Source organism: Hylobates moloch, unplaced genomic scaffold, assembly GCF_009828535.3.
Source record: "Hylobates moloch isolate HMO894 unplaced genomic scaffold, HMol_V3 SCAFFOLD_5, whole genome shotgun sequence".
In the NCBI taxonomy this organism is placed as follows: Eukaryota; Metazoa; Chordata; class Mammalia; order Primates; family Hylobatidae; genus Hylobates; species Hylobates moloch.
This window is the reverse complement of record NW_026652280.1, coordinates 132,403,278-132,547,456: the sequence shown is the minus strand read 5'-3', so window position 1 is coordinate 132,547,456 and position 144,179 is coordinate 132,403,278. Positions and strand designations below refer to the sequence as shown.

At 38.3% G+C, this 144,179-nt stretch overlaps 1 protein-coding gene, 1 long non-coding RNA gene and 1 other non-coding gene across 4 annotated transcripts; 1 reads left to right on the top strand and 2 right to left on the bottom strand.

Annotated features, from left to right (window-relative positions):
* The first annotated feature begins 11,697 nt into the window (after positions 1–11,697).
* On the top strand, positions 11,698–11,801 carry LOC116470088 (small nucleolar RNA U13). Its single transcript, XR_004248517.1, has one exon. It is a non-coding gene; the product is annotated as a small nucleolar RNA U13 (small nucleolar RNA).
* Positions 11,802–29,135: 17,334 nt separating this feature from the next.
* Positions 29,136–97,327, bottom strand: ARHGAP29 (Rho GTPase activating protein 29). 2 transcript variants are annotated; one of them, XM_032155318.2, is made up of 23 exons: positions 97,140–97,327; positions 91,080–91,316; positions 80,395–80,529; positions 69,491–69,587; positions 69,069–69,141; positions 65,851–65,899; positions 65,277–65,414; positions 64,157–64,221; positions 63,334–63,444; positions 63,153–63,233; positions 62,780–62,968; positions 61,924–62,061; positions 50,173–50,330; positions 49,451–49,587; positions 49,072–49,176; positions 46,724–46,822; positions 45,571–45,710; positions 45,101–45,289; positions 44,382–44,519; positions 39,973–40,205; positions 38,099–38,426; positions 37,859–37,967; positions 29,136–34,973 (listed from the first exon to the last, which is right to left on the bottom strand). In XM_032155318.2, exons 2-23 carry the CDS (start codon positions 91,282–91,284, stop codon positions 34,093–34,095), a joined length of 3,798 nt encoding a protein of 1,265 aa, XP_032011209.1. In that variant the 5' UTR covers positions 91,285–91,316; positions 97,140–97,327; the 3' UTR covers positions 29,136–34,092. The 2 variants fall into 2 exon arrangements, with proteins under 2 accessions (XP_032011209.1, XP_032011208.1); XM_032155317.2 differs by having other exon boundaries at positions 32,502–34,973; positions 65,839–65,899; positions 97,140–97,270.
* A 37,928-nt stretch (positions 97,328–135,255) lies between these two features.
* LOC131383540 (uncharacterized) lies at positions 135,256–141,364 on the bottom strand. Its single transcript, XR_009213681.1, has 3 exons — positions 141,261–141,364; positions 140,124–140,202; positions 135,256–135,535 (listed from the first exon to the last, which is right to left on the bottom strand). It is a non-coding gene; the product is annotated as an uncharacterized LOC131383540 (long non-coding RNA).
* Positions 141,365–144,179: the final 2,815 nt, after the last annotated feature.

Here is a 144,179-nt window from a genome sequence, read left to right as displayed (position 1 = left end):
AGAAATACCATTTGACCCAGCCATCCCGTTACTGGGTATATACCCAAAGGACTATAAAACATGCTGCTTTAAAGACACATGCACACGTATGTTTATTGCGGCACTATTCACAATAGCAAAGACTTGGAACCAGCCCAAATGTCCAACAATGATAGACTAGATTAAGAAAATGTGGCACATATACAGCATGGAATACTATGCAGCCATAAAAAATGATGAGTTCACGTCCTTTGTAGGGACATGGATGAAGCTGGAAACCATCATTCTCAGCAAACCATCGCAAGGACAAAAAACCAAACACCACGTGTTCTCCCTCATAGGTGGGAACTGAACAATAAGAACACACGGACACAGGAAGGGGAACATCACACACCGGGGCCTGTTGTTGGGTTGGGGGAGCGGGGAGGGACAGCATTAGGAGATATACCTAATGTTGGATGATGAGTTAATGGGTGCAGCACAGCAACACAGCACATGTATACATATGTAACAAACCTGCAAGTTGTGCACATGTACCCTAAAAAAGTATAATTTAAAAAAAAAAAATAAATAAATAAATAAAAGATTTTGGTGGTCAATATGGTTTGGCCCTGTCTCCACCCAAATCTCATCTTGAACTGTAGTTCCCACAATCCCCATGTGTTGTGGGAGGGACCCAGTGGGAGGTAATTTAATCATAGGAGTGGTTACCCTCATGCTGTTCTCATGATAGTGAGTTTTTACGAGATCTGATTGTTTTATAAGGGGCTTTTTCTGCTTTTGCTTTGGTACTTCTCTTGCCTGCCACCATGTAAGATGTGCTTTTGCTTCTCCTGTGCCTTCCACCATGATTGTGAGGCCTCCCCAGCTATGTGGAACTGTGAGTCCATTAAAACTTTTCCTTTATAAATTACCCAGTCTCGGGTATGTCTTTATTAGCAGCGTGAGAACAGACTAATACAGTGGTTAAGAACATAAGCTTTAGAGTCAGACACACCTGGTATTTATTTATTTATTTTTGAGACAAGATCTTACTCTGTCACCCAGGCTGGAGTGCAGTGGTGCGATCATGGCTCACAGTACCCCTGACCTCCTGGGCTCACGTGATCCTCCCATCTCAGCCAAGGCTACAGGCACAGGCCACTCCACCTAAGTCTCACTATGTTGCCCAGGCTGGCCTCTGAACTTAAGCGATCCTCCTGCCTTGGCCTCCCAAAGTGCTTGGATTACAGATGTGAACCACTCCACCAGGCGTTACACCTATGTTTTGAACCCTATTCTACTGCTTATGAGGTATACAAAATGGGGAAAGCTTTTAAAAATTCCATTTTTATTTTATGTAAAGTGAGAATAATAATATCTGTTGCATAGAGTTGTTAATAGTGGTTGTTGAGAACCCCTGCATCAGAGAGCTGTGATTAAATGAGATTATATGAAAGGAAGCACTTATCACGGTGCTCAGTCTAAAGAAAGTGTTAAATGGTGGTATTATTACTTTGATAAGAAATGTTGACTGTTGATGCATTTACTACTTCATGTCTTGAAATCATTGATGACATGATTGAACTTTTAAAATGGAGGTCCATCTTCTTACATATAAAAATATATCTGTGATGCTGGGCATGGTGGCTCACGCCTGTAATCCCAGCACTTTGGGAGGCCAAGGCGGGTGGATCACGAGGTCAGGAGTTCGAGACCAGCCTGACCAATATGGTGAAACCCCGTCTCTACTAAAAAATACAAAAATTATCCAGGCGTGGTGGCAGGCACCGGTAATCCCAGCTACTTGGGAGGCTGATGCAGGAGAATCACTTGAACCCGGGAGGCGGAGGTTGCAGTGAGCCGAGATTGCACCACTGCACTCCAGCCTGGGCAACAGAGCAAGACTCTGTCTCAAAAAAAAAAACAAAAAAATCTGTGATAACCCGTATGTCCACTCAAATACTTATTATCTCCTCTATAAATGCAAGAAAAGTTTCCTCTCCTCTCACTTGCCTCATTTCTGTGATTGAGTAACTGTTGCCACCCCTCCAAATACCTTCACAGCAGCAAAGATAACTTTACATTTTTATAGACTTAAAATGTGAAGGCATTAACTCAGGTGCACGAGTTCGCTTGTCCTTTGCAACTGTCCTGTGATGCAGGTATTATTCTCATTTCACAGATTAGGAAACACCCACAAAAAGGCTGGATGACCTGCCAAAATCATGTAGCATGCCAATAGAAAAGTTGGGGCGGAAACACAGGCTTTTCCATTCTTTCCCACCATGTGAGTCTTTGACAAAGCAGGAAATACATGGTTGTATCTTCCTTTGACTTATATCTCCCCTTCCTGGTACATAATGTCATCAGCTTCTGCAAAAAGTTGCCCAGTGCATGTATGAGTAGGGAAGCATCCCGTTTTCCATGGATACCAATGCAGGAAGCAGTTGTTAGTTCTTCATTCTAGACTGCCACTGGGCAGTTGTGGTTTTATCCCTTTTATTTAAAACAGGGAAAACAGGCAGCTGTAATTCAGCATTTGTTAAAAAGGAAAACCGAGTCATTTGTTTTTCACTGATTTCCATTCTAACCTCCCTCTGTGCTGATAAAAGGCAAATAGCTCCCAGACCTTTTGGTGATTCATCCACATATTGGCAGCTAGTCTGGGATTCCAATTCGGTTCCAAGAGCACTAATTTCCTATTTTCTCCTTGTTTCAGAAATTACCACAAAAGACTTTAATTACCACTGTGAGCATCCAAAGAAAGGATAAGATCAGGTTGGTTTTGCAAACTGCTAGGCTCTTTCAACCCCGAAGATGGGCCTTTTGGACTGGAGCCTGCAGGTGAAATGCATCACCAGACATCTTTGTAAAAGGTGAAGTAGCTTCACGGGGACCTGGGGCTCAGACTTCACTCACACTTCTGAGAAGAAGTAAGGAAAAGAAAAAATGGAAAGGAAGGAGTGAAGAGGGGAAAGACTAGAAAAGTTAAAGGCAGACAGAAGGGGAAGCCACCAGCTTCGGGTCCTCCTCACTGGTTCCTTTCCTTGGAGCAGGGAAACTCACAGGTGCAGGGGCGCTGGAAGTGGCTGTCTGCCTTCCGCCTCCCTCCTCTTGTTCCACAGAGGCTCACAGCCTGGATTGCCTTTAGTTGAGCACTTTCACAACATTGCTTACCAGCTGCTCCCCACTGTAGAGGATGTTGTCAGATTACTTAATATTAATCTCTCTTGATTAGATTGCAAATTATATGTGAAGTTGTTTTAGTGAAGTCTGTATTCTATTTTCATTCAGATTAAAGGGTAAGATTTGTGAAAACATTCCCAACAGCTTTGGTAAAACAGTTTAATTAATTGGATTTGAAAACATTGGCTCCAAGACTGAATTTCAGCCAGCGATAAATGTCTCCAAGGGGCATATAAGATTCTTTAGGGTTCAAGTACATTTGTTAAAAAAACTCCTTTAAATAAAATAGTCTAAGACGTGCCTAGTGCAAGTAAACTCCTATGATGGCCTAGGTTGTTAAGCCCTTGCATCACTTTCCTTCAGCTACTGGAAGTAAGAAGAAGCAAAGTGCACCCCAGAGCAATCTTTCTGCGGGTGTCACATCTCCTGCATCAACCTGGAGTGGCCATTAAACATACAGATTCCCAGGCTCCATGGCTGAACTACTCAATGGGAACCTCTGGGAGTGAGGCCCAGGAATCTAAATGTTTAGCAAAGTTTCCAGGTGGCTCTGATGCACGCACCTAGTATTTGAGAAGCACTCCAGAGGAGATCAGAAAGACAGGGCAGTTTTCCACTGGAGTAAGTGCCAGGGTTTGCTTTCAGGCTCTCTTGTCCAAGTCCAGTTAATTCTCACAGCTTCAGGATCACTACAAACCAATCACTGCTGGAGGGAAAGTGGGATTGGTTTACACGAAGAAAATAAAACACTGGCTTCTATTACATCACCAAGCATAACACACCAAAACCAAACATGCAAATGTGGGGGAATTTTCACTTATTGAATCATGTAACAGCTCCGAAATCTTTTATGTGACGCTCTCATTTGACTGCACAGTTATTTATCCATTTTTAACTCAAGGAAAAAGACTTCATAAATATAAAGAATGTTTTATGACAACAAAGGCATATTCTTTCCGCAATCTTAGATTGTTAGTAACCAGCATCTCCTTACAAAATATATACACATATATTTTTAAATTACAAAATAGGCTGGGCCTGTCTGGGTTAAGTCAATAATTTGGTGGGCTCAAATGACACAACTCAAGCAAGTGCAGCTGTGGCTTTGCCAGCATTTACGTAGTCTCTTTGGACTTACCTGATGCAATGACTCTGTCAAGGCTGCTCCAGTGAAGGAAGACATCTCATAAAGCTTCATCTCAAACCAGTTTACCATTATGTAAACAGTTTTTGAGGGTTGTCTATGTGCCAGGCAATTATGCTGAGTACTTACGGATAGAATTAAGCATGGTATTAAAAGAGTGCCTCTCGGCCGGGCGCGGTGGCTCACGCCTGTAATCCCAGCACTTTGGGAGGCCGAGGCGGGCGGATCACGAGGTCAGGAGATCGAGGTCATCCTGGCTAACACAGTGAAACCCCGTCTCTACTAAAAAATACAAAAAATTAGCCGGGCGTGATGGCGGGCGCCTGTAGTCCCAGCTATTCAGAGAGGCTGAGGCAGGAAAATGGCGTGAACCCGGGAGGCGGAGCTTGCAGTGAGCCGAGATTGCGCCACTGCCCTCAAGCCTGGGCGACAGAGCGAGACTCCGTCTCAGAAAAAAAAGAGTGCCTCTCAACTTTTAGCTGTGTGTCAGAACTACGTGTGAAGCTTTTTGAGAATACTAAAGTATGGGCCTTACCACACACCCACTGAACTGCAACCTTCAGGAGCAGCATCCGGGCAACTGAATTTATAAAAATCCCTCCAGGTGACCTTAATGCAGAACCAAAATTAAAAACCACTGTGTTAAATCCTACAAAGCGCCTTCCCCTTCCGAGAAGTTTCAGTCTATGGGAGATATACTGATGTAAATCCATCCACAATAGGACATGTAGTAAGAACACATTTTAAAGAAAACACATTAGTGATAACATCAAATATGACATAGAAACAAATGTATAGACAGAAGAATAAATACAAACTTGACAGAGGTTAGGGAAAGCAAGGAGACATTTCTGGGCAGATTCTATTGTGTCTGGTTGGTAGGAGAAGTAACAGATTCTGCTATTCATTTTTTTGTAATACTAAATTAAAGGCCCAGCAAAAGGTTCCAGTTTAAAAAGCAATGCTTTACTTTTTCGAAATTCTGATATATTTGAAACTATATACAAATTTAAAGAAATTATCTAGAATATATATACTTTTTATTAAAAATATACAACTTTTAAAATTTAGGTTAGAGCTATAGATGACTAAGTCCTACATAAGACTGTGTATGTTGTCCAGGAAGAATAAAAGACTAAACTAATATGCTGTGAACATACATATGAACATGTATCACATCCATGTTTAAATGAATTCCAGGCAGTCATACATTAAATGAAAAGAAATCAAAGGTTTGCAGTCTGGCTAATGAGAGGTTCTCTGAAGGGCATTCTGTGGAATGCATTTCTCTTGGCAAGTTGCTGTGGTGGACTCAATTCAGTTCTAAGCAGATTTCTTTAATCCTTGTTTCTAAGTGGGTCAGCACCATCTGATTTTAAGTTTAATTGCAAGAGACACAGGCACGATGATTACTACAACCACCCTTCCCTGGAAAGTTGCTTTTCCTTTGATAATGCTTGGAAGACCAAATTCACACAAGTTGAAAAGTCTCAGGTAGGACCAGCACTGTCACAGGAGAGGGGACAAACCAAGTACAGCTGGTGGCTTTCAGATGATAAACATGTCAAAAATTCCATCGAGTTTTTTTTTTTTAATATGCTGCTTAGGAAAAATGCTTAAGTAGCTTACTATATTCTTTATATTGGTTCAGGAAGATTCTGTTGTGTAATCTGAGGACATGGTCTTGAAGAGAATATTCAGAGTTGGGAGGATAAACATATCATTTGAAAATCAGAAAATCTAAACCAGTTAATTGTGTGGTTAGTCCTCACCAGAGACAATTATCAAGAGGAGGGCCAGGGAGACTGTTTCAACATGGCTGCTGGGTGCTACTCGTCAACTTGGGACCCTATGTGTACACCAGCATTTTCCTGAGTGCTCTAATTGTTTGTAGTTTGTCAGTGATTCTCTTTGGGTTTTTATGTTTATTCCTTTCCAAGTTTTTTGCCTCTACATTCTTTCACTTGTTTAATTGTATTGGCTGATATTTCGAATACAGTGTTATATAGTAAATTGTAGGAGCGGCAGGCATTCTTGTCACGTTTCTCTCTATCAGGATGCTGCCAGTGTTGTTTGCCCATTAAGGATGCTGCAAACTTTTTAGGCTGTAATGCATTCCATCCTCAGATAAAATTACATTTATAGATTTTATGTTATGGGACCATCCCTGCATTCCTGAAAAAAATTGCAGAGTTTACAAATGTAAGTGGCATGAGGTCAGCTGGGCCTAAGAAAGCCGAAGTACCAATTTCTCAAGTAAATAAACTAAAAAACGGAGGATCTTATTTCATTTGCTTTTGGGATTTCTCGACTGAAAATTCACCACAGCAAACATACCGTATGCATCCCTGTATCCATAAATATTCATTGCCCAAATGTGCCCCGTTTGAAACATTTTCCAATGCCTTAGGTCTTTTTAATTGGGTCTTCAAGTCATAAAGCCAGATTACCTGGAAGAGATCTCCAAGCCCTCAGACACTGTCTCTCACAGACGCCCCGAGCACCCCCATCAGGAAGACTCCTGGCAGTTGGCAGGCCCCTAGAGCTCTATGCGATTGCCCTTTTCCATCAGCCCCATCTCTCTCTGCCTGTTTGCAGTAAGTCACCTTCCCGATTAGTGATTTCCACAGTAGGACAGCAGCATCTATTCTTGCTTATTGGGCTTCAGAAACTGAGAAGTGTCTGCAGGCTGAGGTTTATACAGAGGACGAGATGCCAGAGAAACCTCAAAGGCAGGATTTGTGACTCGCCTGGGTATGCAGGCTGGGGGTATTGGGGAAGAGGAAAGGGCGATTCGGCAAGAAGGAAGGAATGGCAGCAAGGAGTGAGGCTCCCACGGAGCTCTGCCAGTAAGGGGAGGCAGAGACATCAGTTTACCAGGTAATTCCATAATATTCTCTGGCTCGATGGTCTTATGTTAAAAGACATGTGAAGGTTTTTTTTTTTAAATTGTAAATCAACAATATCTATAAATTATAATGTATAATTGTATATGTTTATGAGTGCAAAGTGATGCTATAATTTATGAATACCATGTGGAATAATTAAAGAAAACTAATTAACATATCCATCACCTCATGTGAAGGTATTTTAAAGTACATAAATACTAGCACCTATTATTTAATAGTAAGATAGTGATTAAGAGCCCTGACTTTGTAATTGGACAATTCTATGTGTGAGTTCTGGCTCTGTCAATTACCAGTTGTGTGATCTTGGACAAGGGTCTTAATTAAGCTTTAGTTTTCTCTTTTGTAAAGCAGGGATAATACACCAACCTGTTTCTTAAGCTTGTTGTGCACACAAAATGAGAGAATGTAGGTAGAGTGCACAGCACCACAGAAGCTCAGTAAATGTTAGTCACCATGATTTCCTCTTTAGGGTTCTATAAGCTAATAGGATTCTTTTTATATTTCACATTGTGAGGACTAAAAACAAGATCTCAGGGCAAAGAGGGCAGCTATTCATATCCCTCTAGTTCTTAATGCCATTTAGAACTCTAATACAACTTCCCAAAACATATATTTCATCTCACAGCCAAGGGAAGTATGGCACAGAATGTTGAGAACCAAGCATATGGCTCACAGACTCGAATAAAGTCTAAAAGGCCACGATTTCTTAGGAGCCATGAGTCCCTGAAGTAGCGTTGCAAACCTTATACATATGAATAGAATAATAGCTGTGACATGGTCATACAAAGCAACATTTAGTACAAATGAATATAAAATGCATATGCATGTACTAATGTGGACAGTTAGGCTATTTTGGCCCACCTTATATTATGTTTTAGACGTATTAGTGAAAACCCAGGAGTGGGAATTCCTGTACATAAAATAGCAAGTGAAATATTTATCTCACAGTATGACTCATTCATCAAATCCAAGGATCAGCAAACTTTTTTCTTTAAAGAGACAGAGAGTAAAGATGTCCCAACTCCTCAACTCTAATGTAGCAGGAAAGCAATCAATCATAGACAATGTGTAGATGAATGAGCATGGTTGTGTTCTTAGTCAAAAATCATCCTAGGTAAAAATCATCCTATCAGTGATTCTTTTCAAGTTTTCAGTTTTATTTACAACTTTACAAAAACAGGTGGCAGGCCTGATTTGGCCCATGGGCCATAGTTTGCTGACCCCTGCTCTAAACCATATATCATACTCCAAATAACATGACTTACTGAACTATTCAGAAACAAGCTAAAGTAAATCTGGTTTCTGTACTATTTAACAATTTGTGCACTATCCACAAATGAAGATACTTAGTTATATATTTATATACTTATGTGTGTTATATGTAATTGATATGTTATAAATATTTGATAATTTTTAAATGTTTTCTGTAACTGTGAAAAAGCTCAAAACTATTGTATTTATTTTTATGTCCATATTTTCAGTTGTTGACAGTTTTATATGGTGTTCTTTTTATAAAAAAATAAATACAGTTAAGCTGGTCTTTAAATTGTGAGGTCCTAGGAAGTCATATTATTTGGAATATGGTTTAATAGTTTTAAAACAACAACAGTTCATCTCTCTTCCAATGTTTCTGTTTTGTTGAATGTACACTATACTTTTTTAATCTTCAATTCAGTTCTGAATTTCTTTCACCATTACATAAAATACTCAAGTTGTTAGCACTGAATTTGACTGGAAATTTATAATTTACATATGTCAAAGCCCAAGTCCTGAAAGACAAACTACCAACATATCCTGAGATTTTAACTAAACCACACAATTCACGAAGAGCCTTAAATACATCTTCTTTGTGCAATCCAGTTGATGATCACTAGTAAAAACTGGTAAAAATGACAATTCTAGTATAAAAATATATAAATATAGATGGTAGGTTTTGGGTACTACAGAAAATATTGGAAAATGAAGCTGTTAATTGTCATTAAAAATAAAAGCTTATGTTTAACAGAGGACAACTGTTAAAAAAAAAACACAAAACCTGTCAGCTCTTTTTACCACCTTATAATTTATATTGGAGAGATTTTTTTTTTAACCATGATAGTCAGAAACACTTTTTCTACTTAAGCACTTGGTTCCACTATGGGAAGTGAAGCTGTTTCTTGCTGATTCCATCGAGCAGCTTGACAACTGTACTTTACTGAAGATAGATTCAAATAGATCATTTTATGGGAGCAGAAAATCAATAGAACTTAAAAAATTTTTAATTAGCATTTAGTATTTATAAATTCCAAAACACAAAATGTAATGATGTGCATATGGCTCAGAGGAGCTGTCAACAAAAAGAGTCAAACTCTGCAAAATATTCAAAGAGATTTATTTTGAGCCAAATATGAGTGACCACGGCCCATGACACAGCCGTCAGGAGGTCCTTAGAACATGTGCCCAAGGTAGTTGGGGACGCAGCTTGGTTTTATACATTTTAGGGAGGTATGAGACATCAATCAAATACATTTAAGAAATACATTGGTTTGGTCTAGAAAGGTGGGACAACTCAAAGCAGGGGCTTCCAGGCTACAGGTGAATTTAAACATTTTCTGATTGACAATTGGTTGAGTTTGTCTAAAGACCTGGGATTGATAGAAGAGAAAGGTTCAGGTTAAGATAAAAGATTGTGGAGACCAAGGTTCTTTTGAAGTCTTATAGTGGCTGCCCTTAGAGATAATAGAAGAAATGTTCCCTATTCAGATCTTTAAGAAGTGCTAGACTTTTAGTTAATCTCCTTAGGTTTGGGAGGGCCTGGAAGAAAAAGTTCTAGCTATGTTAATAGAGATTCTTTACAGAGGCTAATTTTCCCCCACAAAAGACAGCTTTGCAGGGCCATTTCAAGATATGGCAAATAAACACGTTTTGGGGTAAAATATTTTGATTTTCTTCCTTGTCTCATAATGTTATGCCAGAGTCAGGTTGGCAAGTAAGTCATGATATATAGGGTTAAATAAAACCCATCTGATGAGAATTTATGGTTTGTAGGGCATGACTCCCCAGACCCCTTAGATAGGAATTTGGACAAGATTAAAAAAAAAATCAGAGCTTAGTCCTCAGAGTTCAAGGGCTTATAAAATGCCATTGCATGTTTGGGCTACAATGATCTCAGTACTCTGAAAGCAGTTCAAGAATTTGGAGCTGAGCAAGATCTAGATTTTTACTGAATTTTTTTTTGAGACATCTTGATCCAAGGCTAAAAACCTGGTGTCTTCTGAAAAAAGAATGAAATGTCAATTAATTTTTTACAAACCAAACTTGAAGGGAATTTAATTAATAGCCAGTGTGACTGAGTTCATAGATGCATAATCTTGTAAATCAATAAAGAGCTCATTAAAATTTGCTGAGTGAGAGATATAAGCAAAGTGCTTAGAACAGTACCTGACCTAATGAGTTCTCAATACAGGTAGCTGTGTTATTAAGATTAGCATTTCTTGTAGTGTACACCATGTCATGGGATAACAGAAAAATCACAGGCTTAGAAGTCAGACTGGCCTGGGTTCACATCCTGACCAGTCCAAATTACTTAACCTTCCTTGGATAGTTTCACCATGGGCAAAATGGAAATATTCTGGATTCTTTGGAATAACACTTGCAAAACTTGTCTTAATTTTCATTTCCCCTATTTCTGCCATTACTCTGATTAGGAGGTCTTGTAAGAAGTCATCTACATACAGGCAAACTTACAGGTTTAGTCTTTACATTTGCCTTTCGAGTATAGAACTCGAATTGGGCTAGTTCCCAGTTGGGTTTCGGAGAAGTAGATTAGGAATTTTTTCCCAGACATTTTTTCATTTGGGGGAGGAATGATGTTTTGAGCTCTTGGTCTTCGAATAGGAATATAATGTCATCTGAAAAAAAAACAAAACAAAAAAACAAAAGAAATAAAGAAAAGGTTGTCACTTTATGTACCAAAACCAAATTTGTGTGACACTTAAAAAGAAAGCCTGACTGATTGGACAGATGAAATCACTTTCAAATCATAGATTACATAATTTTTTTTCTTTTTTTTTTTTTGAGACGGAGTCTTGCTCTGTTGCCCAGGCTGGAGTGCAGTGCCGTGATCTTGGCTCACTGCAAGCTCCGCCTCCCAGGTTCACGCCATTCTCCTGCCTCAGCCTCCTGAGTAGTTGGGACTACAGGTGCCCACCATCAAGCCCGGCTAATTTTGTGTGTGTGTGTGTGTGTTTAGTAAAGATGCGGTTTCACTGTGTTAGCCAGGATGGTCTTGATCTCCTGACCTCGTGATCCGCCCGCCTTGGCCTCCCAAAGTGCTGGGATTACAGGTGTGAGCCACTGTGCCTGGCCAGGTTATATAATTTTTTAAACAAATTATTCTCAGTCTAAAAGATACATAGGCATTAGTGAATACTTCTTTTCTGCTTAGCAGAAAAAAAACCTGTTGACTTTTTGACAGAGGTACAGATCTCTGAAGTTACATTAAAAGTACACTTTGAGGACCTTTTGTAGTTCATAAGTGTGATGATTGGGGTTTCACACTCATGTGTAAAATGTGCCTCCCTCAAACCTTGTTACAACGTCAGCACATTGCCCATGTGACATGAGGAAAAAAGAGTACACTTTGTGTGTATATATATATATAGATAGATAGATAGATGTGTGTGTGTATATATATATATATAAAAGAGTACACTTTGCGTGTATATATATATATATATATATATATATGGTTGTGTGTATTTAAATTAGCTTAATAACTTCAAACAAATCTGTTTATGAAAACTTTAGCATTTCCATAAGATAAATTCAAAGAAGTGAAGTAGCTGAGTCAAAGGACTGTCAAGATTTCAGTAGGCAGACACTGGAAAATTAACCTGAGAAAAGTGACACTAATTTACACACCAACAAAATGTAAGTGTGCCCTGAATCCCAAGGATTTTGCCAACTCAATTTGCTTTTTAGTTACATCAACCCAGTGAGAGCATATCATATTAGATGGCTTAGATGCTCTCTGTATCTGATCAACTAATAAAGCATAACATCCATTCTGTCAAATGGAGGCTGAATGCTTTTAAGTTTTAAAATGCCATTTTTTTCCCATCTGCTCCCAGATTTTCTTTTTTTTTTGAGACAGAGTTTTACTCTTGTTGCCTAGGCTGAAGTGCAATGGCGCGATCTCAGCTCACCACAAACTCCGCCTCCCGGGTTCAAGTGATTCTCCTGCCTCAGCCTCCCGAGTAGTTGGGATTACAGGCGTGTGCCACCACGCCTGGCTAATTTTGTATTTTTAGTAGAGACAGGGTTTCTCCATGTTGGCCAGGCTGGTCTCGAACTCCCCACCTCAGATGATCCTCCCACCTCGGCCTCCAAAAGTGTTGGGATTACAGGCGTGAGCCAACCGTACCCGGCCTGCTCCCAGATTTTCTTTGTTCTCTAGTCTGAACCCATGGTCCATGTTTTCTCACTCAGAACCCTTGGTTCCTCAAACTCTATGATTTTTTGCTGTGTCTATCCTAAAAAATTCCAATCCCAGGAATGTTCCAGTCCTCCACTCTCCTGCCTTCCTGTTCATTGCTGAAAAACATCCAGCAATTCCATGCCTTGACACTGTCCTGACTTTGAGCTGCAGCCGGCCCTGAGCACCAGGGCCCACCAGGGTCACTTTTCGGTCATTGTCTCGCCTAACCTTCTTCCACACCTGGGACTGCTGGCCTCTCTTCCCTGGGTTCCAAGGTTATTTTGATTTGCTTTCACAGGTCCTCTATACATTTGTAGACCATTCTAAGTGACCCAGTTCCTTGCAGTTGGACTATAAACACCAACGTATATTCTTAAATTTCTGAGGGAAAAACTTAGAGCATAATGGAGAAGAGCACAGACTCTGAAGCACAGTTGCCTGGGTCCTGGCTCAGCCCTGCCTGCCACTTCTGCACTGGGCTAGGCAATCTCACTGCCCCATGTGTCTTCATCGGTGAAAAGAGACTCCCGTGTGTATCTGTGTGATCTAAATGACCTACTGAGAAAAATGCTTAGATAATAAACACTAGAAAATGATATTTATTATTATGATTCCTAATCAGGAGCCCTGGATCATGGGACAGCGAAATAAGTACAGATATAGAAATCAGACTGGGTTCAATCCTGATTGAACAATTGGGCATGATTAGGGCATATTATTTGGGCAACTAAGCTCAGCTTGTTGGACTATGTGTTGAATGGGGCTAATACTATTTTAGATACCAGAGTTATTATACAAAGTAAATAAGAAAAATGGAATGAAGCAGCTTGCACAATGTCCAGCATAGAGCAAGTAGGAAGTGACTGATTTTTAGTTGCCATTATTTTTAGACCTTGTGATTATTGATACTAGATTGTAGATCAAAGATAACATACAGGGCTCTGTTTTGAAATGTAAATTGGAATTTAGCTCTACTAGCATGGAGAACTGCAGTGGCAGTGGAGCCTTTTTCACCAGCACCTAAGAATTCCTACAACTAGAAAAATTACCATATAGAAAAAACCAGTGAATAAAATGGCTACAGTTAATAAATTAAAAAACACGCACACACATATGTGCACATGATGAGCTGAAGGCAGGCCACTGTCAAGTCTCCCGAATTTCAGAAGTCTAGTTCAGCCCCTTCTGAGCACTTAGACCAATATTCTTAACTGTTGAACCAGAAGTTCAAAAGAATTTTAACTTCATACAACACATCTTTTCCTTGGCTTTGCTTCATGGCAGAATTTATAGTCTGTTCTTTTAGGACTATGCCAATATACATCAGATAAATTAGTTTTGCTGGTTATTCTTTTTTTTTTTTTTTTGAGACGGAGTCTTGCTCTGTCGCCAGGCTGGAGTGCAGTGGTGTGATGTCAGCTCACTGCAAGCTCTGCCTCCCAGGTTCAAGTGATTCTCCTGCCTCAGTCTCCTGTGTCCAGCTAATTTTTTGTATTTTACTAGAAATGGGGTTTCACCATGTTGGTCGGGCTGGTCTCGAACTCCTGACCTCACGTGATCCACCCGCCTCAGCCTCCCAAAGTACTGGGATTACAGGTGTGAGCCACCGTGCCCGGCTGGTTATTCTTATACTTATATTTGTAACATTTGATTCATACGTTGTCAACCGATATTTGTACACAACTGTTGGGATATTTTTAAGTCATTATGATGCCTTTGGTATATACACAGCAAAGTGGCCATTTTCTAAATTACACTATCTTCCTAAGATATCATGAGATGCTCTGACTCAAGTGGTTCAGTGAGAAAGTCACCTTCTGGTTTAAGGACATCCCCTTCTGTTCACAAACTGCTAAGATTTTTTTTTTTAAATCACGAATGGGCATTAAACTTTATCAAATACTTTTTGTTGTTGCTCCCCAGCTATAGGACCAGCTTCTGGAGGTGATGGCCCCTCTTTCAATCAGCGCTGCCCAACAGAACTTCCTGCCATGATGGAAATGTTCTGTGGCTGCACTGTCAAATATGGAAGCCACCAGCCACATGTGGCTATGGAGTGCTTGGAATATCACTAGTGCAACTGAGGAACTAAACTTTAAATTGTATGTGACGTTAATTCATTTAACATAAATAGTCACCTGTGGCTTCTGGCAGCTGTATTGGACAGCTCAGATCTAGATCAGCAGCAGAAGACATATTGTAGACGAAGTTCACGTAGTTTTGTATTAAAGTCTCCTAAAAGAAAATCATGGATACAGCTCTTCTGATTATTCATTGTATTATTTTGGAAATGGGGATTGACAACATTTTCAGAATAATATAAGTCAGACTATTTTAGCTTTAATTTAAAATTGGCTTCTATTCTTGGACTTTTTATACAGGGAAATTCTGCTATTCATTCTTGGAAAAAAATGTTACTTAACCAAATCTGACTTTTCCAAATAAATCTGGTAATATAACTCTCTGAGAGGACTCACTCACTAACTGCCAGCTTCTGATAGTATTATGTTCTATGCTCTACAAGGACAGGGAGTGTTTTTTAATTGCTATTTTGTGTCTATTATCTGGTATAGTGATGGCACATAGTAAGTTGTCATTAAATGTTTGTTGAATTAAGTTATAAATAAATGTATACAGTGCAACCGATAACTTTATGTAAGACACAAAAATCTTTGAATATAACAACCCAATAGTAATATCATATTTATGTTTCTAGTAAGACAGGAGACTGGAAGCCAAGAACAACAGCCCAGTGATCCTGGCAGGGAGTTGAGGTCACAGGATATAAGCTATTTCAGCAAAGGACACTTGTGTGTCAAAGCATGTTTGAATGCAGCCCAGCTGGGAATGAGGTTTATTTACTTCCTTTTCCCAAAAAGATTTTTCTTCACAATATGCTTAAAGGTGGTTTCTATGGTCTGAATGTGTCTCTCCAAAATTCATATGTTGAAAGTTAATCGCCAATGTGGTAGTATTAAGAGGTGGGGCCTTTAGAAGGTGATTAGGTCATGAGGGCATCATCATCCCCATGAATGACATTAATGCCCTTATAGAAGAGGCTTCACACAGCAATCAGCCCCTTTTGTCCTTCTGCCTTTGACCATGTGAGGACATAGCATTCACCCTTCTGCCATGTGAGGACACAACAGCAAGGTGCCATCTTGGAAGCAGAGAACAAGCCCTTGCCAAACACCCAATCTGCTGGTGCCTTGATCTTGGACTTCTCAGCCTCCAGAACTGTGATACACAAATTTCTGTTGTCTGTAAGTTATCCAGGCTGAGGTATTTTGTTATAGCAGCAAGAACAGACTAAGACAGCGGTCACGTAGTTTTTGCTTTGAGTGTGTCCCTAATGACTGATAGATCACAAGGTCATGTGTTCCATTTTGAACTATTCTAATTGTAAAATTAGTTCTTTATATAAAGCAGAAATGTGCCTCTCTATTAATCTTAGCTTTTGATCGTATTTTTTCCCAAAGGAGCAAATAAATAATCTAATTTTAATCCCTATTTGCTTGCAGTATTTGAGGACAGCTGTCATGTCCCCAATTTTCCTCTTTTCAAGGAGAGGCACCTGCAGTCTTCACCTATTCATCATGTGATTTGATTTACAGATTCTGGCCCTTCCCTACCTTGTCCAACTCCAGCCTCACCTTTCCCAATTCTATATTCACAATAGTTCACTAAAATTTTGTTAATTATAGTTCCTCAACATTTCTTGAACGAGTTCTCAGTGCTCCATCATCACTGCCAACTGGTTTATGTCTACATTCTTCTTAAATTACACATTTAATTATTACACGTTATACTTCAAATGTAATCTGACCAATGACAGCTTCAATGTAATTCCAAGGGAGCCTGGTAACATTGGGGAAGCTCTGAACAGTGCTGGACACGTTATTTTATGAGGAGCCTTATCTGATAAAAGCTTAGCCCAAATGAGTTTATGAGCTTTAAAAAAAAAAAACCCTCTTCAGCATCAAACGTAACTTAAAAGAGAGGAAAGTGGTGAGGAAAGAAAAGACCTATTCAAAGGATAACCAAAAGAATGTGTAACTTACACAACCCACTCAACTCCCTCGTGCTAGAAAATTTTTGTCTTTATCACATGAAGTCTTACAGGATCCCAAAATAATGTAGAGCTTTCTCTAGATTAGGCATTAATTTCTGGAGCTAGCTAGAACCACTTTGTTGTTACAAAGCTAATTACAAATATTCAGTTAAATATTTAGTCTCACATCTCCAGGGTGTCCCTTGAATGGTGCTAGTTTTGAAGGAGGCAACAAAGTCTGACAATCACAGTGCTGGGTGGAAAATTTTTTCTAACTTTAAATTCAAGGCATTTATTTAAATGAATAAATTTCCATAATATGGAGCATGCATAGTTTTTTTTTTTTAAAGACTTGAATTTTGAGGTGAGTTAAATCTGACAGTGTATTCCCCAAAGGATCTTTGGGACCCGTTGAGGAAGGATCCTATGAGGAAGGGATGTAGCCAGGTAGAACAGGACTGGAATAGTCTGTGGTATAAAGTGAAAAAGAGGCTGGGCTCAGTGGCTCATGCCTGTAATCCCAGCACTTTGGGAGGCCAAGGTGGGTGGATCACCTGAGGTCAGGAGTTTCAGACCAGCCTGGCCAACATGGTGAAACCCTGTCTCTACTAAAAATACAAAAATTAGCCAAACATGGTGGTGCATGTCTGTAACCCTACTCGGGAGGCTGAAGCATGAGAATCGCTTGAACCCGGGAGGCGGAGGTTGCAGTGAGCTGAGATCACACCACTGCACTCCAGCCTGGGTGACAGAGTGAGGCTTTGTCTCAAAATAATAATAATAATAAAAAGAAGAAGTGAAAAAGAAAGAATGTCAAAGTAACAAGTAACTTACAACAAAGAGATATAGTTCAGGTGCTACCTCCTCCTACTAGCTATATGGCAAGTTTTCGAAGCCACTAAAAGAGAGTTCAAAACACCTACTCTGCCTTTCTGAGGATCATGAGACAGACTATATCAAAGTGCCTCAAAGCACATTTGTAAAATACTTAACAGGAATAAATAAGACTGGGTTGAATGTATATATCAACTTGGGAGAGAACTGCCATCTTTATAACACTGAACGTTTCAGTCTACACAAATGATACATTCTTCTATTTGGTTAATTTATGCCAAAAATATTTTGTGTATTTCAGATGTATATCTCTAGGTATCTCTCCTTAAATTTCCTAAGTATTTGATGTTTTGATATTATTTTAAATAATATCATTTCATAAATTCCATTTCCTGTTTGGTGTTAATATATAAGTGACTTGTGAATACTGAATTTTAAGCAGTTTTTTTTCCTAAATTCACCTCCAATTCGAATTCTAACAGGTTGTAAATGCTTTTACATTTTCCATGTAATAATTATATCATTTGCAACCAATGACTATTTTGTTTCTTCTTTTCCAATCTTTATGCCTTTCATTTCTTTTTCTTGCCTTATTTTATGGCTAGAATCTCTAGTACAATGTTGAATAGAAGTTGTAATTGTAGGTATTCTTGTGTGATTCCCAATCTCAGGGCCAAACCTTTAAATATTTTACCACTAAATAGTCTCCTGAAGAGTGTTTCTCTATCAGGTTAGGGAAGTCATATCTACAGTTTGCTAACAGTATTTTTTAAAATCATACATAGCCGTTGAATTTTATAAAATCTTTTTTAAAATTTGCATTTATTTATTGAGATAGCCATACTTTTCTCCTTTCAAGAAAATTAATGTGGTAAATTATGTTGACTGATTTTTCAAATGTTAAACCACTTTTGCACACACAAAAAAGTCACCTCACTTGGTAGTAATATACAGTTCTTTTAATATACTGACAGTTGCTTTTCTGTATATTGTGATGTCTTTGTCAGGTTTTAGCATCAAGGTGGGGATGAACTTATAGAGTTTGGAAGTATTCTCTTTTTTTATTTACTGGAAGAATTTGCATAAGATTGGGGTAATGTGTTCCTTAAATGTTTGAAAGGATTCACTGGTGAGGCTTTACATTTTCCTTGTGGAAATGTCTTAAATAACTGATTCAATTTCCACTAGTAGATGGGGACTCTCCAGATTTTTTGTCAGTTTATTTTGTCCTTAATTTTGTTCTTATTCAAATTTTCAAATTGGTGTTAAGTTGTTCACTATATCATCATATTTTTCAATGTTTGTAGAGTCTCTAGTAATATTTTTTCATTCCTGATGTTATTTTTCCTCTTCTTTGATTGATTAGTTTTACTGGGGGTTTATCAATTTTCTTAACCTTTTCAAAGAGTCAGTCCTTAGCTTTATTATTTTTCTTTAATTTTGTTTTGTTTTACTGGTTTCCAGGTTTCACCATGTTGGCCAGGCTGGTCTCGAATTCCGGACGTCAGCTGATCCATCCACCTCGGCCTCCCAAAGTGTTGGTATTACAGGCGTGAGCCACTGCGCCCAGCCTCTTCTTGCTTCTTAAGATAAAGTTTAATTGATTTTAACCTTTCAACCTTCCAAGACATGTAGTGAAGGCTAAGAATCTCTCTCCAGGCATTGCTTTAGCTGCAGCCAATTTTTGATATGGCACGTCTTCACTACTGTTCAGTTTGAAATATTTTCTAGTGTCTGTTATTTCTTCTTTGATCCACAGATCATTTAGAAGTGTGTTCTGTTTAATCTCCAGGCAGTTGAGGATTTTCTAGTTATCTTTTGTTACTGATTTCTAGCATAATTTCCCTAAGGTCAGAGAGCATATTTTGAATAATTTCAACCCTCTGAAATGTTTTGAGGCTTTCTGTATGGCCTGCTTATTGTCAATTTTGGTAAAATTTAAATATGAGCTTAAATGAGACATGAATTTTGTCATGGTTGACAGTATTCTCTGTATGTCAATTAGGTTAAGTTTGTTAACTGTGGTCTTGATTTTTATTTTTTGTTTTTTATTTTTGTCTGTTCAGAGGTGTGTTAAAGTAACCCTTATGATTGTGGATTTGTCTATTTTTCCATTTAGCCGTCTATTTTTGCCTTATATATTTTGAAATGATCTTATTTTGAATTTTGAAATCTTCTTCGTGGATTGACTTCTTTATCATTATGGAATATCTCTCTTTATCTCCAGTAATCCTCCTTGACTTAAAATCTGTGTTATCTGACATTAGTATGGCTATACCAGTTTTTTCATTGGTTGCAAGGTGTATCCTTTTCAGTCCTTGCACTTCCTGTGCACCTTTATTTAAGGCGTGTCTCTTCAGACAGGATGTAGATAGATTTTGTTTTTTTCCTAGTCCAACAACAATAGGTTAATACTCAGAATGTTTGGTCAATTTTCATTTAATGTGATTACTAATTTAAGCAGGCTTATATCTACCATCCTACTATTTACTTTCTGTTTAACTCACTGTTTCATTTACCTTTTTTTCTTCAATCTTGCCTTTCTTTGAATTACCTCAGTATTCTATTTTCCCCTCTTTTAACTTCTTTTTGATGTTACAAAACACATCTTGATAAATTTAATACAAATTATTGCTTTTACCACTTTCTTGATAGTGCTAGATCTTTATAATACTTTAACTCCAGCTTTTTGCCTTTTCCATTATGGCTGTCACGTATTTTAATTCTGCATAAATTTTACGCTTCTCAATATTAGTATTGTTTTGTAACAGTTGATGTTCATTATATTTACCTTTTCTAGAGGTCTTCATCCTTTTCTTTCTTTCTTTCTGTTTTTTTTTTTTTTTTTTTTTTTGAGTTTTGCTCTTGTTGCCCAGGCTGGAGTGCAATGGCATGATCTTGGCTCACCGCAACCTCCACCTCCTGGGTTCAAGCGATTCTCCTGCCTCAGCCTCCCAAGTAGCTGGGATTACAGGCATGCACCATCACGCCCAGCTAATTTTGCATTCATCCTTTTCTTCATTTCTGTATTTCCATCTGGGATTATTTTCCTTCTATCTAATGACCTCCCATCAGAATTTCAATTAATGTAAGGCTGCTGGTAACCAATTCTCCTTTCTGTCTGAAAACATCTGTATTTCACCTTAATTTCTGAAGGATATTTTTACTCTAAATAGAATTCTTTTCCCCCCCAGCACTCTAGAGAGGTCTCCTACGTAATGGGGTTTAAATGCTTCCTTGCTGACATTCATAACAGTGACATAAAAAATACTGCAATTGCTTAATGCAGTGATTTTGGATTTTCAGCAATTAGAAACATCTCTTTCATTTTAAATTAAAAGGCATAGACTCAGGCTCAGAACTTGAAAGATTGTACAGATCACCTATCTCAATTTCAATTACCTAATAATAATCCTGGTAGATGGTTACTTAGTTTTTGACTTAACGCTTCCCAGTTTTGAGGGAATTCAGCAAATCAGAAGATAATGTGTCTAAAAACAGTCCTAATCATAAATGGCTTCCTTCTAGAATACTAAGATGAAACCTGCCAACCTTTACCTCCTTCTGTCCAAAGGAGCAAGGAAGCCGGAAATCATTGTTTTCACTTATGCTATTTGTCCTCAGGTTTCCATGATAAGCATCCCTTTCTCTACCCTTCCCAACTCCACATTCACAGTGAGTCACTAATCCCTGTCAATTGCATTTCTAAAAATAAAATGGAATTTAGGTCATCATCCCCACAGAGGATGGCTTAATGAAGGACCTGTTTCTCACCTGGATTGCTGACCCTTTTCCTGATTATGAGTAGAAGCTAAGTGATCTCCTTCAAGCTCTATTCCATATGCTTATGTCTTCAACAGCTCTCCATCACAGCACTGTTTTCTAAACTGTTCTTCTGGGACAGAGGGTGGAGGGGTGTACTTGTTAATTCTGTCATCTGCTGTGTTGTTCTCTCATTAACAAAATTTAACCTACAAAACTCACTGCAACCCAGAACTTCAGCAATTTTAGACACAAAGGTTTTAATTAAATGAATAAACTTTTATACATACACACTGAAAATGTCATTGGAGTTGGGATGTGATAACCCTTAACTTCAATTTTCTTGCAACTAGTATGAAAAAATACAATCTGAAAGTATATGATTTATAGCAGCTCTGGCCTAAAAATGAAGATGAAGGAATTTAGAAATGATACAGAATTTATAATAAAGACACCTGAGTTGAAGTCTTATCAGCCTTTCTTATTAGGTATATGACCTATAGTAAGTTATTTAACCTCTTTGAAGTCTATTTGCTTGTCTGAAAAAGGCAGTTAAGAATACCTGCTGTATTAGTCAGGGTTCTCTAGAGGGACAGAACTAATAGGATATTAGGGGAGTTTATTAAGTATTAACTTACGCAATCACAAGGTCCCACAATAGGATGTCTGCAAGCTGAGGAGCAAGGAGAGCCAGTCCGAGTCTCAAAACTGAAGAACTTGGAGTCTGATGTTCGAGGGCAGGAAGCATCCAGCACAGGACAAAGATGTAGGCTGGGAGGCTAGGCCAATCTCTCCTTTTCACATTTTTCTGCCTGCTTTATATTCGCTGGCAGCTGATTAGATGGTGCCCACTCAGATTAAGGGTGGGTCTGCCTTTCCCCAGCCCACTGACTCAAATGTTAATCTCCTTTGGCAACACCCTCACAGACACAGCCAGGATCAATACTTTGTATCCTTCAATCCAATCAAGTTGACATTCAGTATTAACCATCACAAGTCTGCTGCTTGTCAACTTGAACCCATACACCTCTTCTGAGATCATACATAATCTTCAAATAAAGACAATAACAAGGTCATAATTATACTTCACATAATACAACTATCCTTCGTACAACCGGAAATGCACCAATCCCTAACCCAAATACTATTACATAAAGTTAACAATGCTTAAATGCTAATATGAAGTCAATAAATCTTATGTCACATGATAAAGGAAAAGGTTTTTTTTGTTTTTTTGTTTGTTTTTGAGATGGAGTCTCACTCTGTTGCCCAGGCTGGAGTGCAGTGGCGTGATCTCGGCTCACTGCAAGCTCCGCCTCCCGGGTTCATGCCATTCTCCTGCCTCAGCCTCCCGAGTAGCTGGGACTACAGGAGCCTGCCACCATGCTTGGCTAATTTTTTTGTATTTTCAGTAGAGACGGGGTTTCACCGTGTTAGCCAGGATGGTCTTGATCTCCTGACCTGGTGATCTGCCCGCCTCAGCTTCCCAAAGTGCTGGGATTATAGGTGTGAGCCACCGCGCCTGGCCAAAATAAAGATATTTTCTTAGTACAAGTGTATACATTCACAAACATGTTTTTAGCAAAAGAAGGAGGAAATACTCATGACAATTACAGCCTCCCTTCTACAGCTGGTCACATGGTCATAGCTGATGACTATCTTTTTCTACTACTCATTCTGTATTCCCTTTGCTTTCAGCAAGCACCTCAGCAGGTCGTGTTTTTTTTCCTGGTGGAATGACCCAAACCGTCATTCCTGAGGGGTCTGAGCCATTTGTAGTCCTGCCTGGATTGGGCTGCTGTAGTTTCCTATTGACCTTAATCACAGAGCATGGTAATACTAATGGACGCCCTAATGGATCTCCTGTGCTCCATGCATACTCTTCCTTACTTCTGTTGTGGAGTAGTAGACTGATTTCATCTTGATAGTCCAGGTCAATCACCCCAGCCAACACTGTAACTCCTTAGCCTGTTGACTTAAAGGTAGGAGGAACCCAAAGTGTCCAGGTGGCAATCTTAACTTCCAGTTTAATGGAATTGTTGTTGTGTCTCCTGGTGGCAGCATTCCTCCCTCTGGAACTAAGACCTCTAGGCCAGCAGAACGTAATGTCGCGGGAAGAGGAAGCAAGAATTTTGCTAGTGGGTCACTAGGGGTGATGGTGAGTGGTGCCACTTCCACTTCCACCCCTTGATTCCTGGACCCGTGAATCTTGGCTTTGGGAGAAAGAGTACCATATATTGGATGCTGATTCATGGCCTTCTGGAGAACTTTGCCCCAGCCCTGCAAAGTATTGTCACCTAGTTGGCATTTTAATTGTGACTTCAAAAGGCCATTCTGTCATTCTATCAATCCAGCTACTTCAGGATGATGGGGAACATGATAAGACCAGTGAATTCCAGGAGCATGAGCCCACTGCCACACTTCTTTAGCTGTAAAGTGAGTGCCTTGGTCAGAGGCAATGCTGTGTGGAATACCACGATAGTGAGTAAGGCATTCCATGAGTTCAGCAGATAGTTGTCTTGGCAGAGTACTGCATGCAGGATAGGCAAACCCATATCTGGAGTAGGCGTCTATTCCAGTGAGGACAAACCTCTTCCCTTTCCATGATGGAAGAGGTCCAATATAATCAACCTGCCACCAGGTAGCTTGCTGATCACCCCAAGGAATGGGGCTGATCATTGAGGGCTCAGTGTTGGTCTCTGCTGCTGGCAAACTGGGCACTCAGTAGTGGTGTAGCCAGGTCAGCCTTGGTGAGTGGAAGTCCATGTTGCTGAGCCCATGCGCAACCTCCATCCCTGCCACCATGGCCACTTTGTTCATGGGTCTGTTGGGCGATGAGAGGGGTGGCTGGGGAAAGAGACTGAGTGGTATCCACAGAACAGGTCATTCTATCCCCTTGATTATTAAAATCCGCCTTTGCTGAGGTCACCCATTGGTGAGCACTCACATGGGATACAAATATCTTCACAGTTTTTGGCCAGAGAGGTCCATCCACATACCTCTTCCTCAAATATGTCACAAATTTTCCAATCATGCTTCTTCCACTTCTTTCCAATCATGCTTCTTCCACTGACTCAAATGTTAATCTAGTAACCTGATGACCCATAGTCAAATATTCAGTTTCCACCAAAGCCCAGTAACAGGCCAAGAGTTGTCTCTCAAATGGAGAGTAGTTATCTTCAGAAGACGGCAGGGCCTTGCTCCAAAATCCTAGAGGCCTCCGCTGTGATTCACCTATGGGGGCCTGCCAAAGGCTCCTAGAAGCATCCCTATCTGCCACTGACACCTCAAGCACCACTGGATCTGCTGGGTCATATGGCCCAAGTGGGAGAGCAGCTTCCACAGCAGGCTGGACCTGTTGCAGAACCTTCTTCTGTTCTGGACCCCACTAAAAACTGGCAGCCTTTCAGGTCACTCGATAAATGGGCCAGAGTAATATACCCGAATGAGGAACGTGTTGCCTCTAAAATCCAAATCGGCCCACTAGGCATTACGCCTTTTTCTTGGTTGTGGGAGGGGCCAAATGCAGCAAGTTATCCTTCACCTTAGAAGGAATATCTCAACAGGCCCCACACCACTGGACCCCTAGAAATTTTACTGAGGTAGAAGTTCCCTGAATTTTAGTCCTCTGGCACACAAATGTCCTGCCAATAAATCCAGTGTGTTTGCTACTTCTTGCTCACTGGATCCAATCAGCATAATGTCATCAATGTAATGGGCCAGGTGATATCTTGTGGAAGTGAAAAGCAATCAAGGTCTCTGTGAATAAGATTATGACACAAAGCCGGAAAGTTGATATACCCCTGAGGTAAGACAGTAAAGGTATATTGCCAGCCTTGCCAGCTGAAGGCAAATTGCTTCTGGTGGGCCTTATGGACAGGAATGGAGAAAAAGGCATTTGCCAAGTCAATGGCTGCCTACCAGGTACCAGGAGATGTGTTAATTTCCTCAAGCAATCAAACCACATCTGGTACAGCAACTGCAATTGGAGTCACCACTTGGTTAAGCTTACAATAATCCACTGTCATTCTCCAACAGCCATCTGTCTTCTGCACAGGCCAAATGAGAAAGTTGAACGGGGATTTGGTGGGAATCACCACCCCTACATCTTTCAAGTTCTTGATGGCAGCACTAATCTCTGCAATCCCTCCAGGGATGCAATATTGTTTTTGATGTACTATTTTTCTAGGTAGAGGCAGCTGTAGTGGCTTACATTTGGCCTTTCCCGCCATAATATCCCTCATCCTACCAGTCAGGGAGCCAACGTGGGGGTTCTGCCAGCTGCTAAGAATGTCTATGCCAATTGTGCATTCTGGCACTGGGGAAATGACCACAGGATGAGTCTGGGGACCCACTGGACCCACTGTAAGTCGGACCTGAGCGAAAACTCCACCTGATCTCCATAAGCCCCTACTTTAACTGGAGGACCACATGACGTTTTGGGTCCCCTGGAATCAATGTCAGCTCAGAGCCAGTGTCCAGTAGTCCCCGAAGTGTCTGATCATTTCCTTTTCCCCAATGCACAGTTACCCTGGTAAAAGGCCAGAGATCTCTTTGGGGAAGGATGGGAGAAAGATTCACTGCATAAATTGTCAGTAATATAGTGGTGTCCTTCCTCAAGGGGATCTGGCCTCCCCTTCATTCAAGGGGTTCTGGGTCTGTAAGCTGGCTCAAGTCTGGAAATTGATTGAGGGGCCATGATTCTCTGTTTTTATAATTCAAATTAGTCTTTTGTCCATTCAACCTAGAAATTTCCTGCTTGTATAAATTAAGTAGGAATGCAGTAGGCTTCCTATCCATTTCATTTCTAGGAACACCATGATTAGCCAAGGCCAGAGCTCTAGATGCATCAGACTATTCTGATTGCCGCTTTGCCTCTGCTATCCATTATGGTAACTATGCCCATCTTGCCTTTGATGGTTGAGTGTCACCACTTGGTCCCCACCACCTCGGGATCCAATTATTCCCATTGTATTTAAATTTTGTAGTTGAGCGACTGCAGTTCCCATCATTAGATCTGACATACAGAGAAGAGCATTTACAGCAATTACAGGGCTCTTCAAAGATGCAGGTGCTGCCCTTACAAATCTATCCCACAACTCAGTGTCCCTAGTTTCATCAGGGGGATCTGGCAGTCCTACACGTCCCCATTCCAAGTTTCAGGGTCCTATTCTTTTCCAGTAAATGCCCTCACTTTAACAGTAAACACCTGGTGCATGCATCTTTTGTTACAAGTCAGCCACTCACATGATAAGAGCTTGTGTTTGTTTTTCCACAATTTCAGCTCTTTCTCTTCAGGAGATAAGATTCTCAGTCAGGGCAAACTTAGCAGATTTGAGGCTCAGTATCTATTTCTGAAGCTGGGAGACAGAATCCCTGAGTTCATAATTTTCTTTCATCACTTTGTCCACTGAACATAGGAACAACCAACCAGCTTCATTATGTTCCTTGGTTCTCCACATATGGTGAAAAGTATTATGCATAGAGTCACTAAACTCCTTGACTCTCATGAGTAATGAATCACGAGGGTCAGATGCATTTATTTTGCATAACTCTCTAAACAGTTCACACCAAGGACTATCAGTGTTCTCCATACTATTAGAAGGAGAGTCCTTAGCATTTTGGGGTCTAATCATATTAAGCAGCCAACTCCAGAAACCCCAAACCAGTGAAATAACTCCATCCTTAATATTCTGTTCCTCTAGAACCACTCCCAATACCAAAATCTGTATTAGTCAGGGTTCTCTAGAGGGACAGAATAGGACACACACACACACACACACACACACACACACACACACACGGAGAGTTTAAGTATTAACTTACACAATCACAAGGTCCCACAATAGGATGTCTGCAAGCTGAGGAGGAAGGAGAGCCAGTCCAAGTCCCAAAACTGAAGAACCCGGAGTCCAATTTTCAAGGGCAGGAAGCATCCAGCATGGGACAAAGATGTAGGCTGGGAGGCTAGGCCAGTCTCTCTTTTTCATTTTTCTGCCTGCTTTATATTCGCTGGCAGCTGATTAGATGGTGTCCATTCAGATTAAGGGTGGGTCTGCCTTTCCCCAGCCCACTGACTTAAATGCTAATCTCCTTTGGCAACACCCTCACAGACACACCCAGGATCAATACTTTGTAACCTTCAGTCTAATCAAGTTGACAGTATTAACCATCACACCTGCCTAAGTAAAGATTAAATAAGATGATCATCACAACGCATATTTGTTGTTGTTGTTTTTTAAAAAAGTGCATGGAGGGCCAGGTGCCGTGACTCACACCTGTAATCCCAGCACTTTGGGAGGCCGAGGCAGGCAGAGCACTCGAAGTGAGTAGTTCGAGACCAACCTGGCCAACATGTGAAACCTTGTCTCTACTAAAAATACAAAAATTAGTAGGTGTGGTTGCGTGCACCTGTAATCCCAGGTACTCCGGAGGCTGAGGCAAGAGAATCGCTTGAACCAGGAAGGCAGAGGTTGCAGTCAGCCGAGATCATGCTACTGCACTCCAGCCTGGGTGACACAGCAAGACTTCGTGTCAAGAACAAAAAAACAAAAAACAAAAAACAAACAAAAAAAGTGAATGAAGGGAAAAATAGTAACATTGTTCATAGTAGGAAGAAAACCTGAAAGCAACCTAAATGCACATCAACAGTGGGATTAATACATTGTAGTATAAATACCCAGTAAAATACTTTAGTTTTTTTAAAAAAAGGAAAATAAACTATAGTTACAATTGTATAGGTAGCTTTTTTTGTTTTAAAGCCAAGGAAGGATTAACATAAAATTCAAGATAGTGGTTACACCTGCTGTGAGAAGAGACAGGCATGTGATCACGAAGGGGCATCCTGGTGGTTCCTTAACATCCTGATAAGGGTGTTAGGGGCAAATGGGAATTCGTTTTATAATCATTCTTTAAGTGATACATGTATGTGTACACACTGCTGCATTTATGACCCAGTTTTAAAACAAAAAAGTCATTTAAAACTCTCATTGAATCTTAATCATGAGACTTATGTATCTATACTTGGAGATGGAGAATACGTAGACCTTGGTTCATCGTCCTAGTCTCCTGTGTTGAATCACAACACATTCTACTGATTTTTTTGGCAACTACTAGATGAACTCCTACAACTTTGATTAAAATAATTGATACAGAAAATTTTTGATTTTGCTGGCAGTAGATCTCAAAAAGCGAATTTCTGGTATAAAATGATCTACAGAGAATTTGGCAGACGGCAACTATTGTATGTCAGGTCTGTGTCTACAACTGTAAATAAGATCTTGCCATTCTTATAGTCAGGCGGTGTTATAGTCATCCTGATTTTTAATTTTTTTTTTTTTGAGACAGTGCGGTGGCGTGATCTCAGCTCACTGCAACCTCCGCCTCCCAAGTTCAAGCAATTCTCCTGCTTCAGCCTCCTGAGTAGCTGGGACTACAGGCACGCACCACTATGCCTGGCTAATTTTTGTATTTTTAGTAGAGACGGGGTTTCACCATGTTGGTCAGGCTGGTCTTGAACTCCTGACCTCGTGATCCACCCGCCTTGGCCTCCTAAAGTGCTGGGATTACAGGCATGAACCACTACGCCCAGCCTGATTTTTAAATTTCAGTGCTGTATTCACTTATCAATGAGCAATGCCTCATTGGTAAGGGTCACTATTCATCTCGTTTCCAATTCTGTCAACACTATAAAAGGAAGACTTACAATATCCTGTAACGAATGGGCATGACTGCATCCAGAAATCTGAGACAGGTTTTCGTGTCATGTACAGCTTCTTGTTAATTATTTAAAGCTGAAGATGAACTCAGATAAAACTTGTAACTCAGAAGCACAGCCAATTAGTCATTTAATATATTTTCTGAACTGCATGCTTATTTTATGTATGCAGAGTAGACTGGTTGAGTGTGAGGACACTTAAAAATAGCATGATACAGTTATTGTAGGAAGTATTAATATTTAAAAATTGTGTTACAGCCAAGACCAAAAAGTGAGAACCATAATTCAGTATTTTCTATAGATTTCATAAATGTCTATGTTTAAACATTCCTGGTAAATATGTATAATCGTACATTTTTAAACTTTCTCTGATAAATTCAGTAAGTATTCAATAATTGCTCATTATCAAAAGGTTGTAAATTTGTCTCTCTTCCAGCCAGATGACAGGAGCCTAGGATTCCAATGGTGTGCCCAGGACTAACATCACTGGGGTCAAAGATTCAGCTGCATGGTCCAGGCTCCAGGCTGGGAAGGATGTTAGGGATTGGTGTGGTCAGGACCAGTGCTGACTGGGGATTTATTTGGCATATTTGGGACTAGGTGTGATGAGACAGCAGCTGGCATTGTCAAGAGGTTGAGGGAGGGAGGAAGAATGAACAAATTATTTAGGATTATGGGAGTCAGGTTTCTATGAGAGAAGGAAGTTACAAAGATGGAAAGGGAGACTAGATTAACCCCAAAGGATTGAATTGAAGGTGTCAATGTGAACTCAAAGTTTTCAATACATATGTATATAAATACATATAGAAGTAGGTGACTATTCTTGAATGTGTGTAGACACACGTTTTTCTTTGAGCTGTTCACCAATAGGGCAGTGAGCCTTTCTCAGGTCTTCATTTCCATATACCATTCCCCATTTAAAGAAACCAGGGCTCCTTGGAAAAAATGGCTAATTCTAGACTTGGGGTAGGGAATAGGAAAAAGTGTAATATGAGCTCGTAAAAAAATAAGAGGCGAAGAAGCAATGAGGCATCTCTAAGGAACACAGAAGCCAGCTTGAAGAGACTCCCAAAAACCAAATCGGGGAAAATTTCAGCATGAAAATAAGTGACAGTAATACACTGTCACTGAATAAAGTGGGCATTCATGAGTCTATACTGATTTAAGTGAATGAAGGAATAGAGAGGAGCTCTTCCTTATAGTAGTAGGATGCCAACCAAGGCAGAAGCCACGAATTCACCATTTGACAACGAAAATAGTAATTGGTTCAGTCAAGAATTGTCAATAGACTCAAAGTAGCCCATGACAATTCAACAAGAAACAGTACATTTACAATCTTTAAGAATCTCCTCACAAAGTACTTTCTAATTCTAATTTTACAATGGAGAAACCTGGTATATACTACCTGAACCAAGTGACCAAAATTAATACCATCAGGTATAAGACAAATTGACACTGAGTGCATCCTGGCATGACACATTTCAGTATAGAGCATTATTTCTGTAGTATTGGACAAAAATGTCTATCCTAAACCTTATGGGTCTTATCTAATGATAAACCAAAACTGATGAACTTTCTACAAACTGGCCAATCCTCCTCAAGTGTCAAGGTCAAAGACAAGTCTGAAAAGCTGTTCTGGACTGAATGAAACAAGAGATAGGACAACTAAATGCACCATGTGGTCCTGGATTGGGATGCTGAAACACAGGAACATTACTGAGGCAATCAGAATCAGCAGATTGAATGTGGTCTATGGATTAGATATCATGATGTCAATGTCAATCTCCTAAGTTTGATGATTGTACTATGGTTATGTAGGAATGCCCTTGTCTTAAGGAAATACACAGTAAATAGAGGTAATAATGCAAAAAATATTTTGGCTGGGATTACATTGAATCTACAAATGTAAATGAACATTTCTATATGACTGAGTCTTCTAATTCGTGTACATTATGGAGTGCTACATTTATTTAAGATCTCCTCAAATGCTTCCTGACATGGTCTAACATTTTCTCCATGAAGATCTTGTACACCTTTTGTTAGACTTATTCTTAGGTAGAGTATTTTGTATTTTTTAATGATATTGAAGAGAACTTTCTAAAAACTTCCATTTCTGTTAGTTGCTGATATCCAGGAATACAACTGACTTACATACTGATTGTGAATGTAGCAACTTTGCTAACTCCTAGATGTTAACTGAATAGTCTATATATATAATCATATCAACACATCACCATAATTTCCTGCCTGTAGGAAAGAAAAACCCATAGAATTCCACTGACTATAAAGTTATTTAACAATATACAATGGTTATCATTTAGAGAGATGTTTCCAGTTGTATAAATACTGTAAGTAACACAATGATAGCTGGGAATAGTGTAGCCATAGTACCATCTTTAAATCACCCAAATAACTGAGGTACAATTCTATCTGCTTATGAGTTCACTAGGCAGCAAGTCTCAGGGATCATATAGTCTTTGTCTCTGTATCAAAACAAATACAGTGCCTAAGGTACACTAAAAGTAATTTAACATACTGTACTCATAAATTCTAATTAAGTTCTCTGTAGGTAAAACATGGCTAGGGAAGTTATGATCAACCCTTCAGAAACGACTTCTGAGTCGTTCGGACAACATGCATCGTCTTGGACAATACGCCTCCCACAAGGCTTCCTCGTGTTCTGGCAGCACTAACAGGGCTCCCACTGTTGCCCTTTCCTTTTGCTCACGTATCTTTCGATGTCGCAAAAAACAACTTCTGGATAAATGATTTCCACCACATTATTAGATAGCACAACACAGTGCACACTGTGGATACTCTAGAAATAGCAACCTCTTCTCAAGAGATACTTGCCTCAGGGACCCAGGAAACTAGAAAGCATCTAGAGGCTTAAGGCTCTAAGCTGGACGAAGTGCCAGGGAGCCCTAAAGGCAGAAAGGACCCAAAAGTGAAATTCTCATTTTTGAGCTGTGAGGGAAAACAGAGAAATGAGTTTATTACATGATATAACCTTTGCGTGGGCTCCATATATTAAAAGAAAACTGAAGAAGTTTAAAAGTACATTTTCTAAGTTTTAGTATAGGATGATGATAATGTTTTGGAGATGAATAGGTACTCATGGTTGCAAAACAATGTGAATATACTTAATGCCACTGAACTATATGCTTAAAAATGGTTCAAACAATATACTTAAAAATGGTAAATGTTATGTGTATTTCACCATAATAAAAAATTTTTAAAGTTGCATTTTCTATTGTTAAAAACTACCAGATATTATTTAGTAATCACCAGTCATTAACAGCACTAACCATCAAAATCTGACAGCCCTATGTTTGAGATCTGACTCCACCTGTTACACCTGTGGAACATTGAAGCAAGTCATTTAACTAAGCTTTAGTTTCCTTATCTGTAACACAGAAATAATAACATGCTTACCCACCCATTATAGGTTGCTGTGAACTTGAAATAAAATAATTTATGTAGCAACTTGGCAAAGTTCCTGGCACACAGAGAAGGCTCAATACACATGGGCTCTAATTTTCTTTTTAGGTATTCATAGCAATATGATTATTTTATATTTTGTACAATGAGGACTAAAAACAAGGCTTCAGAAAAAAAAGGGCTGGTTATTGCTCCCTAGACCTTGATGTCACATAGAACTATAAAACAAGTTTCCATAAAATTCATTCCACATTGTAGTCAAGGGATGTATGATCCCAGGTGTTGACTTCTAAGCCAATGGTTAATAACCTTAAGCTCTCGTACTGTAATAGGCAACAATTGAAAAGAAGCCACGAGAACGTGAAATAATTTAACAAGTTGATATATATATATTATCAAGTATAACACAGTCATACAAAAACATTTAGTAGAAATATAATTCACACATAAAAAGTCTACTTACTTTTTGTCCCTTTTATATCCTATTTTAGACAAAATGATAAAACCCAGAAAATAACAGGAATGTACTAGTCCTAAAAACTGGACATTTTATAAATGAAACAGATCCGATCACCTATATCTTCTCTCAAATTCCAAATAATGAGGCTTACTGACCTGTACTCTCAGAATCAACTTAAATAAATTTTAGCTTGATTTGGATGGAATATATACTTTCAGTTGTTGACAATCCAGGTAGAACAAGTACATAAAATTATTCATAAGTCAAAACATTTCATACAAAAGGAATAGTTTTAACCCAGACAAATCAAGAGGAAATGCACTGAATTTAAAAACTTCTGAAACAGGCATTTTTTGGACCATTTATAAAATACTAAAAAGTTCAGAACTGCTGAAAAACAAAAGTTTATATAAAATAAAGCCAAGGGGTGAAAAACTATCAAATGTATTAAAACCATCTAAAGCCAAATACAATAAAACTGAATATGTAATTTAGAAACAGGTTTAAGTGCATTTTCTTTGCACAATTGACTATCACATGTAAAAACTAGCAATTAATTAAAATGCAATTAAATACAGATTTGCAAGCCTTCTGGCCATTATGTAAACATTTAAAAATTAAGTGAATTGCCAATTGAAAAATAAGAGCTTACATATGTATCTTAAAAAAGCACAAATGGTAAAAGATGCACTATAAAATTGTGTGAAAAAACATATTCACACCAACAAAGATCTTTTTAGGCACTTGCATTCAGAAACATTCCTTTTATAAATAAGCACTTATAATAGTTTCACTCCAAAAAATAAACCTGATTTTCCCAAATTGCACCTATTAGTTGAGAACTAGATCATATATTAGGGATGCATTCAAATGGACCATTTGGTAGGGAAAGTCAACTGTACTTTTAAAAATATGAATCCACCTATCTTATTCACAACTTCAAAAATACAGAATTTAAAGATAATTCCAGTGAGGCACAAATGTGACCCTATCAAAACATTCTACCATTCAGTATTACCAACAGAGGATAATACAACAACAAAAGGCAAAACCCATGATTTGGCAGTCCTATACAAAGGGGCCCTGTCAAAACATTCTTTCACAAAACAAGCACAATACCACAAAATAACACAACAACAACAACAACAAAACCCTGAAATTTGACAACCCTACACAAATTGTGGAATTTCATCTTCGAGGTCTTCAAACTGTTGCATTCGTTTTAGCTTTGGTCTCTGACACGTTGGATTCCCATCAGGCAAACCAAGCTCCTCAGAGTCTTCTTTAGGTTGACCAGTTGCTTGCCCAGGACAAGCTGATGCTTTGTCTGAGTCTGGCATTGACTTCACCATAAGACCCTGGGGATCATGAGCTGTGCCAGGAGGCACTGCTGCTGAGGGTGAAACTGGCTTCTCCTCATTCCCTCTGGTACTGATGGTGGGAGCATGTGGTTTATAAAATGTTGTCCAATGTTGAGGCTGCAGTGTTCTGGGTGCTCTGACAGGGGCGAGAGGGTAGGAATCCGACGACCGTCTCTCAGATGCCTCTCTCACTGACCTGACTGGCTCTGCATATGGCTTACTGGTTTGAGTGGCATTGATAGAATGGTCCCAACTAATCTGGAGGCTTGTTGTCACTCCTTTTTCCTGGAGTGCACTGGGCATGATCATTGTAGTCTTGGCAGTTAGGCTGTTTTGTTCATACTGTTTGTCCTGAATTTTCTGTAGAGTTTGCTGGTCAAAGCCATTAAATTTGGAACAAACAGTAGTAGCAGTGTCTTTTCTATTAACTCCTTCAAAGGCAGGATTCTTGCAAAACTTTTCTAAATTTACATTTCCCATATTTCTGCCATTTCTCTCATTAGAAGGACTTGCAAGAAGTAGTCTATCTACAGGCAAACTTACAGGTCTAATCTTGGTCCTTGGAGTATGCCTCTCCACATTGTTTGTTGACCTATCAGATTTCAGAGAAAGTGGCTTAGGGGTTTTACCATCTTCTCTCTTTTGGAATGCTGATTCAATCTCTTGGTCTAGAAGCAACTGTGCTTTGTCTGAAAATGAAAGAAATCTATTTAAGTTCATGGCACATGGTTAATAAGAGAGTCTGAATGAGTTAGAGATGAACACTCTATCAAGACAATATGAGTCTTACATATTTTTTCCAAAATAATATTTTCAGTTATCTATGTGGAGGAGTTAAACATTTGCACAGTATTAAAGGCATATATTGAATTTAAAAGTTCAAATTTTTTACTCATTTAAATCAATATGAACAGCTACAAAAAACAAACAAAAAAAACACTTGCTGAGTAACTTCCTTTTAAGTGCTGTGCATGAACAAGTACTTTCTGGGTCAAAAGACTATCACAATTTCAATAGGCAGACATTGGAAAATTAACCTCAGAAAAGTGACACTGATTTACATACCAACCAGATGTAACTGTGCCCTGAATCCCGAGGATTTTGCCAACTCACTCAATCTGCTTTTCAGTTACACTCAACCCAGTGAGAGCATATCATATTAGATGCCTTAGATGTTCTCCATATCTGATCAACTAATAAAGCATAACATCCATTCTGTCAAATGAAGGCTGAATGCTTTTGAGTTAAAAAGTGCCATTTTCCCCATCTGCTCCCAGATTTTCTTTCTTCTATAGTCTGAACCCACAGTCCATGTTTCCTCACTTAGAAGCTTCAGTTCCTGCATCTATCCTAAAAAATTCCAATTCCAGGAATGTTCTAGCCCTCCACTCTTCTGCTTTGTTGTTCACTGCCGAAACACATCCATCAACTCCGTGCCTTGACACCATCCTGACTTTGAGCTACCGCCAGCCCCAAGCACGGCATGCAATCCTTTCTCTGCCACCCAGTCCTTCACCCACATCTCTTAGGCAGTGGTTTGCAGACAGGTGCCCACCAGAGTCACTTTTTGGTCGTCGTCTCATCTGACCTTCTTCCACACCTGGGACTGCTGGCCTCTCTTCCCTGGGTTCCAAGCCTCTTTTTTTGTTTTGTTTTGTTTTTGTTTTTTGAGACAGAGTCTCACTCTGTCACCCAGGCTGGAGTGCAGTGGCATTATCTTGGCTCACTGCAACCTCTGCCTCCTGGGTTCAGGTGATTCTCTTGCCTCACCCTCCTGAGTAGCTGAGATTACAGGTGCCTGCCACCATGCCCAGATAATTTTTGTATTTTTAATAGAGACAGGGTTTCACCATGTTGGCCAGGCTGGTCCTGAACTCCTGGCTTCAAGATCTGCACACCCCGGCCTCCCAAAGTGCCAGGATTACAGGTGCGAGCCACCACACCTGGCCCAAGTCTCTTTTGATTTGCTTTCCCGGGTCCTCCACACATTTATAGAGCATTCTAAGGGACCTGGTTCCTTACAATTGGACTCTAAGCACCAACATATATTCTTAAATTTCTGAGGGAAAAACTTAGAGCATAATGGAGAAGAGCACAGACTCTGAAGCACAGTTGCCTGGGTCCTGGCTCAGCCCTGCCTGCCACTTTTGCACTGGGCTAGGCAATCTCACTGTCCTATGTGTCTTCATCTGTGAAATAAGACTCCTGTGTGTATCTATGTTGCTGTGTGATCTAAATGATCTACTAGGAAAAGTGCTTAAAATTATCTTGTATGTAATAAACACTGGAAAGTGACATTTATTATTATAACTGTTCCTAAGAGCCTCATGGGATAGTGAAAAAGGTTAGGTTTAGTAATCAGAACTGGGTTCAAATGTATTAAGAGAACAACCTTTGGCATTACTTAGTCTCTTTCAGATGGTTAGTTATGGGCTGAATGAGGATAATGCTATTTACTTTATAGCACAGAACTATTATGAAGATCAAATAGAATCAAACAAATAAGCACAGTGCTTAGCACAGAACAGGCAGGTACCTGGTGAATGTTAGTTCCTTTCTTTTTTTTTTTTTTTTGAGACGCAGTTTCACTTGTCACCCCGGCTGGAGTGCAATGGCACATTCTCGGCTCACTGCAACCTCTGCCTCTCGGCTTCAAGCGATTCTCCTGCCTCAGCCTCCCGAGTAGCTGGGATTACAGGCGCCCACCACCACGCCTGGCTAATTTTTTGTACTTTTAGTAGACGGGGTTTCACCATGTTGGTTGGCCAAGCTGGTCTCAAACTCCTGACCTCAGGTGATCTGCCCGCCTCAGCCTCCCAAAGTGAGGACCTGGGATTACAGGCATGAGCCACCATGCCCGGCCCTCCTTTCCTTTTTTAGACCCTATGATCACTGATAACTTGATTACACATTAAATTAAACATATATGGCTACAATGTAAAAAACTGGAATTTAGCTATAACGACGTAGAAATGACAATACAAATGGAAGCTTTTCCACCAGCTTAAACAACTAGCAATGACAGCAACTAATATTATAAAGAGAAAGTAAGTGAATAAAATGACCGTAGTCGAGGAAATAAAAAAGACATACACATCTCTGCGTTTAATGGGTTAAATGTAGGTCACAGGTAAAAAGCATGTAAAAAAAAAAAGTAGGACTCTAAAGTTTTTGAATTTCAGGAGTCTAGTTTGACTCCGTATGAGCAGTTAGTTCAATGCACTGAACTATGGAACCGGAAGATACTAATGAATATCACGTTGCTCAACACATTTCTTCTACCTTGATTCTAGCTGATGGCAAAATGGAAAAACAAAAACAAAATTCAGAAGGAACACAAAAAACATTATAAACTCCAAGATGTCTTATTATGAGAAAGACTTTTACGAAGAATGACATTCATTTAAATGCAAGATACACTAAAAAGCAACTTTCTCAAAGGCTAGCCAAGATTTGTTAACTAATAAAGCTTCATTCTCTGGCTTCCCTCGTCGCCCCTCACCTTGGTTTTAATCATGGTTCTACTGGCAAAGTTTTAAGTCAGCAAACATATTTTTTTTACATGGCTACTCACCACTGAGACATGCATCACATTTTTCTAACACATTTTGCTTGCGTTCTGATTCCTCAAATGATGTAGCTCGTTCAAAAATTTTGCTTTCACTCTCTGAAGTATGGATATCCTGTTGATGCAAGATAATTTTTAAAATGGAAGAAGTAAAACATAACCTCAAAATAAACAGTTCAAAGATTTTTAACTTATTAACATAAATATTACAAAGTTCTAATATAATTCCATAAAGGTCAAACTCACTTCCTTTGAAGAAAAAAATAGTGACTTCATGGAACGTTCAATGTCTTTTTCTTCTGGTGATAACAGAGGCTTTGGAAAACAGCCTTGATCAACCTGAGGTGAAACAACACCTATGCCACACATAACATCTTGTGGTTGTAGGGACCCATCGAAGATCTTCTGTGAGTAAGTAATGAGGAACTCTACCAAGCGTGCTTGATTTGAATACTCTGCAAGGGAGGAGATGGTGATGGGAGCAGTTGTGGGCCTTGGCCTAATGAGACTTGGTCCAAATATCACCCCCAAGTTTTTGGAGTTCATCTTGTTTTCTTCTGCATGATCTACTACCCTGCAAAGCAGAACACACAAAGTTATATGAGATTTGCCTATTAGAGTTCCTTGACTGTAGTTTACTATGGAATAGAGAGGGTGGAGGGAAAATGAGCTGCACAAAAATACTAGGGGGAAAAAGTCTAGGAAAAGGTTATATTTATTTGATTAAAATATTGACCACATGCCAAACAGAGTTTCACAGTTTCACAGTATTGGAATAAATTTCAAGTAAGTAGAAGGAACTACTACAGTTTTACCAGCAGAAAGAAAAAATACCCCTAAAAACTGCTCCCATCTCAGTATATGGTATATCCTCCCAAGTCCTTATACTGGGAACCTAAACATCATTGTCAGTTCTCTCACTACCCATCTCCAGTCTTCAAGTCTAGATGATTCTCCCTTCTGAAGATCTCAGTCACAACACCATCCCCACGCCTCTGGCCTCACTTCAAGCTCTTACCACCTTTTATTTCTATGATTATTCAAGGAGATCTGAATTGTAATAAAGGCCTCCTCTCCAACCTAGTTTCCATATTGCTGCCAGAAATATCTAAAAGGCAAATCTGAGCCTGTCAAATTCCTAGCTCAAAATTCTTCAGCGGGTACCGAAGTAAGATGGTCAGCACACCTGCCAGGCATGCAAGACTTTATCTGGCCTCTGCCTGGCTCAGTTTCTGCTACTGCTTGCTGTATTGCAGCCTAACCAATTCACTTATATTTCTCAGATGCACAATGCGCTCGTGTCTCCATGTCTGTGACTTTGTGCCTGGAATGCTCTTCTGTGTAATTTTGCCCACCAAGATACTACTTCGTTCTGTAAGTCTGATTCAAGGGCTATCTCCTCTGATTTATGCCTCCACCACACAATCTTCCTCTGCATGCTGTACATAGCTGTTAGAACAATGATGCTGTACTCTGTTTGTCTGCACATCTGTCCCCACAGCTGATTGAGATCAACAGATGGCTGAAACCCTATGTTTTCATCCTTGTTTAGCCAGCCAGAGCCTGGCACACAGGAGACATCTGAGGGAACTATGTTGGCTGCATGTACATGTATCTTCAATGTCTCCCTTTCCCTTACACAGATTGGAAATGAAATGTTCATTTTAAAAGTAACACTGCAACAATATGAACACACTTAACACTTAAGAATGGCTAAGAAGTGCCAGGCGCGGTGGCTCATGCCTGTAATCCCAGCACTTTGGGAGCTGAGGCGGGCGGATCATGAGGTCAGGAGTTCGAGACCAGTCTGGCCAATATGTTGAAACCCCGTCTCTACTAAAAATACAAAAATTAGCTGGGCATGGTGGCATGCACCTGTACTCCCAGCTACTCAGGAGGCTGAGGCAGAAGAATCGCTTGAACCCAGGAGGCGAGGTTGCAGTGAGCCGTGATCGTGCCACTGCACTCCAGCCTGGGCGACAGAGCAAGACTCCATCTCAAAAAAAAAAAAAAAAAATGGCTAAGAAGGTAAATTTTGTTATGTGGATTTTACTACAATTAAAAGCAAAAAACAAATCAATTGCCCATTAATAAATGTTCTAGTTATATAAAATTCTTACCGTTTTAGATGTACTATAAGGAAATGAAGACTGTTAAAATTTGATGCTGGCAATTGTCTTAGAAGGTCTTTGCTTTTTAGAAGAATTCGGTTTATTTCTATACACATATTTGGCCATTTTTTGTCTTCAAGACTATCCTTTTTTGTCTCTTGTTCTTCATTTACATGTTGGATCTCTTTTGCAAGGTCTATAAATTCCTTGTACAATCGAAATAAAATAAATGGTTCTGGGAGCTAAAGAAATAAAATTACATTGGGGTGAGCATTCTATTTTTTTCTGTTAATAATCAACTATTACTAACAGTTACAGAGTGATTTGGCATGTCCCTTTACATTAAGATTTAAAGTCAATCCACATTTAGTAACGCAAATGTTTGCTACAGATGTGCTCTATAAAGTAAACCTAGAATCATCATCATAAATTGTATCTGTATTAAAAACGACTTAACTGATAATCAGTAAAACTAAACCTAAAGCTGCATGATGGAATTTTACAAGTCTGATATATATCCTATAGCAATTACATTCACGACTCCCCCAAAGTTAGTATGATCTTCAACTCTTTTATTGAAATAAAACCCAGGATAATGCATAAAATAAGTCAAATTAGTTAAAAAGGTGAATAAACTGAATTTTCTTGATATGAGAGAAACAGCAAGAAGACACTGTCAACATTTTATTTATCTAATTTTTTAATACACCTTGAATTGCCATAAATAGGTCAAAAGAAAAAGTACCTTCTCAAACTAACAAAGGGCATGCCATTTTGATCTGCCCAGTGTCATAAAGAATTTCAATGTTTCTACTTGCTCTGTGATGAAACACAGGGTACCTCTGACTACTACCTGAGGTCCTATTTTATTGAGTTAGGAGGTAGGTGCCCCTTTCTCTGGTTTCCTCTGCTGGTCCTAGAGAGGGGCAGCCTTGAGATCAATTTCTACCTACACCACTCTGGGATCTGAAGGAAGTCACTTAACCTCTTGGAGCTGCAGATTTCCTACACAATAAACGAGTAGCATGAAGGCTACTCTCTAACATTGTTTTAAGAATGGAACATGGTTTCCCACATGAAAGTCTTGGTCACATAATATTCCTGAGACAGAATGAGAGCTGATAGTATTGGACCCTATTCATTTCCTCTCCTTGCCTGGCTAGAAGAGATAAAGGATGATTCACTATGAGATTTATAGTCATTCAAAGGTATTTGGCCTCCATTTTTCAGCTGAGAGTCCTGTAAAATGTGATTAAAGATATACCAGTAGTTTCCTGGGCTAACATGGTAGATCCAACAATTATCCCCAATTTCTTTTCCTGCAATCCCACTAAAATACAGTAAGACCACAGGACTGCGAGAATAGGAGAGGAGACAAAAACATTACTTCATAAGCTGAAGAGATTAACAGCAAATGAACAAGTACTGACTTAGCAGCTCTGAGAAAGCTGAAATCTCAAACTGTGAACCAACATGACTGACAGAATCCTAAGGAGACTCAGGGACTGTCAGCATTAGGTCTTCTGATTCTGCTGGAGCGTGGGCTATCTGAGAAGGCTTAGATCTGTAGATCCCTGTTGCCACTTCATGCTTCTGAGCAGCCTCTTCCCGAGAAGTCTCAAGGTTTCTTCTCCGGGCAGTATAAAACAGAGAGTCTCTGGATGGGCAATGTCAAACACAAAGGACAGATGGGCAACTATCTGAAAACGGGGATTTAGTGACTACACATGCCATTCTAAATGTAGAGATCCTGAGGCCTTCTTAGCCTACTTGGCTCTTACAGGACTGGTACCACACTCTAGGCAAGGAAAGACCCTTCTCTGGAGTATCAGACTACCCCAAGAACAGAAACCTACAGAGATAGAGACATCAAGCATTTCCCAAACAGCCCACCTAGATCACCCTACAATAAAGCTCAAAGTCTTCGAAGACTTCATGTGTTCAAGAGCTTCGAAAGAGATTCAATTTTCAACTCTTTCATTTTAAGCAGACAATCATGGAGACAGAAATCAAAGTGAGTAGAAAAAAAAAAACATAAAGGTCTAGGACTGTGCGATTAATATGGTGGCCACAAGCCACATGTGGCTACTGAGCCCTGGAAATGTGGCTGGTCTAAACTGAGATGTACTTTAAATGAACAAAACATAGCAGATTTTAAAGACTCAGTAACAAAATAAGGTAAAATTATTTCATTAATAATTTAAAAATACTGATTAAATGTTCAAATGATATTTTCAGTTTAAGTAAAATATTAAACTAATTTCACCTGTTTATGTGGCTACTAGAAAATTTAATATTGTATATGTGGCTCACATTATATTTCTATTGGACAAGGCTAGAGAATAAGCCAAGAAAAGAATCTTAAAAAAAAAAAAAAAAACTATAAATATCCTCAGATACGGCAGTCATTAAAAAAGGAAGAAAGCTGCAAAAAGAACAAAAACTACAATTCTGGGAAATTGAAACGTGATACCAGGAATGAAACAGTTAATAGCAAGGAAGAAAGATAAAGCTGAGGAAATCTCTTAGAAAGTGTTACAAGAAAACAAACAAACAAAAGAAATGAATGATAGAGAAAAGATAAGGGAACTACAGAACCTGTCCAGGTTGTCAAGTATCCAAATAAGAGTTCCAGATGGAAAGCAAAGAGAAAATAAAGGGGAGGAAATGAGCAGCAAAATGGGAAGTTCCAAAGGACTAACCAGGATTGGCAGCGCTCATGGAGTGCCCTGAAGAGTGGATAAAATATACCCACATCAAAACACATACTTATAAAATTTTAGGATAATGGGAAAAAAAGATTCTACAAGCTTTCAGAGACAAAATCATAGGCCACATATAAGGAGTTAGAAATGAGAAGGATTTCAGGCTTCAAAGAGAACAAAAAAACACCTTTGAATTTCTGAAGAAAAATAATTTTCAGCCCAGAATATTAGAACCATCCATACTATCAACATTATGACATTTCCATTCAAGAGAGTAGAATATAAAGACATTCATGGATAAACAAGGTTTTAAATATTTACTCCTATTCTACCTTGCTCAAGTAGGGGCATGACCAAAACAGGAGAATAAAACAAAACAAAACAAAACAAAACAAAACAAAACAAAACAGGGAAGACATGACAGGCATTTCCTCATAAAAGAGGAGAAGGTGGAAAAGATATATCCCAGGATGGCAGCTAGTTACCATATTTTTAAAAATCCAGTACAAAATTACAGCTAGATAAGGAGGAGTAAGTTCTGGTGTTTTATACCACTGTAAGATGATTGTAGTTAACAATAATATATTGCATACTTTCAAAATAACTAAAAGGAGGGTGTTGAATGTTCCAACACAAAGAAATGATATTTGAGTTGATGGATGGGCTAATTACCCTGATCTGATCATTATGCATTATATATATCAAAACATCACAGTGTACTCTATAAATGTGTACAATTATCATATGTCAATTTAAAAAATATTTTTTTTAAAAAAAGGATCCAGTTGGAAGCAACAGAACTGCAGAGATTGATATGTTGAGGACTATAATCGCTATTCTCTCTGACATTATCTCTTCATTTTCACCCGAGGACAGAATAGCAGCTAAGGTTGGCTCAGGTCTTTTTTTGTACTTGTCTCATGACAATGTGCTGATTAAGTTCTTGCAGTTCCTCCATGAGCTGCTGCTTGATGCTACTAGAGCCATTTATTTCATCCCACTGAGTAGGTCTTCGGACCTACTCCTGCAAACTATAGGTTTAACAGCGAGAAAAAAAAAAGAGAGAACAGTCTACTCCCTGACCATATTCCTACTAGAATGTGCAGTACCCAGCTTATAGGACAGTCCTTCCAGATGTTCCAAATGTAGTACATTACGTGTTCCCAGGACGCATTCATCATCTTGGCCACTAACCTATCACAATGGCTATTTTAAAATATCAATGAAGGCAAAGCCAGCCTACAATCCAGACACTGTTTTATTTACTTCATATAACTGTGTGGATACTGGGATTTCTTTACACAGCTAGATTTATGCTTTCAAGTCAATTTTCCAAAGCTTAACAATACATTGTTTAGGAATAAATAGCAAGTATTAAAACTATTAAGAGAAGAGAGACAGTTATGATTATTAAAGACCTCCTTGGTGGAGTTAGGGGGATGTAACTTGGAAGAAGAACATGGGAGTTTTTTTATAAGGTAGAGTAATATTCTATTTTCTTAAGGTGGGTGATGGGAGATGAGTTTGTTTTTATTTTTCTTTAAAGTGTACATGTATTTCATATACTCTTTGACCTATGCACTAACAATTAGCAAGATATCCATACCATCTATGCCAATGAAAAAACATGTGTAGCAAATGTTATCAGCAAAATACAAATCATATTTTTGCTGTTTTTAATTTAATGGTGGGTTTCAAGGGTAAAAATTTTACCTGACGAAGGTATAATTTCAAGACGTCACAGATATCATGTGAACTAAATTCTGAAATGTCTACCAAGTGCATTCCATTTTCCAAAGCTTGACACAGTTTTTCAGTTTTTATTTTGTTTCCAGACACACGATAAATTCCCTTCAATAGAAAAGAAAAAAATTTTGCAAAATTCTTCTTTAGTACAAATGGCTAAATGCAGATATCTACATATATTTGATTTTCAATCTTTTCACTCTATTTCAAATTTTATTATTATTTTAGAAAAAAACTATTCAAGGCCAAATGAGGTAACATTTCCTATAGAAATCTGAAAAAATTTAGTTATTAAAGACTGTGCATTGGCCAGGTGCCTGGGAGGTGGAGGTGGGAAGATCACCTGAGCCTAGAGTTCAAGACCAGCCTGGGCAACCAGGAGACCACATCTCTACAGAAAAAAAAATTTTTTTTTTAATTAGCCAGGCGTGGTAGCAGGTGCCTGTGGTTCCAGCTACTTAGGAGGCTGAAGAGCGTGGGTTGCTTGAGCCTGGGAGGTCAAGGCTGCAGTGAGCAGTGATCATGCCACTGTACTCCAGCCTGGGCAACAGAGTGAGACCCTGTCTCAGAAACAAAACAAAACAAAACAAAACCCCTGAGCATTATGTTCCTTTAAAGTCTCCTTTTCATTAGAATAGGTTACACAGGCATTTATCCTTTTTAAAATTTTAAGAGTTATAATGTACCTGTAGACACAAAGCTCTATTTTCAATCTCTGAGGCACATATTTTGAGTATAAAAGGGATACCATCTGGTTCCTTTTTTGCAACTTGTGTGAATTCTGCTCCAAATAAGTGTATTTTTCCTGGAAGTTTCTGATGACCACAAATAATGACTAAATTTTCCAAACACTTTCGATGACAAACAAGGAGACACTATAAGAAAATGATAGTTTGAAACTAGTTAACTTTAAAACTATTCACAACTGGGCAAACTGCAGGTGGAAGATAACACGGCAAAAATGAGTTTAAGAGGTATTACTTGCACTATTTGAAATAGATTTAACAACAAAACAAAATATAAAATTATAGAAGGCAGACTGTAGTACAATTTATTAAACATATATCTGCAAAAGATCCTAAAAAGTAAAATTAAAAACAAAAAAGTATAAAACAAAAAGCATAAAAGGGTCAACACAATTCCACAAAGATCTTACCTCTTCACATTCAACACCTTGGAACACTACAATGCCTTCACAATCCCTACATTTCGTGGGGGATCTCAATTTGCGAAACTTGTGTGTGAGAGCTGCCTTTGACATCAATGTTTTCTTAAATGTTCCAAGGGAATTGGGTCCTTGCAAGAGAAATAGTTTATAAAAATTGTAAAATTATAGAAAAATTATACCATGTGATATCATATTTTGAATAATCTTTAAACCCTGTAGTCATTCATATAAGAAGCTCTGAATCTCTAATATCAAAATAGCTGCATAGCATCCAATTTATAGGTCCAATTTATAGATCTCTTAAAAGGCACATTTATCAAGCATTTTAGCTATGAGTAAAAATTGTCACCAAGTCACTGCTATGAATAATAACATGACATAACGTTTTCAGAATCAGCATATTTACACTGTTATTAATATGCTCTTTCATAGAGCTGGGAAGTGTGTTCATAGGTGGCATTAGAAAAAGCTCCTCTAAACAAAGAAAAATAGCTGTATGAGGTTAGAGTGTGAGCATTATCTGCATTACAGATAAAGCTATTCTTAATTCACTATGAAATTATAGTTAATGTTAGCTAGTTACATATTAATATTGTACTGGAGGTCACATATTCCATTAATTTAGGAAATGATGCCAAACCAGGTATCTGTAGGCATTAAACACAAAACGAATTTATATGAATCTAATTCAAGTTGTTAAGGTAACTGATTTAACTTTATCCTTCAACATCCACAACTTCCTTGTCCTCAAGAAGTACACTTACTTAGTTTTCTTGCATTGTTTCTTTTGAAGGAGCTTTTTAAAATTTCTTATGCACCACAACCCTTTTAACACTAAGTCACAGTATTAGGTTTATGAAAATGCACAATATCTAGCCTGTTATTTTAGCACCATGCCAATACATTTTACATCCAGTAGTTTTGCTGCCTATTCTTATATTTGTATTTGTAACATTTGATTAATACATTATCAACCCATACTTATACATAATTGTTGGGATATATTTAAGTCATGGTGAATTTTTTTTTGTTTAATACACAACAAAGTATTGATTCTTTAAAATTATACTATTTATCTAATATCATGCAGTGCTACTGATTGAGCTGGTTTAGTGGGACTTAATTCAGGTAAATACAATACCAGTTTCTGAAGGGGAAGGTGGCTCTCTTTCATCTAGATCATCTGCAGAGGACATAGTTCCACTGGATGGTGTTCGTGGAAGTTTTCGATGAAAGTCTCCTAGAAGAAAATTGTGGATACAATTACCTGGACATTCATTGTAGAATCTTTGAAACAGGAAATGACAACACTTTTGAAATAACAGATGTCATACTATTTTATTAGCTTCAATGTAAAAATTTGCTTCTATTCTCATACTCTGGGTAACAGAGAATTTTGATACTCATTCCTGGGAACAAAAAGAAATTTAACCAAGTCTGACTTTCCCAAACAAATTTAAAACTGAGGCTCACGTAGTCCAATAACACTTTACTGCCAACTTCTGATGGTAAGTATTAGAGATTGTAAACTCCACAAGTATAGCTGATATTTTCCATTCATGTATAATACCTAATATGTGACAGAGTAGCTGGCACAACAGTAAAGTTGTCATTAAATGTTTGCTGAATTAAGTTATAAATGTATACAATTAAACCAAAAGCTTTCTACAATATACAAAAATCTTTGAATATAACAACCCAACAGTAACATCACATTTATGTTACTGGCAAGACTGCCAACTGGGAACCAGGAACAACAGCCCAGTGATACTGGCAGGTAGCTGAGACCACAGGATACAAGCTATGTCAACAAAGGACACTGCCATATGTATCAAAGCATGTTTGGAAGCAGCTCAACTGGGAATGAGGTTTATTTACTCCCTCTGCACAGGCCTATATCTAAGTGGAAGAATTCACCTTAACATAAGGCCTTAAAAGTTTCAAATTCAGAGTTAGAAAAGCCTTTACAAATGATTTCAAAGAACATTCTCTTCAACAAAGGATTTTTCTTCACCATATGCTTAAAGGTAGCTATCTAGTTTTCACTTTGAATGTGCCCCCAATGACTGATAAATCACAAGGTTGTATTGCTCCATTTTATAACTATTCTAATTGTAAAATGCATTTCTTATATTACTGAACAGAAATCTGCCTCCCTATAAATCCCAGCCTTGGTCATATTTTTCCCAAATGGAGGAAACAAGCACTCTAACTTTAATCCCTTTTCACTTCCAGTATTTGAGGACAGCTGACAGGTCTCCAATTTTCCTTTTTCCCAGGCAAGGCATTCCCAGGTTTTCACCCATTTATCAGGTGATGTGGTTTCTAAAATTTTGCCTTTACCACATGAAGTCTTATGGGATCCTAAATAATTTGGGGCTTGCTCTAGATTGGGTCATAATTTCTGGAGCTACCTAGAACCAGTTTGTTGTTACAAAGCTAATTACAAATATTCAGCTCAATATTAGGCTCACACTTCCAGAATGTTCCTTGAACAGTGCTAGTTTTAAAGAAGGCAGCAAAGTGGCAGGTGATAATCAGCCTACAGACCCAGTGCTGCATGAAAATAGTTTCCTAACTTTAAATATAAGAGATTTATCTAAATGAGTAAAATTTCTGCAATATGTAAAAGAAGAAAAAGGCCTTGGAATCTGAGATGGCTTAAATCCTATAATCTATTAAGATCCTAGAAGAAAGAAACGTTGCCAGAAAGAACGGGCCTGAAGCAGTCTTTGGTAGAGGTGTAAAGAAAGAATGTTGTATGTAAGAATCTCATGGGTTCAATTGCTACCTTCTTCTCCCGCTAGCTGTATAACCTAGGCAAGTTACTCTCTTAGAAGCCACTAAGGGAGAATTCAAATCGCTTACTCTATTTCTCTCTGGGGATCATGAAATAATCTATATTAAAGTATCTTAAAGCACATTTGTAAAAAAATAACAAGAATAAATAGTTGCAGGCACAGAAATAGCAAAATGACATTGTTTACTATAGCAATTAAGTACCAAACAGTCCAAAAGATGATAGTTATATTCACAGAATATACAGCAGTGAAAATAAAGATGGCTACCTACATTCACATAGATCTTAAAGAAAAATACATGAATGAAGTCACAATAGCGTAATTCAATTTGTATAACATTCAGAAGAGAGCAAAACTTCACCAGATATAGGTACTAGAAACATTTAAAATAGCTAGGGAATGTTTTTAAAACACTTCAGGATAATGGTTTATCTTGGTGGGAGATAGGGCAATGTTACCAAGGAGGTGTACACAGGGGGCTTCTAATATACTGATAATGATCTATTTCTTAGGCTGGGTGGCGAATATATGAGGGGTTTTTAAAAACTATTTTTTAAACTGTACACTTTCCTCTCTATTATGTGTGAAAGTTCACTATAAAAACAAGGTAGTTAAAAAATACCTAAAAAAGGACTGATCTTTCAATGAGTTTTCATCGCTAGACTTCTATATTTAAATATAGATGTACCTGGACTTATAGATTCTGAATCCAGAGATCTAGATTCGCTGCTCCCTCCAGTACTCTCAGAGTCACTAAACATCCCAAATGTCCATGATCTTATAAAGGAAGGACCTTTAATAAAAAGAATAAAGTCAAAACTTGGCTACAGATGGATTTCATAAGGTAAAATACTGACATTCTATCAAGTGAGACAATTCAAATTTCTTTAACAATAACCAGTTATCAACGTTAAGACAGGCACCATGGTAACAACTGTGAATAAGATCTCATAAATTTACAGTCTAAGGCCTGATTTTTAAGTTCCAGAGCACCAATTAATTTAACAATCACATTCAAACAATCTGACCTTTTATAAATTAGCACTCTCTTTAGTGTGGAAAACTACCTGTTATATCTGCACTGTTAGAGCATCTGTCCTCTTCAATTTTATTAGAACTGTCAGGAAGGCGTACAACATCCTCTAAAGAGTTGGCAGGTCCAAATCCTGAAGTTTGGGAACTATTTAAATGTTTATTTACATTTCTGAAACAACAACAATGACAAAAAACAAAACTCAACACTCCAAAGAATAACTAATAATCAATCTATTTCATTCTATGTTTAGAAAAATCTATTAATTTAACAATCACGGAAGAATTAAACTAAATATTAAAAACAAACCATACTACATGGTTCAGCTTCTTATAGGAGATGTAAATACTTTTTAATTATTTGTGCTTATTACTCTGAAAACATGGGAAGTGAGTAGCAAAAGCATAGTTAATAATTCATGTCATGGCTAAACTTTTCTAGCATGACCTCTGTGAAAAACATAGGTTAAATTTTGTGGACCTTCAAAACATGTATGGCCATCATATGCCATTCCCAAAGGATTTTTAATTCTTAAATAAAAGAAGTCTGTGTCAAAATGGAAAGGCTTACTGTTAGTGAATTACATCTATTCTTTAAATATATCTACTTCGATACCATAAAATAATATTTAAAGAACCCAGAAATTTTTAAAGTTAATTTTGTCAGTTAGAAAAGACACCTCCTTGTACTAGACAGAAACTTAACAATTAAGTGTTTTATATTTTGAAATAATTTTGCCTGTACATTAATTCTCACCCATCAACTTTTTCTTCTTCAGTTGAATTTGTGGCCTTGACAAATTCACTGTACTCTTGGCCTGGGTCATAGAGTTTGGCACTATCACAGAGAGACTGTAAACTGTCTGCAAGGGAAGCAGCCTGAAGATGCTGCATGTGGAAGAGGTTAACTGTTACCTATGGACACAGAGACAAAAGGCAGAGTAACTCATGACATACAGAATGCTATACAAACATACATTTATTTCAATGACTGTACCAATAAAAATGCCATACAGTGAAGCATACAACACTGAATATCACTCTGAACATACTATGATGCCTGATTTTGCATAATGTCTAGATTAGGGAGAAAAGTAGTTTGAATCTAATATCTAGGAGCAATCATTTCCAGCAAAACTGGCTTTTAGCTGAAAAGTTCAAAAGTAACTTCAAAACTCCATGCCCCAACTGGATCATAATTTTAGGAGATGGATGTGTTTCTGAGGATCCTCATCTCCATATCCTGATGGTCTGATCACAACTGCCTAAACTCTTCAGAGAAAAACATGGGGAAAACACTTCCAATCAAAGAACTGTTATTTAGACTGTTTTCACTTTTTCAATCCTATAAAAATAGAAATGCTTAACTACAGTACTCAGTTCTTATAATTAGATATTACCTTGAATCTATTCAAAATACATTATTTCATCAAGTTTCACAAATGCCTAAATATATTATCACTATCATCACTTGTACTAACAACAATAGCAGCAGCTGACAAATGTGTACAATATGTCATACCCATTCTCAAGAGTCTTACATGAATACGCTAATCTGATGTTCACAAAAACCTAGGCTTTGGGTATATTACAGCAAACCGATGAGATACTGACCCCCATGGACCTTTACGTTCTCCTGAGGGTGGTATGCGAGAGAAGCAACAAATTATGTAAATAAAATACTTTCTGGTACTGAAAAATGCTATAAATACTATATAAGAATGTCAAATTATGCAGTATGACCAGGTACGTGTTTGTGAAAGGGTATTTCCAACATGGTAAATTAGGGAAGGCATACCTCTCTGAGGAGGTAACATTTGAACTGTGGGCTGACGTAAGAAAAGCTTCACGGAGATCAATCCAAACGAAAGGAGGAGGTAGTGCAAATGTGAATGGGAAAGAGCTTGTCATGCATGCTCAAGAAACAGATGAAAGGTCAATATGGTTGAAGCATATGGAAAGAGCTGGAGCTCTGGTTTAAGATAAAAGCTAAAAAAAGAAGTCGTCGTCTAAACTATGGCAAGGTGTCTGAATTTAAGTGCAACAGGAAGCTGGTGGAGCATTTTACACAAAGCTATAACACGATCTGATTTATTCTTTAAAATGACACTCTGGCTTCTTTGTGGGGAAGGTATTTAAGGGAAGCAATCTGAATAAATGCTAAATTTCGATGAACTTAACGTCATTTCAAAGACTGCCATGTTTCCTCTTCATCTCTCTTGAAATACCAGATGATAGGATAATTAGCCTCTAAGTCCTTTTCAACGTAGACAGGCATTTCCCTAAGGATACTTGACTCTGCATAAATAGTATTTGAAAAGTACAGATAACAGAATAAATAGCTTATTTGTGCCCTAACTCCTTCAAGAAACAAAGAAAATTCAAACTGCATAAGGTACAGTTTAATTCTAGCAACTGGTATATTAGAGCATTCTCCAGCTAAAGGTAAACTGCTTAATCTCTTGATCCTAAAGGTAACTTGCATGGTAGGTGACCTTCATCAAGTTATTTATAACTTATTTAAACCAGTGCATTGAAAAAGTTAATGTGCAAATGAATCACCTTGGGGATCTTGTCCAAATGCAGATTATGGTTCTAAGGATCTGTGTTGAAATCCAAGATTCTGCATTCCTCATAGGCTCTCAAAGTAATGGCAATATGACTGGTCAAAGGACCGCATCTTGAGAAGGCTTTCTAAACTTTAATTTTCTCATCAGTAAAATGGAGCTAAAAACTTGATAGGATCTTTGTGAGAATTAAATGAATTAATGTAGACCATGAGCTTAATACATTGGCAGGTACGCAGTCAATCTTAGCTATCATTAGCTATTGTTTGAGGTGAAGAGAATTTGTCAAAGGTAAATGGCCTAAATGACTTCTAAGGTAATTTCAAATCCTGGATTTTATAATTCTTTCTTTTTTTTTTTTTTCTGACGGAGTCTCGCTCTGTCGCCCAGGCTGGAGTGCAGTGGCGCGATCTCGGCTCACTGCAAGCTCCGCCTCCCGGGTTCACGCCATTCTCCTGCCTCAGCCTCCGGAGTAGCTGGGACTACAGGCGCCCGCCACCATGCCTGGCTAATTTTTTGTATTTTTAGTAGAGACGGGGTTTCACCGTGGTCTCAATCTCCTGACCTCGTGATCCACCCGCTTCGGCCTCCCAAAGTGCTGGGATTACAGGCGTGAGCCACCGCGCCCGGCCAGATTTTATAATTCTTTTAAATCCTTTCATGATTCTTTAAGTAAATAATATATTAATTAATCAAAATTTGGAAAATAAATGAGATACAATTTTAAATACTCAAAAACATTTTAAGGAAGTTTTCTGGTTCAGATGCAGTAAGCTAACTCCCCCGTCTCCCACTGAATTCACCTAAAAATCTGAACAGAATGCACAAATCAAGACTCTGAAAAGTAAATGGAAATAAACTACAATTCAAGGTATGACCAATCCAGTGATAGGTCTACTCCTGCCCTCTTTTCCAGCCCATGCTCAGCTCCTACCCAATTCTCAAAGTACAAACTGAGTGCAGACAGAAGGAGCTCCAAGAGAGGTCCTTTCTGGGCCAAGGAACAAAAGCGGGGAGGGGTGATGAGAGATGTAACTAAAACAGTAGCAGAAAACTCCCTGGTTTCTTTTGTATATTTATTTTCTCTCCTGCCCCAGACCCCAAGCAAGTCCAAATCCCTAAGACACAATCCTGTGGGAGCAGGAATGATGGTAGTAGCAGCTGCAGAGATGCCAAAACTCTGATGGAAATCCTCGTTTATGACCAGACGAACTGTAGCCTAGAGTGAGAGGGGTCTGAAAGTTCTGTTACTTTTTTCTCTTTATCCTCCCCACACTTGGCCCTGGAGAAGAGCAGAATAGGCAGACCTAAGTACCCAGCCAGAAGATTGGGAACGGAGTCATGCAGAAGCTGGAAAATGAACCTAACTGTATCAAATGGCTGCTAAAATTGAAAAAAAAAATTAATGTTCAATATAAGTTATAAACAGGACCCAGAGTCAATAAAGTAATAGTGAAAATGTCTAGGATATCATTCAAAATTACTTGTCATACAAAGAACCGGGAAAATCTCAACAACTCGCAAGACAAAAGACAATAAGAAGACACCAACCCTGATATGGCTCAGATTTGGGATGATCAGATGAAAACTCTAAAACAACTATTACAAAGGTTTCAAAAAAGTAGAGCAAACAATCTTGAAACATGGAAAAACAGAAGAAGTCTCAGCAAAGAAATGTAAGATATAAAGAAACAAAAGGAAAACTTATTGCTGAAAAATAAAATATCCAGAACAAAAAATTTACTGGACGAACTGTATGGGAGAATGGGGATACCCAAAGGAAAAGAGACTGTGAACCTGAAGACAGATCAACAGAACACTATAAACAATCAAGAGGAAAAAGCTTTGGGGAAAAAATAGAGGACCTCCAGAACTGCGGAAAATTAACAAAAGCTCTAGTGTTTGAGTCACTGTGTGTCAGAGAAAGAGGAAAAAGAATACTACCAAAAAAAAAAAAAATTGAAGAAACAATAGTTGAAAACTTCTCAAATTTTTCAAGAGTCAAACTTGTAGATTCAAGAAGTTCAACCAATCCAAAACAGGAAAAACAGCAAAAACCAGGTCTAGATACATCTTAAACAGATAAAAACCAAAGACAAAAAAAATCCCACAAAAACAGCCAAAGAAAAACACATGCCACAATTGGGGAATGATAATTCAAATGATTACTGGTATCTCATGAGAAACTATGGATGCCATAAGGCAGTGGAACAATATTTTTAAAGCAGTTAAAGAACTGATTTCTGTATTTAGAATTCTATATCCAGTGAAAGTGTCCTTCAGAAATGAAGATGAAATAAAGACATTCTCATATGAAACACAACCAAGTGAATCTATTACCAGCAGACCTGCTATAAAATAGTGGTAAAGGAAGTTCTGTAGACAAAGTGTTACCAGAGGAAAGATGGAACCACTAGAATACAAGAAGAATGAATAGAAATAGTAAATAATAGACTACTTTTTTCCTCTTAACCTCTTTATAATATGCATGACTTTTAAAAAAAAAATTATGAGAGTCTGGTGAGGTTTTCAACGTATATGGATGTAATTTACATATATCAAATACAACCCAGATTAGGTAAAGGAACTTCTACGGTGGTGATGCTTCTGTGTTCCACTTGAAGTGGTAAAAAACTAGTTCTAAGTAGACTGTAAAAAAATTAAGTGTATGTATAAATATAGATAAGTGTGCAATCATTTTTGTAAACTTGGCTATTTATAGAATAATCTATTTTAGGCTGAATTGTCCTAGTATATGTTTTAATGCATCTAGCATTTTCATATAACTCTGGAAGCCACATTAAATGCTCGGCTTCTTCAACAGTTTTTCACAGTTCATTACTACTTTTTCAGGTAACTAGTAATCTTAGAACTTCTATTTCTGTTCCATGAAAGAGATAATTTTTTTTTACCAGAATGCTTATTTTGTATCTTAATGACACAATATCCATTTTCATATATGACAGAATCCATATATGTACTACTACATCTGTATGTTCTTAGTCACATCAGGCTGCTACAACAAAAATACCATAGACAGAGTGACTTAACAAAGATTTATTTCTCACAGTTGTAGAGATTGAGAGATCAAGACCAAGGTACTATCAGATTCAGGGTCTGGTGTGGGCCTCAATTCCTGATGCGTAGATTGTTCTTTTCTCTCTGTGTCCTCACATGATAGAAGGGGAAGGGTCATGAGGGCTCCACCTAGTCACCTCCCAAAGGCCCCACCCTTCAAATATCATCACATCATCACACTGGGGATTAGGAACTCAACATGCTAATTTTGCAGGGGGTGATAAACAGTCCATAGCAACTCAGTTCAATCAAGTCTTAAACAGATAAAAACCAAAGATTCAACCAAGATTGTGAGGTTCTAATGAGAATTTACAATGTTAAATGATCTCAAAAACCATTATGTTTTGATATATGCTGCTTAACTGGTTGACTCTATATGACATAAACAACCAAACACATTTTTTCACTGGTCAAGCGATGTAGTTTTACATTTAGCTTCACTGAGAGTAAATGCAGACAAAAGTAAAAAGTAATAATAGAAGTCTACATGCAACCATTGTGGTTATCAAGGCAATGCAAGTTTCTAAATGATAATTAGAGGGAGATTTTCTCGGGTTATATAAAAAGATAAAAATTCAATTTCCTAACTGGAAGCTGGCCAGGAGTGGTTTGTAACTGCTATATTCTCTTGAAAAAGACACCAGTCATTAGAACAAGAGAAGGGAAGGGAAAGAGTTCTACCAAACAAAATCTCAGTTTTGGCTCATTTATTAAACTTTTTTCTCATTTTATAAGAACAAAGGGGAAGAAAACCATTCTGGTGATTGGACCCATGGGCCAGGCAACCCAATATTCAATTGACAGTGAATCCAAGACATTGCAAGCAATATTCAATTTATGACAGTGGTGCCAGGGGAGGTGTTATGAGTATCCACACTATTTTTTCCTTCACAATGTTTTCTTCAGAAAACATTTAGAAGTTAGGAATATAACCTGAGCTACTATAGCTTCGTAATAACACAGATGTGTGCAACCAAGTTTTTAAAAAAGGTATATGAAGATACATAATAAAAAACCCAGTAGACAAATTAAAATATATGTCTAGAAAATTATCAATTCATCCAAAAGAAGGCAGCAAAAGGGAAATAGATTAAGGAAAATATCATAAGGCATAAACAAAAAAGAAATAAAATGATAAAACTAAATCTGAACATATATTTACCTTAAATATAAATGGTCTAAACACTCCACTTATAAGATAGTGCCAAAATAGATTTAAAAAAAAAAATCAAGATAGAAGTATATGCTCTCTATAAGCTATATAAGAAACTCACTTTAAATATGATAAAATTAAAAGAATGATAAAAGACATGCTACACTCAAAATAATTGAAAGAAAACTGGAATAACATATCAATATTAAATAAAGTAGAATAAAAAGCAGGGGAATTAATCAGTATAAAAAGAGACACATTTCTAGGGATAAAAGGATCAATATACCAAGATCATATAATAATTGTTACTGTGTAAGCAATGGAGCTTCAAAATACATAAAACAAAAACTGATAGAACTAAAAACACACAATATGTTGGAGACTTCAAAACTCCTTTCTCAGTAATTGATAAGAGTAGCAAAAGGTAAATCATCAAGAATACAGAAGAAATAAATTACATCTTAAAACATCAGGAACCAATTGATATTTATAAAACACTCCAGTCAACAGAACACACATGCTTTTCAAGTGTACACATGGAAAATTAATCACTGATCTTTTCAAAGAAACAGCTTTTAGTTTTGATTTTTCCCTATTTTTCTTTTTAAATTTTATTGATTTCTTTTTATTGATTTCTGCTTGTTCATGACTCACATCCTGAGTCATAAAATAAACTACATAACAAATTTAAGAGAAATGTAATCATAACCAGTATTTCTCCCACCATAATATAATTAAACTAAAAATCAGTATCAGGAAGATATCCAGAAAATCCTCAAATACTTGGAAATTAAACAACAGACTTCTACATTATCCACAGATCAAATATGAAGTCTCAAGGGAAATTAGAAAATATTTTGAACTGAATATAAATGAAAATACAAATTTCAAAAGTTGTGGGATATACATAAGCCATGCTTAAAGAGGAAAATTTAAAGAATTAAATGTATCAGAAAAGCACAGGAAGGTCTCAATAAACAACATAGGCTTGTGCTTTAAGAAACTTTTTAAAAAAAGCAAGATAAACCCAAAGAAAGTAGAAATAAAGAATAAAATGCAGAAATCAGTAAAACGAAGAAAAAGAAAAACTGATGAAACTAAATGCTATTTCTTTTTTAAAAAGATAGTAAGACTTATAAACCTCTTGCCAGACTGACCAAAGAGAGAGAAAGAGAAAAAAGATGCAAATTACCAGTATCGGTGATGAAAGAGAGGTTATTACTACAGCCCACTGAGATATTAAAAGGTAAGAGAATACTACAAGACACACTATGCACATAAATTCAACAACCTAGATAAAAAGGACCAATTCCATGAAAGCCACAAGCTACCAAAAATCATCTAACAAGAAATAATTAACTTGAATAGGCCTATATGAAAATACACTGAATATGTAGTAAAAAAAAATCTTCCAAAAGAGAAAATCCCAAGCCTAGACACTTTCACCGGAGGAATGTCATCAAACTTTTAAAGAAGAAATAACACAAATTTGAAACAATCTTTTCCAGAAAACAAAATAGGAGGAAGCACTTCCCAATTCATTTTATGAAGCCAGAATCACCCTGACACTTTCAAAACCAAACAAAAACAGTTTTTTTAGACATATCAATCTTTCACTGAGAGAAAAAGAAAAAATACTCAACAAAGTAGCAAACTGAATCCAGCAATATATAAAAGAAAACAATTCCTCATGGCCAAGAGGGGCTTATTCCAGGGATGCAAAGCTAGGTCCACACTCATATATTAACGTAATCCACTATATTTACAGGCTAAAACAAAACTACATGTATCAAATAATGCAGAAAAACATTTGATAAAATCTAACCTTTATCCATGATAAAACTCTCAGCAAACTAGAAAAAAGAAATTTCTTAACCAGATAAAAGGCATCTTCAAAGAACCTACAGCTATCACCATATTGTATGATGAAAAACTGAGTGCTTTTCCCTTAAGATGGACAATTAGGCCAGGATGTCTTCTCTCACCACCCCTATTTAACAGTGTACTAGAAGCCTTAGTTAGGACAATAAGAAAAAGAAATAAAAGGAATACAGATTGGAAAGGAAGATATAAAACTGTCCCTATTTGCAGGTAACATAATTTTCTATGTACAGAATCCCAAAGGATCTACAAAAAGCTGAGTTTAGCAAGGCTGCAAAATATAAAACCAACATACAAAATATTGAGTATATTTCTAAATATTAACAATTAAAACAGACAGCCACGGTGGCTCACGCCTGTAATCCCAGCACTCTGGGGAGCCAAGGTGGGTGGATTCCTTGAGCCCAGGAATTCGACACCAGGCTGGGCAAACATGGCAAAACCCAGTCTCTACAAAAAATACAAAAATTAGCTGGGCATGGTGGCATGCACGTGTAGTCTTAGCTACCTGGGAGGCTGAGGATTGCCTGAGCCCAGGAGGGTGAGGCTGCAGTGAGCTATGATCACGCCACTGCACTCTAGCCTGAGTGATAGAGTAAAACCCTGTCTCAAAAAACAAAAACAAACAAAAAACCCCCCAAACCAACTAACGATGGGAATTTTAAATAAAGGAAATCTATACATATACACTTATGTGTACATACAGACCATTCACAATAGCCCCCCCAAATAAACACACACATATATAGGATTAAATCTAACACAACTTATTAAAGGTATGTTGAAAACTACAAAATGCTGATCTTTTTTTTAAATAAAAGACCTAAGTAGTTGGAGAGACATAATATGTTCATGTGTTGGCAACTTTATATTGCTAAGATGCTACATATACAGTCAATGCTCCCCAGTCTGATCTAAAATTTAATATCAATTCCAACCAAAATGTTGGCAAGAGTTTTTTGGAGATATGGACAAGCTGATTCTAACATTTTTATGGAAGGTCAAAGGACCTTAAATACTCAAACAATTCTATAAAAGAATAAAGCTGGAAGACCCACACTATGCACCTGATTTTAAGACTTGCTGTAAAGCAAAAATAACCAAGACACTGGGGCTTTATAAAAAGGACAGCGAGAATCAAACACTGCATGCTCTCAATCATAGACGGGAACTGAACAATGAGATCACTTGGACACAGGGCGGGGAACATCACACACTGGGGCCTGTCGGGGCGCTGGGCACTGGGGGAAGGATAGCGTTAGGAGAAATATCTAATGTAAATGATGAGTTGATGGGTGCAGCAAACCAACAGGGCACATGTATACCTATGTGACAAACCTGCACGTTGTGCACATGTATCCTACAACTTGAAGTATTTAAAAAAAAAAAAGACAGCAAGTACTTCAGTGCAACAAAACAGAAAATACAGAAGTAGATACCTACAAATGTGGTCAACTGATTTTTACCAAAATGCAGAGGCAATTTAATGAAAATGGCATAGTATTTTCAACAAATGGTATCAAGACAAGTGGATATCTGCATTTACCATGTTTTTTATTTTCTGTATTTTATGCAGTTTTGACATCTTAAAAAGCATGCTGGCCAGTGAGAGACTGACTCTCCCTGGGCTAGCTAATTCCTAAAGATAGCCAAGGGCACAGCTAGGATCACAGCTTTCATGTGCAAAGCAACAAGTCTCAAGTCTATAGATCCAGCCACCTCCTTCTCTAACTCTTACACACAAAGCCAATTATTTTCTCTGTCCTAAATCACCCCGGGGCCAGGTACCAAACAACTAGAGACCATCCCTATGCTCCAAAGTCCATGGAAATTCATACTAGCCAATCCTAAACAGTTTACCTTGCCTTTCCTGAGGAAACCCGAATAAAAACTCTACTCAGCTTTCTTTCATCCCTGCTTATGCTTGCCAAACCTGGTATTTCCCTTGTGGCCCTGTGTGGAATGACGTGTCCCCTTCTCTTGGGAAATTTAAATCCTAAGTTTTTCTTTCAATGGCACTGACCTCTTTGTCTCTTTGTGTCACTCTGATAAAGTAAAATCCTGTGGGTATAATTTTATTATAACATCCATAAGCTAAAAATGAACCTCAACCTGTACCTTAAACCTTACACAAAAATTAACCCCAAATGGATCATGTATCTATATGTAAAACTATTGAAATTTTAGTAGAAATCACAGGACAAATCTTTATGATCTTGGGTTAGGTGAAGCACTCTTAGATATAACCAAAAGCATGACCCATAAAAGAAAAAACTGATAAATCGGATTCCAACAAAATTAAAACCTCTTGCTCCCCAAAAGACACTGCTAAAAGAATAAAACGAGAAGCTCCAGAATGAGAGAAAATATATGCAAGCTCAACAATAAGAAAATAAACAACTCAATTTTTAAAATAGCTAAAACATAGATTGTCAATAAGCCTTTGAAAAGATGCTCAATATTGTTCATCATTTTTAGAAACACAAATTAAAGCCACAATTAGATAACACAACTATTGGAACAGCTAACATTTAAAAACAATGACTGATACATGTCAAGGACACAGAACAACTAAAACTCTCATATACTGCTGGTTAGAATGAAAAATATTATAGCCACTCTGGAAAACAGTTTGGCAGTTTCTTATAAAGGTAACTATACATTTAGCACACCAGCCAGTAATCTCACTCCTGGTATTGACTTGAGAAACAAGAAAACTTATGTTCAACAAGAATGTATAAGAAAATATTCTGTAGCTCTACTCATAATCACCCCAAACTGGTAACAACACAAATGTCCAACTAGTGAATGGATAAATACTGTAGCACAGTCATACAATGGAATTCTGCAATAAAAAGAAACAAACTATTGATACATGCATAACACTGATGAATCTCAAAGGCATTATGCTGAGTAAAATAAACCAGTCAAAAAGTTATATACTATATGATTTCATTTATATGACAATCTGGAAAAGACCAAACTAATAAGGCAGAGAACAGATCAGTACTTGCCAAGGGTTAGGAGTGGGCACAGAGTTGGACTACAAAATAAGTAGCATGAAGGAATCATTTTTAAGTGATAGTATTGTTCTGAATCCTGATTGTGGTGGTACTTAAATCTGTAACTGTTAAAACTTGTGGACTATACATGAAAAAAAGGTTTTGCATGTAATTAATTTTACGAAAAACATTTTAAAGAGTAAATAAAAATACTTCAGGGCAGAATGCTTTGTCTCCAAACAAATAATTTGGTTCAATTTTAATATTTAATTTACTCCAATTCTGAAGAATATATCTCAGAGCACTGGCAGAAGCTTCAAGGGTCAAATCAATTATGTCAGCAAAGCCAAGAAAACTGGTGGCTTAGAGGCAATTTTAAACTCAGCTTTCAATTTTAACCAAACAAATCATCAATCCAGAGAACATGGGGAAAGGCAGATCAAAAGAAATTCAACTGTATATCACTATGAAAAACTGAAAATCAATTTGCAAACTCAACACATTTCATTAATCTCAGAATCTAGATCCCATAAGAATTGTAACTTATCAGGCATACCTTCCCCTTCTGCAGATACAGAGACTTCTCTCTTTCTTTTCCATCCCTCCTTTCCTTCCTCCCTCCCTTCTTTCCTTCCTTCTCTCTTTCTTGATCACCCACTCTAGAGTGGGTAATCATAATCATAGCTCACTGTAACCTCAAACTTTTGGGCTCAAGTGATCCTCCCACCTCAGCCTCCCAAAGTGCTGGGATTACAGGTGTGAGCCACCAAGCTTTGCCTGATGGTCTTTTCTTCTTGCCTTCAAAATATTGAAGAAAAATTACTTACAGCTTTAAGGGTAAGATCACACTGGAAAACAAGTGTCCGGAGTTGTGTTAAAATTTCTCTTTTGGTATTTTCTAGATCATTTCTTCTTTCTTCAACATTTGTCACACAAACTTTGTAAAGTTCATTTGCTTCTTCTACCTTCATAAATATCACAGAAAAAAAATAACACTAGAATTTATATTTTAAACAAATATTTACTATAGTAAAGCTAAGTTGAAATAACTGAAAATTCTGAAATATTCTGTTTTCAAAATAATACTTCTAAAGTTAATCTGTTCTGGTCAGTGATTCAAAGGCACTTGATTTTAATGGACAGCCATGTACAATTTATAATTAGTACATTGCTTGTATATAAAATATTTGCTTCTATTTGAAATAGGAATTTTATATTTATATTTACTATATTCCATATAATCTTGCAGAATTTGTTCATAAAATTACATTTCATCAATAATACAAAGCTTTTGCCTATCCTTGCTATCAGGTGCCTGAATTAGTACATATATACACACACATTTGCCTAAAAGGTGAAATTTCTTGTCAAGTAAAATATATATTAAACTACTGCCTTCTCTAAGACATTCTTTCACAAACTCCAAAATTCAGGTCTCGGTATAGTGGTTCTCAAAATGTGGATCCTCACCAACAGCATCAGCACGACCTGAGAGCCTGTTAAAAAATGTAACCTGCCTGGGCCCCTCTGTTGACCTACTGAATGAGAAACTCTGGGGGATGGGCTTAGCCACGTTTTAACACGCCTTTCTAGGCAGTCTTGGCAGACGCAGAACTTTGACATCAAACTCCTGGCAGATTACTGCTAATTCAACTTGCAAATAAAAAAGAAAAAGATTGTTACTTTTTGGAGAGCCTCCTCTTCCAATCTTCGCTTTTTTTCTAGTTGCTTGTTGAGATTTTTTGCTAATCCGCCACTTGAAGACAGATGCTCCTCTTCTGCACGAAACATGGAAGACTTTGCTTTCTCATATTCATCTTGACGTTGCATGCATAATAATTTTGCCTTTTTGAGAGCATTCTCTGCTTCAAGCTACACCGAAAAGAGTATTAAACACAGAATATGAAAGAAATCCTACTGAACAAGTGTCTTTAGCATATTTAGCAAGATAGTTAAAATATATTTAAGAAAAATGAGAGCAAGGAAGGTCAGTATATACTGCAGATTATTTTAAATGTTCACAATTAGGTACATGAAACTCCATTTTAATACTAACCATTTTATTTTGCTCCTGTTTCCAAAGTTCTTTTATTTCTTTCCTTTGTTTTTCCATTTCATTTTTCCTCCCAAGTAGAGGCTGTGAAGGGTATTTAAAATGGAAAAAGAAAAAAGCAATTTTCTAATGGCATGCCATTGTTTTAAAAAAAAATGTATTATACATATAAATTAATCTTTACCTGCACAAATTTGTTAGCCTGGAGAGCTGCAATTGTTTGTTGTAAAAGGTGACTGCTCTCTATATCATTAAGAAGAGCATTAGTAAACAGAGACTGCAGTGGCATGAACTCCTAAAATTTAAAATTGAAAAGTAAATTTTACAATAGAAATGGGACTAGAATTCCAAACACATCACTACCCTTCTTCAAAAAGGGAAACTAAGTTTAGACCTTTGCCCCCAGAAAAATAACTAGTCATAAACATGACTATGAGAAAAATATAGAAGAAAATTAATTATAATTAATCATATAACTGGTTAGCAAAAGTAGTAGCTATCAAGACAATCAGTATTTGTATAAAATTGTAAATTTCTGGCTGGGAATAGTGACTCATGCCTGTAATCCCAACACTCTGGGAGGCCAAGGTGGGTGGATTACTTGAGCTCAGGAGTTTGAGACCGTCCTAGGCAACATGGTGAAACCCCATCTCTACAAAAACATGCAAAAATTAGCCAGGTGGACACCTATAGTCCCAGGTCATCAGGAGGCTGCGGTGGGAGGATCGCTTGAACCTGGGGGGACAGGTTGCAGTGAGCCGAGATCATGCCACTGCACTCCAGCCTGGGTTACAGAGTGAGACCCTGTCTTTAAGATGAAAAAAAAAGTATATTTTCTAGATTTTTTCATAATGGACATCCATCTAAACTTAAAATAATTTTGTCAATAAAAAGATCAGCATTTAAGTGCTTTCCCATATTAACTGAAATATTCTGATTTTGCAAATTATTGGGAGTTCATGAGTAGTTTCTTATTATAGAACCCCCGAAGTTCACAGAACACTTACCTGAATTCCAATGTTAGTTCTAGTTGCCTCTGCCAATTTGACCATATTTCTAGTAGACTCCAATTCTGAAAAGTTCAAAGAGGGTATCAGAAGGTAAAATCAATTTATTTTTCCCCCTGTATACTCTAAAATTACTTGTAGTAATTCCACAATTAAGAAGTGATCACAAATACTAGTGTGTATCAAGATATAATACAGCAATACCTCTTTATTCTTCTTCTTCTTTTTTTTTTTTTTTAAAAAGAGACATGGTCTCACTATGTTGCCCAGGCTGGTCTCGAACTCCCAGGCTCAAGTGATCTTTCAGCCTCAGCCGCAGGAATAGCTGGGATTACAGGCGTAAGCCACCATGTACAGCTCTTAATGCAGCATTTCTTAATCCTGAGTGCTCATCAGAATCAACTGGGAAACTCTTTCGGAATGTATTTGCCTCCATTTCACCTCTCTGAAGGATAGGACCTAGGCTTGTGTACTGACCCTCTACAAGACTATTCAGGTGATTCTGATTAGCATTCTCTATTATAAGCAAATACTATAGTAGAAAGAGCACAGGCTTTGGGTAGATTCTATATTTTTCCAGTTATGCTATATGACTTTAAGCAAATCTGCTATATGACCTTAGGAAATCTCCTGTCTTGTCTCTCTCAGCTGTAAAATAGGAAAAACAATTCTTGTCTTGCCTACTTCTCAGAGTTTTTATAAGAAGTAAATAAGATAATGACTATGAAAACATTTTGACAACTGTAAAACACTGGGGAAATATTAGCTATTAAAATGTTTCTTCTCTGCTTCCATTGCTTTCTACTCATACATCTATTGTTGCTATTATCTCCTGACCATATTATCTGACTGCATTTCTTTTTACCCACTAGAGTATGACTTCTTTGAAGGCAGAGACAGTATTCTATTTGTCTTTATGTCCCTAGGTCTAGTAGTTGGTCCACAGCAAATATTCAATAATTACATCTAGTGTAAGAAGAGTCTTTTCTGGATAATGGTTTTATTCATTATAATGAAACAGGTACTAATTTGGAATTCTATTACTCATAATCTGTAAAAAATGAGTTAGAAACAATTTAATTATTATACTCTAAATCAGATGCTTTAAAAGGCAACTCACCCAAGTTAAGCTTTTTTTCAACCCATGAAACTATGTTCTTAGTATATTTTGACCAAGTTTTAGCATATGACAAAGCCAGCTCGATAGAGTCAGTGTTCTTTAACAGCACGTTGTCTAGTTCCAAAGGGGAAAAATTTCCTGAAAACAAAAATATCAAGGCAAGTATATGTTAAATGTGATCACATCATAACTCTAAACAAAGAAGCACTCAGATCCTAAGATATTAGTCAATAAAAACTGGTTTTTAAAAAAAATACAAGTGACAAATTTACAATTAAAAGGCCAGAGTTTAAACTTAAAATGGTTTCAAACTATAATGTATTTTTATCTTAAAATATATTCCTACTATTCATCAAGTTAAAAGCTTTACACAATTCTTGATCAGTCTATATCTCATATTATCTATCTATTCTAGCAGGTTATTTCCCTTAAGCTTTATATGTAAAACTTTATATATCATTTTGCATTAAAAATGAATACACTAGGTTACTAAGCAAGAAGAGATTAATCCAGGACATTTATAGAAAGTAACTACAAGAAGTTTGTGAAAAGTTATAAATACCTTGAGCATTACCTTTTTCACTGGATGAGTCCACTGATTCCACAGAAACATTTTCAAATGACTTACAACATGGAAAAAGATAAATTTAAAATTAGAGAACAACACAAATCTTTGCTTCAGAATTTTTTTGCCCCAATTTGTTACTCTGACATAATTCCTGCTAAAGAATTTCAAGTATTTAAAACTTAAAGGGCCTTCGAAGTCTGTTTAAGTGCCAGAACACTTAATCAGAATTTCATAGCTTTTTACAACAGGAGTTCCCAAGATCCAAGAATGAACAACCTCACTATTGTTACTAACAGCATTAGTTAACATTAATGAATCCATTCAAAACTTTAAGTTCTGCAGATAACAAAAATATTAGTCAAGAAGTTAGAGAAGCAATGCAAACATATTGCTACCTAAACAGAACACATAGATCTGTCTCTTCCAGTCATCTTTCATCATTTTACTATATGATAAGCATGTCTCTGAAAGTCTATTAGATAGCTTAGCACAAAACTTTCTATGATGATGGAAGTGTTTTATATCTGTACTGTCCAATAAAGTAGCTAATAGCTCCATGTAGCTACTTGAACATTTAATAAGTGGCCAGTGCGACTAGGAAGTGAATTTTTAATTTTATTTAACTATCATAATTAAATTTAAAGAACTACATGTGGCTCGTGCTACTTTACTGCATTGTGCTGGAAAACATCATTTACCAAAATTTTGAGATCTTAAACAATTTAATTGATTTAAGTTGGGCAATACAGGGTATAAAGGGATTCAATGCAAAAATGATCGAGGAGACCTGGGTCTGAAGTCCAGCTCTATTACTACCTGTATGACACTGGGCTACATATTTTAAGTTCACTAACTTTGTAAGTCCTTCCGTAAAAGAGGGATAAGAACACTACTTTCAAAAGACCGTTTTAAGAATTAAGATGATGTAGGCCTAGCGCAGGGCATGGTACATAGTAACCACTATTAAACATATTGCAACAGGCCAGGTGTGGTGGCTCACACCTGTAATCCCAGAACTTTGGGAGGCTGAGGTGGACGGATCACCTGAGGTCAGGAGCTCGAGGCCAGCCTGGCCAACATGGAGAAACCCCATCTCTACTAAAATACAAAAATTAGCCAGGTGTGGTAGCACATGTCTGTGGTCCCAGCTACCTGGGAGGCTGCGGCACAAGAAGTGCTTGAAATCAGAAGATGGAGGTTGCAGTGAGCCGAGATCACACCGCTGCACTCCAGCCCAGGTGAAGGAGTTCTCACTCTGTCTCAAAAAATATATATGTATTTAATATTTTATATATATAATATATAGTTGCAATATATATATTCAAATGAGGCAAATATATATATACATATATATATACAGAGAGAGAGAGAGAGCAACTTTTATATATTTATTTATTTATGTATTTTTGAGACAGAGTCTCACTCTGTCACCCAGGGTGGAGTGCAGTGCCACGATCTTGGCTCACTGCAACTTCCACCTTCAGGGTTCAAGTGATTCTCGTACCTCAGCCTCCCAAGTAGCGGGGACTACAGATGCACATCACCCTTCCTGGCTAATATTTGTATTTTTAGTAGAGACTGGGTTTCGCCATGTTGGCCAGGCTGGTCTTGAACTCCTGGCCTCAGGTGATCTGCCCACTTTGCCCTCCCAAAGTACTGAGATTACAGGTATGAGCCACCGTGCCCAGGCTGCAGCTATGATTTTTAAAGGGTATTTTTCAAAACCGTTGATCAAAGTAATTTTATTATTAGGATTATATATCATCACAGCTTTTTTATTCCAATCTCTAAAACAAATTAAAACCTTCAAAAAAAAGTACAAAAGAAAAAAAAAGAAAGAAGTATTTTTTCCCATTAAGAATTAGTATAATATATATGCACAATAGAGGTACAGAAACACGAAATATGATTCATACCTAAAATTTAAATTGTTCAGTGTCTTGCCACACAGATAAAATGTGTTATCTTCTGAAGTAGTAGCAACAGTTTGAAAAGATAAAATTTAGGAATAATCATGAATAATAGCAAAATATTTAAACATCTTACAACCTTTCATCATTCTCCTTCATTTGTCAATAGATGGCTTCAGTAACAGTCATAATTTTTGGTAATATTGTAATACATATAACAAATGCCTTAAAGAGTCTTTTTTTTTTATATAATTTTAAGAAGGACCTGAAGTTTTTATAATAATGTAAGTCCCTGGCACATTTCCAAATATTTATGATTTTTTTTGTTTTTGTCTTTTTGTGTTTTTTTAGAGACAGAGTCGCACTGGCTAGAGAGGAATGACACAATAACAGCTCACTGCAGCCTTGAACTCCTGGGCTCAAGTGAACCCCCCCCTCTCAGCTTCCCTTTCAAGTAGCTGGGACTACAGACTTGTGCCACCATGTCTGGCTAATTTTTTGTAGGGACAGGGCCTCAATCATGTTAACCAGGCTGGTCCTGAACTCCTGTCCTCAAGTGATCCTCTCACCATGACCTCTTAAAGTGCTGGGACTATAGGTGTGTGCTACTACACCTGGCTAATTTTTTGTAGGAACAGGGTCTCAATCACGTTAACCAGGATGGTCTTGAACTCCTAGCTTCAAGTGATCCTCCCACCTTGGCCTCTTAATGTGCTGGGACTATAGGCATGAGTCACTATACCTGGTCCCAAATATCTGTTGAAATCCTTTTTAGATTTGATCATCCTTAACAGAAAATGATCAACATAGGTCCCTGATGCAGTTTTTTAAATGTATTTTGTTTGCATTCAGCAAAAATGTTTAGTCAATTAAAAACATTGTTACCATAAACCTTTAAAGAAATATTATCCATACATTCCTCATATTCTGTTATTTCATAGCAATTTTTCTTTTTTATTGGAGACAGAGTCTCACTCTGTCACCTAGGCTGGAGTGCAGTGGTGTGATCTCGACTCACTGCAACCTCCGCCTCCCGGGTTCAAGCAATTCTCCTGCCTCAGCCTCCTGAGTAGCTGGGATTACAGGTGCCCATCACCATGCCCAGCTAATTTTTGTATTATTAGTAGAGACGGGGTTTCACCATGTTGGCCAGGCTGGTCTCAAACTCCTGACCTCAGATAATCTACCCATCTCGGCCTCCCAAAGTGCTGGGATTACAGGTATGAGCCACCACCCCCGGCCTAAGATTAGGCAATAGTTGAAATATGAGGTTAAAAACATTAAAGACTTTGCTTTCACACAAACTTAGCTTACCTTAGTTTCTCGAGAAACAGGCAGTCGCAATAATGAATCATTGCCTACATCTCCCATAAGGAAGTTTGTAAGGCTATTCAGAGAGGTTAAAAAAAGAAAGACAAGTCATTACACTTCTTTGTGACAGGGTTTACATTCAACATGTTATCTAAAATAATTTTTTAAAAATAAGAACCTTAGAAATAAACCCCTAGGAATCTGTTCACGTAAACCACAGTCACTTGCAAATGGATGTTGCTTCTAAATAGCTATAAAAATATCTTCGAATATAGTAATAAGGCCATACAGAAGGTAGTTTTTCCAAAGTTGTGATATTTAATACCATTTAATACTTCATTTCCCATGTATCTTACTGGATAATGAAACATACTCTCACTAAGACACCTAAGACCAGTTGCTTTAAATGACAGTTATCTGCTTACATATTTCCAAAGGTAAATGCCAAAGTTTCAATAGAAGAAAACACTTCCTGGAAGAGATCGTTTTTGTTTTCTTCATTAACTTCTGTGAAGTTCACAGCTGTAAGGAAAAGTTGGTTACAATAAGGAAAAACATACTTTAAACTAGATTTATACAGAATCATTTAATCCTTTAAAACTTCATCATTAGTTCAAGAAGCATTAGAAGATTCAGAAATTGAAAAGTCTAACATACAAAATAGACATGATGTTCAAATTCTTCATTATGAAATTCATATAAAAGAATCAGTTTGCATAAAAGCAGTCAGCATTCCAAACTGACTACTCCATGGATTACATAATTTGACACATCTAAAAACTGACTCAATGTGAAATCCATCAGTGCTGGAGTCATACAGTCCATGCTACACCACACCTCTCAATTACTAACAGTGTTCTGTACTGTTTTTCTCTTCCTTACTGCTTTCTGGCATTTTAAAAAACAGCTAAACACACTGTAGCTCACTGAAGGCAATATGAGGTACATTTTTTAGTATGAATTACCAATAATTAAAGTCATATATATATACACACATATACATATATTTGACACAGCATAAAACCTGTAACAAAGCACATCACATTAAAAAAAAAAACACCCAGTGATTTGGAAAATTAAAATTCCTATTTACTTATAGCCTTATTTCTTATAACAGGCTCTTGGACTCTGAGGTCCATGTTAATTGACATACAGCTAGCTGCCTTTTGTTTACAATAGAGATATTCTAATATTTTGCATTTTGTTAAAGCAAATTATGAAACAAAACTGAAAAAGATTTATTTTAACTTCTGTATGCACTCTTGTTAAAAGTCCAAACACGGTTTACCAAGACAAAGTCTGAAAGTGGAACTGGTAATTTTTTTAAAGTAACTGGTGCTACTTGGGCCGGGTATAAAGAGTAACTGGTTCCCTATATGACCCCTCCCTAATATTCTTACCAATAAAGGGAAGGAAGAGAAACCTTTTGAAGAAGTCATCCTCTACTTTAAAACAGACTTGTCTTTAATCTTGGCTGCACATTAGAATTACCTGGGGAGTTTTATTAATAAAAACAAAGTCTGGGTCCCACTAATCAAAGATTCAGATTTCACAGGTATGTGGTGAAGAATATATTTTGTCACAAGCTCTCTCATGTGATTCTAATATACAACGAGAGTTGGAAAGCAAGAATTCCTAGGTAGGAGTGAATTAAACTTCAAGCCTATAAATCCCATGAAATTGCAACCAAAATTTTATATGCATAAGCCTCTGTAGATTGGCAGGCGGGAGGCTAAGATCCATAACCTTCATCAGATTCTTCTAAATATCACTGATACAAACAAAAAGAAAAAGTTACCATTGCGAATATGGTTCTTAAATAATGGGCATTTAAAAAATATTCTCAGACTTCTGCTCTGACCACGATGGAGAAACAGATTATACTTCTACCTGAAACAACTAAAAGATACTCAAATAAAATGTAAGAAATAGGCTGGGTGTGGTGGCTCATGCCTGTAATTCCAGGGCTTTGGGAGGCCAAGGCAGGAGGATAACTTGTGGCCAAGAGTTCAAGACTGCAGTTAGTTATAATTGCACCACTGCACTCCAGCCTGACGGAGCAAAACTCTGTTTCTTATTTAAAAGAAAAAAAAAAGATTTCTATACAAAGGACATTACCAGGGATAAAAAGAGTCATTTATACTTATGAAAGAGTCGATTCATCAAAAGGACGTAACAGCCAGGCGCGGTGGCTCATGCCTGTAATCCCAGCACTTTGGGAGGCCGAGGTGGGCAGATTGTCTGAGCTCAGAAGTTCAAGCCCAGCCTGGGCAACATGGCAAAACCCCATCTCTACTAAAAATACAAAAAATTAGCCAGGCAATGGTGATGCGTGCTTGTAATCCCAGCTACTGGGGAGGCTGAGGCATGAGAATCACTTGAACCCAGGAGGCAGAGGTTGCAGTAAGCTGAAATCATACCACTGCACTCCAGCCCTCCAGCCTGGGAGACAGAGAAAGGCTCTGTCTCCAAAAAAAAAAAAGGACACAACAATTCCATATATTTATGTACCTAATGAACAGAGCTTTAAAATACTGAAAAACTGCAACAGAAAAAAACACATAAATTCACAGTTATAACTGGTGATTTCAATAACCCTTCGCAATAACTGACAGAACGCGTAGATGGAAAATAAGTAAGCATAGGGAAGATGAGAACAACACTATCTACCACCTTGACAAGACATTTATATGACACCCTACCCGACAAAGCAAAACACATGTTCTTTTCAAATGCACACTGAATATTGTTACCAAGATAGACTACATCATGGGCCATAAAACAAGTCTTGATGAGTTTAAAAGGATTCAAATGAGGCAAAATATTTTTGTGATAACATGAAATTAAATTAGAAACAACAGAAGGATCTCTGGAAAATCTCCAAATATTTAGAAACTAAATAACACACTTTTAAATAACCCAGGTGTCAAAGAAGAAAAAAGGAAATTAAAAAGTATTCTGACCCAGCACTTTGGGAGACCAAGGCGGGAAGATCACCTGAGGTCAGGAGTTCGAGACCAGCCTGGCCAACATGGCGAAACCCCGTCTCTAGTAAAAGTACAAAAATTAGCTGGTGGTAGTGACGCACTCCTGTAATCAATCCCACCTACTCAGGAGGCTGAGGCAGGAGACTGCGGTGGGAACCCCGTCTCTAGTAAAAGTACAAAAATTAGCTGGTGGTAGTGACGCACTCCTGTAATCAATCCCACCTACTCAGGAGGCTGAGGCAGGAGACTGCAGTGGGTTGAGATCACACCACTGCACACCAGCCTGGGTGACAGAGCGAAACTCCATCTCAAAAAATTAAAAAAAGGGATTTTGCAGAATAAAAATGAAAAAACAACATATCAAGATTTGTGAAAGGGGGGACCAAGAGATACAGGTAGAATGATGACAATTTCACGGGAGTATGATGCATATGTCAGAACTTTCAAATTGCACCATTGTTTATTATACAATCATACCTCAATAAAGCTGTTTATAAAAATACATTGTAAAGTAGACTTTAAATAGTAATTTATAATACCATCAAAAATGTAAATCCTACTTGCATTTCCTAACTTTAAGCTGTTAAAAAATAGTTTATAACCCTATCCAAAATTGTATAATTATTCTTACTAATTTTTTTAAATCACACTAAACGTGACTGGGAGATTAAAAAATAATAATTGTAACAACTGTTGAGTAGTGAAAAGAATAATTATTGAATCAATTCAACATTTGAACCATCTTATCTTCATCTCTACTTGAGCGAAGTTATAGCCATCTAATGAAAATTCCTATTCCTAATGCCTTTGCCTGACTTCAAAACAGCCCTATATTTCTAATATCTAATATAATTCTCTTTTTTGCTCCTGCTCAGTGTTTCAAAGAAAAGTCTTTGGCTCCTTTCCAATAATAAATATACCTACTCTTTCCTACATTCTCCAAAACCCTATACCAACTTTACTCCTCCCTCACAGCTTCATTATCTCCTATTCAATTGACATTTTTTCTTATGTTACTAACATACTCAAATCTTTCCTATGTGAAAAAAATGTTCATTTTATCATATTTCTCCTTAAAGCTACCATTCAATCCATTTACCATTTCTTCACTACTGAACTTCTACAAATAGGTCATGCCATGGCCTATATTGCCTTCCTTCCCAAGTTAACCATAAATTCAAGATTTGGCTTTTCACCCACTTTAACGGTTATCAGAGGCTGGAAAACTTTTTCTTTTCTTTTTTTTTGAGACAGAGTCTCGCTCTGTCGCCCAGGCTGGAGTGCAGTGGCGCGATCTTGGCTCACTGCAAGCTCCGCCTCCTGGGTTCCCGCCATTCTCCTGCCTCAGCCTCCCCAGTAGCTGGGACTACAGGCGCCCGCCACCACGCCCAGCCAATTTTTTTTGTATTTTTTAGTAGAGACGGGGTTTCACTGTGTTAGCCAGGATGGTCTTGATCTCCTGACCTCGTGATCTGCCCGCCTTGGCCTGCCAAAGTGCTAGGATTACAGGCGTGAGCCACTGCGCCCGGCCTGGAAAACTTTCTATAAAGGACCAGGTAGTAAATATTTTACACTTTTCAGGCCATACAGTCTGTTGCAACTACTCAATTTTGTTGAAAGGGGCCATAGATGATACATAAATGAATAAGACTGTGTTCCAATAAACCTTTATTTACAAAAACAGGCAGCTGGCCAGATTTGGCCCACCAGCCTGTGTGCCAACCCCTGGTAAAGAGGATGGGTTCCAAAGTCAGACTTCTGCCTAAGTTAAATCCTAACTCTCTCTCTTACAATGTTACATAACTTCACTCCTCTGTAACTCAGTTTCGTCATTTATAAAATAGGGATAATTACGTACTTTGAGAACTGTTGCGAAGATTAAATGAACTTAGAACAGAGCCTGTTACATAGAAGATGTTCAAAAATGTTAGCTATTATTATCATATAATAACACAAAACACTGTCAACAATAACCTATCAGTCAAAATTAGATGTCTTTTTTCTTCTAAGTCTTCAAACTACTAAACCTTTTTGCAAGTTTCAACAACACTACCACTTAATATGTATGTTGGACAAACTTCTCTCTATGCCTCAGTTTCCATATCTGCAAAATGAGAGGTGATATAACAGTAATATATACTGATAAAAGGCTTTGGAGTTCCAGCCCTGAGTTCAAATCTGGTCTCTACTACTTTGTGTGTTAGTCTGGACACATTACCTAACTTCAATTTCCTCATAAGCAAAACAGCATATTATTGAGAGGAATGACTGAGAAAACAAATGTGAAGCACCCAGAGTACAGTGCTTGGATTCAGTAAACACAAGCTCTGTTCCTCTGTTCAATATCTATCTGTACACAATCTGTACTTCATAGGGCTTTCTCCACTTAGCCTCTAAAGCTCTCAACCTTGGTTTTCTTTATATACAGTATCCCTACAGAATCTCATCCACTTCCATACCTTTGAGGGAACAAATTCCTAAACTATCTGTCTAGTTTTAACCTCCGAGCTCCAGATTCGCATTTCTAATAGGCTGATATATTTCTTCTCCTACTTTCCACCTGCTATTTTCCATACAATCCTTAGCTCATTGGCTTCACTTTCAAAAATGCCTCTAAAATATTTTTTCTTCCTTTCCATCCCATTGCCATTGATTTAATTCAAAAGCCCACGTTTTACCTCTAGTCTGAACTATTTAACAACCTAACTGGTGTCTCTGTCTCCACTCCATCCCCTCTAAAATAATTCTTCAAAAGCTCATTAAAATGTTGCTTAAGGTTTAAATAATTGCCTCCCTTGGGTTCCCCATTAAATAACAATACCAAGTCCTAAGACACGTTTAGTATCTCTTCAAGAAATCACCTGAATAGCTTTCATTCATACAACCTATTAGAGCAGTAACTTTCAAATGTTTTTGACCACAACCTTGGGAAAAAATACATATTGCATCATGACTGAGTATTCTATACACACATAATAGTTATATAACACCTATAAAATTTCTGACACACACTTGAGTTTTATATAATGAGTGTTGCTTCTGATTTTTCTTTTCTATTCTCTTTCATTTTTTAAAAATGCTGGTCACAATCCACCAACTTGGTGTCATGAGTCAGAGTTCATAGTTCAAAAACCATTCAATTAAAAGATGCAATGGAAGAAAAGCATGAAAAGGAAAGAAAAAAAAAGAAAAGAATAAAATACATAGGGAAAAAAACCAAAAAAGCTACAAGACCTACCTAATGAAAACTTTCAGTTGCTTCTGAGGAACACAAAAGACAACTTCAAGAAACAAAGTACATATTATATTCTTGGATAGAAAAAAAAAAATATATATTTTTTTTTTTTTTATTTAAAAAAAAAAATTAAAAAAAAAAAAAAAAAAAAAAAAAAAAAACCAGTAGATATTTTTTAGAACCAAACAGCCAATTCAAAAATCTTCATGGAAAAAATAAAATTCTAAACAAGCTATCCCTACCAGATACTAAAATGCCATAAAAACTATAATAAAAACAGTGTGGTCTGGGCATACAACTAAACAAATCAATGGAACAGAATAAGGTCCATAAATAGATACATGTGAGAATGTAGTGTATTTATGATAAAGGTGACATCTCAAATTAGTGGCAAAAAGATGAATTACCTGATAAATTTACTAGACACTTGGATACTTTACAATGTTTCTGAAGACTTAAATTCAACAAATGAAACCATGAAACATCAGAAGAAAAAACATTCAAGAATTCTATTATAATCTCAGAGCAGAGAAGCCTTTCCTAATACTCAAAACCCAGAAACCATAAAAAAGACTGAAAAATGTTAATGCAAAAGTAAAAGACAAAAAATGAAGTAAAAAAATTTTTCAACATTAATCAAAGACTAAAGGCTAATTTTACTTATACAGCATTTCTACAAATCGATACTAAAAGAAGACCTACCAGCAAAAGAAAAACAGATAAAAGGTCAATTAACATAAAAGGATGTAAAAACGGTATTGAAACAAATGAAAAGATATTCAACTGTACTCAAAATGAGGGAAATGCAAATCAAACCTAGACTGATAACACTTTTCACTATCACACTGGATAACAGAGCTCTGTAACCAGTTCTGTTGGCAAAGGTGCAGGAAATCAGCCTCTTCAGCACTGCTATCAGAAGGGCAGAACCTATACTGAGGGCATCTGGTAATATCAAAAAATATAAACACACATGCTTGCTGATTCAGCAATTATTCATCTAGGAATTTGCATGACTATTTATTGAAGCATTGTTTGTAATAGGAAAAAAACTGGAAATGATCCAAACATCTATTAGTAGTTAACTGATTAAATAAATTATAGTACATCAATATAAGTGATAATCATACAGCTTTGAAAAAACAAATAATAACAAAAGAATGAGGAAACCCTTTATGTGCAGGTAACTCAGGACAATGAGCAAGGTGCAGAACGCTACCATCTCTGAAAAAGGAGGTTAAAAAAGAGAACACATCCATGTATTTGCTTGTATATGTGTATCTCTGAAAAAACACACAAGAGACCAATAAAGGTTGTTGCTTATCTAGGTAAAGGAATGAGTGACTAATGGTAAAAGCAACACAGAAACTTCATCATTCAATACACTTTTATACCATTTGGATTCTGTGTGAACTGCCTATTAATAAAATTTAAGTTTTCAAAACAAATACAAGGCTTCTACAATCTTGGAGTCATAATTAAGAATTATTTTTCTTTTTTGTTTACCAATTTTTAAATATAGGGTAAAATGCAGAACATAAAAAACTTAAATTAAGGGTTATTTTCATTTCTATTAGAAATAAGATTGACCAAAATAACTGAAAATAATGAAAACAAATAGTACATAATAAATTACTGAGTTCTGAAGATACCTTTATCTCCTTTAAAAATAGGCTGTATCTCTCTTACCATATTGCAAATATTTTGTCAGACTGAATTTCCTGCTTGGAAACAGGAGAACACACAGGAAATACAAATCACTACTAGAATGAATAGGAAAAAAACTAAAGATTTTTCTTTTAAAGTTATTAAAAGATAAACTCCACATTTAAAATAAAAAATATGGGTAAAGATTCTAATTTCTCACTACTTATACAGAGGAAGCAGACACGCTTCATGCATTCAAACCTGTGGTAATACAAATAAGATTACACATCCCTGATTCTAAAGTCATTCTGTGTTTTTTTTTCTACTGTTTGGTAGATTTGAAAAAATGCATTTCATACTTAATGTCTCCAAAGTAAGTCATATACCTAGGTCACTGCTGTTTTTTAAACATAGTCAGAGTTAAAATTAAATGATGGGGCCGGGCGCGGTGGCTCATGCCTGTAATCCCAGAACTTTGGAAGGCCGAGGCAGGCAGATCACTTGAGGTCAAGGTGTTTGAGACTTGCCTGGCCAATATGGTAAAATCTCATCTCTACTAAAAATACAAAAATTAGCTGGGCGTGGTGGCACGTACCTATAATCCTAGCTAGTCGGGAGGTGGAGGCAGGAGAATTGCTTGAACCCAGGAAGTGGAGGCTGCAGTGAGCCCAGATCATGCCACTGCACTCCAGCCTGTGTGACAGAGACACCATCTCAAAAAAAAACACTCAGTGATGGACTAGGTGTGGTGGCTCATGCCTGTAATCCCAGCATTTTAGAGGCCAAGGTGGGAGGATTGCTTGAGGCCAGGAGTTCAGGATCAGCCTGGGCAACATAGCAAGACCCTGTCCCTATGAAAAATTTTAGAAATTTAAAAATCAGCTGGGAGAGTGACAGCTCACATCTGTAGCCCCAGCTACTTGAGATGCTGAGGTGGGAGGACTGCTTGTGTTCAGGAGTTTAAGATTACAGTGAGCTATGAACATGCTACTGCACTGCAGCCTGGGCAACAGAGTGAGACCCCATCTCTCAAAAAAAAAAAAAAAAAAACTGAAACCTTAAATAATATAAAGGATCTCCATATTCCAAACATCTTTCTGTCCCAGAAACTTTTCCTTTCTGAAATAGCTACTACTGTACATTTACAGGTTTTAAAGCACTTAGACTGGCTGGCACTGAACAGATACTCAAAATGGTTTCTACTTACCCTCTGCCTTTCCAGGTTTTGAAAACTAAATTACTATTAAATGAAATCATTAATTAAGTTGATTTGACCTCAATTTTTCAAGTTGCTGAATATTTTTCAATTGAGGTATCAATATTTTTAAATGGCCTCAAATGTGAGAGTTCGGGCAGGGAAAGAGGTTTTATTATAAACCATATAAACTTAACACAAAGAAAACACAATATTTAAAGTGTTCTAGTCTCATGGAGTTCTACTGAAACAGAGGAAGTTTCCCAACAACAAAATAATCTTCCCCTTTTAAATGTCATCCAGCACAAAAGTAAAACAGTAACAATAATCCCAAGTGTAAAGATAGTAATAGTGGAAAATAATATTCAGAAGATTGCTTTTCCTCAAAGACAAAAAGATCTTCAAGGTATCTGAGAGAGCACTCTCTTCAAGTTTGTTTCTGGAATGTGGACACCAACTATACACAGGCGCACTCCTTCCCCAGGACATCCTGACTGCACACAATAGCTACTGACAACAATTGAACTAGGTCGCTATTTCCAAGCATGGAAATTTTACTATCTATAGACACAAATTTCCCTATCTAAGTAAAGTTAAATGGTACTTGTAAACAATCTATTTAGAAACAAATTTGGTTACTAAGCACATTTTTAAAAGTCAGGACAGAAGAAGCTATCTATGTTTCCTATTTAAAAATCATCTACATTTTTTTCAGTGTTTGAAATACAGAAAAAAGGAAACCACACAAACATGATAAATCTATGTCAAAAAGTGCTGGCAGGGGTGGTTTCCTTAAGTATATGAACTATATTTTGTAGACAAGGTTTTTATTTTCTTTTCCTGCTTCATCCCTTGACACATGCCCTTTAGCCTCTCCAAATATGATCCTGTTCACCAATCTCATCATGTTCTTCTCACCCAGAGTTTTTGTATCACAGCCCCATCCCCACCCAACCCAGCCCAGTTAATGCCTACTTGACCTTTGCGACTCAGGACCGGTAATCCCTCTCCCCAAAGAAGAGCTTCCTTTCCTCATTCAGCCTAGAGTGAGTTCCTTACTCTGTGCTCCCATGGTGCCTAGGCATACTTCTATCACAGAATTGATCACAGTATTGGTGTTACCTTGTCTGTCTCTGATTGCTACATCACTGCTCCCTAAAGGTCACTTACTGTAGTTTTATTACTTTGAATCCATTTACCTTATCGGTGGCATTTAACACTGATAATCACTTCTTAAAACCCTGCACTTTTAAAATTCCACGTCACCTCCTTGCAGGTGCATCTCCCTACCTGTTAGGTGTTTCTCCAATTCCTCTGTATCTTCTCTCTGTCCCCGGGATCTCACATCAGTCCTCTACTTACTCTGCACACTCAGTTGATGTCATCCTTTTCCACTACCTATACATCAACAATTCCCAAGTCCACACATCTTCAACACTGAACTTCTCCATAACCACTAACATTCAACCAGTGTCGTTCTGTCAAACTGACATCCATTCCTTCTTATATAACAAATCGCATTCTACCACTACCACACCCCAGCTTCTGCTCATTTAAGCCCTCAGCTTCAACCCTCATCTAGCCCATTATTCCTAACAATCTCCTAATTTCCCTGCCTCCTGTCTCATTTCTTCTCAAATACTCACTTCGCTCTCAATCCTTCTTTTATATACTGCAACCCAGAATAATTTTCACAACTTTGAGTGGCAAGTCATTTCATCAGAGGATAATGGTCCAATTCTTCATGCTAAGTTTTAGCACATATATGCTGTAGATACACACATACACCCATACATATATATGATAAACTTATTTTACAATTTTAATTTCATTTTCACATTTTAAAATAAGGTCCCAATTAAGCCTTCTTTTTCTCTATTTGATGCCCTCTTTTAAGTAGTCACTACAGATTACCACTCTCCAACATCAATTTGTCCTCACATAACAAAGACTTCTTGTACACCAATCACCTTGAAAGAGCATGCACTCATTCATAAAAAAACTCAAATTTTAAACATCAGTTGTTTGGTTAAAGTTAAGTCTTTTTAAAGTATTTGCTGCCAAATAAAGTTAGTTTTTAAAAGGAAGAAAGCTTTAGGTGTGACTTAGTGGGAATATTTCAATATCAAAGTATATATAACTCCTTATTAACATACATCACACAAATGCAATGAGAGGAATTGGCTATATATTCACTATAGACCAAAATATGTCACTTGGCTCCTTTTTGTCCACAGCAACCCACTTTTACTATATCTTCCTTACCTTTCACTTTTGCAGTGAGCATTTCTGCAGCATTTTGAAGATCAATAGAATTGAGGTTCTGATGTTTATTCATTATAGACTTTAAAACACAGAGCAGTTCCTCTAGACGTATATGAATAACTTCTTTAAAACAGTCTTTAAAAAGAAAAAAAAAATTATTTATTTCCAGAGCAAAGTTCCACAAATCTAAACTACAAAACATCATCTGAAGCACATTTCAAGTCGAAGCACTGGTTACACAATTTTTGCCTACTACATGTTCATTTCTATCTTCACTGTTGCAATTACATACAATTTAAAAAGCCTTCAGAAAATCCTTAGTCATTTTAATTCATTAAGGATTTCAAAGGCTCTCACAGTTATGGTCAATTTAAGTACTTCATTTTTCAGTTTTCTCAGTCTTAATATGTGCTCCAGACTTCCCTTGAGCCAACTTTATAGGTAAGTTTTTCTTGCCTTATAGTTTTACTATCATATATTTTTTAACATATCCAGTAACTCTTAGGCATATAAAGATCATCATTTAACCGATACATTTTAAAAATTATGATATAATTTACCTATGATAAAATGTACATAGCTTTAATGAGTTGTGCTTTTTAGAAAAACTGAATTAGTTGTCAATGATGAAAAATTGAGGGATCATTACACATAGTCTAGATTTTGCCTACTCCTGAAAAATCAAAATCTTTTACACTCAGGGCCACATTCCTCCTTGGCCACAGTAGCTGGAACAGAGCAGTGCTACTCTCTTAGATAGATGAGTTTCTTCTCAGTGCTCATTCATTTTCTCCCAGCCTACTCCACTCATTTACATCATCCTAGGTCAGAGCGATGCAGTTTTATTACCCCTTAAATAAGATGACTATATAATTTATCATTCAAACCAAAATACTTTTGCCATTGGAAAGGGGGATGCTACTCACAGTCATGCTAGCACAACAAACACATTCTAGGATCTTCATTCCAAGTAAATCAGAAAGTATAATCACCCTACCTTTAAAACCCCTGAAGTAATCCTCAAAAGTCTGACAAGACAACCACTTTAAGTACAGTACTCTTATATAATCTTCCTTTCTGTAAACTTACACAGCATTGGTGTTTAATAAGAGTTAATATCTATTAAGCACTTACTATGTGCTAGGCACTATTAAAAACAAAAGGATATTATTTCATTCAATGTGATACTGAATACTGTGATGGGTCATACTCATTCAGTATGACCCATGTATGTATATACACATATTTCTGTATGCAGTCATCTATATTATTTATACAAGTATATATTTTTATACACATTTATATATTTTATACACATTTCTGTATGACTACATATAGAAATATTCATGTATATACTTAAATATATATACATATGTATATATACATACAAATGTATGTGCACATATGTATATATGTATATATAAATATATTCATGAAAATGTACACATAAAATATGTATGTCTATATAAATATCTATATGTAAAAATATACATACATATATATATATTTCTTTGCTTTGTTAGCTGAGAGGGCCTAAAAGAAATGACAGACAGTAGCAACAAGCACACCTAGCATCCAGATCTTGGTTTCTAATACTATCCTCCAATGAAAGTAATCAGGTCTCCTTAGAGAAACAGCTGATTCTAGGACTGGGGCAGAAATGTTCAAGATAAGTAACAAGCATCTTGTAATGCCAGAAAGGAAGGAAGAACTTTAAAAAAAAAAAAAAAAAAAAACTAAAACAAACAACAAAAAACACCCCACAGTGAGGAGGGCATGTCAAAGGTGCACAGGAACCAACTGAAAGTTTCCAATGGCCAAAGCTGGAACGATGTGAGCAACAAATAAAGTAGTATTGGATTATAACCTAAAGTATACAACAAATGTCCATGAGTCTATACTGACATAAATGATTGAATACATTAGTAAACAGGGGAAAAGAAACAAATCTCTTGTGTAAAAGAACTGTAAAAAATGTGTGCAAATACTTTGCTCTCAAGAAGGTGAAACATAACTCTCTTACATATGACCTATGCAGACTAACTTCTTCCAAAGAGTGTAGTATGGAAGGGAGGACAAAAAGAGTAACTTGACAGTGGAGAAGCTTGACAAACACTACTGAAGACAGGTGACCAAGGTCAACATCAACAGTGACAAATCATGTTCAAGGTAAATATCCTTGATATAAAGTGATGAAAACAACACTTTACATCTGTAATCTTCCTCCCAATATCCCATAACCCCGGTCTAATGAGGAGAAAAACGTCAGGCAAATTCTAATCAAGCGCCATCCTACAGAATACCTAATCAATATTCCTTAAAATAAGAATGAGGAAAGTTTGAGAAGCTTACAGCCAAGGAAGACCTAAGGAGAAAAAACTAAATGTAATATGATAGGATCCTGGAAGATAATAAAAGAATATTAGAGGAAATCTATGGAAATCTGAATATAGACACTAGTTAATAATAATGCATCATTATTACTGGTTATCAAACACTGGCTCACTAACTCTAAGAGATGTAAGATGTTAATACAGTGTATAGCACTATATGGGAAGTTTCTATTATCTCAATTTTTCTGTAAATCTAAAACTGTTCTAAAAAATAAAGTCTATTTTTAAAATGAAACACAAGTAGGTAAAAGATTTTAGGAATTTTATGTGCTGTTGAAATTTTCCCCATAAACATTATTTTTTGTTTGTTTTTTGAGACAGCGTCTCGCTCCGTCGTCCAGGCTGGAGTGCAGTGGCGCGATCTCGGCTCACTACAAGCTCCACCTCCTGGGTTCACGCCATTCTCCTGCCTCAGCCTCCCGAGCAGCTGGGACTACAGGCGCCCACTACCACGCCCAGCTAATTTTTTTGTATTTTTAGTAGCGACGGGGTTTTAGCCAGGATGGTCTCGATCTCCTGAACTCGTGATCCACCCGCCTCGGCCTCCCACAGTGCCGGGATTACAGGCGTGAGCCACCGCGCCCGGACCATAAACATAATTTTAAAACTTCATTTACAATTTTTATAATTCTTAGGGAAAATGTGAATATGCAGTTTAAATACCTGTCTTAATTTAGTAAGTATCACTATTTTTTTTTTTTTTTTTGACGGAGTCTGGTTCTGTCCCCCAGGCTGGAGTGCAATGGCGCGATCTCTCCGCTCACTGCAAGCTCCGCCTCCGGGTTCATGCCATTCTCCTGTCCAGCTCCTGTAGTAGCCGGACTACAGGCGCCCGCCAGCATGCCCGGCTAATTGTTTGTATTTTTAGTAGAGACGGGGTTTCACCGTGTTAGCCAGGATGGTCTCGATCTCCTGACCATGGAGACCACCCGCCTTGGCCTCCTAAAGTGCTGGGATTACAGGCATGAGCCACCGCGCCCGGCCTATTTTATCTTTTTTATAACTGGTAATGTTAGTTTGGTAGGTTTACTTAGTTGAGGCAATACAGTATAGTGGTTGAAAAGAATAGTCTCTGAAACCAGACTGCCTGACTTTGAATTCTAACTCCATGGCTGAGAAACCTTGGGTGAGTTACTTAGCCCCTCTGTGCCTCAGTTTCCTCACCTATAAAAAGATAAGGTAGCTAGTTCACAGGGTTGTTGGATTAAATGAATTAAAACACATAAAGCACTTAAAACAGTGGCTGGAACACAGTAGGCCCTTCATAAATGTTTGCAGCTATTTTTAGTTGGTGCAAAAGTAAGTAATTGCAGATTTGGCCACTAAAAAAAATTATATATATACATACATATATTTACATATATATGTATGTATATAGCCAAAACCTCAATTACTTTTGCACCAACATAATACTTTATGCACTAGTAGAAATAGGTTAATTATATAGGTTAGCTCTGAAATGAAATCTAGTAGAAATGAAATAAAGGAAACTTCTGGGAAAATAATATAATTTGAATAGGTGTAAAAAAAATATAAAACCTTCCTTTTTTTTTTTTTTTCTTTTTGAGTTGGAGTCTTACTCTGTCACCTGGGCTAGAGTGCCACGGTGCAATCTCGGCTCAATGCAACCTCCGCCTCCCGGGTTCAAGCAATTCTGCCTCAGCCTCCCAAGCAGCTGGGATTACAGGTGCCCGCCACCACACCCGTCTGTTTTTTTTTTTTTTCATTTAGTAGAGACAAGGTTTCACTATGTTGGTCAGGCTGGTCTCGAACTCCTGACCTCAGGTGATCCACCCAAAGTGCTGGGATTACAGGTGTGAGCCACCGTGCCCGGCCTATAAAACCTTCCTGATGTGCTATTTTTTTCCCCAGTTTTGTACAGTCATATCTCTTATTTGGCACATACATAACTAAATAAAGCTGGTATATGCTAGTACTTCTGCTGACTTAACCAAAACCAAGGTGGAGTGATTATCATCACAGAGAGTTACATTGCCCTCTTTTTGAAACCTAATAAACGTTAGTCTTAGAAAAGAAAGTTATTTCTATCCCCTATTCTAATGTTTTACAATAAAATCTTCAGGTATTAATAGACTTAGGAAACATTAAATCTCAGGCCAAAAGAGCTTGATTTTCAGAGTGCCAATGACAACCATCAATATTCAAAATTAGTGTTGGGCAAAAACTACAAAATACTAATGGCCTAAATGCCTACACAAACCAAAGTAATATTGTGGTCTTCTCAGAGTCAAGGAAATTAAACATGTAGAAATCCATATATTTCTAAAATTATTAAATGCTTTTCAATTTTCTCAGTTTTAATTTCTAATAGATACAACTCACATAAAAACTCTTTGGGATCCTCAGTAATTTTTTTTAACAGGGTGAAAAGGTCCTGGGAGTCCCTGCTATAGTTTTTCTTAAGAATCACTATATCCAATCTGTCCCTGGATTTCAAGAAAAATAAAAGAAAAAAAAAATCACTGCAACTGCAAAACACTCCAATAACTGGTGGCAGCTCAAGTGGTCTACGAACTTGCAATTCCTTTTTTTCCTACAAGGTAGCCCTAATAAACAGATGTTGAAGTTGTCCCCAACTAACATACTAAAAAAATAGCATCAGAATTATTTTAGTAAGAAGTTTCAGAAGCTCCTTAAATTGCACTATAAAGAATTCCAATTCCTGAAATTGAATACACTTCTGAAGCCCACAAATCAAAAGAAATGAACATGATGACCAAATAAAGAAAATGCTAATCACAAAGGTTCATAAACTTTTCTATATATTTGGGCAGAAGGGTAAACTACTAGGTCATGAGCATGTTCTAATAATATTTCAGTTGGAACTTCATAAATTAGCAAGCCCTCAACTAGTTGTGTCATAAATGGTTTAAAAAAGTTCCATTTTTACCAAAACTGAAGAAAGTTAAGTGGCTGCTTGATGCAGTAAAAAACAATAGATTTAGATAGAGAAACCTGGATTCCAACCCTTGATCAGCTACTTCCTTGAAATGAACACATACAAAACTCTTAGCTTCTCTGATCTCAGATTCATCCTCAGTAAAAACACAACTGATAATACATGTTTTACCTACCTTAAAAGGTTACTGTGAATATCAAATGTAGAAATAAAGCTACTTTACAGTCTTAATATACATAAATGGCAATTATTACCAGTAATTCTGTAAGCCATTCAAACTACCTTTGAAAACAGATTTGCCTCACAATCATGTTCAATAACAAATACATTTATAGCTAGATCCCACAATGTTTTGACTAAGGAAGAAAAGACATTTAAGTTTCAATTTCATTTGCTGTGTAAAATCTAAATTGGTGAATTATCTGAAAATGAAAGTCATTCAGGATATGTTTTATTAAAAATTTCTATACCTCTCAAGTTATAGTACTTAGTCATATAACTAAATACAAGATAATTTTTAAATACCATAGTGGCCATGTTGTAAATGTAATGAAATTTAATTTATACTACAAAGTTATTATAGATGTGAATATAATAAAATTCAACCAAAGTCTTAATACTAGTTATCTAGAATAGTAAAACTCCTGTATCCCAATGTTTGCTTGTTTATCTACTCTCTCTGTAATACAGTAATCTCAATTTTAATTTATTGTTTAACCCATCTGAGCCATTTATTTTCTCCTTCATTCCACTTATCAAGTGAAGACAGATTAGCCAGCTCCACTTTTTGTTCTCATGCATTAACAAAATCCCACAGTGTTTATATTGCCAACACTTCATGGAAATGCCTAAGTAAATAAATGAAAAAACCATGATGTTTTCTTTCATTAAAAAAAAAACCTGACAATAATTTGAAAATCAATCTTGTTAATTCAGCTTAACCTCTTTAGGGAAAGCAATGAAAATAAGGAGAAAAAATGTTTCAGAACTTATCACTAGGAAACTCCTAATTTTTGCTGTAATGGCTTTTGAAGTTACAGGATAAAAGTGAAGCCTGAGAAACAGCAACTTACTTTATTCAGCTACCAGGGATTATGAAAATAATATCAACTGACATTTGAAAATGCTTATTCTAAGAGCTTTACATACATAAACTCATTTAAGCGTCACAAAAACCCCATTATCTCCTTTTAATAGACACAGAAACAAGTAAAAAGGAAGAAGATAAATAACTTGCCCAGGGCTACAAACAACTAGCAAGTGGGAGAATGAGGATTCCACCTCAGGTATCCTGGGTCTAGAATTTGTGCTCCTAATCACTATGATATATTGCCACATGGTTGAAGAAATTAAGCTTAATGACAAGTACTCTGCGATCTGCAATTTAACAGGCTTTAACTTCCAATGAATATGCTAGTTACTACTATAAACATTGTTAAATGATATAAACCATTCTAAGCAAATGCAGAAAAAGAATCTAATACACCAAGAACTGGTACAGGTGTAATAAATGAGCTACTTGTATTTCATACTTCATTTCTCAAAGATTCATTTCATACCTTCCAGTCACTAAACCATAATCTATTAACATTCACATTAACTTCTAAGTGATATCCATTAGAAATCACTTCTAAAAAGATTTATTTCTAGGATAAGACAGAGCAGTACACATATGAGGCTAGCAGCTTAACGTTTCTAATATTTCACAAAATTTCTGGCACACTGTAAAGTTAAGTAAGAGGCATCAATGGTTAAAGTAACAATGCAATTTGTCTGAAAAAGAAATTTACACATCCTCCTGTACATTCTCCCTGGGAAAAGAACTGAGTTAATCCACAAGACAGGATTTCAATGAAGACTTTACAAATTTATGCAGAACCTCTCATAACAGAATATATTATTTAATGATATTAAACTTTTCATTTTAATGAAAAGTTCAATAAAAACTTTTTATTCAACCTAACTGTTCAATAAAATTTGTTTTAGAAAGTTAACATACCACTTCTGACTATAGTCCTGTAAAAACAATTCATCAGAAGCTATCACTTATGAGGTCAGCATTATTTTCTTTATATATAATATAAAGGTGATACACTCTTAAATTAGAAAGCATCTTTTAAAAATAAGAGAACTTGACTAGTTCATCTGAAATTGGTCATACATTTTTATCTTCCTTTCCAACCTATTTAAAAACCAAACCAAAAAAAAAAAAAGAAAAAAAGAAAAACAAGGCACCATAGTCACAAACCAAAATATCCATTTTAAAATAGTACTATATAATGAAAAAGCTATAAGAAAGTATTAGACTATTGATTTTCCCTCAAATATATTTTTAAATGGCAGTTAATATTTCTAAGCACTGAGTAGCAGAACAATTAGATATTTTATATTATTCTTTCTAGCCCAAAAAAGCCTTTACATTTTCCACATTCCCAGATTTTGAGCTTGAGTGATATCCCACATGAAAATGGGGAGGTATGTCACAATGGCAGACTTTAAAAATTATTATATAAACTTGAAAAGCACTTATGAATCTGTTATTTAGAATTTAGAACACATTATTCCATGGGGAGGAAACCATAAACCTGAATTGGTACTTACACTGCACATATATTAATCTACAGTGTTATAATTAAACACAACATGCATATGCATAACTGAGTGCCTTCAGCATTTTCATATAAGATAGAACATTTACTTTGTAATTACTCCTAATGTACCTTAATGACACTGGATAGAGATCTAAAACTTCAAATTCCACATCTGCTACTTGTATAAGACTACAAGGTTACCTCCTCCTGGAGGTTAAGTAATGGAAAGAGAATTACCAAACTCTGTCACTTAACTTACCCCAGCAAGAATAGAATATTTTCAGTCCTCTAATCTTCCACATTAAGCTCTCTATTTTAATTTGTAAATTTGAAAATCAGAGATAAACTGTATACATATCTTAACCCTGTTGGGAGTACAGAGCTCTTTGGCAGACATTTATATTTTTTCTAATCAGTTCCTCAATGACGATTACAATATGAGCTTCATATTCTCACTTGGGAAATGTTCATTAAATTTTCGTTGATTTGTTTTCATATAATTTGAAAACAAATACTTGCTGTCTTCTTAGGAATAAACTGCCAACATTCAGAACAATGTATAATCTCCAACTCTAATCAAATTTTGAATCGCAGATTTGTAAAACTGATAGCATCTGGCACAAGTGCCTCATTCTTAACAAAAAAGTAAATGAATTAAGCCACATTCCAAAGCTAGTCAGTAGAACTAGGCCTAGAACTTAAATTCTGATTCTCTTTTCAGAGCTTTTGCTGCCATCCTTTACTACCAGTTTAACCAAACTGTATAACCTGGCCATTATTTATCAGCAGTAAGATGTTGATGAAATCACATGAGTTATACATACATCTCATCTGTGAAACGGAGCTAAAGGTACCTGCCTTTGAGGGGACTGGGTGATTAAACTTGTTTGTATGACAAAGTACTCTGTAAAATGAAAAGTGCCATATACAATTATATATCATTTCTAACTATTTGGGGAAAGTAAAATGTGGCCATAAACCAATCATGAAGCTGTTTATCTAAGACTAGCCTCAACCTATGATTAAACATCAGAGACAAAAGTCAAGTGACTGCACATTAGTGCTTCAGTTAGTAATAAAGGTATTAACAGATAAAAGTTATTACAGAGAAAATGGTATTCTGATTAAACCAAAAGATGATTTAATTGTATATCTACATTTTTTATTCTTAAGAGCTGCCTTTTTAGCTTAACAATTAACAAACGTGAATTAAAAGCTAATAAGCAATGCCAAAAATATGGCATCTTCCTCTTATGTACTGCCTCATTATGTAAAATGAAGATTTTTAAGAGATATAAATCTTTTAAGGAAAATAACTAAAAACAAATAGAAATCCAAACTAGAAATCTTATTTATACTAATAAAAATGCATTTAAATTGATGCATTAAATAAAACCAGGTTTTACACCTTAAATCAAGGTAAATGACTTGTCAACTAATACATCATTTTAAATTTCACCTTAAAAATCAACCCAGTTAATGAATTGTACATCAAGAAGTATATATTTTATTGTTTATAAATTTAAAAAATTAACCTAGTTAAGAACAAATTGTTATTACAAAGCTATGCTTCTTTAAATAAATGGCAAATTTATCATTTTGGTAAATTTACTACCATTATAATACTTAATGTATTTAGGATATCTTTCAACAATAACTTTAGGTAACTTTACTGCCATTTAATCATCCACAAGCAGACTTCAAAATCAAGCTATTAAAATGAATGGGAATATGAACAACTTTTCTAATATTTACACATTCTCAAAAGAATCACTTATGTGACTGTTGTTTTAAGGAAAACTCAAATACTACAATTTTGAGGCTTCAATTCCAGTCATTTTGGGCATTTCAACCTGAAAATAACAGATTACAAATAAACTCTTAAATTTAGTACAAGCACAAGATACAATTTTAGTTTTTCAAAATGTCCATCAGAAAATAAGTATTTAACCTATATACATATATAGAAATATTTATTGAAATCTTACAAATTTCTATAAAGTCCCAAGAGGTCTCATATAAATAACACTGAGAATCTTCATTTTTATATCTAGACATACCATTATGAATATGGAAATGAAACTGCCATTTAGCACAAAAGAATAGGAGCTGTTTTTGTAACTATTTATTATCCTTGCCATCAAATTTAGACCTAAGAGGCACTAAACATTGAAAGACAGGTACTAAGAATAAGCCAGAGATATACAATCTTACTTTAGGGGAACAGAGTCTCATGCTCTATTATCCATTTCTAACTAGACAGAGAATTCTGTGATTAGCCCTTAATTCAAGATGTTACAGATCGGCAAAACAGAATTAAGTCTGATTTTTGTTAAAAAGAAAAAAAAATCTTAAATGCAGTCATTTCAGATACCAAAACTTCATCTGAAATGTAGAAAGGTGAATTTAGGTAACAACAATGTAAATTATAAACATTAGTCTGCTTATTTAAGACCAATCAATGCACTGTGTTACCATTAACAAAAAGGTTAAAATTCCAATGATCTCAAATTTTCCTACGTCAAATGGACCCAACCACAGGAATCAAAGATATTTTTCTTTTCTGTATTTTTATTCCCTCACACTGAAGTTTCTATTAGGTACTACACTATTATCTGATTATAGTTTACACTGTAACCATCAAAGATTTGGGGAAAAAAGCACTAAAATAACTAAAGCAGAATACCCTGTTCCTACCACGGTGTACGAACTTATCTGCTAGGCCAGCATTTAAAATTTTACAAACTATCCAGTAAGAATGCTAATAGAAAAGTGACAAACCTGAAAATATGGCTTCTTTCAAATATAGTAACATGTGGGAGAACTTCCTGATATCATTCACCAACTCCTTGATGTAATTTGGATCAAAAATAGAGTTGGAACTTAAGGACTTGAGCCCCATTTCAGAAGATGTAACATCAGTAGAGAGTTGGCCTGATGCCCAAGCACGTTTTTTCTTTGTCTTTTTCTGTTTGTGAGCAATCATCCTTTCATGTAACAGTCAGAAAAACTGAAATCCTTAAGGGGGCAAGAAACAAAACAAAAACAAGCAGGGAGAGAGAAAGAAACACAAACACTAAATCAGCCAGGGAAACATTACACTAGATTTTCACAAACAGCCCACAGCCCACCTTGGTATCCTATTTTTAAATTTTTAAAAATCAAAAATCAATAGTCAATCACTGTATTATTGATAATGGCAGTTTCCACTTATTAAATGCCAGTAATTCTGACAACTCTGACATGCAAACTACTGTTCTTTACATTTCACAAATGGGGAACCTGAGGTTTAAAGGTTAAAAATTTGTCTAAGCTCTCAACTGATAATGAACTAGGGCTTAAACCTGTATCTGCCTTGATGCCAAAATCCATGCTCTTAATAACTTCCTCTTGATTCCTAAGGTACAGAATTTTATTTAATTGTAAAAGTTGTTCTGCAACATCACTTAGTAGAAGGTCATATTCTCCTTCCATGACATCACCTTCAAAAATAAAGATGAGATATGGGCTTTGAAAAAAGAAATACCTGTTTTTAAAATCCTCTTCTGTCACTTACTATATGATCTATTCATCTCTTTACTTCAGTATGCTCATTTATAAAATGGGAGTAACATCCTGACAACACCTATCTCAGGAGATTATTGCAGGGATTACATGACGTGATGATACAGAAGTGTCAAGAACATAAAAGTTCAATTACAGTTAGTTTTTCCTAATAATGCATATATATACACATACACAGACACACACACATGACATATCCTGGGTTACCAAGTCTCATCAAGGATATTTCTTTGTTGAAAACAATTTACAAGGGTACCCACTAATCTGACATACTCTGACTGGTTAAATAAATAAATGTATGATCATCAGAGAAATATTTCTGATAATCTCAGGATGGTAGTAAAAAGGTAATCTTTTGGTATGAGAAAAATTTAGATTTGAATCCTGGCTCTAATATTTTCTAGATATGTGACCAGTACCATTTATTTACAGGCTTGTGTGAGGATTAAAAGGGACCACAAAATTAGAAGACTTCATATGTTAAAACACCTAATACTGGCACATAGCTGGAACTCAAGAAAATCATAGTTATTTTCTTCTTCACCCTCATTTTACCTTTCCAGAGTTCAAAGTTCTAATCTTGTTTGTATCTCTGGAAATCAAAAAGGAAATAACTGGAGGAATTAAATTAACTCACATTTTATTACTGACACTTTTTCTCAAGTATTTTGTCTTGAATATTTGGCTACTTTAAAAATGGTAGATGACTAAGGACTTCTATAAAATTTACAGTAGAAAGTTTTTTGGGTTTTTTTTTTTTTTTTTTTTTTGAAGGGGTAAGGAGTTGAGTCTGGGTCTCGCTCTGTCACCCAGGTTGGAGTGCAGTGGTCTGATTATAATAGCTCACTGCAGCCTCAAACTCCTGGGCTCGGGCCATGTGCCCGCCCCAGCCACCCATGTAGCTGGGACTCCAGGGGCACAACACCACACCTAGCTAGCTAAAAAAAAAAAAAAAAAAAATTTTTTTTTTGTAGAGACACAGTTTCACTCTGTTGCCCAGGTTGGTCTCAAACTCTTAGGCTCAAGTGATCCACCTACCTCAGCCTACCTAAATGCTGGGATTATACGCATGAGCCACCACGCCTGGCCCACTAGAAAGTTTTATGTAATATCCGTTTCTAGTCGTATGTAAGATATATTATTGTATCATTTACTCCTTCCTATATCTCACCCAACTCCATAGTTCACTTTCCTTTCTGATCTACAGGGTTCTCTAATCAACCCACTTCTCTCTACTGCTACCACACTAGTGAATTACCATCATTTCTTTTCTGAGCTACTATACTACTTTCCTAACGATCTATCTGCATCCATTCTTGTCTCATCACAAATGTAGTGAGTGAACGTTTCAAACATAAATCTCATAATGTCATTTCTCTGCTGAAAACACTTCCAAAGGACAAGTGAGAAGCTATCATGCTCTATAAAACTCAACATGAGATCTGGCTCCTACCTACCTGTGCAATGTCATATGGAGACACACCTGCTGGCTCTCAACACTCCTGCCACACACACACCTCCTTCTCATTCTTCCAACAGTATTTGTTTACGATGACTCTTACCAGGAAATAATTTTACATAATGAGCCAGTATACATGTTAAGTGTATTATGTTTGTGTGTGGCACGGCTTCTGGGTAAGGCTCCACGGGATGTATGTGAGTTTTTAAAAATTCCATCCCATTTCATTTTTAAAAATGCTGGGTGCAACTCACCAACTTGGTTTCATACACGTAATAGGTCATGGGCCTACAGTTTGAAAAACACCAACTGTTCAGCTCAGGGTCCTGTCTATATGTAATTCTATCTGCCTGGAATATTCCTTCTTCTCTGTTTACTCATTCTGATCTCAGCTCAAAGCTTACCTCCTCAAAGAAACGTTCCTGGACCACCCCCATCCCCCAGCAAAACCACTACCACCAAACCAGAGTAGAATCTCCTGTGAGATGTTCTATAGTATCCTCTACTTTTCATCACTGCTCATACCACAGTTCAAATAGATCATGTCTTCCTTGCTAGACTATAATCTCATGGAAATCAAGACCATGTATGTCTGTTTGCCAACCATGTGTTCTCTCATCACAGCACAATGCTTGGCATATGAGGAATGAACCACTTAGAACTATCTGCAGATAGGCTTATAAACTTATAAAGTTTCAATTAATTTTTATAGAAACAAAAATAACTGGGTTGTTGCAATGTTTTGAAGTGAAAATATAAATTTTTTAAAAACTCCCTAAAATGGTATGTTTCAAAAAGAAAAGCATATGAAGCTGAAGGAAGATTACATAAAACTGAAATCAAAGTTGGATTTCTATTATTGCTCCTCCTGATTATTAAACTGGGGACCCCACACTTTATAATTTTTAAAGTTTATTCACTGTCCTTTTGTCAATCTCCAATTATTTCTGAGAATCTAACTTCTACATTTAAACTAGTTTCAAACCTATCTAACATTAATCCTTATATGTGTACATCATTTCTAAAATGAATCTAGGGCAATTTTTGAGCATTATTATTATATCTAAGTCTGCCTTCCCATCAACAAAAACAAAACAAAAATTCAAAGTGTCTTGTTTGGGCAGCTCTTTTACAAATCACTAACCAAAATGCCTATTAGCCTAACAAAACATCACTCTTGCAGTTTACTTAATAAAGTCATTCTGTTTAGTTATGACAGCTTTTAAACTTAGTAAATTAGAGAATTGGTCACTGTCACAGGTAAAGATGGTTACAAAAATTAAAGACATTAAAACAATTTACCTATTTTAGCAGAAATAATTTACTTTAAGTAACTACATGTAAAATAGCAACCCAAACTTTTAAAGTGTTTCAAAACTGCTGGAACATTTTTAGACAAGACTTAAAAAATCTGCAAAAAACAAACAACAGCAACAACAACATCAAACACATGGCAAGGAGAAGAGTTCCTCTTCTCCTCTTATAAAAAAAGATTATACCCTACCTCTAGCCAGCATTATAATGATTAATGTGCTGATTTTGTTATATATTACTACTTTTCATATTCCAGAGTAAAAAAGGAAACATTACAATTGAAAAAACGTTTAAAATAACAAACTTAACCCAAGCTTTCATAAATCAACTATGATAATGAGAAGCTGAGACAATATACACTTTCCAAGATCATATACACTACTTTCTCATGTGCTAAAATGAATATTCTCTTGTTGGCAGTAACATAAAACGTAGTTACTAACAGACTGCAACTGGCAACTTAATTAGGTAATGATGCATGCAAAGTACTTAGCAGAGTGCTTGGTTCATCATAAAGATGAACCATAAAGAAAAGTCATTATTGCTAGCAGTGCTTTATTGTGGGAAATTGTTTTTGAACAAGATGTGGCTTCACTACAATACATTGGTGGATTGTGAGCAAGAAATACAGGACTGGAAACAATTGTAGAAACTCAACTGACTCTGTGGAAACCTACTAAAAGCTTCCAAGTGAAATCTGAACTGTGCAAATAGACTGTTGTGCAAAATATTTGTGACACACTAATTCTGGTGCATCTCTTTCAACTTCAAACCAACAACATTAAAAACATGTATTATCCACTTCTCAAAGAATTCTGTAGCAAGTAGAAAATTACTGTGCAAAACCACTTTCATTGTATGTTGTAAATCTAGGTATTGTGTGCATTAGAAATGTAGACACAAACTTCCTATCCCCCACGACTTCAGGAGCCTGTGTCAATCAAATGTCCGCTGCCCCACGCATACCCCCTGCCAAATGCACATTACGGCAGTAGTTTCATTTTAGGCTCTCTAATTGAAGTGTAAAACTGCCCCAAATATCTATACTTACTATTTCCCATTTTACCATTTCTTCTTGAGGAAAAATTGCCAGATATTTCAGAAATCTGCTATTTCAGCACAATTTCAGATTTGGCAAGAATCTACTTTAAGATGCTAAAAAGATTAGATGAGCTCATCCTGAAACGATGATTAAATCTTCATGGTTTTAAAAAGTACTCTCCACAAAAACAGAATAGGGACATGTGAGAAAGAGTTTTATCAATACTATGCAAACAATTTTTAAAGGAAGGTATGCAATACACATGCACTTCGTTTCTGTACAGTTTGAACCTAGCACGCTTTAAAAAGAGGAAGCTGCCCAGCATCCCACGCCTCCAGAATGTCTAGCATTCCTGGCAGGCAGTGCTCTCCTTTGACCAGCCAAAACTACCCTTTGCCAAAGAGCAAGTTCCGCATCCAAGAATTTAAATAAAGAGGGAAGAATGGAGCAACCAAAATGGACAGCCGACGTTGGTAACGACGGACAAAAGACAAACTATAGACAAGAGATACAGTCCAAACTATAGACAAGAGATACAGTCACAGAGACAGATGGAGAAAAGGGAAGGAGAGCTCAGCTCCTGCCATTAGCAGGTAATATCCTGCCCTCCGAAAACATCTGGGGCCAATATCCTCTGAGAAACAGTTTTAAAAAGATCAACAGAGAGAGAGACAAGAGGCTCGTCAGTCACGAGGGCTCCACCTTGAAATGTCCAACTCCAGCTCACCAGTCCAAAAAAAATTTTCCTTAATTAAAACTGTCAAACCCCAAAACACGTCCACAATTGAACTGGGACAAACCTCTGAGACTGAGGAAAACTCTCAACGAAAGACACAGACCAGGAGAAAATGCACCACGGAAATCCTAAAATATCTCAGGAATGAGAGCCCAACTGGAGTGAGGGCTGCAGTCAGGGCAGGTGGGAGCGGGACTAGAATCCAGGCAGGAACACAGACCCATACTGGTCAGGAGCACGGATTCCGGAGCAAAAGCGCCTGGGTTTAGGTCCTGACGCTGCCAACCACTAGTCTGTGTGCTTGGGCAGGTTTTTAACCTCGGTTTCCCCGTGTGAACCGAGTCGAACAATCATGGAGTGTTCTGAACATTAAAAGAGTTAAAATGTGCAAAGCCTTCAGAACAGCAGGCGGACCCGTTGTACGCGCTGTGTGCTAACTTTAACTACGATCGTCACCGTCAGCTCCCGGCCACCGCTGGCGTCCTCCACAGCTCGTCTGCGCCTCCCTCGCCGAGCGCGCCCCTAGCCCCGGCCGGACCCTTCCCGAGGACGCCAGTCCTGGCCCGAGGGCACCCGTCCCCAGCGCAGCCTGCCACCGCTTCCGCTCGGGGCCGCCCCGCGGGCCTCCTGGACCCTGGACGGCAATTCGCGGGCGCTCGCGCGGGCGACCCCAGCCCGGAGCCACGACCGCCGCGGCCGGAGCGAGCCCCACCTCCTCACACTCACCACGGCGCTCCATCTCGCGTCCCGGACGCGGACGCCCGCCCCACACCTACGGCCGCAGCCACCGCCGAGGGCTGGAGTTCGCCGCCCCCATCCCCCACGGCCTGCGGACGCCCGGCCAAGCCGCAGCCGCAGCCACAGCCACAGCCACAGCCACAGCCACAGCCACAGCCACAGCCACCACCACCACTACAGCCGCCGCCGCCCCTGCAGCTACCGCCGCGGCCGCGCTGGCCGCCCGCCCCGCCCCCTGGAGCCCAGCCCATTGGCCCGCGCTCCCGGGGGCGGGGCCGGCGGCTGCGGCAGGTCCCGACCGCAACTAGCTCGCGCGCAGAACGCGGCGGTCAGCTGCGCCCGGCCGGACGCTGTCCTAGCATCACGGGCTGCGTTGGCCGCCCTTTTGGCTTGCAGGGGGCAGGCAGAGCGACTCAGAGAAAAGTCACCTAAGGACTAGATGAGGCTAATGGCCAGATGAGCAGCTACATTTCTTATGAGGCACTTCTGTGCATCGCCGTTTTCCTCCCTCTTCCAGGGATTAGGGCCTGGGAAAGGGCGCCACACGTCTGAATGAAGAATGAACTACCTCAAAACCAGCCATCTACTCTGCCCCTCTGCCCTCTGTGGAGGGTAATATTTTCCATTTAGACCTATCTCTATTCTATTTTTTTTTTTTTTTTGGAGACAGAGTCTCGCTCTGTCGCCCAGACAAGTCCAATGGCGTGATCTCGGCTCACTGCAACCTCCGCCTCCCGGGCTCAATTGATTCTCCCACCTCAGCCATCTGAGTAGCTGGGATTATAGGCACCACGCCCACCTAATTTTTGTATTTTTAGTAGAGGCAGGGTTTCGCTATGTTGGCCAAGCTGGTCTCGAATTCCCGACCTCCCGACCTCAGGTGATCCACCCGCCTCAGCCTCCCAAAGTGCTGGGATTAACAAGCATGAGCCACTGTGCCCGGTCCTTTCTTTCTTAGTTGCACTTTCAAACTCACTTCATAATGAGAGAAAAAAAAAAAGTCTGAAAAAGGTGGAATAATTATAGCAAGCAGGGCTAGAAAGCACATAGCCCCCATATCACACCACTCACTGGAACAAGCGATGGCACTTACCTCAGTGCTGGAACATTCAGAAAGAATTCATAGAGAAACAGAGGAAAAAACACAGGGAGGGAGACTGTGGGTAGTGCTGGGGTCTGAGAGAAAAATGACCACACAGGGGAGAAACAGAAAAAGACACAGGAGAATGTGCTGAGGAAAAGTGGAAAGAAAATGAGGTGCAGACACAGGAAAAGGGAGGAAAACCAAGGAAGGCAGAAATAAGTGAAGGCAAAAAGAGAAAATAAGGAAGAAAAATAAAAGGAGAGACTACCCACTTAACAAACAGAAAAAGAAGTGAGCATGACAGAACCAAAAGTAGGGTAGTGGGGCAAGAGAAAAACTCATTGACAAAGAAAGAGGGACATTTTACATAGACATATCTTTGAACCCTTACAGGAAAAACAATGCTAAGAAAATACAACAAATTTGGCTCCTCAGGTGCTACTTAGAAAAGATAAATAAGAACACTCAGCTCCTTGGTTACTTTGGCACCATACTGGATTTTTTGGACCCAACTTACACAGATTTTCCCCTCAAACCCCCAAAATAATAGTACCAAGGTCCTGCCACAAATAGGAAACCTCAAAAACCAAAATTCCTTCTAATCGTGCTGAAAAAGAAAAATGCACCAAGGACTCTCACCATGGAAACCAATGATGCCTGAACTGAAGCAAACTAATAAGAGGGGACAAAGGAGTCCCCAGGCCAAGAGGAGGCTGAACAGTGCAACTACGATTCAATCATAAGTAAGGTTTTTGGAAGGAAATTTTTGAGGAAGTCCCTAAACCTCAAACACCCTCTTAAGTCTATTTTAAAATATATTATTTTGCACTTATACACCATTTCCCTTAATAAAGAGGACTGTGTTACTGACTAAAATTGAACTGGAAGCATCACTGACAAAATCATGAACAAGTTCCTGATGGAGAGAGAGGGTGTATGGATGGAGGTGGGGGTGTGACAAAGAGAAAGGAGCTCACAAGGAGGAGAGAAAAGCAGGGAAAGAGAGACAAAGGGAGGTGTGAGAAGGAAAGAGAGACAACTATAAAGGAGAAAGAAAGACAAGAGGGAAAGAAGAAAGAAATATGCAGAGACAAGGGGAAGCAGAGAAAGAAAATGAGATGGAGAGAGATAAGGAAGATAAAAGAGACAAACAGAGGTGATAGAGACTACCCACTGATAGAGAAAGGAAAGAGGGTCATTTCTCACATGCAAACAGTTCTGGGGGAAATGAAGCCAATTAGGCTCTGAGGTTGTTACCTTAAAAATATAAATATAAGAATCCAAGGCTCCTTGATTACCTGCTTCCACAATTATTTTTCAGACTTAATTTTTAAAATTTTTCCATTAGGCCTCAAACCTAACAGTACTAATATGACGAGCAGTACTTAAGACACCTAAAAAACAAAGACTCCTTCAAACCCCACTGGAGAATGATGCACCATGGACACTCACCCACTGATGACTCAAAACTGAAGGACATCAGTGGGGGATGAAAAAAGAATTCTGAAGGCCAAGGAGAGTGGGGTTGGACAACTCTCAGGGAGCTCAAGGAAGTAAAGTCTGTCCCTCATAGCTGCTCTGGGTTATTCTTAACACCCCCTAAACCAGAACTACCTCTAAACCATCCCAAAACAACCAACTACTGTGCATAGGATCTGACACAGAGTCACAATAGTTGGCTATTTGGGAATCAACGAATGTTACTTAGATGGTTAAATAAACTATAAGTAAAGTTGTCTAAGGGAAATTTTGAGAAGTCTCTCAATCTCAATCCTCCTCTTAAACCTTTAAAAAAATACATTATCTGCCATCCTTCATCCAGAGGATGATGACATTTGGAAATATTTGCAAAAATGGTAGTTTACTTTTAATTTAAAAGGGTTATTTTATTAATCTCCCCTGACTTGATTTTGTTTGAAGTAATTTATCACACAAATACACTTTAAATATGAAAAGCACATTAATAGATGCAATAATACCTTTCGGCAAGTCCAAAATTCTTGGTCTATAATAAAATTGTAGTGTTCAGAAAAAAAGAGTAAAACCATCAGTATATCTACCGTAGCAGTCCAATATCTTAAGTTTTTCAACAAGTTGCAGAAAAACATTTCAGGAAGCAACATATAATTTTTTTTAATACTTGTGTTTTTACCATTTATATTACTATTGCCTCTAGTATTTTTTCATTCTCAAACAGAAATTCACATCCTCTATGATACTGTTCAAGTCAGCCATTCGGTGCAGCCTTAACTTTTATATTCCCCAAATCTTCCTCATGTGTTCTCTTCAAAATGTTTGTGGTACCAGACTGCACAGATTAGTATTCTTTCTATCTGCAGTGGTGACATTACCAGTATTGTTAATTTTACTTCATCTTCCTGAAGATAATTCTGTAGTTTAGGTAGCCTACTTTTCATAGCAGAACATGGGTCTAAAAAATTTGACAATATCTGGAGACATTTTTGGTTGTCATAACTGGGGAGGGGGATTCTACTGACATCTAGTGGGCAGAGGCCAGGGATACTGCTAAACTTCCTGCACGCATAGGACTGCTCTCATCCCCAATAAAGAATTATCTAGCCCAAAAGGTCAATAGTGCCAAAGTGAAATACCCTGTTCTATATCCAACTACCACTTTATAAAAAACTGTAAGACCTAGGAACATGTTAAATTATGCCACAGTATACACCCAGAAAAATCTGGACTGTGGGCCATTTTATTGGATAAACATGATTTCTTCAACAAATAAACTGCAGGAAAAAAGATGGAAAGAAAAATCTCTAGATTATCCTTAAAAGATATATCAAATGCAGCCAGGTGCGGTGGCTCATGTCTGTAATCCCAGCACTTTGGGAGGCCGAGGCGGGTGGATCACCTGAGGTCAGGAGTTTGAGACCAGCCTGGCTAATACGGTGAAACCCCATTTCTACTGAAAATACAAAAAATTAGCCAGGCGTGGTCGCGTGCACATGTAATCCCAGCTACTCGGGAGGCTAAGGCAGTAGAACCGCTTGAACCTGGGAGGTGGAGGTTGCAGTGAGCCAAGATCACACCACTGCACTCTAGCTTGGGCAACAAGAGCAAACTCCGTCTCAAAAAAAAAAAAAAAATATATATATATATATATATAAAATCAAATGGAGGAATAAATAAAAACAGACATACTCTTCCACTGTAGTAAACAACTAGAAAAGTGGACAAAATATATATTGTTTTCAGACACTGAACTACACACAGCACTGGGCTCAGGGCTGTCATCTCTGAGAGATGGGATCATAAACAAATGAGGTGAGCCCCACAATTACCCCAACTTTCTGCCTGAAGTCACATTCTTGACCATGGCACCCTTGACAAGTTGAAGAGACAGAGATCATAGTTCCAGGAGATTGGAGTTGCCAGAATCTGTAGGACAGAGTACCAGAGCCTAAGGATGTAGAAAAAGAAAGAGCTCCAGAAATTTGCATAGGGAATTTCTTAATTATCTTGCTGAACACCAAGATGCACATGTATACAGCAAAACACAACAAGGATTGGCAAAGAATTTCCAGAAAGCTATAGATGGACAATTCCCAGGTTTCCCACAGGGCTGGAAGAACTCCATATTTTCATCAGCCAGAGTAGAGAGACCTACTGAACACCCCAGGGAGATCCCAAGGCATGCCTCATCGTACATCTAACCTAGCTTTAGTGAAAACTATACTCTAGCCACACCCCAACAAAGCTTCAAAACAGGCACACTTTATAATTTTCTTAAAAGCTGATGTTTAAAACAAAGTAGTAACAATATGTTGTGGCATTTATAACATATACAGAAGCAAAATGTATGACAATAGCATGAAGGAGGAGGAAATGAAAGTATACGGTAAGGTCCTTACATTATAGGTAAAGTAGTGTAATACTGTTTGAAGGTATACTGTAAGTTTAAAATATATACTCAAATCTCCAGAGATAAAGTTAATTAAGCCAATAGTGGGCATAAATAGAATTTCAAAAAATCAAAAAAACAAAAAGGCAGGACAAGAAGAAAAAGGAAACAACAAATGGAACAAATAAAAAAAAAACAGCAAAGTAACAGACTTAAACCCAATCATACCAATAATTACATTAAATATAAATAATCTAAACAGCCCAATAAAAAGGCAGATTCTCAGAGTGAGTAAAAACGTAAGACCCAACTACATTTTTCCTATTAAAACACAGACTTGAAATATAATGACACAGATATATGGAAAGTAAAACAACAGAAAAAGACACACCATGCAAATACTAATCATAAGAAAGCCAAAGTAGCTCTATAATATAGGTATCAAAGAATTTTACCAAGGATAAAAAGCAACATTTCATAATGATAAGTGAGTCATTTCATCATAATGACAACAATCCTGAAGGCATCTGTACCTAAAAATAGAGGTCCAGAGTATGAGAAAAAAACTGAGAGAAATGTATGGAAAAAATAGACAAATCCCCAATGACAGTTAAGATTTCAGCATTCTTCTCTCAGTAATTGATAGAATAACAGAAAATCATTAAGGATCATTAAGGACATAAAATACTTGAATAGCACTATCAATCAACTTGACCTGATAGACATTTACAGAAAATTCCACAAAAAAACAGCAGAATATGCATTCGTTTCAAATGTATATGGAATATTCATAAGATAGGCCATATATGGGATAAAAAGAAGTCCCAATGAACTTAAGAGGACTGAAATCACACAGTGTATGTCCTCCGATCAAAACAAAATTAAATTCGAAACTAATAACAGAAAGATAGCCAGGAAATCCACAAATATTTGTAAATTATAAAATATAACTTTAAAATAACCAATGGGTCAAATTTCCACAAGGAAAATTTTAATATATTTTGAACTGAATGAAAATGAAAACCCATTTCAAAATGTGGAGATTACAAAGTAAAAGTCATGGTTAGATAAATACACAATTTTAGATGCTTTATTGTAAAAGAGAAGAGTCTAAGGCCAATGATTTAAGCTTCCACTTTAAGAAGCTAGAAAACAAAGAGCAAATTATACCCAGAGTAAGCAGAAGGAAGTAAATAATGATAAGAACCGAAATCAATGATTTAGAAAACAGACAACAGAAAAAAATCAATGTAACCAAAAGCTGGTTCTTTGAAAAGATCAATTAAATTGATAAATATCTAGCTAGACTGATCAAGAAACAGAGAAAACACAAATCACTAATATGAATGGAAGAAAGAACATCAGTACAGACCCTACAGACACAAGGATAAAAGGATACAAGGGAATGTTACAAACAACTTTGCCAATAAACTTAACAACTCAGATGAAATGGAAAAATTCTTTGAAAGATACAGATTACTAACCCTGACACAAGAAACAGAAAACGTGAATAGCATTACATGTATTAAATAACTGAATTCATTATTTAAAATTTCCCACAAAGAAAACTACACCTACATGAGCTTCACTGATTAAATTCACTGAACCAGATAAAATAATCCTATACAAACTCTTGGAAAATAGAGGAGACAAGAATGCTTCCCAACTCATTCTATGAGGACAGCATTACCCTGAAACCAAAACCAGACAAAGACATTAACCAAACCAAAAACACACACACAAAACAAATTTCTTAACACAGTATTAGCAAGTCAAATCCAACAATATATAAAAAGGATAATACATAATGCCCAAGAAGGGTCTGTCCAAGGAATGCAAGCTTAGTTTAACATTCACTAGAAAAAAACCATGTGATCATCTCAAAAGATGCAGAAAAAGCATCTGACAAAATTCCATGGCCATTCATGATTAAAACAGTCAACAACGTAGGAATAGAAGATAATTTCTTCAATCTGATAAAAGGCACCTACAAAAAAACCTACAGGTTTTCTCCTTAAGAGCAGGATTAATATTGTTATTGAGGGTCTTAGTCACTACAGTAAGACAAGAGAAAGAAATAAAATGCATTCACATTTAAAAAGAAAAGTAAAATACTCAGAGATGATGTGTTTGTGTACCTAAAAAAAAATCTTAAGCCTATAATTTAGCTACTACATCTAATAAATGAATATAGCAAGGTCACAGAATACAAAGTTAATACACTATAATCAATTTTATTTCTATACACTAACAACAAACAATTGAACAAAAAAATTTAAAACTTCTGCTCTTTGAGAGACAGTGTTGAAATAAAACGCAAGCCACAAATTGAGAGAAAATATCTGACAAAGGATTTGTAACCAAATATATCAGGAACTCTTACAATTCAATAAAAATAAAACAACAATCCAATAAAATAATGAGTAATGAAGTGAATATACGCTGCACAAAAGAAGATACACAACTGGGCAATAAGCACATGAAATATTGCTCAATACCGTTAGTATCAGGGAAATGCAAATTTCAACTTCTATGAGATGCTACTGAATAGTCACAAGAAATTTTAATTTCAGCTAGACTGAAATAGTAAGTGTTGGTGAGGATGTAGGGTAACTGTAACTGTAATACATGCTTCTATATACAAGGTATACAATCACTTTGTGAAACAGCCTGGCAGTTTCTTACACAGGAAACGTGCATTTAACATACAACCCAGTAATTCTCCTTTTGTATGCATCCAAAAGAAATGAAAACATATATTCACCCCTAAACTTGTATACAAATGCATAGCAATTTTTTTCATGATAGTCAAAAACAAAACAACCCAAACTCCATCAACAGATAAATTGTGGTACAGCCTTACGATGGAATACTATTTAACATTAAATATCCATGACATAGGAAAAAATCATAGATGAATCTCAAAAGCATTAAGCTAAATGAAAGAAAGCCAGGCACACACACACTGTATATCTTTGGTATGATTCCATTTACATAAAATTCTAGAGAATATGAACCTAATCTTAAATGACAAAAGAATTTCAACGGTTGCCTAGGAATGCAGTGGTGCTGTAGGTGTGGGGGAAATTGCAATAAGCCTTTCATTTCCTCCACTAAAAATAAAGCATCCCTCTACTTTCCCATTGGACATTCAACATACTTGGGAAACTCATGATATTATACCTTGGGCCCCATCAATATTGTCTATTGCTACCGAAGATGCAAAGGTTCTACAGGACTGTCTACCACAAAATGGGATCAGACTAAATTTTCTTAGTGAATGTTGAATGAATAAGTGATACGAGAATGAAAATTCTTTAGGGTGACTTCTGGGCATGAACTTTGTTCAGTGTGGTTATACTAACCCCCAGGACCAAGAGCAGTGGCTATAAAAGCCTATGTTCCTAGGTCAAGAGCCTTTACATGTGAGGAAGTGAAGGTGCTTACAACTGAGGTAGCTATTCTATTTTAAGGAGGTGAGGGGAGCAGTAATGACCAACCACTATACATTCTTGGGCAGCGCTTTTCTACATCTCAGCCAAAGTTCTATTTCCTGCCAAACTGGGGACTGAAACATTTTCTACTCAGGCCTATTCTATTTTCTTCAAGTTCACTCTTAAACTCTTCTCAGAATCATCAGACAAGAACTGTATACATACTGTAAAGCTCATGAAGCTTAAGCATCAGGGTTGCTCACTTACACAGTTCCTGTAACAAGGAGGCATTTTAAAATAGGCCTTTCTGGCAAACTGCGTAAAGAAATCACTACAGAAAGGGACCTAATCTCCAAGACTCCCATAATTTTGTTGTGATTCACTCATTCGGAATATTCACTTCCATCTCTAATTTTGAAGTATTTTTCTTGAAAGGGGAATCTCCTCTCCCAAACTGAATGAGGAGGAAGCGAAGCTGATTCCCAAAGATTAATAAAGAAAAAGGTAAATGTAGAACAAAAAGCTACTTAGAACTTTCATAAAACGTCTCCTAACATTCCCCTTCCCCCCGCCAATCCCTCTACCCCCCGCCCAAAAAAGATCCATCTTTAGAAAACAGAGGATGTCAAAGATCCAAAAAACACAATGTGGAACGCCACCCTTGGTCTTTAAAGAGGGGTGGTGGTGGTGAAAAGGTGAGATAAACTCGGACATATTAGAAGGGCTGAAAGACAAGGGAGGAACGTCCTTGGCTGCTCTGTTTAAACCAAGGCAAGATCCCCCCTGGGAACACCAGGTTTCTATCACAGACCGGGTCCTGGGACACCTAGGGAAACAAACGCACAGGGGTCCGCTCTCTAGGTGGTAGCTGCAATCTCCCAGCTTGTCCCTTCCTATTTTGCAGAGCACACGACGTGCCCTAGAGCCATGGCTGGGAAAAGATGAAAGGGCGAGACCGGGCAGTAATGAGTGGGGAGAGAGAAGAGGAGGAGTAGGGTGGGAGGGAACGACAGAGACGTTCCAGAAGGGGTACACGGTGAGAATGCGCAAGACGGTGCTTTACAACCTTAGATCTCCCTCCCCCAAAGTAATAAATAGCCAGGGTCTAGATGAGGTGGAATGCAATAAGAAAAAGTAAATATGGAACATGAGACGTCTGTTTTACTCAGCCTCTGCATGTGTCAGACTGAAATTTCAGAAGACGTCACCAAACTTCCAAAAAGCATCCCCAGTGAGAAAGACGGACTTGAGACCCGGTGAAGAAAACCAATGGGGTAAGGGTAAAGGAGCCCCTGAATTCCGCAGTGAGACGATGAGGGCTGGTGGCTAGCAAAGGGAGCGGGGCTGAGACACGCTCGGGGGTCCTGTAAGGGGAGGAAAGTCCACCCGGCCAGCTTCTCCCCGGCTGCCCGCCGGCATCACACAACTCGGAGCGCGTACCCGGGGTCCGCGGCCTACCCGCAGCGCCCGCCCGCGTCCTCTCGCTCGTCCGCGCCTGCCTCGCCGGGCGCGCCCCCAGCCCCGGCCGGACCCTGGACGGCAACTCGCCGGCGCCCGCGCGGACGACCCCAGCCCGGAGCCACCACCGCCGCGGCCGAAGCGAGCGCCACCTCCTCACACTCACCACGGCGCTCCATCCCGCGTCCCGGACGCGGACGGCCGCCCCACACCTACGGCCGCCGCCACCGCCTAGGGCTGGAGCTCGCCGCCCCCATCCCCCACGGCCCGCAGACCTCTGGCCAAGCGGCAGCCACAGCCACAGACACCACCACCACCGCAGCGGCCGCCGCCCTTGCAGCTACCGCCACGGCTGCGCCGGCCGCCTGCCCCGCCTCTTGGAGCCCAGCCCATTGGCCTGGCCCGCGCTCCCGGGGGGCGGGGTCGGCGACCGCGGCAGGTGGGGGCGGCTGCTGGTTCGCGCGCTGATCGCTGCGGTCAGCTGCGCCCGGCCTGAAGTTGTCCCGACATCGCGGGCCGCGTCGGCCGCCCTTTTGACTTGCAGCGGGGCAGGCGGAGCGACTTAGAGGGAAAGTGATTTTTTGTACCCTCCTGCAGGGAGCAGGTTCTCTGTCCTTCTTTAATTAGACATTTCTCAGGTGGACACTTTGAATTCCTTCCAGTCAAGACTCAGGTGTTCAACTTGTTTTGTCGGCCGTCTTCCTCCACCATCCTTCTCCCATTCAAAACAAAAGTACATTTTGTGCTTAACTTTAAAACTCCTCCCACTCTTTTCTGTCTTCAACTGATTGTCACTTTCAGCAAACTAAATAAATTACTCAAAACATCAGCTATTATACAGTCCCCGACACATGGCAGATGCTAGTTGATTGCATGTCCCCTAACCACGCTACCTGCTTACCATTAAGTGCTCCTTGAGTCATGGGACTGATCAACACGGTGGGGGAAGCCGCAACCAAAATAAAACATTTATCTAGATGTTGGATCACACATCATATCATGTTTGGAGGAAAACAAAACACTGCATTTATATATAATATATATTAGTAACACTTACCAACTCTACTAAGAATACCTTTCCTGTCACCTGTGCTGACACATAAGCATTCCATGAATATTAGCTGATTAATGGGTAAAATTATGGAAAGGGAATTTGGAAAAATCACTTAATGGCATCTTCCCTTTAAATATTTTTCAAAAAGATTAAATATCTGTCATATTCTTCACCCTTCTTCGTTAGGAGAAATATATTTGAAAACATTCTCAAAGAAAGATGGTAGTTTTTGGTTTTGTTTTGTTTTAGAGAGAAACAGGGCCTTGCTCTGTGCTCAGGCTGGAGTGCAGTGGCACAGTCATAGCTCACTGAAGCCTCGAACTCCCGGACTGAAGGAATACTCCCATCTCAGCCTCCTGAGTAGCTGGGACTACAGGCTCGTGTCACCACACCCAGCTATGTTGTTTATTTTTATGTTTTGTAGAGATGGAGTCTTCGCCATGTTGCCCAGGCTGGTCTCAAACTCCTGGCCTCAAGGGATCCTCCTGCCTCATCCTCCCAAAGTGCTGGGATTAGAGGCGTGAGCTACCACACCTGGGTCATTTTTATAAGTAAATATGATTATTAACTGAGAAAGAGTGAATGTCAAACATCTGCTATGTGGGACAAATGGCTGTGTTTGGCAAAGAAACTAAAAAATAAAGGGCAATATCTCCGCCAAATCCTCTAACACTGACTCAGCATGTGCCCTGAATCATCCTCATAAGCCAACTAGGTTTTTTACCTACAAATGTTTCTTCATTAAAGTGGCTCATGATCATGGTTTTGGAGGACGAGGACTAACAGACACACAAACAAGAAATCAAAGGCATAACTGGATAGTGCATTAATAATAAAGCATGTATGACAGATGATGTGGTATTGATTACAGTATATATTAACACATATCCATTCTGCTTATTGAAATATTTTTCATTCCTTCCATGACAGAGAATCCTGCCTCTGCTCTGAAGCCTTTCTCTTCGCTCCAGTGAAAATTAGTCATCCACCGGGCGCTGTGGCTCACGCCTGCAATTCCAGCACTTTGGGAGGCCAAGGTGGGTGGATCACTTGAGGTCGGGAGTTCGAGACCAGCCTAGCCAGCATGGAGAAACCCCATCTCTAGTAAAAATACAAAAAATTAGCCAGGCATGATGGCGCATGCCTGTAGTCCCAGCTCTTGGGAGGCAGAGGCAAGAGAATCGCTTGAACCTGGGAGGCAGAGGTTGTGGTGAGCTAAGATTGTGCCATTGCACTCCAGCCTGGGCAACAAGAGTGAAACTCCATCTCAAAAAAAAAAAAAAAAAGAAAATTAGTCATCCTATTTGACATCATATTGTACATAGGATACTATTCTTGTGGCACTTATCGTTTTGGTGCCATGGTTTTTGGCAGTGTTTATGCTAATTAGATTGAAAGTTCCACAGCACTACATTAGTTAGGTCTGTATCTAATACAGAATGGGCCCCCACTAAGAATTTTCTGGAGGGATGTCGAGGGCATGATCGGTAGGTAGGTCCAGAAGTAAAAATTCTTCCAGTGTGATTTTCTATTTTTTAAATCACAAACTGCACTCAACTTGGTTGTATCTAGTAGAACCAAATATGATGGTCACAAAAACCTCATGTCTAAAGCAAAGCCTATCCCAGATACCCTGTTCCCTGAGGTGAAGGGACTGATCACAAGTGTGCATGTTCCATGTGGGTGGTGGAGGTGGGAGACCAGCCCCACAGGGGAGCAGAGTGGACAGGTGCTCTTCCCCTCTGCCACACTTCAACAGCAGTCTGTTTAGGAGGGACCCACATTGTCCATCATGTCTATTGTATTTTTATTGATTCCACAAATATTTACTGAGTACCTCTAATGTGCCAGACATTGTTCTGAGCACAGGGGATATATCAGGGAATTTTAAATCCACCCTCAGATTCTCCTCACGATGATGAATAATGCCTGGAAGAGGGGAAGAAATAATGGAAACCTGCACGGGTGGCCCCAAGGCAGGCAGTCCCTGGACTCCCTGGACTGCGGCTGTCCTTGACCTCACTGCTGGGGCATGTAAAAGGAACGACTCAGAGCCTGACAGGCCACAGTGAGTACAAAGCCTCCAGATTCCAAGGTGGACAAAACTCACCAAGCAGGTTATTAATCTTGATTCCATGATGGTGTAATTGAGAAACAAGGAATCAATTCAGACCTCATGCTGGAAATGAATGTGAAAGACATTACCAACATCCAAGAATTCTGTGCTGTCATAAGGACAGGAAACTAAGATTGATAAAAATAAAGAAATATTTGAGTATATAGATAAAGATAGTATACTCATGTTATGTTCAGATTAAGTTACTACATTTCGAACTCCAATTTTTAATGTGTTTTAAACTTTCTTATAAGACTTTGATGATATAAACCGCTGTGCTTGAGCCATCACATACCATAACCCTACCTGATATCTTAGTAACATGTATAAGGTAACTCCCCTAATAATTAATGGTCAGTGCCAAAAATAATATTAGCCTTAAAAATGCAATTATTGATACTACTGTGAATAAAAAGATTATGGTGGGAGTAATAATAACTAGACATTTATACTTTACTCCATGCTAGTAAACTATAAATGGCTAGTTATTGTGCTAGTGATACACTTTTAATTATACTTTACGTTTCATAAATTATTCAGTCCTCACAATAAACTATGAAGTGCTTTTTTTTTTTTTTTTTTTTTGAGACGAAGTCTCGCTCTGTCACCCAGGCTGGAGTGCAGTGGTGCGATCTTGGCTTACTGCAAGCTCCACCTCCCGGGTTCACGCCATTCTCCTGCCTCAGCCTCCAGAGTAGCTGGGACTACAGGTGCCCGCCACCACGCCCGGCTAATTTATTGTATTTTTATTAGAGGCTTGATAAATAATAAAAAATTATTTAATCAATAAATTATTTTATTTTATTAAAAATAAATATTTTTTGTATAATAATAAAAAATAATTTATTGTATTTTTAATAGAGGCGAGGTTTCACCTGTGTTAGCCAGGATGGTCTCGGCCCCCCAAAGTGCTGGGATTATGGTGGCATGAGCCACCGTGCCTGGCCTGTCATACCCATTTTATAAATGAAAAGCTGAGACACAGAAGAAGTTCAATGAAGAATTTCTGCTGGACTTTATAGAAATGGACATTAACATGAAGTTAAGTTTGACCATACTTCTCTTAGAAAAAGATATTAGGAAATGACTCCTCTTATTCTACCTCTGCGTCTCTGTCCTTCTTGCTCTTCCCCAGGTACCCCAGAGTCCCTCTTGCCTCAGGACTTTTGCCTTTGCTGTTTCCTCTGCCTGGAATTGGCTTTTCCCATGCATCTACGTGACTTGTTCCTTGCTCCCTTTTCCTTGCTCCTTTCTGGTCTCTCCTCAAATGGTCCAGATTATTGGCATGTTCCTTGACTCCTCCATAAAAACAGCATCCCCCTTTTTGATACTCCCTTTCTTCCTTACTCTGCTTTAATTTTTGCACTTATCCCTCTACTGACTTGATATGGATTTATTGGTTTATTTACAGATTTTTTAAATGTCTCCTTACTAGTATGGGCATGTTAAGTTCTATGAAAGAAGGGACTCTGCCTGCTTTGTTCACCACTGTGTTTCCAGCCCCTGGAACAGTACTTGGAATTCATCAACAAATGAAAGATTTAAAGAAAATAACAATAGATATACCCAAACATTAGACTTATCATTTGAAAAGATTAATTTGTTAACGTTTTGAGAGTTTTAATCAGATGAGAGAATTATATTACTTTGAGAATGATTTTACTTTAGCTGCTTGTAACCAATATACTAACATATGACAAGTTTCATGACTTCACCAAATCTTTATCTGAAAGAGTCGTAAGTAACTCAAGAATCTTACATTATAAAGTTCTACTTATAGCTTGGTTCCCTTTCTTGGGTTTCTGGGCTCTGCTAGTTTAGAGGCCTTAGTAACTTAAGGAAGAATGCTTCTTCCAAGGAACACAATTTTATCATAGAAGTAAAAGTGAAGCCTCTGGTCATTTGCCTCTGCTGCTTTCAACAGGCAAATAAAGGATAGTCACAGTGTTGGCTGGGTGTTTGTCCAAGATCACCCTGGCAGTAGAGGCAGCAGAAGTAGTCCAGGGAGTCCTCAGGCAAACCTGCTGACATTCAGGGGCAGGTTAGTAGATAACAGCAGCCTGACCTTGCCCATGCTACCAAGGGTATACTTACATCGGTAATAAAAGTTGGGATCACACCAAACAGCCTAAACAACCCAATCAGCCAAAGTTTTAGAGTAAGGGAAAGGGAACAAATCCCCATGGCCTCGTAAGTATTCTAATAAAAGTTCTCTAATGAAAAAAAACAAAGAATCTTAAATTATTTCCTTCCTTCTTTAAAGTAGAGGGGTAAACATTTTCTGCGATTTTTTTTCTTTCATCGATTCACCAAATGCTGACTAGATAAGAAAGCAAATACTGCTCCCTTTAACCTGTGTATTCTATGATCCTCACAAAATACCTATAAGATAACAAAATAAGATCTGTTTTTCTGATAAAATTTCATAATTTTCAGAATCAAAGGGATCTTAGAGCTTATTTACTTCATTCTCCTTTTTTTTTTTTTTTTTGAGACGGAGTCTCAGTCTGTTGCCCAGGCTGGAGTGCAGTGGCGTGATCTCGGCTCACTGCAATCTCTGCCTCCTGGGTTCAAATGATTCTCCTGCCTCAGTCTCCTGAGTAGCTGGGACTACAGGTGCATGCCGCCACACCCAGCTAATTTTTTGTATGTTTAGTAGAGACAGGGTTTCACTGTGTTAGCCAGGATGGTCTTGATCTCCTGAGCTTGTGATCCGCCCACCTTGGCCCCCCAAAGTGCTGGGATTACAGGTGTGAGCCACCGCGCCCGATCCATTCTCTTTTATTTTATAAGGAAATCCCAGCCCAGCTTTCCCAGGGCTTACAGTTAGTCATTGGCCTGACTAGACTGGAACCAAGACCAGGGCCCTTTCTACACTAATGTTTTAAAATCTCTGTAAATCTATGAAATTAAATGAGAGCACTTGCCTCGATCATTCTTAGTTTAATGAGTAAATGAGTTATACTAACATGTTTAAATATGAAATTTGTTCTACAAATTTACTCCTATTATTTTGAAGGTCTGACTTATTGTTACTAAAAATTAATGGCCCTAAACAATGGATGGCTTAACATAGAACCAGTGAGGAGCTTGGGTTGCTCTTGAAGTAGAAAGTTGTCCGCAGGCATCTGGAACACACACACACACACACACACACACACATGCACGCACATGCACACATTAAGGCTTTTCTCTAAGGGAGAAGGCTGGCTGGCTTTAGGAAGGAGTAGAGCCCAATGGAAACATTACTAATCTTTCTTTATCTATCCACTGAGCAAGTACTGCTAAACTCTCTGAGAAACAGTGCTACCACTAGTGACTTAGTGACTTCAGTGAGTGTTTATCTTTCTAACTACATATTTATATAGGGGTGGCTGCCTGTGGCATGCTTGCCAGAGAATTGAGAAGTGACTGCTTGTAAAAGTTGGAAAATATTTGGTTTAGAAACCTGTTTTTAAATTCACTCAAGATAAGATTACATTTTATAGCATTAGAAGAACTATTATCATCCAACCGTTTAGATACCCGGATTTAAATGATTTTATTCTGAAATTATCTCAATAGCTGACAATGTGTGGCTTAAATTAGAAGAAGGCAAATACAAGACAAAGTAGTACTATGAGTTAATAATTCTATAATATTGGTATCTAGAAATGTCTATAGATGCTTTTACTTCAAAGACCTTCAAAAATATTGATTGTCACTGACGGATTGACACCCTTTACTTATTCTTCTTGATGACATATTTAGTTTAGGATACTCATGAATGCAATTAAATTTTATCTGGGAGCTACATGGTACTAGAATATATGAGGTCACAGACATAACCATATATCCTACTAGCCAAAAAACTGATGAAATACCTGTTACATAACATCACTGAAACCATCAGCTTAGTAGATTCAGGGTGGAGAACAGATGGAATGGCAAACAAGGCATGAAGACAGTAAGTTGCCTTGCTTAGGAGTTAGCCTGAATTGGCTGCAAGGTGAGAAATGCTTTAGATCTCTTCTGTGAGTCCATGAAGACAATACTGCTTGGCAATCTGACTTCTAGTAACTTCCTCCTGGGTAATGACTAAGGACCAAGAGGAGGCGAAAAAGAGCTCCATTCAGGAAAAATGACTAAAAGGTAAAACAAGCCTGCTAAAAAACCAGAATCTAAGGAAATGAGTAGACCAGCAGGCAAGTGGTCTTATCCAGACCTTGGAGTCGCTTAATGAGTCAAAAAATAGAAGCATAGGATGTGGATCAAGGGACAGTGGATTCCAGAAGGACCCTGTGAAGATGTTTCACAGAGAGCTGGCTTTTTAATTTACACAGCTTTTCTTGAACACCAACAAGTCAGTGAAATGGAGCTGCCAGATGCCAATAACAATGTTGTATTCATGAATCAGTATTTGAAGTGCTATAAAAACTGAAGGTGGTTTTTGGTAGTGGGGACAGGACTTTGGGGAAGAGGAAAAGACAAAGGACATAAAGATCACAGCTTAGGGAAAATTTCTTGAGAACAAAGTAGACTACTGATTTATCTAACAATGTGTTATAGGTTGAACTGTGTTTGCCACCCCCACGCCACCAAATTCATATGTTAAAGTCTTAACGCCCAGTACCTCAGAATGTGACTATATTGGACATAGGGGCTTCAAATGGGGTACTTCAATTAAAATGAGGTCATTAGTGTACGCAGCCCCTAGCCAATGACTAGTGTCTTTACAAAAAGAGGTGATTAGGACGCCAACACACACAGAGGGAAGACCATGTGAAGACAGGGAGAGATGGCCATCTATCTACAAGTTGAGAGAGTCCTCAGAAGAAACCAACCATGCTGACACCTTGATGTCAGACTTCTAGCCTCCGGAACTGTAAGAAAATGAATTTCTGTTGTTTAAGCCTCTCAGTCTGCAATACTGTGTTATGGCAGTCCTAGCAGAGTAACACATAAGGCAACACCATTTAAATTACAGGAATGAAATAATAACAGCACTGATGGGTTCTAGTTGGATCCAAGACCATCCTCTTCGCTTCCCTGTAGAAACGTTAGTCCAACTGTGGCTGAAAATTGCCATTATCCAAGTCGTTAAGTGGGGCATTTCTTCCTAATATTCACAAGTCACAATGAGTCAATATCACTCCTACTCTGGGGTGTGGCCCAGGATAAGGCATCACATCCATTGTAATACTGTCATTAAAATGAGAAGGCAGGATGTTTACAAGCCTAGGGTTCTGTAAGTAAAGAATTTTCAGTGGGAGGAGATTGATTCATTTCTGCTCAGAGTTGAAGGGATGCCCTGGTATCTAAGAGAGGAAGAGTTAGTGTGGCAGTTTTAGGGATACTGTTGCTGCCATTGCAATTGGTATTGGTGGGTAGTTAATAATACTAATTCCATCACTGTGCTTGGTTTATAATATGAGCTCAATAAGCATTAGCTTACTTTTCTATTCTTTTTTGGTTCTATAGCATTTCACAGTATACAAAGCTCTGCTACACACATTAACTCAGTCTTCAAAACAAGTCTGTGAAATATGAATTATTGTTATCATCCTTATTCAGCTACTAAGAAACCTGTATCTAAAGGAAGGTGAACTTTTACTCAAAATTACACTACAAGTTAATAGAAGAGATTGAACTCAAAGCAAGGTCACCTGTCTCCTCAAGCAGGACTCTCTCCAATACACCCACCAGCTCTAGGTAGTTAGTTCTATTCCTCTCTGTAAGTTTTAAATAATCCATTTTAATTAAGGAATGACATTTTCTGTATTCATCAAATATTCTTGATAATGAAGAGCTTTGATATTTATTACACAGATTGTATCTACCCTACAAATATTACATGAATAAACACTGCACATACAAATGGGCAGAGAAGGAAAATGCCCCCAGAACCCCTTCATAAGTTACCTCCCTTCTACTGAACTTGGGTCAGAATTTCTTAAGAATAATTGCTTAGAAGATACTTTCTGTTACATAAATACAGAGTTCCAATTTAACCAAAACCAGAAATAGATTTAACAGTACTAATCTTTTTTTTTTTTTTTTTTTTTTTTCTGTGACGGAGTCTCTCTCTGTCTCCCAGGCTGGAGTGCAGTGACGCGATTCTCGGCTCACTGCAAGCTCCGCCTTCCAGGTTCATGCCATTCTCCTGCCTCAGCCTCCCAAGTAGCTGGGTCTACAGGCACCCGCCACCATGCCTGGCTAATTTATTGTATTTTTAGTAGAGACGGGGTTTCACCATGTTAGCCAGGATGGTCTCGATCTCCTGACCTCGTGATTCACCTGCCTCGGCCTCTCAAAGTGCTGGGATTACAGGCGTGAGCCACTGCGCCCGGCCAACAGTACTAATCTTTATATATTCTATGGTTTACTTTTTATTTTACTTTGTGTATGTTTGTGTGTGGGATAGGGAAGTAACATTGCTCCTATAGGAATATACTTTTCAGGTTTTTTATGCTAGACTTAGAAGCAAACTTTTTAAAACATAATTCATTCATTGGATGGAAGCTGTTTGAAAATTAAGAATTTTAAAAGAATTGATTTATGATCCTCTCAAAACAATCCTTTTATGATTCAGAAGACACTTCAAGAATCTTGGCTGGGCTGGGCATGGTGGCTCACACCTGTAATCCTAGCACTTTGGGAGGCTGAGGCAGGCAAATCACGAGGTCAGGAGATGGAGATTATCCTGGCCAACATGGTGAAACCCTGTCTCTACTAAAAATGCAAAAATCAGCTGGGTGTGGTGGTGCGCGCCTGTATTCTCAGCTACCCAGGAGGCTGAGGCAGGAGAATCACTTGAACCCTGGAGGCGGAGGTTGCAGTGAGCTGAGATCGCGCCACTGCACTCCAGCCTGGCAACAAAGTGAGACTTTGTCTCAAAAAACAAAATAAAGAATCTTGGCTGGGTGCAGTAGCTCATGCCTGTAATCTCAGCACTTCAGGAGGCTAAAATGGGAGGACTGCCTGAACCCAGGATTTTGAGACCAGCCTGGGCAACATAGGGAGACCCTGTCTCTACAAAAGTTAAAAAAAAAATTAGCTGAGCATAGTGGCACATGCCTGTGGTCCTAGCTACTTGGGAAGCTGAAGTAGGAGGACTGTTTGGCTTGGGAGGTCAAGCTTGCAGTGAGCTGTGATTGTTCCACTGCACTCCAACCTGGGTGACAGAGGGAGATCCTGTCTCAAGAAGAAGGAGAAGGAGAAGAAAAGCTTGCAATGTATCTATGACACATGTGATATTATCCCAATGATATATGCCCGATAAGAGCAGCAAGGACTAGTTAATAGGCACTGGATGATGACAGAGTGTTGCCAACATTGTATAGGTAGTCTGTGCCCTATTGGAAATCTTATCAGAACCCCTGAGAGCACCTGAATGAAGTCCAGCATAGGCACTGATTTGATAACTCACTCCATACCTTTTCCTTCTTAGAGAAGGAAGATGATGATAGAAGCCCCAATCAGGGATGTTGGATTCTGGTGTTGGAGGACCAAGTATTAGGTATGATATGACAAAGTATTAAAATAGAAGCTGAAAACTCAAAACCCTAGACAAACAGAGAGACAAGACCTCCTGCAGGAAGTATCCATTCCTATTTAGCTCCAGACCACTGGGGTTATGGGTAACATGACCTTTCCTAACTTGCCCTGGACAGTTTCAGTTAACACTAATTGTTCAGGTAAAATTATTAATAGACCCTCCTCTCACTCTCAAAAGTGTGCCAATTTGTACATTACAGTAAATGTGCCCTCTGGTCATGGGAGAACTTATGCTCAGTATTGCCTGGTCTCTCAATTTTTTAAGCCAGAAATTTGGATTTTTATGGAACATTTCTGAATGTTTTAATGTGGGCAATAAATTCCAAATTTTTAAAATCTTCCAGGCCAAATAAAAATCATGAGAGATGGAATCTGGCCTGAGAGCTGCCAGTCTGTCACCTGTAAGTTAGAAACTCTAGCTGATACTACAGGGTTCTTTGCCTTCCCTCTTTGGAGACCTTAGCTCTCATGGGCTGTTGAGAGAGGGTCTTAGGGGGCTCCCACAGGGGAAAGCCTTCTGCTTTAGGCAGTTCCAGTGGTAATCAGGGAAGGGTCCAGGAGACAACAGGCCTGATAGGGGCAGTTTAGGCCAGTTGTTCGAGGCCTTAGTAATGATTATAGCTAGCGCTTCCCATGTAGTAAAGTCTTACATAGATTATCTTATTTACTCTTCACAATCGCCTATAAGGAAGATATTATGATCTCCATTGCTCTAATGAGGAAACTGAGACTTAAAGGGACTAATTCGTTTGAACAAGGTCACCTAGCTAGTAAGTGGCAAAACCAGGGATCTGAACTCATGTCAGACTTGACTCAAAAAACCCACATCTTTATCCTCTGTGTCTGCTGCTTCCCACTGTAGAGAGATCAAGTTTTTCTTCAATGTGGTGTTTTTAATTTGAGTGAGTCATTTTTGAGCTCTTGTCACCATGGAAAATCATAAAGTCTTGACTCTGAGTCTGCAAGAAGATATTTTCTTGCTTTCATTCAGGTATGTAGAACACAGGCCAAGTGGTTCAGCCCAAATCTCTAGAACGAGGGGGGGTGGGGGCAGGCAGTGGGGTTTAGGGCCAAATTCCCAAGTAGTCATAAGCAGTGTTCTTTTACTAGGTGTCTGTCCCTTTTGCCTAGATTCCTTGGAACTCTGCCAGTGATGGGCAGCTGGTCAAAGATTTGAGGTTTCACAATTCCAGTCATCTCTGTGACCTGTATCCATTTTAGAAATACAAGTAATGAATATACCTCATCCAACAGAGACTAGGAAAAGCATAGAATTTTTGTTCTAGTATTAATTTGACCAAAGATTGGACATGTTATAGTGGATCAAATAATGTCCCCATAAAATGCATGTCTTCCCAGAACTTTAGGATGTGAGCTTGTTTGGAAATAGGGTCTTTGCAGATGTAATTAGTTCTAATGAGGTCATAGTGGATTAGGGTGGGACAAAATCCGGTGACTGTTGTCCATACAAGAAGAGAAAACAGAGACATAAGAGGAAGATAGCTGTATAAAGGAAGAGGTAGAAATTGGAGCAATGTACCTGTAAGCCGAGGAACACCAAGGATTGCCGGCAACCATCAGAAGCTAGGAGGAAGCAACCAAGGATTCGTCTCTAGGGACTACAGAGGGAGCATGGGCCTGCCTTGCCTCCAGAACTGCGAGAGAATCCATTTCTGTTGTCTTAAGTGATGCAAGTTTGTGGTAGCTTGTTAAAGCAGTCACAGGAAACTAATACACATGATAAAGAAAAAAAATTAAATACTAAAATGCCCTTTCAAGATGGAACTGAAATCTGTGTTGGAAGTTTAAATTTCAAAGCTCCCAAGTCAAAAGTTCAGAAAGCATTTTCTGACTCACTGTTGGCCGAAGAATGAATTTTTCAGAGAGGAAAAGTGTCCTCCCTGCATAATGCAAAAGTCTCTATGGAGTTTCTGTAGAGGACCAGAGGCATTCCGTGTGTTGATTCAAAATGGCTTAGTTCTGATCTAATCTTGAGCAAGACTTGCTTGTGTTTAGGAAGTCCATCTACCAATGTCTACCACGATTTGCCATGTCATCACAAGCCTAAAATCTGTTATGCCTGGGGTGAGCCATGGACATTCGAGTGTGCATTATATGGTAGCCTTTTCCCATTCTCTGCCATGTTTGCCCTGTCTATCTGAGGGGCTTCTGGCTCAGTTTCCCTTTTGAGACTATGATTCTGAAAACCAAACCAGCTTTCGTTTCTCTAAAGACAGATCCCTTCCTTACTCTTACCCCCGGAGGGGCCCTGCCTCAAATCTGATGGACTGTCTGCATTGCAGAGGGATTTCTTACACTTTCAGTTTTGGAATGCCCATAGCAACTCTGAAGAAATCTGGTCACAAGCTCCTATATCCCATCCTCAGCTGATTCAATCAAATTTGGGTGTCTGGTCCTAGAGCATCTCATCTGTAGGCCTGTCAGTGTTCTATGGAGTCATCTGGCAAGGAAGCTTTACTTAATGAAGGAAAGAATAATCAATAGCACCAATAGGACCTTCTGTCTTGGAGAGTTTAAATAGAATCCTTTGTGGAGGTATGAGGGACTTGCTGTTGGTAGTAGGTAGGGAAATTGGAAAGACACACAGAGAAAGAAACCATGTGATAGCAGGCGCCATTAGTGAGCTGAGGCCATGAGACAAAGAAAAATGAAGGAAGTTGGCTGGTAGTGGCAACAGCTGCATCATCATAAAAGTGGCAGAGCATTAAGGCAGCTGATGCTGGTGTCTGAGGGCCCACAAGATAACTCAAACTGCATTGTGTTCTAAAGCAGCTTCTATCTTGTAAATTATGTTCTGGTCTCTGTGAGGCATAGCTGTGCAGCTGTTGAGTGTTTCCTGACTTCCTTACATCCTCCTGTGTATCCCTGCAATGCCACCTTCCTAATTCTGCACCCCCATTAACTAAGGTAAATGTGTCTCTGTTCTTGAAACATTAAAAAACCAGGCCATGAAACCACCATCTCCGCTACTGAATTCCATCAGATTGGACTTCTTGGAAACTATCCAGAGATTCTGAATGTACACTCTCCTCTTAGACATCAACACTTGGAAAGTCCCTTACTATTGCTTGGCCAGACCTTCTTACCTCAGCTCCGTTGCTTCCCCTTTTCCAGTTCGCCTGCTACAGAAGCTCGGACATGCTTTATAATCAAGGCACATAGGTTATTATAACACTGATCTCATTTAATGTAATTTCATCTCCATAATTGAACATAATGAAGTAATAAACACTTATTTGTGTTTACTATCACAAGTTTGGGTCTCATTTAGCTTTACTGTGTTATGCGTGCAGGTCAAGTATAGCTACATCTCAACAAAATTAAGACAATTTTGTAGTTTAGAAGTAAGGTTAAGATTTGGGGTCTTGACGTGATCCTATGCCTAGAAAACTCCATAGTCTTGACCTGAAAGCTCCTTAAGCTGATAAACAATTTCAGCAGTCTCAGGATACAAAATCAACATACAAAAATTACTAGCATTTCTATTCGCCAACAACAGTCAAGCTGAAAACCAAATCAGGAACTCAGTTCCATTCACAATTGCCACAAAAATAATAAAATACCTAAGAATACAGCTAACAAGGGAGGTGAAAGCTCTCTACAAGGAAAACTACAAAACACTGCTCAAAGAAATCAGAGATGACACAAACAAATGGAAAAACATCTCATGCTCATGGATAAGAAGAATCAAAATCATTAAAAAGGCCATATTGCCTAAAGCGATTTATAGATTCAATGCTATTCTTATCAAACTACCGATAATGTTCTTCACAACTAGAAAAAACTATTTTAACCTTCATATGGAACCATAAAAAGAGCCTGAATAAGCAAGGCAATCCTAAGCAAAAAGAAGAATGCTGGAGGCATCACACTAGCCAACTTCAAACTATGCTATAGGGCTGCAGAAACCAAAACAGCATGGAACTGTTACAAAAACAGACACATAGACCAATGGAACAGACAGATTGCTGAGAAAAAAGGCCACACACCTACAACCATCTGATCTTTGACAAAGCAAGCTGACAAAAACAAGCAATGAGGAAAGGACTCCCTAGTAAATAAATGGTTCTGGGATAACTGGCTATAGCCATATGCAGAAGATTGAAACTGGACCCCTTCCTTATACCGTATACAAAAATCAACTAAGGATGGATTAAACACTTACATGTAAAACCCAAAACTATGAAAACCCTGGAAGACAATGTAGGCAATACCATTCTAGATATAGGAGAGGGAAAAGATTTCATGACAAAGATGACAAAAGCTATTGCAACAAAAGCAAAACTTGACAAATGGAAATTAAACTAAAGAGCTTCTATACAGCAAAATAGACTATCAATAGAGTAAACAGAACCTACAGAATGGAAGAAAATGTTTGCAAACTATACATCTGACAAAGGTCTGATATCCAGCATCTATAAGGAACTTAAGAAATTTACAACAAAAAAACCAATAACCCACTTAAAAAGTGGGCAAAGAACATGAACAGACATTTCAGAAAAAGATATACATGCAGCCAATAAGTATATGAAAAAAAAGCTTAACATCACTGATCACTAGAGAAATGCAAATCAAAACCACAATGAGATACCGTCTCACACCAGTCAGAATGGCTATTACTAAAAAGTCAAAAAAATGACAGCTGCTGGCAAGGTTGCAGAGAAAAAGAAACACTTGTGCATTGTTGGTGGGAGTGTAAATTAGTTCAGCCATTGTGGAAGACAATTTCTATAAGATCTAAAAACAGAACTACCATTCAACCCGGCAATTCCATTACTGGGTATACACCCAAAGGAATATAAATTGTTCTACCATAAAGACACATGCACACGTGTTCATGTGCAGCACTAGTCATGATAGCAAAGACATGGAATCAACCTAAATGCCCATCAACGGTAATCTGGATAAAGAAAATGTGGTACATATACACCAAGAATACTATGCAGCCATAAAAAAGAACAAGATCATGTCCTTTGCAGGAACATGGATGGAGCTGAAGGCCATTATCCTTAGCAAAGTAACATAGGAACAGAAAATCAAATCCTGCATGTTCTCACTTATAAGTGGGAGCTAAATGATGAGAATACATGGACACATAGAGGAAAACAACAGACACAGGGGCCTATTGGAAGGTGGAGGTTGAGAGGAGGGAGAAGATCAGGAAAAATAAATAGGTAGTAGACTTAATACCTGGGTGACGAAATAATCTGTAAAACAAACCCCTGTGACACCAATTTACCTATATGGCAAACCTGCACATGTACTCCTGAACTTAAAAGTAAAAAAAAAAAAAAAAAAAAAAAGGTTTGGGGTCTTGCGCATCTGGTTTTCATCTGCAATCAGAAAATGCAGTGCTCTAATGATGTTAGACATCATGCAGACCATGTATTCATGCATAATTATGAAATATCACATGAGGAGGCAGAGCCCTTCAGTGTAATGAATTCCATTCCCTTCCCTATTTCCCCTTGGGTTTTACATAATATGTTTATGTTTTCTGCTTATAATAATACAAGATTCATTTTAGAAAATTGGTTAGAATTCTAAAATAATATATAATATCACTATCCGTGATAGTGACTATTAATACCTCAGTATTTTTCCTTTCAGTCAATGTTTTCTCCTATGTGGATATATGTAAATTTTTCACAAAATTGAAATTATTCCATATATGCCACTATGTACTTTGGTTTGTTCTGTCATTTTTCACTTAGCTTTTTATAATATAAACATTTTCCCATGCCATTCAAGAGCATGATTTAACGTGGCCACTTAATAGTTCATTTTCTAGAAGTTCCTTATTTTAGCCAGTTAAAAGTTCTCCACTACTGAGTGCTTGTATTGTTCCCAGTGTTCTTTGGGTATAAGTAACACAGTGGTGAGCATCCTTGTAATAAAACCGAGCTTGCATCAATCCTATTTCCCTAGTTGAGATCCCTAGAAGTGTAAGTTTTGGGTCAAAGGCTGGGTATATTTTTATAACTCTTCATACGTAATGCCAAATTGATCTCCAGAAAGAACAAACTTATTCACAATCTTGGCAGTAGCATATTGGCAGTAGCTGTAGTGAGATGGCGGTAGAATGGCCATCTGACTATGGCAGCCCTTGATTTCTTTCTTCCATGATTTAGCACAATTCTCATTGAGCCTCAGGAGTTCTTTGGTTCCTCTGTGAGTCTTTCTGCATTAGATTCTGTGTTAATTCTCATCTCATCTCCATTGTTCATGGTTGGTGCTCAATCATCCAAAGCCTGCACCTTCTGTCCCAAGACTGAGAAGACTCCATTTGGGAAGAACATCAACAGCCGTCCCCTACTAGTCAGTAGGGGTCTAGAAATGGTCTTTGGCTCACAGGCTGAAACCTAAGACACAGATGCTTTGGTGTGTTTGGGCAGTGGTTCTCCCTAATGCCCCTGGATGCCCATCTGTGGCTGCCTTCCACTTGCTTCTTTTGGGCTCTTGAGTTCACTCAGGGGAGTCCCATCCTATGTTCTGCCATCAAGCTGATACCTGCTTTTTCTGCATCATCTCAGCCTGCCTTATTACTTGGGGCTGGGTCACCTGGTCATCTCTTGCTCTTCTCCACCTTCTACTAGATAGACTTCCCTGGATGATTTAGCTTTGCATGTCACAATCCTCCATCTCACCCCATCCCCGGTCTTTGCCAAGGCCACTGAGGCCATTCCCTTATGCTGATCTCCTGTATTAGTTGTTGCTTTGACTTTTACACCTGTGAAATGGGGCTGTATTTTCTATGCATTTGTTTAATCTTGGTCTCTTATTGCCACCCCCTCCTTTGGGTTGCCACTTCTGCCCTAGCTTTGCCCCTGACTCTGGCGACTCCCCTTCACTTTGGCTCAAGGCTTTACTATTCCCAGCATGCCCTGGCCCGTATGTTACAAGCCCAGTGAGAAACTGATACTTCAAGACTTTGCTTCAGAATATGCAAGGAGTGTATTAATTATGCATAGAAGGGCCATGGCAGTTTGCCAGCTGCATCTTAACGAACTCTATTCCACTCCCCAGACATCCCAGCCCTTCCCTACTTCTGTTAGGTCCTTCCTGACTCATTTTGTTGAAGCTCCATCTCTGGCTTCAGCATCTTGACTTGCCTTCTGACCTCTGGCCCACCATATGATATCTCAGTGCCCAGTTTGGCTCCCCTTCTGCCTTGGCATTGCTGACCGGGTCTGGCTTCCCTGTGAGCTGAATCTACAAGCTGCCCTGGCAGGCATGACCTTGCATTCCTGATAGGCCTGCTTCCTCCTTGGCTCTGGCCCTGCTCCAGAAGCTATGTGGATAGGATATTTTAACCCCTCCAATTTCAGTTTTCTCCTGGGAATGTGGGGCCTAATATGTGAGTATGGGCAGACCAGACTCAGACCATCCTTTTTCCAGCAAATCCTTTCCAGGGATATGCCTTGGGAAGGAAAGTGGATAATAGGGGCAGCCACTCAGAACTGAAGAAACTCTAAGAAATAAACCAGCAATTATTGCCTGGAATGCCCTGATCATCCCTCTATAGCGTGTTCTTACCCAGTTGTATGTTACCAATTTTGAAAAGCTACCAAGGTGCTTTTATCTAACAGTTGCAGGGGTCTCCCACCTTGCTACTGCTTCTGCTCCCCAGACTCCAGTGACTTTTTCCTTAGACCTATTGCTGAATGTCTGAATCACCCTGCTTCAAGGGTGGGGGTGACTGGTCACCTTAGTGGGTTCTACAAGGTGAGAGGCTGTGGGGACTATTTCACCAGAGGGAATGGGGGAGCACCAAAATCAAAAGAGTGAGGAGATGTTTCTTGGTTCATAGGAGCCAAAGTCCAAAAATCCATGAGTGTCTGGTGCCCCTCCACTCTAGCAGCTGCTATAGACTTGGCATAGAACAAGCATGTGGATGCAGGGAGACTGGGAAAAAACATTGCTTTTGTTTCTGGCCTATTTTATGAGCCAGCAGGGCAAGGCACATGGTGGTGTTCTTTCTGGTCAAGCTGCATTTGATTAAAGGAAACCGAAACCTACTTAGGGTTCAGGCGATTGGAATAAAATGAAGAGCTGGCCTTTCTACAGCAATGCTAGCAGGAAAATAGAAAATGACAGGCAAATGGACTGGCATGTCCAGAGCAGTGAGTCAGCCAGGCTCAAAAGCCAGGCATTGAATGAACACTGGTCACTGTCATTCTGCTCCTTCTATGGCATGCTTATTCCTTGGTTTCCTCCTGATTACAAAAAGACTAGGAACTCCTGGGGCCCGTGCTAGTCCAGAAACTCCTCTCAACAAATCAGTATTCTCTCACCTCCAAATTATGTTGGGGAGTTATCAGAGCTTTGAATGGAGTTCTGAGTCTCGCTTCCTGATAGGGACTAATTTTTCCTGAATAGTGTGCACACTGTGCTAACTGAAGAGCTAACTCCTTACCTCTTCCATCCCTTCTCTCCTTCCCCCTTCATGAACTGAGCCCCTTCATACTATGGCCTTTGCTTCTTTTCACCTGCATTATGGTGGGGCTCAGGGTGTAGAACACAGAGAGAGGCTGGGAGAACCAACTCATTCCCATAACTCTGGTTCTAAAGAAAACCATTCAGGTGGAGTACCTGTTAATCCATCCTTATTAAATTCATAGTAACTTACCTCTTAGTATTCATAGCCTCTCTAGCACTGAAGTTTTCCATCCTAAGTGTCTTGAATCAAACTTTCTGATTGCCTTCACGTTCCAGAGACACATACACAAATCAACTATTTGCGAAAAACAATCATTATCTCCTAAAGGAGACACACCCATTGACATTCTTAAAGCTTTACAACTTTGGACATCTTACATGTGAGGAAACCAAGGCTCAATGAGGCGAAGTGACTTATTTGCCCAAGGTCACATGAGTTAATGGTAGAACCAGGACAAGAAGTCAGATCTGCTCTCAATCCAGGGATCTTTCTATTATGCTACCATGCCTTCCTCAGGATTTTGCTCATCTTTGGCTTATGCAACACTATATCTTAAGTTGAAATTACTCCCATAGCTTAGAAATAGGACATTTGCCTCATTAGCATTTTCTTTCTGCCTTTCTACAAAGGAGTCTCAAAATACTATGGACTGTTAAAGTAGAAAACTGGGACCTTATGGGGCCATCTTAGCTCCTCAACAGGTGTGTTAGTAATCCCAAATTCTGGAAAGTCATTGCTGGTGTGTTCTCAATTAAGATGTGGTCTACAGTTTTGGTTTCCAAAGGCTACAGTGTCACAAGTCTTGCATATGGATTGTGGCCATGAATATCCTTGAGTGACCTATGTTAAGTACTGGGATCAGGTAAAAGTGCAATGTGACTGTCAAATCCTATTTTCATTTTTCTTTCTCTCACTCAGTTTTCTCATTCATAAAATGAGTGTTATTTGAGATCACTGTATGAAATAATCCAGGAAAAAGGCTTAACACTGAGCATATCTAATAGTCAATGCCTCCCAAATAATAGTTGTGAGTGAAAATTTAACTCACCTATGTTTAATCTTCCATTGTATACATGAATGTAACAATAAAACATTGTGGAGAGGTAGCATAACATTAATAATGAAATAGTGGGCTCCAGTGCCAAACAAATCTGGAATCATATCCTGACCTGGCCACTTGCTAACTGCGTGATCACAGGTAAATTACATAACTTTTCCAAGACTCAGTTTTCTCATTCATAAAATGAGTATTACTTGAGATCACTATATGAAATAATCCAGGAAAAAGGCTTAACACTGAGCATATCTAATAGCCAATGCCTCCCAGATAATAGTTGCATTATTGCATTCCTTTGAACTACCCCAGTCTTCACTACATAATAAGAGACCTTGGATGCTCAAGCTGCTAGATGAAATAACTATATTTTTTTGGCATATTGGTGGTGCTAATTTTGCTCTGTTACTTTTTTCCCCTTTCTGTAGCTCTCTCCATTATTTTCACATGGTAAACATAAACTTCTTCTGATAAAAAAGCTAGTAAATTTCATTATGGTTCTGTTTAATACATTTATTTTTAAAATTAAGTGTGTCTGTTTTAATTCAGATATTCATTTTGAATATAGCCCTTGAAACTCTTAGTTTAATTTAAATATTTGTATTACATGGCAAGACCCATAGACAATATTCAATACATTGTTTTCAAAGATATCCGCTTTACTAAGTCCCTTCTCTTCTTTAAGTTTGTTCAAATGTTACCTTCTTAACAAAGCTTAATCTGATCATCCTATTCTGCAAGCTTCTACCTTCTCCTACACCTACCACTCCCCAGTTCCAGGAACTTTCACCCTCCCCTACTCCTGCCACATCCCCCCAGCACACACACACATTGGCATCACTGAACCCGCTTTATTCTGCTCAATTTTTTTTTCCACAGCACTTACCACTGTCTAATATACTGCATAATTTTTATTGTTTATTGTATGTTTCCACATGGGTAAGGGTTTTTGTCTCTCTCTGTTTCTCTTCATTAATACTTTCAAGTGACTAGAATAGTGCCAGGGACATAGTAAGACCCCTAAGTAAAATAAGTATTGGTTGAATGTTTGTTGAATGAATACACTGGCATATTTATTAAACTAGATCTTCTTAAATTATCAAATGACTATCTTCTTCTTCTTCTTTTTAGAAACGGGGTCTTGCTCTGTCTATATATATACACACACACACGTATGGTATATGTGGAGAGAGACAAATCCCTGAGCCATTAACTTCTATTTGTCTTCCTGCTAAGCCTAACTAAACTTTAGTAATGACTATTTGTGTATGTATGTATGTATATACACACATGTATACATATATAATATGCATATGAAGGCACATCCATATGCATATGTAAGAAGGTTATATTTTTTAATGGTGCCATAACTTTTAATCTCTCAACCAGTATAGTATTTTTTCCTCTTTTCTATTTTGAGGGAATGTTTATTTCTAAAGAAATAGCTATTTCATCACATATTCCACAGAGTAATGAGTGCCCTAGGATTTCTCTGTTTTTACCTAAATTAAACTTGTTAGTTGCTGCTTAAACCTGACTGGATTCATTCGATTGATTGATTTGTGAGCATTCATGTAATTAACTTATTCACGTCCCATTATTTGTCAGGCATTGTGCTAGGTTCTGCTTATATATGATGAAAGGACAAAGTTCCTTCCTTTAAAGAATCTAATCTAGGGGAAGTAACAGACAAGTTTAAACTGCGATTATAATGCAGTGTAAGTGTCTCATAGCTGACAACAGGATGCTAAAGGAACACAAGCAGTTAGGAGATATGGATAGTCTGTAAGTAATCTAGACCACTGCCAAGTTCACCTTGAGACAGTCAGGTTTTCAGGATAGGACCATCCATTTTGTCTGCTCTGAGATGGTGATTGTTTGTGGTCAGAAACAGAGGGAGCAAAATATATCATTATTATAATTACTATTAATATATTTGTAATAACGATGATGGTAAGGAAAAGGCAGTTTACAGAATAAGAAATTCAATCTTACTCATCATTGCAATAATGCAAATTAAAATAATAATGCAATAGATTCATTCAATTATTGAGCATCTACTGTGTGCCAGGCATTGTTAAAGGTGCTGGGGGTATAGTAGGGACCAAAACTGATGAAATCATGGTTCTCAAAGAGCTTATATTCTAGTTGGGGAGACATAAAGTCAACAAATGAATAAATAATAGGTAAGTGCATGAGCTTATAATTAGAGTCCTGGTTGAAGCTCCGTTTACTGGGGGGGCCACTGGGCCCATGAATCCAGATAGAGGTCATTTTCGTAGTCCCCAGTTATAAAATTGAGATCAACATACATGAAAATTGGAGAAAATCAATGAGATGGACAACAATATTACAGTTTTGCTCCAGGCCATGTTAACTATCCTAATCATTTGTCATAAAATATTCTGAAAAAGAGAGCTGCACAATCCAGACTTCCCTCAAAACACTATGACATTGATAACTTCATGCTGATCAGGCAAAAAAACAAGAGGTGGTTAGCATGCTGGAGACCTTGGTCAGATACATACACTCTAGAATGTGGAAAATAAACTCTATCAATATTCAGGGATCTGCCACTTCAATAAACTTTTTGGGGTCCAGTGGTCATAGGTGTCCTGGGATTGCCTCCAAAGCAAGAGATATAGCATTACATCTTACCTTCTCTACTCTTTAGGAAGCAAAGAGTCTGATGAGCCTTTTGGGTTCTGGAAGTAACATATTTCACATCTAGGAATATTGCACCACCCATATACCAGTGTCATAGAAGGCTGCCAGCTTTTACTGGGGTCCAGAGCAGAAAAAAATGCTCTGCAACAGGTCCAATACAAGCAGACCTACTGCTTGGGCCATAACTTCTGGCAGAGCTGTAATGGTGGACATGTTGGTGCTGGGAAAGTGGAGCTGATGGTAAGTCCCAGGAAGAGAATCACAATGAAGGCCCCTGAAGTTGTAGAGCATTGCTATGCCATCTGCAGTGAAACATTATGCACTTTTTGAGAAATAGCTCTTGATGTGTGTAACTGTGCCCTGGCAGACATGGAATGTGTGACCATGGGATACTAGATACCCAGAACTACCTATTTTGAGTTGGGTTATTTTGGCGCTGCCATATCATACAGTCAGACATTCCCAGCAATAGTCCATTAAAAGATGAAACTGGTACATCCAGTATCCAGCCCAAGCAGCACCAGAGGGCCAAGTAAACTTCATGAGCAGGTGGCCCAGGACCTCATGACCACAGCTACACCAGCACCTCTCCCTCAGTTGGCACCTATGCCATGCAGGGATCCCTACATGATCAGCTTAAACAGAAGGAAAATGCCTAAGCTTAGGTTATAAACAGATGAGCTTGGCATGTGGGAGCAAGTAAAAAATGGACAGCAGCTTCCTTACTGCTACCATCAGAGACGAACTTGAAAGACAATAAAGAAAGTAAATTTTCCCAATGGGCAGAGCTGCCAAGCAGTGTACTTGAATACCCACTTTGTGAAGACAGAAATGGCCCAAAATGGGTATATATATTAGTCATCTATTGCTGCATTACAAATTACTTTAAAATGTACTTTAAAATGAAATAACACATAACTCACTGTTCCTGTGGGTTAGAAATCCAGGTGTGGCTTGGCTGGACCCGCAGCTCAGGGGCTTTCACAAGGCTGCAACCAAGATGTTGGCTGAGCTGGAGACATCTCCAGGCTCAACTGAGGGAGAGGATCTGCAACCAAGCTCTCCCATGTGATTGTTAATGGGATTCAGTGTCTCACACGATGTTAGACTGAGCGACTTGGTTCCTTGCTGTCTGTTGGCCAGAGGCCTCCTTCAATTGCGTAGAACATGGGTCTCTATAGGATAGCTTGCTATATGGCAGCTGGTTTCTATGACAGTAAGCAAGTAAGAGAATAAGAGAGGATAAGCAAGATGGAACCAAAGCCATTTTGTAACTAATCTCAGAAATGATGTCCCATTACCTTTGCTTTGTTCTATTTGTTAGAAGTAAGTCACTAGGTCCAGTCCACACTCAAGGGTAGGTGATTACATAAGGACACCAATATTAGTAAGAGAAGATTATTATTTTTTTCGTTATTTGATAGACACATTTATTTTCTATTGCTTCATTTTTGTTTCTCCACATTAAGAGAAGATTATTAGGAGCCAGATTAGAAACTGTGTACCACAAAACAGATTCCTGGGCAATGACCAGTAGCAGCGGCCCATTAAAACATTGGAATGGCCTACTGAACACACAGCTCAAGTGCCAATTTGGTGGCAATATCCTACAGATGGAGTGCCATCCTTCAGGACACAGGACCTCTTTATGAGACTGTATCCCCTCTATGAAGAATACAAAAGGTGGAACAGGAGTAGTCTCACTCACCATTACTCTGAATGACTCATTCTGGTAATTTTGGACTCTTCAGGATTCGAAGTTCTGGTCCCCAAAGGAAGTACTGTCTTACTTCCTTTGAAGTAAGGGGACAGAGCAAAGACTTCCACTGAAGTACAAGGTACAGCTTCTACCTGCACACTTTGGAACCTTTGTGTCCAGAGGCAAGTAGGCAAGAAGTGCCCCCATCTTGGCAGGAGTAATTAATCCTGATCAGCAAGAGAAATGGAGCTGCTGACATTAGACAATGGGGGCAGGGATGAGCCCAGGTTATCCACTTGGGGACCTCTTGATAATCCCTCACTCAATTGTAACTGTGAAAGGTCACAGACAGCAGTCCTGGTGTAGGAAGGCTATGAACACCAAGAGTTCAGATCCCTCGGAGAAGAGGGTTAGGGTTAACCACCAGAAGAGCCACCAATGCCTGTTGAAGTAAAGGTTGAGGGTAAGAGAGAATTAGCCTGGATAGTAGAGGAAGGAGAGGGTGAGTGTCACTTTGGCTCTAAGACTAACTGTGGAGATGGGACTATAGTTTGTCCCACTAACCTCATTTTTCTAAGATTCTCTTCAGGAAGACAGGACTGTGGGAACTATGGTGGAGCTGCTCCTTGAACTTGTGTGGAGAAGGGGATCTGTGAGGTGAAGACTAGACTGTGGTGACCATGAAAGTGTGTTGCTCAGATCTCCCTTCTGGAGAACCGGGTGCAAGGAGGTAGGCAGCCAACAGTCTCCAGCTGCTGCATCTTTGAATATATCCAAGCATTCACTTCAAGGTCACAGTCTACCTAGGCTGGTCCAAGCCAATGATTGAAATGGGAAGTACTACAGCTGGGTCATTTATGCCTAACATGACACTCCTCTGATGAATAATCTCAGCTCTGGAGCTCTCCACTGGCCTGGCTGAGACTTGTGGCAAGTTGCATTGCAGTCTGAGGTTCCTTCTTCACAATTCTCCTTCCCCTTCTCTCCTTCCACGGAGGTCAGACCTGCATCACAGTCTGAAGGCTCTTCCCACCTACACGTGCTCCCTTGCCCCTGTATCCTTCATGGGCTTTGTCCCCAGTAGATCTCATGCATATCTAATTCCTTTTTGGTGACTGCTTCTTGGAGGACACGAAATGACCCAGAGCAGAGGGACCTTATTTCTTGGAGTCGAAGATAAAATTCCAGAAAAAAATATCTTCAATGTAGATAGATTCTAACTCAACATGTAAATGTCCCAATTATACAAATCCAGACTGCAGTGTAACTTTTGGAGAATAGATTTATACATTAACAAACACTGTAAATTCTTGTTGCTATGGACAGTGGGACACTGTGACCAAGCAGGTAACTCCTCAGATGGATAGATGAGTACTTAAAGGAGTGAAAGTAGGAGTTGCCTCCTGCTGTCAATTCCTGTAAGACAGAGTCTTGATCAATGCCAAGACTTTGGAAATCCTGAATACTAAGGGGAAAACTGTAACTCCATTTAAGCTCCATGATTAGAATGAGAAATAAGTAAATAAAATATCAAATGAGTCAGAATGCTCTCCTCCTTTGCACAAGCTACTCTGCAGTACTCTGCAGGACGTTTTTCTGATTAAAGGGCATAAGCAATTTATTTTAACAAAAGTGGTCAGTAAGCTTTCCAGCAATCAAAATTGCAAGTTAAGCAAAAGATACCCTTGGAAATTCTTGGCTTGGTCTCTTATTTATCACTCAGAACCTTCTTGATACAAAAAACCATTTGATATTTTCAGTGTTTCCTCCCACACTACTCCACCCTCTGCATTTTTTCAAAGAAATTTAATAGAACTGCTTTGGCCTTTTGGTTTCAGAGGCAATTGAAATAATATGTAAGGTAGATACACAATTAGGGGATAAATGTAAAAGAAGTCAAGTCTTACTTCTGTTTATTATGACTGAAGCTTGTGCAAAACAAACATCTCATATCACAGCATGTTTATTAAACATCTAAAAGATCTTGCCTTGGATTTTTTTTTTATAGAATTAGAGAAGTTTTTAGTCTTTTTTTTTCTAAGAAACTGAATAGTTTAGTCACCAAAACCTAATTGAACCCTAAGTTCTTTCAAATGTCAGTGCCTCCATTAAGGCTAGGGAATGCTCTGGCTTTATTTTGATTAAAAATGTAAAGAGCAGATGAGCAGTAGCATTTTAAAAAAAAGACAAGAAAGAATGTAGGCAAATTTTTTAAAGTTATAAAAATAACAGTTAATAGTTACTGAACACCTAGTATGGGCAGGTTTATAGAGATTATCCCATTTATTCCAAAAAAGAACCCTGTAAGACAGGGTGTCATTATTATCCCCACCATCCAAATAAGAAAACCAAGATTTAGAGACGCTAAGCAATGTGCCCAACATGTCACACAGTCAGTTCCACATGATTCTAGGGCAGGAGTTGGCAAACCCTTCTGTAAAGAACCAGATGTAATATTTTCAGCTGTGCAGGCCTTACAGTCTCTGGGTCTTCATCGCAACTACCAACTCTGTTGTTGTATCGTGAAAGCAGCTATCAATGATAACATAAATGAACGAGCATGACTGTGTTCCAGTAAGACTTAATTTACAAAAACAGGCCAGCTAGATTTGGTTAGTGGGCCTAATCACTGTGAATGTTTCTTGTTCTTAGGTGGGACCGTGTTTTAAATTGCAAAGCACATAAGTTGCTTTCAAAGTAAGTGTATTTTAAATCCTACAGAGAAATTCTAACCGAGTTGAATCTAACTAAGCTACAAAACTTATTCATTCAGCAAATACCAGCTGAGTGCTTATTGCTGGGATGTTGGCAATATGGGGTCACAGAAACCTTAATAGAGTCTAATGTGGGAAAAAAGACAAGTAAATAGAGAGGTATTGTTTCCATACACTGTGATAAATGCTATATTATGGGGCAGGGATTGGGATACCAAGAAAACATAGCAAAAGGGCAACAAACCTGGCCTGGGCAATTAGGAGGCCTCTGGCAGTACAGGCCAGTGGTCCTTTGCCAACTCTCTGCTCCCACCACCCAGCTCCACTCTCCAGGAGCAAAGGTTAAACAACAACAGCTGGAGCATGGCTTCAGCTTGCTGTCCAGTCTCCATGGGCTTCAAGCTCAGGCTCTTTACAGTCTCATGAACCAGGGCCTGCCAATGTCACCTGGAGATCTGTTCAAAGAAATCACCAGTTCGTTTTTAAGGGTCTTGTTTTCTCTAGCTTTGCCTTGAATCCTGACCCTCTCTAAGAGGCCATAGTGCTCAAACTCAGTTGGCATCTACTCACCCAAAGAGCAGCATGCAGAGCAAGTGGGGAAGCCTGGATTAACCTACTAGGGGTTCTGAAATCTGACTGTCTATGAGCTACTTACTTGAATAGCATTCTAGAACTCTGAGCCTAGATTTAGAAAGTACTTGTTAAGTGGATGAGAATCCAACTTTTAAACAAGCTCCACAAGTGTGTCTGGTGTGCATGAACCATGTTTGGAAACTGCTGGCTGGGAGGATTTCTAAAGATGCATTTAGCCTTTCCAGCCAACTGTTTATTGCCATGGCTACATTTACAAACATCTTACTAAGAAGGAAGGGAAAATTGAAATGGTTTTAGGGATGTTTACCATGACTCTTACCTTCCCATCACCACCATGTAAAGACAATGGTTTGTTTGATAGGCTGACGTGTGGGAGTCAACTTTGTTGCTCCAATATGTTGAAGAATGGTCAGGAGTTCCTCTTTGTTAGGTAACAGAACAAAAATGTGAATCTTGGATGGATGATGCCTGTGTGCTCAATTCAGGCATGCTTTACACAGTAAAAGAGCAGTAGCTGTGTATAAATCAAGCCTAGCAAAACACAGGAGAATTCTTCGTGCCTTCAGGTTCAGGACAGGTGCTGGTTGGCAGTCTTCTTAGCCCCAGCGTTGGTTTAAACTAGTGTCCAGCAGAGTTACTGAGTTCCAGCTGGCAAATGTTATAAGCAAAGGAAGGAAAAGGGTTAAAAAAAAAAAAAAAAAAGGAACATACGAACATATAAGAGTGTGTTAGAAAGCAATAAGGAAGAAAAGATATGTTGGAGTGGTAGAAATTTTCCTATTTCCTGATTATGCTTTAAAAATTAGGTCAGTTTTTGGGTTTTGAGTTTTTTGTTACTCCAAAGACCTAGAATTCTCAGCTTCTATCACAAATCAGGGCATTTGGGTAGAAACAGAGCTACAAGATTAGCAGAAAGGTTTTCAACCTTAGAAAAAAAAGTTTTGGGGCCGGGATTGGTGGCTCATGCCTGTAATCCTAACACTTTGGGAGGCTGATGCGGGCAGATTACTTGAGGCCAGGAGTTTGAGACCAGCCTAGCCAACATGGCAAAACCCATCTCTACTAAAAAATACAAAAATTAGCTGGGCCTAGTGGGGCATGCCTGTAATCTCAGCTACTTGGGAAGATGAGGCATGAGAATCATTTGAACCTGGGAGGCAGAGGTTGCAGTTGAGATCACACCTCTCCACTCCAACCTGAGTTACCCAGCGAGACTCTCTCTCAAAAACAAAAAAGTTTTGGAAGCCATCTGGATATTAATTTATGTTTAACTTCAGAGCATAGGATAGGGGAGCATCTTGTTAGACTGCAGAAATAATTAATAAGATGGTCTGATGGGGCACTCTCAGAGATGTCAAAAGATATTAAGCTATCATTGTTCGTATATAGAGCTGGTTTTTAGATTTTTTTTTTTTTTGAAGATAGAAGCATTAGAAAGTCCTGAGTCTCAAGCTGGGCGTGGTAGTTCACACCTGTAATCACCTGCCTGTAATCAAAGCACTTTGGGAGGCTGTGGCAGGCAGATCACTTTAGCCCAGGAGTTTGAGACCAGCCTGGGCAACATGGCAAAATCCCATCTCTACAAAAAATACAAAAATTAGCTGGGCATGGTGGCATGTGTCTGTAGTCCCAGCTACTCAGGAGGCTGAGGTGGGAAGATCACCTGAGCCCAGGAGTTTGAGGCTACAGTGAGCTATGATTGTGCCACTGCACTCCAGCCTGGGTGACAGAGCAAGACCCTCTCTCAAAAAAAAAAAAAAAAAAAAGTACTCTGTCCCAATTCTCCATTCACTGTAGTTCCTATTACTAGCATATTGGAAAAAAGTTCTCACCCTGTATGTTCCTTAATTTCTTTTTTATAAAATGTGTCACCTGGCTCCTGGGCACTGCAAAGGGCCAGCTTACTTTACCTAACAAATATGACTTAAGTGTCATATTTATCCAGCCTGTGGGTGTAACTCCCCATAGCTATGACCCCAAAATTGTTACCGAGGCCTTTATGAATACTGCAATGGAAAACAGGCCTCCTTCTAACCAGTTTCAACACAGCAGGAACTTTCGCAAATAGTACGTTGGCTGTGGAGCAGAGTGCACTTTTTCATCTTACTTTGGAATGTGTTTTTATTCTAACATTGAATATGGATTCTCTAAAATGCTGGGAATTCAAATGGACTTTAAATAAAATAGTGTTACCATTCTCAGAAGATCTTGTTCCTAGGAAATTGGAAAGCAGGCCAACTTCTCATTCTTAAAGATTAGTTAAATATGCAGAGGGAGGAAGTAATGTCACAAAGAAACTGAAAGGCAGATTTGTCATGGATTTGGACGATCAACATTTGGCTGTACTGAATGAGACAGTTCAGACCTTATTTTCCCTCAGATCATGCTCCCTTCCACATTACTGCTCAAGGTAAAAGCAAATGCCTACTTTTACCATTTTAAATTTATTATAAAAAGTATATGTAAGGAGTATTTTAAATATATTATGAAAGCTACTTTTTGAAAGTACCAATTATTTTGTAGGTGGATCAGATTCACCATTAGTATGGAAGAGGAAAAAAATAGAGAATTATACTACCCAAGTCTGACTGGGAAGGAGGAGGACCATTCTATTTTAACATATGAAGAAGTTAATATTTTAATTTTCCTCTTTCCTTTTCTCTGCAATTCCCTCCTCCTTCTCCATCAAGGTAAATTTTCCATGATGGGATTGGCCTGACACAGTGATGGAAGAAAGGAAGAAGAATAGGCTAGTGTTTTGCTTTTCCCTAAGTCTAAGATCTTTATTGGAGAGAGGCAGATTGGTGACAGATAGTCTCCATCAATTGCTGATGGGTTCTCCAAGGTATAGCTACTGAAGGGAAAACAATTCAAACCCTCAGAAGCAAAGGGGCTAAGTAGTTTTTGAAAAATAGACACATCTCAGTAGCTTCGGATTATCTACACATTTTGTTGGTATATCGGCCAGTTAATAAAACCTTTCAAGTAGGCCGGATGCAGTGGCTCATGCCTGTAATTCCAGAGCTTTGGGAGGCCAAGGTTGGAGAAGTGCTTGAGGCCAGGAGTTTGAGACCAGCCTGGGCAACATAGCAAAACCCTATCTCTACAAAAATAAAAATTTTTAAAAGCTAAGGATGGTGGCACACAGTTGTAGTCCTAGTTACCCAGGAGGCTGAAGCAGAAGGATAATTTCAGCCCAGAAGTTGATTATAGTGGGCTATGATCATGGTGCTACATTCCAGTGTAGGCAACAGAACAAGACCCTGTCTCTAAAAAAATAATAATTATTATTAAATTTTAATTTTAACTTTAAGAAACTCTTTCAAGGAATATTTCTGCATACTGATAACATACCGGATTCTAATTCTACTACTTGCACAAAGCCATCAGACTGTTTGAGATTCATGAAATGAGATGCATGTAAACATGTCTTTCATGGAGAAGGAAAGAATAACCCAGAGATACTCAGTGATTTTACCAAGGTTACACAGTTAGTAGCTGGCAAATCAAAGGCTAAAATCCACACCTGGTGCACGTGTATGCAGGTGTGTTTCTCACCACATCTAGGGAAGAAATGTCTTGAGAGACATTCTGAAACTCATTAAAAAATTAACCTAATGGAGATTGAAGTTGAGGATGTCTTAATTAGTTATTAAATTTATTAAACCAAAGTCTCTGCTGAGGTCCCTCAGGATACATTCACATTAAAATATTTCAAGCCATATAAAATCCTGCTTTAATTACTAAGTATGCATGCCAGCCTGGAAAGATGGGTTTTGGATCAACCCAGCTGTCAATAAATACAAGCAAATGCTTAACAGCTCCAAGCATTAGGGCTTCTCCCCTGGTATAACTCCTGTTCCTCCTTTGGTTTAGAGAAATGCACAAATGTGATTTCAGTGATCATTAGGAAAAGTACTAACATGTGATGCATAGGAGAATAACCTGGTATTGATCAATTTACCCTTGTGAGGAATCAAAGTAGTGACTAACAACTTGTTATTAATCTGGCTAACATTCATCTATAGGTGTCAGACGACAGTGTCCTACTTTCTAGCTTCTTTGATCCTTTTGGCTAGGTTCACTATAACACTTCTCATGGTTTCCTTTTGTCCATTAACATGGTGGTTCCCAACAAGCAGCTGTGAAGATCCTCCAGATGGTTAATCTCCAGCAGCATTAGTATTTCTGTGCAGTTAGTGGACAGCTGCTTATAGTATGAAGCAATGCTTTACTAGCTGTGCAAGTCCATGCCCCTTTGTCTGTGCTAGACCCTCTGCCTGGAATGCCCTGCCTCTCTTCTCTAACTTCCCTGACAAGTTTCTACTTCCAAGAGTAGATTTAAATGTCATCTCTTCCATGAAGTTTCTTCCTGACTCCCAAGAGGTGGCACTAATTTCTCCTTCCAGTATGTTCCATTGCATTTAACACACAATTTCTGTTACAGTACTTTTCAGATCATATCAAAATCACTAATTTAACTTTCTACCTTTCCAAGTAGAATGGAGCTCCATGAAGAAGTGACTGCATCTTTTCTTCTATGGCTAAAAGTGGCCTGAGTAGGCCTTTAGCCCATGTTGGTTGAATGCATACTGATGCTTCATTGTTCTGTGACTCACTGAATAAGTATATTCATAGACTCTCTTTTCTGGCCTAAATTTCTGTGTTTATCCTTGGGCCACACCTCTACACCCATTCCCACTCCAGTGCCCTGAGTAACCCCTTTAGGGGTTTGACTTGGGCTTTCACTATACCTTGAGTCTTTCCCTCAAAGTCTTTCTATTCATTCTGTTGGGACTTTGATGAGCATTGCTCTTTTGTGCCAAGGGTTTCCCTAATCTGGTTCCAACTTTTTTTTACAGCATCTTCCTGAAACAGCCTCCCTTCCTGCTAGTGCCTGCAAGTTGTTTGTTCTTTTAGTTTTTATTTCCCCAACTCCAGATCAAAATATTTCTGTACTTGTTTTTTCCTGTGATAAAATATATGTAACATAATATTTATCATTTAACCACTTATAAGTGTACAATTCATGGAGATTAAATTTCTTTACTTCTTAATGGTGAATTCCATGAGTCTACCACACTCATGATGGCTAGCTTATATGGCCTGTGGGAGAGATTAACAAGAGGACACAAGTGAGATCCCTGGAAGCCTGCAACCTTTCCATCTTCCTCTCCAGGTTCCTTAACAGTTCACTCACTTTTCAATTCAAGGGACTTTTGCTGTGGAAGGTTACCTGCCAAAGGCTATGTCAGGTTGGCTGGGAGACACAATGCTGCAGACCATCTTCCTGTCCTCCAAGAGCTTCTCTTCAGCTGGAGAAGAAAGCCAGACCAAAAAACTAATTATCAAACAAAATGCAACAAAAATAAATTAAAATTTTAAAAATCTACCAGAATGCACAAGTACTAAGAGATGGAAAGAGGAGGAAAAATTAGGTCTAACTAGAAGAGATGGACAGATGAATAGAATTTCTAAAGGAGGAGAAGAGTGATCCTGGCAGAACATAGTAAAGAACAGTACCACATGTAGTAAGTGTGCAATAATTTATTGAATGAATAAATGAAATGCATGGCTGTATAAATGAATACATGGATGAGAGCCAAATTGTAGCAAAGGGCAGGAATGGTGAGTGCACAAGGGAAATTTGATGTCTGATGTGTAATAGCTGGCTGTGGTCAGGATTTATGGTGGAATGGCCAGAGCTCATCCTGGTTCTTTTCTGAAAATTACAACTCAATTCTCAAACTATTACATGGTCCACATAACTAAGAGGATAGGATGGAGTTGTCAAATGACCTCACAAATGGAAAAATGGTGGGATAAGCAGAGAAGACTGACGTCCTCCCTTCCATTCTCCTATGCTACCTCTGCCATCAATCCTGAATTTCTAGGAGTCACTTCCCAATGATGAATATCACTTCCAGTGACAGAACCATTTCAACCCTTTCAAGAGGTAATTATATCTCCACAAGTGACAACTATGTTCTGTTATGATTATTAGATATAGAAATGGTCATAATGTTGCTCTTTGAGACACAAAAAACAGTGGAATATTTGCATCTTAAGGTATATTGGTGTATACATGCACCTTAGTATCACACACACTCCTATAGACACATGCATGTATTCGCACATATGCGTTTGTAAAATATTCACGTTGATACATGTATACACACATTTAAACCCCCTTTCTAAAAGAAAGATTCATAATTTTCTAAGATTACACTAAGTCTCTGTGTTTGCCAAACAAGACAGCATGATAGGGAAGGAATTAAGGCCCTTGTGCTATCATATCTCGCTGGGCAAGCACAAGGCAGGAGGTGCGCTAGAGGCTGCTCTTGCTGGGAACAGCTCAGCACATAAAGTTAACCTTGAGATCAACACCGTCAGTGAGATGAGTTACAGGACTTCATGGCAGAGCATCACAGAAACTCAGGAACATATCAAAGCATTCGTCACTCTGGTGGCAGGAAATAAGCTGAAAGAATTTAGAGAATTGCAATCACACATAATAGCGTTATCACTGGTGACTAGAATTTGAATTATGTACACACAGACTTCTCCCCCAGTAGGTACTGCTCACAAGCACTTAAGGAAAAGGGAGTTCTGGATAAAATCAATTAGAGACCAGTTACATGAAGTTGGGCAAATGCTATAGAGTATAAACAGTAGGACAGAGTGAAGCCAGGGTGGGTGAAATTCAATTCTGAGTAATAAGTGCAATTTTGGCAGCATTGCTGGGGAATATTTTTTTCCCTTGGGGATGTGAGAGTTTAGTACTGTCATTATGATGAACATGCAATCACTGAGACTCCTGCATGGGACATTCTTTGTTTGCACTCCTCAGCATCTACCACGGCATGCTGTAGGTGTGAGGGGAACTATATAGGTTGAGCCCTTTTACCAAGGGCAGAGATCAAGGCAGCCACAGCTGGAAATTCTCTCCATATTCCTTGAAGTTGGCAGACAATCAGAATCATCTTGAAAAATCTATGTTTAAAAAATCTATGTTTTTTAAAAACATAGATTCCTGGGCCCTGTCACCCAGAGTCTGATCTTATAAGTCTGGGCTGGAGCCCACAACCTTGTCTTTTTTTAAAAAAAATTCCATGGTGGTTCTGTAATCCAATAGGCTTGGGGATCACTGGTTTCAAGTGATAGTGCTTTATTTATTTATTTGTTTATTTATTTATTTATTTATTTTTGAGACGAGGTCTCCCTCTGTTACCCAGGCCAGAGTGCAGCAGTGCAATCAGGCTTACTGCAGCCTTGACCTCCTGGGCTCAAGTGATCCTCCCACCTCAGCCTCCCAGGTAGCTAGGACAAAAGGTACATGTCACCAAGCCCAGTTAATTTTTGAATTTTTTGTAGAGAGAGGGTTTTGCCATGTTGCCCAACCCTCCTGGCCTCAAGCGATCCTCCCATCTAGGCCTCCAAAAGTGCTGGGATTACAGGCATGAGCCCCAGCATGTGGTCAAAGTGTATTTTTGCCAATGAGTAGTAAAAATGGAAGAGAAGTAAAAAAGGAGGGAATGAGATTTGAGAGCCCCATAGTATCTGTCAGGGCCTCTAACCCTCTTCTCTTCTGCCTAGAGGTCCACGGCCCTGAGGTTTTCTTCTGGATGATGAGAGGGGAAGCCTGGCAGCTTAGAGAGCTATGGACTGCTTCATACTGCAGAGGAAGAACCAGGAATGGGCCATGCCTAAGCTGATTAAGATGATTCCCCTCTCTATGTAGTTTGTCTCCAGGCAAAAATGAGGACTTTAGATCTGAGTGAATCTAAATAACTCAAGTCTAGTTCAAATTAGTGTTTCTGCCTCTGTGAGTAAGGAAGGATGTCTTTCCCTCCTATCCCTCCTACTCTCTCTTGACAGTCTTGGCCCTAGTATTTAGAGCTTTATAGATAAATCCCAAGTTATAAAGTTTAGCAAAGACACAGACCAACAGTCAGCAACCTTAAGGAAAAAAAATACGTAAAAGCATTATTCTAAATTGCCAGTGTCAACTCTGTAAGATTTTTTATTGAGTATATTTTAATGAGATTATAAACAGGGAGGCTCTCTGTTTTTATAGCAAGTAGCCAGCCATTAGTTTGAATGGCCACCTGGGTACCATTGCTTTCTATCTTCTAAACGCTGTGCCATCATTAAGGATATTCTGCACAAGATGACATTGCTGAGGGATAACCTGGTTACCATGCACACGTGGCTCACAGGGTTGCTGAGTGGTTTAGAGAAGTCTTGGAAGGTGCTACCCTTGTGACTCCCAAGCACCACTCCTGTCCCTGACTTCAAATGAGGTATATAATAGATTTCAAAGACTTATTTTAAAATGCCCCCAATTCAATAATTATTTTTTAAAAAATCATATTTGATAACTCAAATGGTTACCAAATATTTAAAAGAACTAGAATCGATTACCTCATGGAAAGAATGTTCAACTCTGCATATAGAATTTCTTTTAGTCATTCTAGGGAGAGTAATGAAAAAGCAGTAAATTATTATTGCACTCAGTTTTCAGTGGATGAATCTGGAAGCAATATTACCAGGATCTGTGTAACTCTACATGTTAAATCATACCATCATGCTCTTCACTCTTGCATAATTTAGCAGAAAATGGTATGAAGTTTAACAAACAAACAAGGTGCATTTAAAAATAAATATTGCTAAAATGTAGCTATAAACTTAGAAAATCAGTGGATACTATCAAATGATAGCATAAAGTCCCAATCCCATTTCCAAACATTCTTATCGGTACCCAGAAATTTTCTAGATGGGGAATAGAGCTAGTTTCTAGTGATGCAATAAAGTGTGAAAAATGGTCTTGTACTCAGTTGCTTACTTGTTTGAAAAACAGATCTTAAACATGAAAAAAATGAACAATAAATCACAGAATTTTCACCCAATCTATTTCTTCATAGGTTATATTGATTCTGGCAAAAAGCTGAAAGGCAGAAATGGGAAAAAAACATCAAGCCAGGGCTGGAAACATAATTCAGACAGTTTAAGTGGGTTTTCAGAGAAAAAATTCAAAGGAAGGGAGAACTAATTTACTTTACTGTTAAGCGTTTAGAGAGTTTTACTTATAGTAATTTCTTATACTGAATATCAGAGTTTTTAAACTTTTGAATAGAATTTAAATTGAAATAGCTGCAATTTCCTGACAGATTACAATGTGCCAAACGCTTTACATATATTATTTTGCATCCTTACCTCAGTCTTCATTGCAGAGATTATTATTATCATTTTACTAATGATAAAATGGGGACTTGAACAGGTTAGATCACAT

Bases quoted from the DNA above. Each gene is read 5' to 3' on its own strand.
- ARHGAP29 (XM_032155317.2), bottom strand. From the start codon at position 91,284: ATGATTGCTCACAAACAGAAAAAGACAAAGAAAAAACGTGCTTGGGCA. The intron at 64,222-65,276 runs GTGAGTTGCCTT...TGAACTTTTCAG, and splicing joins TGAAAAAAAGCTTAACTTGG to AATTGGAGTCTACTAGAAAT. The intron at 46,823-49,071 runs GTACATCTATAT...ATTTTCTTCTAG, and splicing joins TTCAGAATCTATAAGTCCAG to GAGACTTTCATCGAAAACTT.